General features: G+C 37.4%; 2 protein-coding genes across 6 annotated transcripts; both read left to right on the top strand.

Moving 5' to 3' along the window:
- Positions 1-4276: 4276 nt before the first annotated feature.
- LOC127625652 (protein kinase C-binding protein 1-like) lies at positions 4277-44730 on the top strand. 3 transcript variants are annotated; one of them, XR_007968328.1, is made up of 21 exons: positions 4277-4371; positions 8945-9015; positions 9875-10026; positions 10776-10997; positions 12239-12352; positions 13354-13446; positions 13538-13625; positions 13709-13764; positions 13872-13949; positions 14035-14150; positions 22312-22808; positions 22988-23128; positions 23487-23657; positions 24867-25430; positions 31670-32161; positions 33478-33677; positions 35428-35508; positions 35609-35687; positions 40156-40395; positions 41372-41461; positions 41550-41686. XR_007968328.1 is itself a non-coding variant. In XM_052100959.1 (20 exons), the coding sequence occupies exons 1-20, from the start codon at positions 4358-4360 to the stop codon at positions 41723-41725; spliced, it is 3645 nt and encodes a 1214-aa protein (XP_051956919.1). In that variant the 5' UTR covers positions 4277-4357; the 3' UTR covers positions 41726-44730. The 3 variants fall into 3 exon arrangements, 2 of the variants coding, with proteins under 2 accessions (XP_051956919.1, XP_051956920.1); XM_052100959.1 differs by lacking the exon at positions 41372-41461 and having other exon boundaries at positions 41550-44730; XM_052100960.1 differs by lacking the exons at positions 4277-4371; positions 41372-41461 and adding an exon at positions 6856-7373 and having other exon boundaries at positions 41550-44730.
- Positions 44731-48068: 3338 nt separating this feature from the next.
- Positions 48069-79703, top strand: LOC127625649 (death-inducer obliterator 1-like). 3 transcript variants are annotated; one of them, XM_052100951.1, is made up of 17 exons: positions 48069-48191; positions 52139-52205; positions 55284-55395; positions 55813-56686; positions 60033-60393; positions 61955-62164; positions 62503-62713; positions 65283-65868; positions 67297-67456; positions 67561-67677; positions 67798-67959; positions 68226-68382; positions 72412-72910; positions 73144-73291; positions 73417-73506; positions 73590-73785; positions 74859-79703. In XM_052100951.1, the coding sequence occupies exons 3-17, from the start codon at positions 55314-55316 to the stop codon at positions 78785-78787; spliced, it is 7782 nt and encodes a 2593-aa protein (XP_051956911.1). In that variant the 5' UTR covers positions 48069-48191; positions 52139-52205; positions 55284-55313; the 3' UTR covers positions 78788-79703. The 3 variants fall into 3 exon arrangements, with proteins under 3 accessions (XP_051956911.1, XP_051956914.1, XP_051956913.1); XM_052100954.1 differs by having other exon boundaries at positions 67798-67911; XM_052100953.1 differs by having other exon boundaries at positions 61958-62164.
- The last annotated feature ends 21400 nt before the right edge of the window (positions 79704-101103 follow it).

Below are 101103 nucleotides of genomic sequence, written 5' to 3' on the forward strand. Positions count from 1 at the left end.
TTTTTTTAGGACATATAACAGAGTGGTGTACATGTGCAAGTGGTAATATATGTGCAACATAGGGGTATGTACAGTTACTGAATTAAATATGAGTGAATTTACATATGTGCATGACATATTCATACATTATTGCACTATGGGAGTCCTGAAGGCAGTTTGCATAAGCTCACAATGTGTGAAGTATGCATTTAGATCTGTATGCAAATATCATTTAATGGTCAAAGTCCTTTTAGGACACACTTTTATACTTGTGGTCTGCAGAGGCTGGTAGTGCTCTGCCCTCTGAAGACCAGACATGGAAGATAGCAATGAACTCGTATCCATGGTGATCTCTGAGCCATACCAGTGTAGAATTTCAACTGTTGAGAAGGAGACAGTGCTAAAGAGAGAGGGAGGGAATGAAAAAGAGAGGGGAGGGGGAGGGAGGGGGTGAGGTAAGAATAGAGAGAAAGAAAGCTAGAGAGAGATAGAGGAGTAATTAGCTCATTGCTTGCTGTTTCCTGTCATGACAGTTCCCTGCTATACAACCTCTGGTCTCCTCTGGCCAAGAATGTAGACGTGAAACTAAAGCATGGATTCAAGCAACTTTCTAGCCATCATAATCACTGAGGAAAGACTCACAATGTAATTTTACAAAGATTTTTTGCTTGTTTACTTATACATCAAGACAATACACCAGGTTGAATTCTGATTGGTAAATAGAGTGGCAGTATTTCAACCTATTGAATAATAACTTTTATAATAAAAACATTTCATTTGTCACTTCATGCTTCTGTGAAAAGACTGAGAATGCCAGGTTTTCTTCAGAAACCTAGAAAGAGGCCCATAGACCTGTTGTTGTTCCCTCCCCCAATTCACATCACAACTGATGGTTACCCCAACCCCTTCCCTCCGTCTGCCCCCTTTGAAAGGACAGGAGATAGCAGTTTAAAAGGACAGGAGATAGCCCCCAATCATCTGCATCTATAGATTCTCTACCTGCAAACACCCATCCCCTCTCCACATGAAATGATTTAAAGATTTATAGCTAAATCACCTCTTCAGAAATGTACGAATGAGCATCAAGGATAAAACTGACAGTGCAACAATTAAATCTATTCATTTCAAGGTTTGCAAATTGTATCGCTGTGCTTCATGCTCCTTAAGCCAACAGAGTGTTTAGTAAAAGAGATAAATGAGTTGCTGGAACACTGGAGCAAATATCTATCAATCTATCCTTCCATATATATATATATATATATATATATATATATATATATATATATGGACTGAGATCTCCCATGTTGTTGTCCATAAATTAGATATATCCGTTATGTGGGGGAAAGTAAACTAAACTGCATTTCAAACTGGCAGAAGCCTATGACTATTTTGAGAAATCGTAAATAAAATCAATGCACCTACAAAAACACTCTCCATAGCATCAATAGTCATAGGCCTTAGCTGTGTGTGTGTGTGTGTGTGTGTGTGTGTGTGTGTGTGTGTGTGTGTGTGTGTGTGTGTGTGTGTGTGTGTGTCTGTGTCTGTCAGTATGTGTTTTGATTTATTAATGCAGCAGGGAGTTTCAGACAGCTGTCCTCGGCAATGATAATAAAACGGGCATCAGAAAGCCGAATAGCTCGCTCTAGTGGATAGCCTGCAACATGGCTCCCGAAAGTAGAGGCCTCAATGCATGTTGACAGGTAGGCCTAATGATGTAGGCTTAAAGTGTATTTCAATTGATACTATAAAAATGTAGTACTTATTTGTGATTGAATTAATTTTACGGCTCGTTGTTATATAGGCTACATAAAGTTAAATGGCCTGAAAAAATATTTGTATTCCAACATTTTAAAATGTATATTAAAATATTGGGAAACGATATCTAAAAGTAAAAATCTGAAAGCAATACGAACTATGCAACTGTTTACTATGTACAATATAGTTCTATAATAAAATTTGAGCTGCTTCACTTTCATATAATTTCTCCCATGCACCCCTTATGTTTATTTTATAACGTTTAAAAATAAATTAAAAAAAGGTTTTTGGAGGGGAAAATCTGAGTAAAAAAAAAAGAACGTTGTTATGTAAACATGATCTTTCATATAAATATACAATTTCTAAAGAAAACGATTTTGATCCTATTGTATACAAATAATTTCCATTAATTTCAATAATTGAGTTCCGTTGTCTGTGTCTGTGTTTGAGAAATTGGAATTCCGCCATAATTTGGCGGTAAATTAATGGCTGTATTAACGGTCGACACCTGACCACCCTCCTCAGAGACTTGAATCCAGCATGTTTAATTTAGAAAACGTGTCGGTGATGGATACAATTTGACAGTCTGAATTAAAGCGATGACATTTGGGCAGTTTTTTAGAGCCGCATAATCTACTGGGTTAGCAAGTTTGCTAATGTACACTGATGATAATGTCTGACTGTGCCGGGGGATTTCTCCTGAAGTTCACTATCATCTCCAATGTTTTTATCGTGCTCAGCTAAAGGTTGTTTTGAACGCACCAGACAACCAGCTTAGGATGACAAGTTAGAAATCACAAACAAATGGTATTTTAGGTATGACTTATACTTACATGCATATATCCGTCATGTATCTGTGGTTTATGTCATAAAATAGCTTAAAGGAATAGTCCTCTCATGATTTACTAACCCTTATGTCATCTCAAACTTGTAAGACTTTTTTTATTCCATGAAAAACAAACTATGATATTTTAATGGAGATATGATGTTTGTTCATTCAGTGTAAGTGAAAAGTGACCAAATCTTCAAGCTCCAAAAAGCACATAAAGCCAGCATGAAAGTAATCTGTATGGCTCCAGCTGTCCATGTATTCTAAAGCGATCTAATCGATTTTGGGTGAGAACAGTCCAAAAAATAATTATTTTTCACTATAAATCTTGACATCAGCAGTCTCTTTGGCACGATCATGATTTCAAGCTTGTGTGCTGTGCATGCATCAAGCATTAGGATGTGCCTAGATTTCAATGGCAAGATGTACAGTGTAAAAGGATTTACACAGAAACAGTTGGATCGCTTTAGAAGACATGGATTAAACCATGGAGTCTTACAGATAACCTTTATCCTGCCTTTATCTTCTTTTTGGAGCTTGAAAGTTTGGTCACATTCACTTGCAAAAAATATCTTTGTTTTCCACAGAAGAAAGTCATACAAGTTTGAGACGACATAAGGGTGAGGTAATGATTATAACATTTTTAGGTGAACTATTCCTTTTACTACTAAAGATGCCATAGTTATGTAGTAGTGCTTGCGATATTTTCAGTATAGTGCTTGATGGCTGGTATTTCCTGTAAATATGGAAAAATAATCAAGAGTAATAATAATAATAATAATACAAAAAAATAAATAATAAAAAGGCAAATATTCTGTTTTCCAGGATCCTTCATGGCATACTTTCTTTAGCCTACTATCTGATCTTTAGAACAAACTTAATCTGGTTTTGCAAGGATATAACAGGTGTGTGTGTGTGTGTGTGTGTGTGTGTGTGTGTGTGTGTGTGTGTGGGCAGCTAGCTGACACTGAAAGTTGCTTCAGAACCTGTCTAATGTTTTACAGACCCCACACTCTCTGCCCTAAACAAATGATTATGAGATATTTTAATTGTTTCTGACAGGAAGTATTTTTTTGTGAGAGCAGTAGGTGACGGTACCCCACATATCTGAGCACTTTGACACCTTTTGAGGGAAAGCAGCATTTCATGACTTTGAAATGACAGAGTAAATCACACTTACCTCGAGGAAACTCCCCTGGCTGTTAAGCTATTATGGAATTCATTGTGGGTTTGAAGTAGTGAATGATTAGCTAATTCACTGAACTAATAATACATTTGCAGATGGTGTGTTTCCAAATATGTTTTAAAGCTGAAAGATGCAGACCAGGCAAACTTCTGTTCAATCTTTCAGTTTGTAGAAGGTTTCATTTCAGGGAGGACCTGATGCATGTATAGTGAACCATTTTTTTGCTCTACTTTTTTTAATAATTGTTGGTTTTAATTTAGTGTAAAACACATCATTAAGAGGTTGACTGCTATTAGAGTTTCAGCTGTTTAGGTTAGTTTTAGTTAGATTCTGTGATCAAGGCCTAGGTCCTCTTCCAGTCCACAATCCTGCCACAGCCTGCCCTGAACTGAACAAAAGACATTTACTCAGGAAACATTTCAACCAATCAGCTGCTGCCTTTCATCCTGCCTGTGAGCACTGGCCAATCATGAAACTGCTCTTATAGCTTTTATCAGAATGTTGGCTTGGCTGACTTGGAGAGCCGATACTGCTCTATAGAGAGGGAGGGCTGAAGCCTGTCCTCCATGTTTTAATAAGCACTGACATTACACACTGTGTCTAAGGGCATGCATCCACAGAGGTAAGTCTGATTTTTCATTGCTTATTTGCTTTTTTCACCACCTGCTAATGTTGAATAATTGAATTTTGTCATGCAGAAATACTGGGGTTTCTAAGAGACAGGAAAAAACCTGTCCCCACACCAAAGATCTGGATCCTGGCAGGCACTGAGCTCAGAAATCACACTCTCTTCTTTTGGCTCAGTTTGTCTTTGAACGTCCAGGATCACATGGCGGACCTGTGCTAGCACAGTGACCAAAATGGCCTCCTCTCTTCTTTTTTCCCTCATAGTAAGGTTTGTCTAGAGCTGGAGAGGAGCACAGTCGTGTCAGGTTGTGTCACAGGCCAGACCTCTCATGGAAGGCCCAGAGAAACAGACAGTGCAGGCTGTAAGAGGAAGCTCACATGCAGATTGCCAGAGAGAACGAGCTGCAGTTTTGGTTCAGGTTTCAAGTTAAGGGAACACTTGTTCACTGTACAACATAATGCTGAATGTCCATTTTGTTTAGGATATAGGCCTAATTTACAAAAGCATGCAGCAGATTGCTTTTGCTAACAGTTATTCTCTCTGAAATGGAGGATAATTTTCCTTTCATAAACAGACACCTATAGATGGGAAAGTAGGCTTATGTTTGCCTTTCTGAGTTAAAAACAGGTTTCTGTCTGTGTACTCAGGTTGTAATACTGCTACAGGCCAGTCTTTTTTATCACATCTTGGTTGTGGTATGAGTTGGCAGCCATTCAGGGACGTATAGCTAGTGGGATGAAAGGTGGTAACGATTCTAGAGGCCATCACGTCCAGGGGGAATTTGTTGTAGGGTTTACAACAAACTCTAAACTGTATTTTTGTATTATAAATGGGCCCTAAGAAATGTACAATCAGGGGGGCCAGAATACCTTGCTACAGCCATGCAGCCATTTCAAACAGCTTCCTCTTTCGACTGTGGAACCACAAAGACTGTTTAGAATGCAATACATTTTCTTAATATAGCATAATTACCATATATTTATGACCAAATTATGTACTTGTCAAGAATTTTTTATATGTCTCTTGGACAGCCAGTCATTGGACTCTTGATTTAATATAACAGTAGCCTAGTGAGGTCATACTAGTTCTATAGATTTTGACCAAAATGTAATTTATCTGCTCCAAGTCTACAAGCCAGTGTAAAATTACCAGTATTTTTAGTTGTGTTTGACAGTTCCTTATCAATCTTAATTGTCTAAACCTGCTTAATCATGATTGTTTGTCTGGCTTAACCTGTAAGCTTGACCATGTATGTGCTTTTACTTTTGATTTTCTTACATCTGTCCTCGCTTGAACTTTTACATATGTGACTTATTTTTTTAGTGCCAAGTTTTTTTGTTTTAAATAAATCAATTATATGTAAGAAAACTGTAAAAAGAAGAGAAGTAATGTACAAAAGGACAGTAACATAAAAATATAAGTAAAATATAAGTAAATGGTTAGTTCACCCAAAAATGAAAATTCTCTCATCATTTACTCACCCTCATGCCATCCTAGATGTGTATGACTTTCTTTCTTCAGCAGAACACAATGAAGATTAATTCAACCTTTGCAGAATTCAGGTTTGAAATGTTTTTATCAAGCATTTTTTTTTTAGCTGTATAATTGTGTCAAGATCTGTAGGTCCATACAATGTAAGTGAATGGTAATCAAAACTCCAAGAGCCCAAAAAAGGAGATAAACTCAGCAGAAAAATTAATCCATATGACTCCAGTGGTTTAATCCATGTCTTCTGAAGTGATCCAGTTGGCTTTGGGTGAACAGACCAAAATATACGGTAACTCCTATTATACTGTACATCTCTAGACACAATCATGATTTCAAGCTTGATTACACTTCCTAGCATGCATCAAGCTCTAGGAAATGTAATTGAGCTTGAAATCATAATCATGCCTAGAGACTGCAAAATGAAATGTTGTAAAATGGAAAAGGCATTATATTTGGTTTAGTAATGGAATAAACCACTGGAGTTTTTGGATTAATTTTAAGCTGTCTTTATTTGCTTTTTAGAGCTTCAAAGGCCTGGTCACCATTCACTTGCATTGTATGGACCTACAGAGCTAAGATATTCTTCAAAAAATCTTTGTTTGTGTTCAGCAGAAATTAAGAAATCCATACACATCTGAGATGGCATGAGGCTGAGTAATGATGAGTTTCATTTTTGTGTGAACTATCTCTTTAATGATAGGAATTACCTATATAAATAATTATTATTACAAGTAGATGTTGTAATAGCAGTAGTAGAAGCAATAACCCCGTTGTTATTATTACAACATTACTATGTAAATTGGAAACATGTTTTTGTTGATACATGAGATCCTTTTTGGCAGGCAGCTGACTGTAAGTCATTCTTGAACATCTAAATGTGAGAGCATGAGTACTCCCAAGACCTGCAATTTACCACAACTCCGATTACATTATCCAGCTCTTTTCTTTGTCTCTCTGTCTATAAGGCCTTTACTGCATTCCTGAGAGCTACTCGTTTGTTGCTCTGTTCAGCTCTTACAGAACAGGGAGAGAATGTAATCAAAATGGTCGCCTAAGACTGCCCTGAGCCATGAGTGCTGGAGGGGGAGGAGGAAAAGCCATATGACATGTTTAGCCTAATACCTATGTTTATTCACACACAAAAGCCCGGTAGTTTTTAGGGGAGAATATACATGTTTTTAAGAGTATTTTCCTGGTGAATGGCAGCAACAGCCCTCCCTGCATTGCAGCAGTGTATCAGAGCAGAGAGAGTGGAGCAGGGAAAGCCTGTGTGGCACACACAGCGGCAGCCGCCCAATCACGCGCCTCCGTGTGGCTCTCAAACAAATCGGCAGCACACAGCTGAGGTTAAAGATTGACAATCGCTCTGAGAGCAGCGGGGAGAGCAAGGCCTTTCTGGAAATTTCTGCACCCATCTTTTTCTCATCCCTCACTGCCTTTATATCTGAAAGTATACATTTAAAAGGCCCAGCCTGAAGAATCTGTGTACTGTGCCAGTAAAGAAAAAGGTATGCTGTTATTATGTGTCAGTTTTTATGTGGAGAATCATATAATGCTACTGTGATTGTGTATTTTGGGGGGGGGGGAAGATAATGTGTTAAGGTTATACATATATGTATAATTGTGCTTTGAACAGATGCTTTTGATAATGTGCTACTGATTGTGTAAGAGAAACTGGATGTTGCTGTGGGTGGGGAGTGTATGGTGCATGTAGGTTGGACATGAGGAGGCCAAGATGGCAAGTGCTCTGTCTTTACAGATGTTTGTATTCTGCATGCTGTCAAAACATCCCCCTCCCCACCCGCATCTTTGAAGGTTGGGGGTGCAGGACAGAGCAAAACCTGATGGGAAAGGAGAAAATGTTGCAACCTCATCAGAGATCACATTTTCTTCTGGATGCAGGGTCCATGATTAGATGTGAGAGATTTGGCTTAAAGCAAGTGCATGAGAATAGACATTGTGAATGTCATTAACACTGTGATTTTGTCTTTGTTTATCCTGACTGAGTACTCAGGTTTGCTTATGGAGGATGTGCTCTGTTCATGGAAGAGCAGTGCAATTGGTGTGTGGTAATCACACAGCATCAGCAGAGAAAGGGAGAATAGCATTTAGAATCGGTAGGCTGCAAAATGACTGAGAATGGAAACATTATGTTGCACAGGTGCTCTCAAGCCTATGCATCGCACAAGATGGAGACTTTGCATTGCACACGCATTGCAACAGACAGTGGTGGAATAACTGCATCTCTCCAATTCTGGGCCATGTCTTTTGAAATGGTTAAAAGACTTCTCTTTGAAAAATTCTGTCTTGACACTGGGAGTGAGAGGAACCCATCTTGGTGCTCCACCTGCCAGTGTTATATTAAGCTATGTTGCCTTGTGTGTGTGTTTTTTTTTTAATGATTTCCAGAAGAAATCTTGAGGATATTTATTTTTACATACATTTAGTATTTTTTTTTTTTTTGTAAAATGTGACATTTGTCATAAAATCTGTTCAGGTTTCTAAACAGAACCATCAACAAGGACCGCCGCAGGGACACCAGCTGATTTGTTTGGGATCCGTTTCTTTTGTCAGTATCAAATTTGCAATTTGAAAATGTATCATAAACCATGATGTTTGGTGTAATCCACTGATCATAATGTTCCTCAACAATTAGTGATACCTGTAAGTGTGCATTTAGGATTTGTCTGTAAAGCAAGCAGACCCTCTATAATAAGCATATTGTGTTGATTCTGAGGGAGGCCCTCCGGTGGATCTGACGTCAAAGGGCTTTTTCACTGAGAAACTTGCTTCTTTTGCATTTAAAGATGTGGAAATAAAAATCTGAAAAGAAAATTCAGTGAGGGACTGTATAAAAGCATTTACTTGTCTGTTTTTAGTTACGATTCCTCAACGAAGTTGAAAGTTATCAAGCTTATTTTAGCTGTATAATTGTGTCACGGATGCTTTTAGTCAATTGATTTCTTTCACTAGAAAAATCGACATGACAAATATGGGTGCCACCATAACAAAACAGCAGCTAGGTGTAAGAAGCTGCCTATATAAATTATGTTGCATTGATTTCTTTTCATTGTGGCAGTTTGGCTGAGGGAGAAGTGAAGGTGAAGTCAGATGCAATTGAGGGGATGGAAATCGCAACACGATCCAAGGGTGAGAGCTGTCTTTAATGACATAAGAGTGCTGTAATTTTGTCACTGAAAGAAGAAACTGTACATTTGCTTGTTTTTCTTTCTTGGTTCAAGAGTGAAAACTGAGAAAAAGCATTAACTGACTTAAGTTTCTTATTTGTTTATAAGTTATGGGGTCTGCTTTTTTTTTTTTCAGTGATTTCTTATATACATATTTATTCACCATATACCATCCCAGATGTGTATCACTTTTTGTTCTCTGCTGAACACAAACAAAGAGTTTTAGAAATATATCTCAGCTCTGTAGGTCCTTACAATGAAAGTGAATGGTGTACAGACCTTTGAAGCTCCAAAAACCACATAAAGGCAGCATAAAAGTAAAGTTAAATCCATATCTTCTGAAGCGATATGATAGGTGTGGGTGAAAAACAGATCAATATTAAAATCCTGTTTTACTGTAAATGTAATTCTCCACAAGATGTGAAAGTTAACTAAACAGGAACCTCATGTGACCTTCAGATGTGAGTGTTTTGAAGTAAAAAAATAAATAATTATTGATCTGTTTCTCACTCACACCTATCATATACCTTCTGAAGATATATATTTAACCACTTGAGTACTATGAATTACTTTTATGTTTCCTTTATGTGATTTTTGGAGCTTTAAAAGTCTTACCACCATTCACTTTCATTGTAAGGACCTACAGAGATGAGATATTCTTCTAATAATTTTAGATTGTGTTCTGCTGAAGAAAGAAAGGCATACACATCTTGAATGGCATGAGGATGATGAGAGAATTAAAATTTTGGGGTGAAATATCCCTTTAATAGTGTCTTCACTTTGTGTTTATATAAGTAATTTGTGTTATTGCTATGTCTAAGTCTCTGATCAAGGATCAGTGGAAAGGACTACCGCAAAGCGCAAGGTTTCCAGCCCCCCTCACTCCTCTAATGGACACTCCCCTTCTGAATTCAACTCTGGCCCTGTCAAAAAGAAGAAGAAACCTGGAGCTGTCAATAACAGCAAAGACCAGGTGCAACTTTCGCTCCCTATGCAAGCCCTTGTTCGTGTTCCAGTCCTGCATGCCAGACTTAAACATGTGTTTCATGCACTTTAGTATCCGTCTGTTCTTGTCTTTTGGGTGACGTCATGTGGGTGGTACACTTTGATGGTATTTATCATTGCTTTCATCCAAATTAACCACTATTGATGCAATTTTTGTCCAAATACAGTACACTTAGTGCTAGTAGTTTATCTGCAATTAGTTACCTGTAAGCATTTTTACCTGATTGTCAAACTCAGCTGGATGGTGTTGCTAGTGCATCGATCAAGCACTACCAATGTTTTCAGGGGAGCTAGACTAAATGTTTTAAATCTCAATAAAAGTGTCATCTTCTGTGATACTTTTCACAAATATCTTAAAGGAATATTCCAGGTTCAATACAAGTTAATCTGAAACGACAGCATTTGTCGTTGCCCACATAAAATCATTTGGTCCATACTTTTCTTAAAAAAACAAGGGAATAAAATACAATTCAGGTTGAGAAACTTGTTAGCCCCTTTGTACCAGAACTAAACTTGTTTCAGCTTCTAACAAGGCTGCATTTACCTTCATGTCACAGATTGCCATTAATTTAACACTTATCAATTTGGATTTGCTCTCTTTTGTCTTTTCATGCCACTCCATGTTCGATAACCTCTTTGCCTGTTTGTTTTGTCCTCTTATTTTTAATACTCGTGTTTTGAAACCCCAACCCTCTGTTTCTCTCGCCCGCATTACAGTCAGAACTAAGACATGGTCCCTTTTACTATGTGAAGCAGCCCGCACTCACCACAGATCCTGTTGATGTTGTACCGCAGGACGGGCGGAATGACTTCTACTGCTGGGTGTGTCACCGCGAGGGCCAGGTGCTCTGCTGTGAGCTCTGCCCGCGTGTCTACCATGCTAAGTGCCTCAAACTGGCTTCAGAGCCCGAAGGAGACTGGTTCTGCCCTGAATGTGAGGTACTGGCTCATGCCTAGCACTTGACAGGTCTACTTGAATGGAACTGAAGAATCATCTTTACACATCAGCCATTAATTCCCTATTAAATCAGTTGTTTGTTTTTTTTATGGGAAATGAATGGGAAAGGGGACTGTATTCTATATACAAAACACATGTATTGTAAGAATTTCAGATTTATTGAAGGAGTCACAATGCAAACAGAGCAAATGCATAGCAAACTACATGTTTGAAGTCATATATACAAAAACAAAACAAAACCTTGGGATTTACCTATTTATTAGGGATGCACTGATGTATTGGCCACCGATGTTTGTTGGCCAATTAATAATCAGCAAATCAGTTTTTGGCATGAAAATTCTGATATAAAACAGATGTTTATTAATAATTATCATCACACTTAAAACTCTGAATTCAAATGTACAATCCAGAAATAATGACAGCCACAGAATGTAGAAGGGTTGGCACACCTAAGAACATGTAATATTTAATTTTTATTCATTCTCGTTCTCACATTAATGAGGAAAAACCGTTTACAGAGGTGACAGTTGTAAAAGTGGCACTTACCTATACATGAAGCGGTAAAACCATCCAAAACACCTTGAAACCAGCAAAATTTGACATTGGTATGGTACCCATAAAGACTGCACGATTGATTCAGTCAACGCTTCAGTCAGAGCTGTGTAAGCAAGCAGCACCCTCCAGCAGTGTGTACGGCATTATCCATTATACCACAATAGAACTTAAATAAGCGTCTGTTCTTTTGATAACTATATTTTTCCACGATGTGGTTTACATTTGCCCAACATATGCATAATATGTTGTACAAAATAATATTTTTTCACATCAATCATCATGCTTTCATTAAAACATTTGCATATGGATGCACCCTATTATTTACCTTATTAACACAAATATTAAAATGATGTCATCCTGCACTTCAAATTATGTTGTTCCAAACACATATTTCTTTCACTCTCTGTGGATCACAAAATTAGATATTTGGCAGAATTTTAGGGACTGATATCCTCAGTCACCATTCACTTTTGATTGTATGTTGTTTCCATACAACAAAAGTGAATGGTGACTTAGGCTGTCATTTTTGTGTTCAAAAGAAGAAAGATTTGGTTTTGCAAAAACATGGGGGTAAGTAAATGATGACAGAATTTTATTTTTGTGGGAAATATCCCTTTAAAAGATGTATTGAAATAAAGCTTTAACGTTTTCTCATTTCTCTTTTCAGAAAATAACAGTTGCAGAGTGCATAGAGACTCAAAGTAAAGCAATGACTATGCTCACATTAGAACAGCTGTCGTTCCTGCTAAAGTTTGCTCTCCAGAAGATGAAGCAGCCAGGTGTAAGTTTCATGTCGTTCCATGGTTTATTTTAATGTCATGGAAAGGCTCATGATTTAGTTTACATTAGAGGCTTGTACCTCACCTTTGAAGAGCTGTGGTGCTAACGGAATGATGTTTAACACTAAAGTAAAAGTGAGAAATTCAGCTTTTTCATCATTGAGATTCTTGCTTAAATGCCCCTTTCTTCATAGAACAGACATAGGCACATACTGCACACATAAAAAGCTTCATACTTTCACACTAGAGCTTTTGGTACTGACTCGACTCCGTTGGATGTTAGAATTCGTTTGGCTGGTGTAAATGAATTGGTTCGCAATTAGTATGCTGTATGGTGCTGTATGTTATTTGATATTAGGATCAAAGTAATTCAGCAATTCAAATTATATATGATTTGCTACTAGTTACACTTGTAGTATAATGCATTTCTCATTTAGTGGTTAATTCAGTGAGTGAGTTGTTACCTAGCTACAGTGGGAACCCACGGTGGTACTCGCGTACAATTGTGATGCAAATGTACCGCAATTTGGACCCAAATAATACAATGTGAAAAGAGACCTGCAGGTCTGCAAGGTGGGTGGAATCCAACTCGGGATCACCAACCAAACTTTTGAACCAAGTGTAAAATCATTATAAGAGAGGTTCAGATCATGAGCATTTGTGCTTTCTTAAAAAGGCCAACCTTATTCATCTTAGCTTCCCCAAGCTGCTGCTTCATGAAGAAATGCTTATAATTGGGTTAACAAAAAAAGATGCCCTGCAGAAAACACTTGTTATATTTCCACCCTTCTGTTCTGTCCCCTGCTCTTCTATCATGCTTGGGATGTGTCCTAATAGTAATATAGTAATATTGGACACAGATTGTAGTCCAAACGTTGTAATCCAAAAGTTGCACTTGGTCCACTCTGTGAATCTGCTCAATACCTATTATGCTAAGTAATTTAGTGCATTTTTGCACCTTTACAAGTTTCTAGTTCAATATTTCTTTGTCTCTTCTCTTTAGACGGAGCCCTTTCAGAAACCGGTTTCATTAGAACAGCATCCAGATTATGCGGAGTATATATTTCATCCCATGGACCTCTGCACTTTAGAAAAGGTGAGCATGAAGTATTTGATGCTTAAAAATAAAAATGATCAATTAATAGGAATGTTTTTTATTAGTGTGTTCAATTTTTGTTCCCATTCAGAATATTAAAAAGAAAATGTATGGCTCCACAGAGGCTTTTCTGGCTGACGTGAAGTGGATTTTGCACAACTGCATCATTTACAATGGAGGTTGGTTGTACATGGTTACAGTATTATTAAATGTTTTTCTGCTGAGTTTTTTAAACATCTCTTTGCATCTGTTTTTCTCTTAGGCAACCATAAACTTACAGCAACGGCTAAAGTGATCGTAAAAATCTGTGAACATGAAGTATGTACAGTGTACAGGACTATAAGGACTATAAGTCAAGCCATAATATGAAAATTAGCATACACTATGTTTAGTGCCAGTTTTTTTAAACACCATTTACCCTACAGATGAATGAGATTGAAGTCTGTCCAGAGTGCTATCTTTCTTCATGCCAGAAAAGGGACAACTGGTTTTGTGAACCATGTGTGAGTATCTTACACTTGACAAAATGATGAAACTTTTTAGAAATTGCTTCCTTACATAGTAACCATATTTATTTGTGTGCATCAGAGCAACCCTCACCCTCTTGTATGGGCCAAGCTGAAAGGATTCCCATTCTGGCCTGCCAAAGCTCTTCGAGACAAAGATGGACAAGTAGATGCTCGATTCTTTGGGCAGCATGATAGGTAAGGAACTGTGTAACACCATATCCTAACAGGGTTGACACGACAAAGCATCAAGTGAGTTTTTGTTCTAACCAGCCGTGTCTGTCAACATTATTGTGGGGCTAGACATTTTGACTGAAGCCCGCCTATAGTGAAATCTCATTAGTCCAAAATCCTGCTTCTCATAGCTGTATATTAAACAACAATTTAAAAAGTGGTTACATGGACAGTTGTGGAGCAGATGTGTGAATGGCGAACTCTGTGCATTTAGCTAGTTTTTAATTATTTTTGTGTCCTAAACCGGTGAGATTCAATACACTCTGTTCTGTGAAGAAAATATGTATAAGAATTCAAAGTCCTCGGGCTCTGGTGACATTAAAAGACTTACGTGCTCAAGCTGATACCCCTTACAAGGCGGCAGACCAGGGACTCAATTCGGACTGTGCATTGGGAGAAATTCAAAGTCAACTGTCCAGCATGTCTGTGATGCCGAAGGTTGTTGAGGACCCAGAGGATCTTGGTTACAAGATTGTCAGATGTCAAGAAACGTATTGATTATCTGGAGTCATCGGAGAGGGAATTAGCTGCAAATCTGCCTTGGTCGCTAGCGGATTAGCAACTAATTCCCCCTCGTTTCTCTGGGAGAAGTTGGAAGACCTTGAGAATCGTAATCGGCTAAACAATGTCCGAATTGTTGGAATTCCTGAGAACAAGGAAGGCCGAGATATGGTGAAATTCTTAGATGAGCTCTTCCCAAGTCTGCTCAACATAACAGGTCATAAGCTGGAAATCAAGCGAGCTCTCAGAGTCCTGGCTCAGAGATTCACGGAGGGAGACAGGCCCCGATCAATTCTGGCCAAATTTCTGAGATCATCCGATAAAGGTTTTGTGTTACATGAGGCAAGAAATAAAGCAAAGCTTTCTTGGAAACTCTATGTCAATGGAAGGTCACTTTTGCAATGATGTTTCCGGCCAAACTGAGAATAGGTACTAAGGATGTCCATTAAGTATTTACATGTCCCCAGCGAGCAATGTCTTTCATAAAGTCAATGGAATGAGTAAGTTATTTTAATGATTTTCATGTTGCTCCCGAGTAAGCTTGACTTGTTGAGCATTCACTTGACTGTTCGAGGAAACTGGGCGCCTTTTTTGTTTCTTCTTGTGATGGCTCCGTCTAGCTGGAGTTTGTTTTGTGGAATAACACTACTTCGGGACAGTTGTGGATGAATCTGCTCGTTTTTTGTACTTGTGGCTGGAGTTTGATTTGTAGAATATTTTTATGCAGGACATTGGAAGGATTAGGTCATCTTCCGGTCATCTGCACTCATGAACAGCCGGCTCACTGAGCATTCGTTTGACTGCTTTTATTTTTGTGTGTGTTGATTCCACTAGAGGCTGGAGCTTATTTTGTGGAATAACACACCTTCTGGATAGTATGTGGCTGAATCTACACATTCTTGGCACTGTCGTGCACGGGGTTAATGCGCACGTTTTTCTGTTTGTTTTGTTTGGGGGGAAGGTGGGGGTTTGATTGTTGCACTAATGTTGGAAAGTGGTCTTTATAATCTTGTTTTTGGCACACAATAAATTTTTTCTAATGTGTCAAAATGTCAAATGTTAATATGAGTGGATTTTCTCTCTCCACATGGAATGTGAATGGGTTAAGGCACCCCATAAAAAGAAGGAAAGTTATTTATCTTCTTAAACATAAATAAGAAATGCATCTTTCCCTGCAGGAAGCTGAACAATTTGGGAAGATATGGGGTGGGCATTTTTTCTTTAGTACTGGCTCAAGTAAGGGCAGCGGAGTCATTACACTGATAAGTAAGCATCTACAATTCAAATGTCTCAAACAGATTAAAGATAAATTAGAAAGAGTCATTATTGTTTTAGCAGAAATTCAGGGGCAAAGATTTATTTTGGCTAGTATTTACTAGGGATGTCCCGATCCGATACCTAGATCGGTATCGCATCGATACTGACGTTTTTAGACGGATCTGGTATCGGTCCGACGAGCCCGACCCAAATCCGATACTCTGTGTTAGTCATGTTCGTTACTGTCAAGCTTAAAAAATGACATAAAAGAACTGTTAAAACACCATTAAAGCGGTTCATATGACTAGTGCATTTTATTCAAAGCCACTTGAAGCCACGTGATAGCTCTGTGAATTGCAATAGGCTGTGTTTAATAAGTACACATATATGTTCTTGCACGCGCAGCTTCAGCGCGGTAGTGAATGGTGCTTTTACACACACGTGCACGGCTATTTATAGCCTTCACCCAAACGAACATCTCAGATGTAGATGCTCAGCAGTGCGGTTCACTTATAATATGGACTTAAGCACTGGAGGTGCATTTAACCAGAATTTAATTAAGAAGCGAATTAAACTGTGAATAAAAAGGGTGAGGGTTTAAAAGTTAAAGCTGTCACGGGAGACTCACGGAGAGGCAGAGATATGAACTCAGTAGCAGGGTTTATTGAGCAGAGGATTGAAACAGTGATGTAAATATTGTGAGTAAATTCAGTTAATAATGAAGACACATGATTGACATAGTAGAAAGTTCTGGAGTCTCAGAAATACTATCGATGAGAACAGGCACAGAGTGAGAATGTGAGTGTGTGTGTGTGTGTGTGTGTGAGTGAGAGTGAGAGAGAGAGAGAGAGAGTGAGTGTGTGTGTGTGTGTGTGTGTGTGTGAGCACCTGCGAAAGCGGGGTATTTATTTATGCAGTCATTGATTAGCCACTAATGATATGCAGGTGCGTGTAATCAGAACTCAGGGAGTGCCAGTATGCTAGTTAATAATAAAGTGTTTCTTAAGCTATACATTTATATTGAAATAATGTGTAGTTAACACATGAACTCTTTACATAGCCTATTAAAGAGTACACCCAATTATTTCCACACAATACTGTAAAGATATTATAAACTGATTATGTAAAAAAAACAACACTGTATCGGATCGGGATCGGTATCGGCCAACACTGAGATTTCCGGTATCGGAATCGGATCGAAAGTGGAAAAAGTGGTATCGGGACATCCCTAGTATTTACGTACCTAACGTTGATGATTAGGGCTTTTTTATAGATCTTGAAGGGATGTTGCAAGCTGTTGGCACCCCTCATGATATAATATAAAAAGACTTTAATCTTTTGATGGACTCAGTCCTTGAATGTAGTGAAGTAAAAGCGTGTAAGCCCCCTAGAGCAACATTGACACTTCACAGGATTTGTAAAAATCTTGGTCTTACAAATATTTGGAGACTTTTGAACCCATCTGGGAGGGACTATAAATTATTTTCATCAGTCCATATGATCTATTCCAGAATAGATTTTTTTTATATCTAAGTCACTCATTTCATCTGTTGTGGATTGCTCAATTGGAAACATTTTTGTCTCAGATCACTCCCTGGTGAGTTTAAAGGTATTGCCACATATAGAGAAAAGAAATCATATCCACTCATGTGGAGCGGAGGGGGGCGGGGCCGGGTCGGAATATCACGCGCCCGGTCCCCAATCGGCCTGATGAGGCGCGTGAGGGATAAAGGCGGCCGGTGACGATTTTTCGAGAGAGAGAGAATTACGGGCATGTCCGCATGTGTGTTTGTTTATGTTGTGTTTTAAGTTTCTTATTAAATTATTATTTATGTTGACAAGCCGGTTCTCGCCTCCTCCTTGCTCATCCTTTAACTGTTTTACAACTCACCTAAAGGATTATTAGGAACACCTGTTCAATTTCTCATTAATGCAATTATCTAATCAACCAATCACATGGCAGTTGCTTCAGTGCATTTAGGGGTGTGGTCCTGGTCAAGACAATCTCCTGAACTCCAAACTGAATGTCAGAATGGGAAAGAAAGGTGATTTAAGAAATTTTGAGCGTGGCATGGTTGTTGGTGCCAGACGGGCCGGTCTGAGTATTTCACAATCTGCTCAGTTACTGGGAAAAAGAGGCTACAATTTGCAAGAGCTCACCAAAATTGGACTGTTGAAGACTGGAAAAATGTTGCCTGGTCTGATGAGTCTCGATTTCTGTTGAGACATTCAGATGGTAGAGTCAGAATTTGGCGTAAACAGAATGAGAACATGGATCCATCATGCCTTGTTACCACTGTGCAGGCTGGTGGTGGTGGTGTAATGGTGTGGGGGATGTTTTCTTGGCACACTTTAGGCCCCTTAGTGCCAATTGGGCATCGTTTAAATGCCACGGCCTACCTGAGCATTGTTTCTGACAATGTCCATCCCTTTATGGCCACCATGTACCCATCCTCTGATGGCTACTTCCAGCAGGATAATGCACCATGTCACAAAGCTCGAATCATTTCAAATTGGTTTCTTAAACATGACAATGAGTTCACTGTACTAAAATGGCCCCCACAGTCACCAGATCTCAACCCAATAGAGCATCTTTGGGATGTGGTGGAACGGGAGCTTCGTGCCCTGGATGTGCATCCCACAAATCTCCATCAACTGCAAGATGCTATCCTATCAATATGGGCCAACATTTCTAAAGAATGCTTTCAGCACCTTGTTGAATCAATGCCACGTAGAATTAAGGCAGTTCTGAAGGCGAAAGGGGGTCAAACACATTATTAGTATGGTGTTCCTAATAATCCTTTAGATGAGTGTAGTTGGCGCTTTAATGTATCCCTTTTGCAAAATCTTGAATTCCAACAAATGTTAAAGGGTGAAATTAATGTTTATATGGAGACTAACTGGTCCTCAGTATCCTCTTTGGGCATGGCTTGGGAGGCACTTAAAGCAGTTCTTAGGGGTCGGATCATACAGTATGCCCCATTCATCAAATATTCCAAACCACGAGAACTCGTGGAGTTGGAAGGGAATATTAAAAGTGCCGAGGCAGAGCTGAAATGCCGAATGTCATCTGATGGCCTCAGAGAATTGACCCGATTGAAATGCAGATATACTATTTTGTTGCTAAAGGTGGAGTTTTGGCTAATCAGGGCAAGACAGATATACTTTGAGTTGGGGGACAAAGCAAGGAAGCTTTTGGCTACATATGTAATGCAGAGAGAGTCTTTTTCTTCCATTCCCTCAGTGAAATCTGCTGGTTAAATTTTTACCACGGCCATTGATACTAATAATGCTTTTAAAGAATTGTATATTGATCTTTATATTTCCAAGCCTTCGTTTACTGATGAAGATATCAGAAACTTTGTGGAACCATTAGAACTTCCTAAGCTAAAAAAAATAAATAAAATAATTATCTTTATTCTGAGATAACCTTGGAGGAGCATGGCGAGGCAATTGAGACCTTGCCTACAGGCTAGGTCCCTAATTTTTTAGATCTTATGCTACAGAATTGGCTCCACATTTGCTAGAAGTTTATACGGAACCATTAAAGAATGGAAAGCTTCTGCCAACCATGACACAGGCCCGAATCAGTCTGATACATAAAAAAGACAAAGGTGCAAGTGAGTGTAAAAGTTACCATCCAGTTTATCTATGATTGGGAAGGTTAATGTTATTAAAATAAATTGTATTCCAAAATTTAACTACCTGCTACAATCTCTCCCTGTAGATGTCCCCCTCTCTTATTTCAAATCATTTGGACGCATGTTTCCCAAACTGTGGTACGTGTACACCTGGGGCGCATACCACATGACGTGAGGTGACAATGGGGGTACGCGAATGACATTTTGAGATTTACCATTCTTTCAATTTCATCACAGTCTAAAATAACATTCAAACCCAGTTCATGTATTTGTCACTGGTAAAAATTATTTTGTGTGCCCTCTAGTGTAGAAACACCAAAATGGTTGTGTCATAAAGGTCAGAAAAATATGCAATGAAATAACCCAATATTTTGCGGTTAAAAAAATGCATTTACTCATTTGTCGTGCGTCACACAAGTATCTTTTTTCGTCAGCCCAGTGCTTGGTGAAGTAGTTTAGTGATAGAAGTAAAATACTCCACTGTTTAACCAGACTCGCACATGTCAGTCGTCCACGATTTTAGTTTTTTATTTTATTTCGCAGTATAAAACATCATTTGTATTTAATGTTAGATGCATAGGGAGTTTTGATTCTGATGAGTTCATAAGCTTTGATGACAGGTGTCAGACATTCACCAGCACCAAATAATTTTCCATATTCACACGCAGTCATTTTCAAATCACATTTGCTCGCAAGGTAGAGACCTGTTTTTACATTGTTGATGGTGTTTTTTCAGCAAATGAGCTCAACTTTGCTAACAGTGTCAAATGTGACATAAAAAGTACATTGCACAGATACTTACCATCAATGCACGAATTCGGCCGGCAATGCCGTACCTGCAATGATGCGCAATTCCAGGCACAGAACTGAACACTATTCTTGCATACTTTGACGCGATGAGGGGGGAGTTTTCAAGTTATGCAGTTATATAAAATCTAGCATTCCCATCTCACTCAGTAAGCCATTTATTCAGTATACGTATATGATTAATATAAAATTTACAAAACATGTACAAATACATGGGAGTTGTTTTACAAAGATAATTGTGCTAAACAGACATATTTTCAAATTACCTTGTGTGAATTTTATCTATGCGTTAGAGAGGGGGTACGCGAAAGGATGTTGAATGTTTGAAGGGGTACGCCACTGTAAATAGTTTGGAAACCACTGGCATAGCAAAGTCCTTCATCAGAAATGGTAAGCGTACCAGATTACGTTTCAATAAGTTACTTAGGCCGATTGACAAAGGTGGGATAGGGCTACCTAAGATCTTTTTTTATTATTATGCATTCGGTCTCAGACATTTGGCTCATTGGTCTCTTCCACCTGAGAGGGCCCCTCCCTGGTTTTGTATTGAACATGAAGTTCTTGCCCCTATTTCGCCATTGCAAAGCCTTTCTAGCAAACTAATCGGAGAAGTTAAGTTACATCCCGTTGTTTCGCATTTGCACTCATTGTGGAAAAAAGTGTCCAGAGTGTTTAATTCTGACATTTTTTTAAATGTTGCCTCGAGCATATGGCTGAACCACAAATTATGTGAGGGTTAAATATTGATTCTGTGTATTTATTTTGTTTTTCATTGTTTAATAGTTGAATCAATAAAACTTTTAATCACAAAAAGTGCTTACATGTAGTTGTTTTCTTAAGGTGCTATTTCTTTTTAATTCTATTTATAAAAAATACTTTTCTTGGTGTAAACTAATGTTTTCAGGTTGATTTAGTAAAACCAAATAATTAGCACATTTTGCAGTTTCTTTTTCAGTGAAAATGTTCTGATTAACAGTGATTTTGTCGCTTTGTGCAGCATTATGCTGACAGTAAGGACAATGTTGTGGTTGGCAACTTGTGGTTAAAGACAATTAAGACATACATAAAGTACATAATCACATACATTGTAAGAACCTTTGTCAGGTAACCTAACAAATGTGAATTATGGATGTTTATTTAAGTAAAAAATATTATTTAAAGGAATAGTTCACACAAACGTTAATTCTCTCATCATTTACTCATCCTTTTGCTGTCTCAAACTCGTATGACTTTCTTTCTTCTGTGGAACACAAACAAAGTTATTTTGAATAATACAGTATACAATGTCCATTTGTCCATACAATGCAAATCAATGGCGTCCAACATTTCAAGCTCCAAAAAGGACATAAAGGCAGCATATAGGTGCACATATAAAGAGCTTGTCATCCAGCACAAGTAAAGTTGAGCTTCACATCATGATCGTGCCAACTGCCAAGGAAACTGCAGTTGTTAAGATATAGAGTGAAAAATAAGTTTTTTCTTATCCAGTTTCTGTTTCTTAACCCAAAACTGATTGTATCACTTCAGAAAACATGGATTAAACCACTTGAGTATGGATTACCTTTATGCTGCCTTTATTTCCTTTTTGGAGCTTGAAAGTGTTGGACCCCATTGACTTGCATTGTATGGGCATCAACACATCATATCTCCATCGATATATCTTAGTTTTGTGTTCCGCAGAAGAAAGAAATTCAAAAAGAGTTTGAGACAGCATAAGGGCAAGTAAATGGTAAGAAAAGTATCATTTTTGGGTGAACTCTTCCTTTAATATTAACCTGATGAAATTAGGTTACACCAACAAAAGTTATTTTTATGGGTTAGATCAAGTAGAAAAAGTTCTATAAAGTAGCAATTGCAGGTTGCCACTTTTCACACTGTAATGTTATAAATGTTTTTTAATCACTTTTTTTTTTTTTCAGGGCCTGGGTTCCTATTAACAACTGCTACCTCATGTCCAAAGAGATACCCTTCTCTGTTAAAAAGACTAAGAGCATCTTCAACAGTGCCATGCAGGAGATGGAAGTGTATGTCGAAAACATCCGCAAAAAATTTGGAGTATTCAATTATGCTCCATTCCGCACTCCTTATACACCAGACAATCAGTTCCAGATGCTCCTGGACCCAGAAAACCCTGGCTCTGGCTTTGTTAAACCTGAAAAACAAGAAAAGATCAAGTTCTACTTTGATATAACGGCATCTCCTAAATTGCCCGTGGGCAAAAGCATGGTGTCCAGTGGGAGTGGAGGGGGTGGGACCGGAAGGCGAATCTCATTAACGGACATGCCTCGTTCACCAATGAGCACTAACTCCTCTGCACATACGGAATCTGATGGCGAACAAGAGACTCCAGAAAAAAGCCATGCAAGAGCATCCCTGCCCCACTATAGCACTGGAGAGGAGTCTTTGGACTGCACTGGTATATAAAACATTCACACAGCTCTCTGCTCTGTTTTCAACTTTGGATATGTTGAAAGTGCAACTTGACAAACATATTGAAATAGCTATGATAATTGAGAATATCAAACTGAACCAACATGGGAAAAAGTAGAATTAAATTATAGTAAGGATTGTTAAAACTAATTTCTACTCTTACAGCATCGCCTGCCCCTCCTAGAGCAGGTCTTACCGGCAACAACTTAGAGAGCCCTAAACCATTCCACTCACAATCTCCCAGCACCCCTGTTAAACAGGAGAAGACAACCACCACCACTGGCAGTATCCTCAACCTCAACCTTGGTAAACATCCATCCCCTCTACATACTTCATATTATAGACTTTAGTCAGTGTAGACTCCATATCAGAAGCAAAATTAGAAGCAAAAAACAGAAGGTTGTGAGAGATGGAATTACAGGCTGTTCCATACATCATCGTACTGTCTTAAGGTACTAGGTCTAGGTCACGTGTCATTTTCACAACCCATTATCAGAGATAATGCCTACATCAAAAAAGGGATGTTATGAAATAAATATTTGGATGTGCTCTTAAAACGATTTATTCAGTTTTCTACTGATTCCAAGCTCCAGGGTCCTTTATGAAGCTGTATGCTTTTAGATATGATCATAATTGAGTAGTGAGAGAGTGTGTTCTCTCTTAGATCGTAGTAAGGCAGAGATGGACCTGAAGGAGCTAAGTGAAAGTGTCCAGCAACAACAACAGCAACAGCAGCAGGGGGCTCAACCCTCCCTCACCTCCCCTAAGAGACAGATAAGGAGCCGTTTCCAACTTAACCTGGATAAAACCATAGAGAGCTGCAAAGCACAGTTGGGTGAGTTTAGATGGAAATCTGTCAAGGTTATCGGAACCAAAGCCACCTGATACACAATAGCCACTTTCACACAAAAAAGTGACTTTAGAAGAAGACCATTAAAAATGACTTAAATTGCAACATACACATCACCAAAATGCCATTAACACTCTGATATTATCATGAGTAACACAATGCACCTAATGTTTCTCTTTATTTTATTGAAACAAAAACGTTTTGTCTATAAAGGTGCACTTTTTCCATGAAGTTTTACACATAAAAAAAAAAATGAATACTTAAAAAATGTATGAGATGTTGTGCCCTATTTTAAGAGTGCTATGCCTTAAGTGCAATGCTATGCGATACTTTATACATGCCATGTCAGTGGGCATGGCTATGGAGTTTTGATATTTTCATGCAAGTATGCGCTAAGTCTAGGTGCAAGTGGGTTGTGGAAATCGCCTGCACAAAGCGCTAATGGGCTGGGTCAAGTGCAATTTAATTTGGAGATTCTTCTCCTCTTATTGTACCATCTGCATCCTATTATACAGTATATGTCAAGCAATGTTGATATAAATAAAACAGCCATTTTGATATACCATTTTGGTATGGTAAATGGGTTGTATGCAATGCATCCCCTGCTCTGTGATTGTATTGTCTACCGACACACAACTCATGGCTAGTATTAAAAGTGATCGGTAGCTCTTTGATATCATCTGCAGGTGGAATCCCTAAACTGCAATTGCAGGAATTGAATTTAGACTTTGTGCTGAGAATATACATGCTTCTCAGATATCTTATCACAATTACCTATTTCCCAGGAAAAGATAAAATTGCGGCACTTCATTAACATACAGTACACATACAAATTGTGTGCATGCATACATCCATAGCGCAAACACTTCCAATCAAGCCAACTTGCACTTTGCTCTGGCATGAAAATAGAACCAGTAGACTCCAATCATATTAGTAGTTTAATGAAAGACTTTTTATTTTATATGGACAAGCTACCATGTTAACTGCCATGTTAAAATTGTCAGGCAATTTCACTCCTGGAAAAAACGAATCATAACTGACTGCAAACAGTGCACTTCTTTAGTGTCATCAGTGATTTGTGTGAATGATAAAAACAAATTAAAAAAACATGTCTTATTATCTTACAAAGACATTTTACTTAAGAAGATTTATTGATTCTGAATGTCCAACTTATTATTATTTGCCTGCTCACAGGTATAGATGAAATATCTGAGGATGTGTATAAAGGTGTAGAGCACAGTGACACTGAGGAATCCGACAAGTCTGACTCCAGCGACAGTGAATACGGAAGTGACGATGAACAGAAATCCAAGACAGGCCAAGAAGACAAAAACGCAGCTCAAAATAAAAACACTAAGGTGCCACTCAAGAAAAAGACAAAGCCAGCAGTGACTTCTAGTGAGGACAAAGATAAAAGCACCGAATCGGCAACTGTCAACAAGTCAACTAAAGTAGAAACCACCCAGAAATCAAGCCCCACAGAATCAATAGCTAAAGGAAAACCAGGCATGGACTCAGAGAAAGAACCTCCAGAGAAAATAAAAGCAACTCCTGTATCCCCGGACACTATAGAGAAACCCAAGAGTTCAGAGGAGGCCAGGCAGCCATCACCTGTGGATGTAGACATGGACTCAGACTCTGAGAGGGAGCTGGTTATTGACCTTGGGGAAGAGCAGGCAGGGAAAGAGAGGAAGAGGAACAGGAAAGATTCAGCCACTGTCAACGCACTCAAAGATCCCACAGCCTCCAAACCTGAGGGTGAAATTTCAATTTTGAATTAGTAAACAACACTGCTTAAGGAATAGTTCACCCAAAAGTGTAATCATCAACTCACCCTTGTGTCGTTCCAAACCCATTTGTCATCTCTCTTCTGTGGAAAACGCTCTCTCTTCTGTGTTGATGCTACTTTTTTGCCCCATATAATGAAAGTGAAGGGTTACTAAAGTTGTCTGTCCCTAACAGTCTGCCAAACATCTATTGTGTTTCATGGAAGATAACCAAGTTATGGTTTGGGATGACATAAGGGTGAGTAAATAATGACAGAATTTTCATTTTTGGATCAACTATCCCCTTAACTTTTTTACTTTATAAAGTTACTGATAACATTTATAAAAGTTTGGCTCAAGTTATGAACTGAAAAATTCAATCTCTTTAAAAATAATTATTTTGGTCCAACTTCATTACCAAACAAGGTGCATGGAAGCAGCTACCAATGAGAAAGAAGGCAAAACAAGCAAAACGTCTCGGTTACTGATGTAACCTTGGTTCCCTGAAAGGAGGAAAGGAGAATCTGCATCAGTAGCAGATGCTGTGGGGCTCCTCTAAAGAGTACCGATCTCTGAAACCCTATTCAATCACGCCTATGACATATTGGCAGTTGACGTTTGTTACTCCGACCTTATCGCATGCATATAAGCCGCAGTTTCACATCAAAATAAGTTTTTGACTGAAGGGAGGTGAGCACATCTCTTTGTTCCATAGCAACAAGAAATCAGAAGTACGGCTAAGCTACGCAGCATATCCTTCCCTATTTCAGTGAACCACGGTTACATTATTAACCGAGACGTTCAAGTCAGTCACTTTATCGCTTCGTCAGAAGCTGAAGCTGTGGGAGCCGTATACCATAACACCGTGCTACCGATTCACACATATATGACAATGCCTAATAGCCAATAAGTACTGAAATAACCTCTCCTTCGTATTGAAAAATAAGAAGGAATAGGGACAAGAAATAAACCAATTACGGTAATAGTATAACAATGACACTAGCCATTCCGGGTAGTGGGAAATTGCCTGAATTGCTCTGCTTCACACAGCAGACTGGAATTTTATACAATGGCACTAACCGACAGGTTAGTGGACCAATAAACAACACTATTCGCAATGTAGTTTCTGAAGAGTGAGGATGACCAGTCTGTCAACATAAGCAATGACATTAGCCATCTAGGGTAGTGAAACATTACAAAAAGCTCAACTCGCAAATAGTGGGAAAGGAAAGAGATAAAAACGGTTATAGACCGTGAATGTAATGCCAGGAAACAGGGTAGTGAAACATGGATATATATCAATTAGAGCTGTAAGTCTATTACATTTTTTATCACGATTAATCGCAGATTTTGACAGGACTGAAATTTGACTCTTTATACTGTACTTTAGAGTCTTTTTTACTATCCCTAGCCCTTATTGTCAAAAGGCATTTATTTCCTTTTTAGGAAAGAAAGCAAAACAATATGTAACAATATAATGCTTTATTTAAATTTTTCAAACAAAGCCTTCCACAGAATAAAGATATAAATATATTTTTAAAAATCACCAATAAAAGCAACATTAAACATTAATGTAACATAAAAATTAAACATTTCCCAAAGTCTTAGTTGGAGGTTGACTGATTGAAAGAACATTGGCTGAGTATTCATTGCAGTGGGCATTACATCTTTTAAACTATAATCCTACACAAATATTAATCGGCAAGCAAACAATGGCTTTCCACATTAGGTTCCACTACAACAATTTGAAGCCGCATTCACAATTGGCATCAGGGCGCCAACACCAGTTTCAAGTGACGTTATGAATTCCAAATGAAAAACAGAACAGACAATAGCCCTATTCGGACGGGATTAGTTTTACAGGCATACTGTATGTCTGTAAAGTAATTATTACTTCGGACATCTGTAATATTGACAGTCAATTCACACGGGATAAGTGATGTCTGTTAAATCGCAGACATGGGTGTGTCTACAGCATTTAAACATTGCTGTCACGTGTAACTAACCTATTAGAAAATGTATACTGTGCTGATTAATTATGCAGGAAATATTAAACATGAGCATATAGTGTATCTGTGATTATTAGAAGAAATGTATTGTAATATCTGGATAAATACAACAGAACTGGTGACATTATAAAGCCTATAATCTTACAATCTCCTTAAATCCTTATAATCTCTTAAATTAAAATATGGACAATCCCTTCACACGTGTATTTTCATGTTCTGAAACGCGTGGCTTAACACAATTTCCCACATTCACTCTGCTCAAATCATAATAAAAAAAATTGCTTGTTTCTCTTTTATATGGGTAAATAAACACTCATCAGTCCAAACATGCAGAAAAATATGCATCAGTGCAAATGCAACAGCCAGCATTATCTAAAGTTGTGAAGCATGTCTTACATTTACTGGTGTCTTCCCTTTATCGACATCCACTTCAGGCTCTCAGAGAATTTGAAAGTGCAAATTTACATGCTTTTTACTAACATGTCAATTCGTACTGGATAAATATTACCCAGGGTTATTTTTACAAGGCCTTTTTATGGTAGGTAAAAAAACACTGTAATTTCCACAATCCGTAACAATTACTGACATGACCGATTCACACAGGATTAAAATGACTGAGAAGCTCTGGTAATTATTACATAACCCCACGTCCCCAAATAAAACGAATCTTCTCCGAATAGGGCTTATGTCTCATTCTACATTTGGTGATAGTTAAGACTTGACGAGCTTCTTTGGTAATTAAATTGTGCATTACAAAGCCTGCAAAGTACTTGATTTCCATCCCACCTGGGCTTGTTTTGTTCAACAAATAGCGTTAAGAGATCCTTTCTCCATTATTTGATTATTATTATTGACACAGAATCGCTGTTGTGTATGTGTTTGTTTGTGGTGTGTGTGCCAGTGTAATGACTCCAGGTGGACACACTGCAAATGTCCCACCCCACTCCGACCAGTGTTTATGCTGGTTTATGCTTTATTAACAGTAAATGTGTTAATCGCGTTTAAGACAAATTAATCGCATTCGTTAAATCGTTAATAGTTCTAATATTAATCCTTCTTTAGAGCCAAAACCTGGGAAGGAAGGTAGGAAACATCCAAGTTATAAAACCTGGCAAAAATATTAGGGGAAGCTCACCCTGCAGCCAGACAGATGTCTTCTAAGGACACACCCTTTGCCCATGACCAGGAGGAGGCTACACTCCTGGTAGAATAAGCCCTAACACCAATGGGACACTGTATGCCTTGGTTTTATTTTAAGGCCTGTGCAAACCTCTAAGCTTACCACCTCTAATGGCTCAAACGAAGAAGCCGTAATCACATTTTATACCAGCTATAAGTCCTAGACCTGGACATTAGTGTCTTAGCCGTCTCTCACTGTGCAAAAATTTACTGACCAGAGGGTGTTTGCCCACAGCCAAACCACCCGAGGGGTCATGGCCAGTCACTATGGCAACGATGTATGCTTTAAGTGTGGATGGAGTAAGTCCGGCATCCAAGCGCTCTTGCAAGAAGCAGAGTATAGTCAGCACAGGGCAACGTGCTGGGTCCTCACCATGGGAGAAACACCAGTCAGCGAAAAGTCACTATTTTAAGACATACATCCACCTCATTGAAGAGGCCCTGGCCTGTAGGATGGTGTTGAGCACTGGCTGCGACAAGCCTATTTTGCCAGATGAACCCTGTTCAGTGGCCAGACATGAAGTCTGCACAGCTCCGGATGGGGAAGCTAGTGCCTCGGGCTTGCAAGAGCAGATTCCTCTCTCCGAGTGCCAGCTATAAAACAGCGTTCACATCCGTCAGACAGAGGGATATGTCACTAGTTTTCATGTACTTATGGAAACATTTGCAAAACGCTGTCTTTAAAAGACTTTGTTAAGAAATGTCTCTTTTAATTTATTTTCACTGAAAGAAAAACACACAAAGCAACATCAATGTAATCAGTGCCAAACATAAAGTGTTTATAAAATACTAACAGGAAGAAGATTGCAGATCCACTTGCTGAAAGGGTACAGATCCAAACAACGATTAACGTTGAGAGATGTCCCTGTGACACTGGAGAAGAAAATTCTGATGATGCACATGCATAAGAGCAGAGTAACAACACCACCTGCCAATATGCAACCTGCCAGTATGTAATTCCCTTGATTGAATAGGGTTTCAGAGATTGGTACTCCTGAGAGGAGTCAGCTACTGATGCAGCATTGAAGTGATCGACTTGAAAGGGAACTTATTAGTTGGAGAACTTATGACTTATAAGCAGGGTTGGGGAGTAACAGAATACATGTAATGGATTATGTATTTAAAATACAAAAGATAAGTAACTATATTCCACTACATTTACAATTTAAATAGTTAATAATCCAAAAACAGTTACATTCAAAAAAGTATTTTGATTACAGAAGAAATTACTTTGCATTTCTTTGTCATTTATTTTATTTAATATTTTGTCTATTCAGTTGAAAAACATATATACATTTAACAGTTTGAACAGCAATAAAATATTTTCTTATGATGCGTTTATACATTTATACAAGGAGACAGAGGGCGCTTTCAAACTGTTATGAATGAAAAGGTGGATATGATGTCATGTAGGCCCTTTGTGAGCTTAGCAGAGCTGTTCAGGATGAGTCATGGGGTCTCTCTGAATTTTCTATGGGTTTTTATGATAGCAGTTTTGGATTTATTTGTAAAATAAGGTCTGTTGTAAACATTATTTTAAGATATGTATGATTTGCTTTACAATATAAATTATACACAATTTTGAAGGCACCATGTTTTAAAAACAAAAGTATGTTGCCAACAAGTTGCTAGATAAGAACTACTACGGTTTTCCATTTTGTTAGGCACGTTAATTCACATGATTGTGGTAATTGTGGTCCTTAACTTGCAGCTCGTTAGCAACATAATTTTTTTTTTTAAACAAGGTGGCTTCCAAATTCACAGTTGAGGTATGACTGTGTGTAAATTGTGTTGTAGTACAAAAAGTCCAAGTATCTTATTTTACTCATTTTACATATATACTCCATTATAAAAACCCATCCGAAATTCAAGAGGGAACCCATGGCAAATTACCGTCACGGCTGAACAGCTCTACATAGAGCTCTGTGGGGTTTTGAAGAAAGTTTAAAACTTAACCTTGTGTAAAATGTCATGTGAACATTTAGCTTTATGCTAAGCTAGAATGCTATTTCTAGCCCTTTTATACTTGCACCTGTTCTCAAACACGATTATATTTTTTCTATCAAATAAATCCACATTAGGTCATATCTTCTTTTTTCTTTTAGTAAAACCTTTGATATTAGGGCAAAATTTAGAGCAAAAAATCTTATTCTTGATGAGAAATTTTTTAATTGTTTTTCTGTTAAAATATCCTTAAAACAAGATAAATTATTTGGGCTATTTTCAGAAAATGTATTTGTAATATATGTGTTTTTTGTCTTACCTCTGATAGCGCATGTACATCACCCAGATGTCTATTTGATGTGTTTGTTTACATCTGGAAGATGCATTTTTTTATGTTCTTTGCTCATCTGCAATACGTCTATAAGACAAATGTCAATAAGTATTTCACAGATGTCAATAAGAAATTCAGCATATGTCTTTGAGACATTTATGTTTTAGAATGTTTATAAATATGATCTTTTTAGAAGATGTTAATTAGATTGTGATGCTTTCCAGATGAAAAGATCTAAAACAGACATAACAGAGATGTATGTGTGCTATCAGAGACTGTACTGGTGGAAACAACTGAAAAAATCTGTGCTGAAGAGGTAATCCAAATTGTTTCGATTACATTACTGACCTTGAGCAATCTAATAGAATATGTTACAAATTACATTTTACATCATGTATTCTGTAATTTGTCCTGGAATACATTTTTAAAGGTACCCTCTCAACCCTGCTTTTAAGTTCTCCAACTAACAAGTGTTGCTTGTGTCCTAACTATGTGCTAATTCTAGCCTGAAGTAATTTTTCTGCCCTTGCTGAAATTTAAATACTGGTGATAAATTCATGGCCAATCAGAGCATATTTCAAAACTGTGTGGAGCAGGATTTTGCGCCAATGAGATTTCACTGAGGGTGGGGCTTTTCCGGTTAGGACAAAAATGCAAGACAAAAATGATTACCAAGTAATAAATAGGATTTATCACTTATCATTGTTAGGAGACAGTGGTAGTCTGGTTAAGGTTTTTCATTGCTACAATGTTTTTCTTTGGCTGCAGGTAAAACCACTCCAATTTCAAGTGCTCTCACCCAGCCTCAGAACTCAGCAGTCCTCTCCTCCAGTCCAAGTATCAAAGACCCATCTCAGTCTCCCATGGCCATCCCACTTAACATAATACCCCTCACGGCAGCTCCAACCAGCACCACTCTGACCTCAACTACCATTCCCCCCACCACCCACACCTCCTCACCTGTCCCCACCAGCATTGTAAAGAAACAGCGCCCCCTCTTGCCCAGAGAGACTGTGCCTGTGGTGCAGCGGGCTGTTGTGTGGAACCCCACCACTAAATTTCAGATGTCCTCTCAAAAATGGCACATGCAGAAGGTGCAGCGGCAGCAGCAGGGCCAAACGCAGCCAGCCTCACAGGCGCAGGTGCTCACGCAGGTGCAGAGTAGCCAGCAGCCGCAGCAGCAAGCGCAGGTCTCCTCATCATCGTCGGGACAGCAACCTTCATGCAGCACCAGATACCAAACACGACAAGCTGTGAAAGGTATGCAGTGGTTTCAGCCAGCAGAATAATTCATCTGTAAAACTTAATTGACCTCAGTGAAGAATTAAAAGACTACAAGTGCTCTATTTTCATGACTGCACTTGGCAAGTTGCAACAACCTCGCTCTACGTTTTATCCAATATGAGTGAGAGAGAGCTAATTCTAAGTAAAATTTTCTTGCCAGCGCAAAGCACAAGTGGGTGTCGGTGGGAGCGTTTGCGCTATCTGTGGTGAATGTGCACGATCTGTGGGTATATTTTATATTAATGAAGTTGTGCAAAGTGCAATTTATTATTTTCCGAAGCATGTCTTTTCTCAGCGAAAATTCTTAACTCCGTTACTGCATTTGCAGTTAATTCCACCAGCAGATGATATCAAAAAGCTGATCTTTTAATACTAACTAATACTAGTTGTGTGTCAGTTGATTGTGTCAATAGATATGATTCTTTTTTATCCCCTTTTCTCCTCAATTTGGCATGCCCAATTCCCGCTACTTACTAGGTGGTGCGGTTACTCACCTCAATCCGGGTGGCGGAGGATAAGTCTCAGTTGCCTCCGCTACTGTGATAGTCAATCCATGCATGTGGAGTCTCATGCTACTCTCCGCGATCCACGCACAACTTACCATGCGCCCCATTGAGAGCGAGAACCACTAAACGCAACCCCGAGGAGGTTACCTCATGTGACTCTACCGGGTCAATTTGGTTGCTTAGAAGGCCTGTCTGGAGTCACTCAGCACACCATGAATTCGAACTCGCAACTTCAGGGGTGATAGGCAGCGTCAATAGTGGCTGAGCTACCCAGGCCCCAGTAGATATGACTGTTAATAACAATAATAATAGTAATAATATGTTTTTTTAATATAGCGCTTTTCCAAAGCTCAAGGACACTGTACAGAAATTATACATAAACCATTAAACAGAGAAACTTATAACAAATGTTACACAACATTTAACAATGGGAGAAAAGAAAATAATATTTCAAGCAGGTGAGACATGGGCAAGCAGGATGAGAGCCAATAGTCCCAGAGAACATATAAAACACAGACATCGCAGTCTGACAATACAGTCACAAAGTAGGGGATGCATTGCAGAGCTGGCATATGTAATAGGATGCAGATGGTGCAATAGTGGAGAAGAACCTCAGAATTAAATTGCACTTGACCCAGCCCATTGGTGTTTTGTGCACGCGATTTCACCAACCCAACTTCATGGCCATTGTCTTTGCACAGATCGCTTAATATGTCAAACTTAAGATGTTTAGGTGGATGTTTTTATTTGTTTTACATGTTTATGATGATGTGTTTGTATAACCAGCTGTGCAGCAGAAAGACTCGTCACACAGCACCTCCACTTCTGCAGTCACTCTGGTCACCAGCACACCTGTGTCCGCCACCATGATGGCAGGAGCTACCGTCAGCTCTTCCTCTTCATCATCAACTTCCACAACTGGAGACTTACAGATACCTACCACATCTGCAGATGTAGCGGCTGACATAGCCAAGTACACAAACAAAGTGAGATGGCTTACTATGACACAGATTCAAAAAAGTATTCACAGCGCTTCACTTTTTCCACATTTTGTTATGTTACAGCCTTAATCCAAAATTGATTAAATTCATAATTTTTCTCAATTCTACAAACAATACCCCATAATGACAACGTGAAAGAAGTTTGTTTGAAATCTTTGCAAATTTATTCAAAATAAAAAATGGAAATCACATGTACATAAGCATTCACAGCTTTTGCTCAATACTTTGTTGAAGCACCTTTGGCACCAATTACAGCCTCTTTTTTGAGTATGATGCTACAAGCTTGGCACACCTATTTTGGGGCAGTTTCTCCCATTCTTCTTTGCAGGACCTCTCAAGCTCCATCAGGTTGGATGGGTAGCGTTGATGCACAGCCATTTTCAGATCTCTCCAGAGATGTTCAGTCGAGTTCAAGTCTGGGCTCTGGGTGGGCCACTCAAGGACATTCACAGAGTTGTCCCATAGCCACTCCTTTGTTATCTTGGCTGTGTGCTTAGGGTCATTGTCCTGTTGGAAGATGAACCTTCACCCCAGTCTGAGGTGCAGAGCGCTCTGGAGCAGGTTTTCATCAAGGATGTCTCTTTACATTGCTGCATTCATCTTTCCCTCGATCCTGACTAGTCTCCAAGTTCCTGCCACTGAAAAACATCCCCACAGCATGATGCTGCCACCACCATGCTTCACTGTAAGGATGGTATATTTCCTCCAGACATGACGCTTGCCATTCAGGCCAAAGAGTTCAATCTTTGTTTCATCAGACCAGATAATTTTGTTTCTCATGGTCTGAGAGTCCTTCAGGTGCCCTTTGGCAAACTCCAGGTGGGCTGTCATGTGCCTTTTACTGATGAGTGGCTTCCTTCTGGCCACTCTACCATACAGGCCTGACTGGTGGAGTGCTGCAGAGATGGTTGTTCTTCTGGAAGGTTCTCCTCTCTCCACAGAGAAACGCTGGAGCACTGTCAGAGTGACCATCGGGTTCTTGGTCACATCCCTGACTAAGGTCCTTCTCCCCCGATCGCTCAGTTTGGTCAGGCGGCCAGCTCTAGGAAGAGTCCATGGTTTCATTTACTGATATATGGAGGCCACTGTGCTCATTGGGATCTTCAATGCTGCAGACATTTTTCTGTACACTTCCCCAGATCTGTGCCTTGACACAATCCTGTCTCAGAGGTCTATAGACAATTCCTTGGACTTCATGGCTTTGTTTGTGCTCTGACATGCACCGTTAACTGTGGGAACTTATATAGACAGGTGTGTGCCTTTCCAAATCATGTCCAATCAACTGATTTTACCACAGGTGGACTCCAATCAAGTTGTAGAAACATCTCAAGGATGATCAGTGGAAACAGGATGCACCTGATCCCAATTTTGAGTGTTATGGCAAAGGCTGTGAATACTTATGTACATGTGATTGTTTTCGTTTTTTATTTTTAATAAATTTGCAACAATTTCAAATAAACTTCTTTCGCATTGTCATTATGGGGTATTGTTTGCAGAATTTTGAGGAAAATAATGAATTTAATCAATTTTGGAGTAAGGCTGTAACATAACAAAATGTGGAAAAAGTGAAGCACTTTGAATACTTTCCGGATGCAATGTAGATTAAAAGAAGAGGGGGTCAGCTGAATGGACATTCAATGATGCAAAAAATTATAAAAGATAAAAGCAAGTTTAATTGATCCATCAATGTAATTATTCAAATGCTGCATGACCAACTGTTTTAAATTCTTAACAGATCATGGATGCAATTAAAGGGACGATGACTGAGATATATAATGACCTTTCCAAGAGCGCATCAGGAAACACAATAGCTGAGGTTTGTATCTGAAATCTGGAAAAGAGCATAGCATTGTTGGTAAATTATCCTGAGCATCCTGAGAATATGAATAAAATAACCTTTTTATGTTCTGTTACAGATTAGACGGTTGCGGATTGAAATTGAAAAATTGCAGTGGCTACATCAACAGGAGTTATCAGAGATGAAGCACAATTTAGGTACGTCATCTGACAAAAATGTTTTAACATAATGTACACTCGCATGAGGTGAAACCTCTGGTCATGTCAGTCTTAAAGGTATAGTTCACCCAAAAATGAAAGTTCTCTCATCATTTACTCACCCTCGTGCCATCCCAGATGTGTATGACTTACTTTCTTCTGCATAACACAAATTAAGATTTTTGGAAGAATATCTCGGCTCTGTAGGTCCATAAAACGCAGGTGAGAGGGTACCAAAATTTTGAAGCTCCAAAATGCAAATCAAGGCAGCATAAAAGTAATCCATATGACTCCAGTGGTTTAATCCATGTCTTCTGAAGCAATCTAATCAGTTTTTCATTGTACATCTTGCCATTGCTGACTCGATGATGGTTTCAAGCTGGATTACACTTCCTAGTGCCTGACGCAGGCTGAGAGCACTAGATGGCACTATGAAGTTTCATAAAGCTTGAAATCTCGATCGCCAAGGAGACTGCTGATATCAAGATTTATAGTGAAAAAGGAGTTATATCTTGGTCTGTTCTCACCCAAAATCAATTGGATCACTTTAGGAGACATAAACTAAAACAATTGAGTTGTATAAATAATCTTTATGCTGCCTTTATGTTCTTTTTGAAGCTTCAAAGTTTTGGTCACCATTCACTTGTGTTATATGGAGCTACAGAGCTGAGAAATTCTTCTAAGAATCTTTGTTTGTGTTCAGCAGAAGAAAGAAACATCTGGGATGGAATGAGGGTGAGTAAATGATTCGAGAATTTTCATTATTGGATGAACTATTCCTTTAACACTAGAAGCGTGGAGCCACTGTTACCTACTCTTAGCGCGATTAATCGGTCAGAAGGCCGCATAGTCTTCAGACAGGGACACTGCTACTGACACATAATAAGCGCTAGATGGATTAGCCAATGGATTGGTCTTAAAAATGTCTGCGAGTTAGACAGCAGTTGGCTTATAAATGCTAATAGACTGAATTGATCAACATTCTGTCTACGGTTGATTCAGATCCATTTGTCCTGGTAACATTGTCTTATAATTATTTTAGGATATACTCCTATATTTAGTTTGTATAATTTTGTTCTCGTTTGGCATAAATTACATTGTGATCGAAGGCTTGTAGCTGGAGGAGCGCTAGGGTGATATTAATATTTACCACCATTATACAAGCCAAAATATGATTGAGTAAATATTACAATTTCAACATGGAAAAGTTTTTTCTTGAGTACTGAGAAATCTTTCACGATTTCTGCTCATTTATTTGCATTAACTTCGATCTGTTTTATACAATAGAATTTAATCTGTTATATGTTTAAATTATTAATCAATTATCATTTATATTAGTTTTTCGCAAAGGCGTGCTTTGTCTTGCTATAAAAATTATTAAAATATAATCGAAAATAATTGTAGTGTATATAGTATAAATAATAATAATAATTTTAGTGCTGTTCTTGGTAATTAAATCATTAAATTCTCGACACCTTCACATGTATTTACATCGAAATAAGCTGAAATAAAAGCTTTATTTTCTGTGCATTTATTTACACGTACATGTGCGTGTAATCTGTCATTATCTTGACTTTAATTAATAATCAATTAATAATAAAATACCATTCATGTATTTTAAGTTTCAATTATTCAATTATTTTCATTGAATAAATGTAATTCTTTATGTCCAGATTTATTCTGTTTGCATTGCCATTTCAGAATATTTAAGAAGTCATTATTATCTTCTTATTTTTATTATTATTATAATTATTATTATGATACAAGAACAATGATAATTATTTTTGTGTGTGTGCGCAATTAAGTCCAGTTTGTTCTTGAACAGATTTCGTGTTTATAAAAAAAAAAGTTGGCCTATAAATGCTTATAGACTAATTAAGGTATTGAATCAGTAATTTGAACTGTAAATGTTGAGATGTTTGTTACTCCGCCATATACATTTCCAGCATCCCAACCCCTTCTCCGAAACACACAATTGAATGCTAATGTGGGCATTCGGGTTCCTGGGCACTATCATCTCACAGGACCTGAAGTGGGAGACACACATTGACTCCATTTTGAAAACAGCACATGGTGTATAAGTGTTGTTGTTTTGTGAGTTTAGTTTACAATAAAGACATGAGAGAGGCTGCATTTTTACCATTTATTGAACTTGAAAAACGACTGTAAAAAAAGGAGGCGAAACTTGAAATTGTTTGCGCATTTCTGGCTTTTTGGTAAATAGTACATAATTAGTAAATAGGGATATCGGCTACAAAAATATATGAATTTTCCATTATACTATACATTCTGCTATAATACACGAGATAAAATACAAATATATTCTACCAGAATAAAAAAATAACAGATAGAAAACAAAAAATACTATATACTATATGTTCTTTATGTGTTCTATGTGCCGATATACTCAACCGATATCATATATATAATATAATATATATATATATATATATATATATATATATATATATATATATATATATATATATATATAATTTTTTTATTACTGTTTTATTATTAATTGATTATTAAATACAGTAAAAGTAATGACAGATCACATGTACGTGTAAACACATGCACAGAAAAGAAAGCTTTTACAATGACCCTACAATGAGTTATTCACTAATGTATTTATGTTTGACTGCTTTACCTGTAAATTGTATTATCTTATAGCTAAATACAATATATATATATATATCAATTAAAAATATAGACAGTAGACCTATAGTAGCCTATATTTTTTAAATAACGCAAGTATCTATGTTTTACCATTTATTACTTTAACTGAAATACGGCACAAGGAAAGTGAAAAAGTCGACATCTGTAGCTATATATATATATATATTAGTACAAAAATGTATGAATATATACACAATATATTCACATAGATACTTGCGTTATTATAAATATATAGACTATGGGCCTACTGTCTATATTTTTAATGTATATATATTGTATTTAGTTATAAAACAATACACTTTACAGGTATATATATATATAAAATTATTGTAGGACTACAAGTGAGCCCCTGCGGCACCTGCTGGGAGAAAAGAGAATCGCAGCCTTGAAAGACACAAATAAATATGACGTGGATGCGAGGCGGTCGTCTATTCAAAGAATTAGAAGCAAAATACCTTGCATACCTATCGCACTGGGCAATAAAACTCATATATCTAGGAAAAGTGAAGAAAGTAGAGCCAAAGATTTATTTTTTCCTAAAGCACAACGGTCAGATGACCGAATGCTCGGCCCTTCTAGTGTTAAAGAAAATGCTGCTGTATTCTACATGGTTCTACATTCGTGATTGCAGCCATGTTGAGATCATATGACCACCCTAATATTTCTGACTTTATCTTAATAATCCCCTGTAATTGGGTCACAGGTTCCCAAGGACTCTTTTTTTTTTAAAGTTTTGCCCCGGACTACATTTACCATTGTGCACTGCCCTCGTCACTTCGATCTGTTTCCTATCATTCTCACCTGTCCTTCATTCCATAACCTACCTTTGTTTGTATAAATACCCTCCTGTTTTGTTCATTTCCTGTCAGTTCATGTATTGAAATGTTGTGTTGTTTTGATGTATCGATTCCTTGTTTGATATCCTCATCAGCGTCAATTATTAAATATATTAAGTTACACCTGCGACTCCTCTCTTCCTCTCTGTTACCCAACGTTACAGAAGAACTGACCGAACAAGATGGAAGTGCCTGCTGGCATCCCGCACCTCCTCCTCGAACAAGGGTCTGTCCAGTTGAGGATCACGTCAATGAGTTTTCATAACTGGTGAATTTAGTGCACTTTAATGAACACTCTCTGGTGGTTTTCTTCAGGACTGGTCTTAATAGTGCACTAAAGGAGCTCAATACTCCGGCGGATCCTCACTGGATGCTACTCGAGTTCGTAGAGGTGGCGTTACAACTTTGTGGCTCACCATTCATTGTGAATGTGGAGGATGAGGACTTTGAATCTCCTCCCACATTGAACATCCTCCAGCCTGCCACGGCTCCTCTCGAAGCCTGGCACAGTTAACGAGCCAGTGGCCACGCCTGTTTCCTATCATCCTCACCTGCCCTTGTTGTATCGATACCTTGTTTGATATCTAACATCCGGCATCAATTATTAAATATCTTAAGTTACTCCTGCGACTCCTCTCCCTGTTACCCAATGTTACAAATTGGATACTTTCACTCATTAAATAAATTAATCTCTACTGACTGCAAATAACACATTTTTACAATAACATTGCTAACTGAGAATTGATTTTACATTATAAACGAGAATATTACTAAGTTCACCTTTAAATATTTATTCTTTTTTTTCCCTTATTTAAAAAAATATATATTTTTATTGTACTGTAATAATTAGAATGTTTGACTAGGAAGAACAAATCTACTACCATAATTCATCTATAATCCATCTTGACCTTATATTTGACTTTCCACAATATGTTTGTGCAATGTGTACTCAGAGCTAACGATGGCAGAGATGAGACAGAGTCTAGAGCAGGAGCGAGAGCGAATCGTGACTGAGGTCAAGAAGCAGATGGAGGCGGAGAAACAGCAGGCAGTGGATGAAACCAAAAAGAAGCAGTGGTGTGCAAACTGCAGAAAGGAGGCCATTTTCTACTGCTGTTGGAATACCAGCTATTGTGATTACCCCTGCCAACAAGCACACTGGCCTGAACACATGAAATCCTGCACACAGTCTGGTAAGGCAGAGTACAGAGCTCAGAATCCTGCTTAACTTTAATTGATAATAAATTAGTGCATATTAAGTTAATTATTATGTATATTATCATAACCTACTGAAATATAATCAGTGTAAAAACACTTTACACCTTTGTTTTAACAGTAATATTTGAAATTACTTTGAATTTTAAAATTGAGCTTCAAAAAAAGTCATGGAAATGAACAAAATGTTAAAAGTCATGGAAAATTCTATAATGAATATATATTTCTATTTAAGCTATATATGTATCTTTTGTAGAGTAAAACTTGCTGTCTGATTTGTAAATAAATAATTCTTTTTTTTTAATGAAACAATGAGATGTTGTTTGTAATATCTTTCATCCATAATGTGCATGAAAGGGAAACAATTTTTCAAATATTTAGAAATGTATCTTTTGTATTTGTATTTCTTCATTCATGTAATGTCATCATAGTAGCAGTGTATGGGATATCAACAACGAAAATGCAGGATAGTGTCTTTAAAGGAATAGCTGAAAATTGAAAAATGAAATTTCTCTCATCATTTACTCACCCTCATGCCATCCCAGATGTGTATGATTTTCTATTCTCTGCTGAACACAAACAAAGATTTTAGAAGAATATTTCAGCTCTGTAGGTCCTCACAATGCAAGTGAATGGGTACATTTCATGAAGATTGATATTCAAAAAGGACTTAAATATTGATCTGTTTCTCACCCACACCTATCATGGTGTCTTATTAATTACTTTTATGCTGCCTTTAGGTCCTTTTGGAGCTTCAAAATGTTGGTACTCATTCACTTGCATTGTAAGGACCTACAGAGCTGAAATATTCTTCTAAAAATCTGCAATGGCATGAGGGGGAATAAAAAAAAAAAATTGGAATACAATTTTTGTGTAAACTATTCCTTTAATACTGCGATGTTGTTGATTAGTTCCAGCTGCATTTTAACATGCAACCTCGTAATTGTGTCGCAGGTAATTGAGTCCTCAGTGTCCCTATGTTCAATGGATCAACCCTTGCAAGTGCCCAAATTCATGCTCATAATATTCTGATTCAAGACATAGGTAGCAAGATGCACCCTTTGATTATTTTACGTTTCTCTGATGTTATATGTCTTGAATAAATAAATATAATGACTTTTATGAATTCCAGCTACATCATCACAGCAAGAGCAAGAGACAGAAGGTAGCACAGACCTTGCTCCCAAAGCTCCTGGGCAGCCGAACAATGGACCCAACTCACCCAGAGAGACTGTATCTATTGCACCTACAGACGAAGACTGTGAAGTAGATAAAACCAAGGACAATGTCACTGTCACTATGTCCTAGCTCAGATGTACAAAACATACACTAAAACAGCACTTACCTTTGTACAGCTATACATCGATGTTGTCAAATTCTTCACTACAAAAGACTTTAACTAAAGTTTTTCTTGCCTGATTGTGAATTGTTTTTCTGTTATGACTTTATGTCTGAATGTTCTCAAAATAAGACACAGTGACCACCCAAACATTTTCTAGGTCTAGTATTAAGACTTAAAAATGTTCTCTGAAGGGTTTGATTCTAAACCGAAAGAATTTATTTCTAATTCTTTCAAATCTCTTAGGTGCTTAACTTTATCTGAGCTCATCTTTTTAGTGCTGACAAAATAGTATTTATAAACAACTTTGTTCAGGGGAATCTGGCTGTTAGTGTTCAGAACTCCTGGTCTGAATTCAGATGTCATCATTTTTCAATAAGTCGCATCACTCACTTGAAAAATGAAAAATATTTCCAGCTCCAAATGCAAGTTTTGAATGTGTTTTTATTAAGAAGCGTAACAGCTGTTTACAGGGATGGTTCACCCAAAAAATTAAAAATTTCTCATTTACTCACCCTCATGCTATCCCAGTTGTTTATGACTTCCTTTCTTCAGTATAACACATTTGCATATTTTATAATGTCCTTATAATGCATGATTTTTTGAAATTACAAAAAGTACAGACATTCAGCATTAACGTCATCCATACGACTCCAGTGGTTAAATTAATGTCTTATAAAGCAATATGACCACTTTTGTTGCAAAAAAGTTGCAATATTTAAGTACTTTTTAACTATAATTCATCGCATCCGGTAAGCAGCAGTATGCACGTTCATGAAAGGGCTGAGGGCTTTCCAGCGATGGCATGGCAATGTTCCACTCGTTGCAGCAGACGTTCACTACCTCTGTTGGCATCACCTGGCATTGCCTACATGTGCACCATCATGTCTCCTGAGCTCTCTGGCTTGTTTGTCCAGCCTTCTCAATCTCCCTGTACTCCAGGTCAGAGTACTCAGGTTCAAATAAATATGGCTGTGCAAAAACTTGTATATCCTCTTCTTCTCTTAAATCAAAATTTTCTGACATCTTTGTTTAAATTTGCTTCCATTAGTTTACAACTTTCGGTCTGTACAGCGTTTCTCCTACTCAGTTGTAAACAGCGCTGCTCTTCTGGGTGTCGCGCATGCGTCACTTCTCGTGTGAACATGCCAATGTTACACGAGAGACCACGTGACCTCAGCCCTCTCATGAACGTGCATTATTTATAGTTAAAAAGTACATCAATATTTAATTATTTCACACCAATAGCGATCATATCGCTTTATAAGACATTAAATTAACTACTGGAGTCATATGGATGACGTTAATGCTGATTGTCTGTGCTTTTTGGTGCATCAAAAATCGTGTTACCATCCACATCCATTATAAGGACCTACTGAGCTGAGATATTATTATTTTTCTTCAAATGTGTTCTGATGAAGAAAGGAAGTCATACAGATCTGGGAAAATTAAGAGATCATTTTCATTTTTGGGTGAACTATCCCTTTAAGTATGAGTATACAGCTGTTCTGAATACCTTGGAATACCTTATTTATGCTAATTTATAAAAAAGAATATCTGGTCATATAAAACTTTTGTAGAAGGCTACATCATATCTTGTTCATACATTGTACAAGTTTAAACATTGTTTCACACAAGAAGTTTACTTCATCACTATCTTTGTTGTTAAACTGTATTCAAAGTCAGCCTGATAAATGTGAGGCTCCGTTTTTATGTTTTCCTGTAATATCTATGTAATGCCTTCAATTTCTTTTTTACACCTTCAGTCTCATCTGAAGTTCACCTCCATGATCCTGGTAATGTTCCAATTCGGATTGTGTCATCAGTATGATATTATGGGTTCTTCTTTTATTTAAGATTACATTATAATTGAAAGGTAGACTGGTTGACCAGAGATGAATGACAGAAGATTTTGTCAAGCCTATATTATTGGTGTCAAAAAATGATTTGCCTTTGAGATGATATCCTCAGGTATAGCCATCTTTGTTTTCCTCTTGGTCTTTCATACAGACCTGATTACGTTTTATGTAAACATTGTTTAATTTTTTTGCCAAATATCATTATTTGTTTTATTTAAATCAAATTATGTTCAAAGTTTTAATATCCTTGTTAAAGGACTTTAACTTTACCCAAAGGCTGGTGGTTTAGAAAGTATTTGTTTGGCACCGTCTTTGCTAGCTATAATTTTGCTTACAATATATTTTCAACGTTTGAATAACTCATGCTTGTTTATTAACCCATGTATCTACAGTATGAACCATGACATAAACATTCCTTTATCTTATGCTGTTAACAGTCGGTGTTGGGTTCTCTAAAAAAGTAATTAATTAATTACTAACTACTAATTACATCTACAGTGTAATTAGATTACTTTACTAATTACTCTGTCTGAAAAGTAATTGCATTACTTATTATTAATTACATTCTAAACCCCTTATCAACCTTGACCAGATGAAAAATACAAGGATAGGCATGAAATTGTTCTTTTAATTCTTTCAAATAAATCAAATCAAATTATTAATGAACTGTCCAAAGAATTTAAGGGGGCTGCATTCAATTAGAAAACATACATTTCATCATTAGACATTACATTTTAATTTTAATTCACTATTGTTTTATATGGAATTGTTCTATAGTCTATAACGTATTTAACACAATTACATCAGAAGTAACTGTAATTAAATACAGTAATTAATTACTTTGAAATGCATTACACCCAACACTGTTAACAGTGCATAAATATGTTATTCCAAACCATATACAGAAATGGAGTGGTCAAGAGCAGCTTTCAATCTAAAGAACAGATAGATGTTTACATATTGTATATAAATAAAGATCTGGTGGTCTAAATTATAATTTAATAGTTTTTGTATAGTGCAAGTGAATTAAAGAGAACACCTGATGAAAATGTTTCATATTGGAGTCATAATTTGATAAGTGATGCACTCAAAATTGCAAAATAAAAATAAAATAAAAAAATGGGTCAACTTTTTGGACCGTTCAGTGCTTATAATGTGCTATTATTCACGTTCATAAAAATCATTAGAAATTTTTTTTGTTGCATATGTCCTAGATTTGGGCTATGTGTAAGAATTGATTTTTCCATGGGTTGACTGATTTTTTGCATAATATTTGTGTGGACTTCTCTGATATTATTATTGCTGATAACTATTCCCAAAATGAATTCCTATTGTATAAAACTGCATCAGTCACGGAATTTAATATGTTGAATTTTTTGCTAAATACATTCTATAACCTATTTTCATGAAAAATACAAAAAATTAAAATAATTTTCAAGGTAAGTCAGTCCACTCAGCGGCCATCTTGGGAACACTCCGGAGAGGCTATTTTCTATTGATACAAGCAGAATGAAAACTGCAGCTCCTATCTACTTGAATGGGGATTGGGGAAGACTGAAATTTCCAAGATTACAATCATAGAACATATTTCAAATCAGCAATCAAATCTGACAACAGTGGTGTTATAAATTGTGCTTCTTTAGCTCAGATCATAATATAAAATGCATATTTTTCAGGCTGGTCCAGTTAAAGCTTAATTTATGGAAGAAGCCAAACTTATTTCTCCTGGACTAACTAGAGCACCAGAGACGAACGAAACAGATGTTTATACTACACACGCTGTTGTTTTAAAATAGTTTGTTGAAGGTGACGCAGAGCCGTTTCTGAGCATATCGATACATGAGTATGACTATAAATAACAATAAATAGCTATATTCTAAAAAGTTATTTTAAAAAATACATAAAAAATGACCTTGCTTTGCGGGGCCCTGGGTGGCTCTGGGGTCCTAAGAGGCTGCTTACACTGCTAGAAATGGCCCTAGGGCAACATCATGGTTGGCTGGCAACTCTCTGGTGGACAACACATGAGGCAAGTTGTATAATATTTTTACAATAGGAAGTTTCAAAGTTTTTAGTGCATCCAAGTTATCCTAAAGTTCACCCAAAAGTGAACATGTTCTCATCATTTACTCACCTCAATGCAACCTAGATGTGTATGACTTTCTTTCTTCAGCAGAACACAAATAAGATTTTTAGAAGAATATTTCAGTTCTGTAGGTCCTAACAATGCAAGTGAATGTTGATCAGACATTTGTAGCTCTTTAAAACACATAAAGAAAACATAAAAGTAATCCATAAGACTCCAGTGGTTAAATCCATATCTTCAGAACCAATATGATTGATTTGGGTAAGAAACCTTTTTTATTCAAAATCTCCACTTTCACTTTTACATCTGAAAGTCACGTGAGGTGCCTGTTTAGATTCACTTTCACATCTGAAGTGAAAGTGGAGATTTAGATTAAAAAAGGACTTACATTTTCATTCTTTCATTTTCACCCACACCTGTCATGTCACTTCTGAAAATATGGATTTAACTACTGGAGTCTGTGGATTACTTTTAATCTGCCTTTATGTGATTTTTTGAGCTACAAAGGTCTGGTCGCCATTCACTTGCATTGGATGGACCAACAGAGCTGAAACATTATCCTCAAAATCTTTGTTTGTGTTCTGCTGAAGTAATACACAGGATGGCATGAGGGTGAGTAAATAATGAAAAAAATTTCATTTTTGTGTGAACTATCCATTATGCCACAAAATGCTGTTGATTGAGCTCAATTTGTATTCAACTGAAAAAATTCCTTTAATGCGCATGCACATTCTGACTAAATCTAAAGGTGATTGGTTCTTTTGAACTGTAAGGCAGGATTTCATTTTCTATATCAGCCATATTGCGCAATCCAATTTCTCTTTTTTTCTTTTTTTATTAATCAATAACATGACAGTCAAACCAACTGAAAGCACAAGAAATAATAAAATAAAACTAACAAGAAAACTAACAAAAAGGTATATCGACAATATACAGAATTCAAAAGGCTCTAAATTATACAATATACAATGCATATAATATTAAGATTCAAAAGGGAATATACAGGGCTTTATAAAAGTTAATACTTTTTAGCGCTTTACGGTTTTTTACTCTTGTTAACATATTAAAGTTATATTTTACTTCTATTTTGAAGTGTGTGAAGTTTGGTTTCTGTGATGACCATTTACATTTATGAATACAACATTTTTCATAAATCAATAATACATTTAGAATATAACATGCTTTATGTTTAATTTTACTATCAAAATAAAACAAAATATCCTCTTTCCTTAAATGCATATCATATTCAGCTTAATAAAATATTCTAAATCACACCAGCACATTTTTGTGTAGATATAATAATAAAAGGTGTACAATGCTTTCAATTTCAATGTTACAAAAAGCATATTTTAAATCAATATCTTTCCTAAATCTTGCAATGACTTGTTTATTAAAAGGGTAAATCCTGTGAATAATCTTTAACGAGACCTCACGAATCTTATTGGTCGCACAATATCATCTTGTAATTTTAAAGGTTTCTTCCCAAGTAATATTTTGAAATTGTGCATTCCAAAAACATTTGGCTGATGGAAATGCACAATTTTGACAGATTTTCCTAAGATAGCTGTTATTAATTTTTTTATCTGTAATAATTATACCTTCCAACTTAACAGTAAAGTCAATATTTGGTCTTGAAACAGTATTATATTTTAATAATTCCATAAGTTCAAAAGGTATAGCATCAGTCACAGTCAAAAATTCCTTAAAAGATAGGGTAGGAATATTTTCCATAGAATTCAGAGTGTTTAAGTAAATTACCATTGCTGTTAAATAGTTGTCACCAATAAAATATATTTTTTAAACCAACTGTAAAAAAAATAATTATTATTATTTCTGTGCTTAATGTATTTATTGTTCCAAATTAAACATCTGTGAGGGGGAAAGTTGTGCTTCTACATACTCATCCATGATAGTACCTGTTTATGGAAATTAGATAATTTAATGGGAAGTTTACTGACATCAAAGTTACAATTAAGAAGAAAGTCAATGCCTCCAACTTTCTTAAAAATTATATTTGGTATGTAAAACTGCAATAGAATTTCTCCCGCTCGTTTCAATTCAAGTGCTCTGTCTAGAATCATACCAAAATTGAATCGAGCCAAATCATGACCACCTTTCTGATTTCATGATGTATCGTATAATTTAGTAATCGAATGCAATAGTTGCCAAAGCATATACCCATACAGCATTGGCTATCCATAGTTGAACTTGTGGCCAAGGTGGCGGCGGTCATCTGTTCTGAACTGCACTTTGGAGTACTTGCACTTGTTGGCGCACTTCTGCATGTCACTGGTGCATTGTCTCCCCCACACCACCGTGGCGCTGTGTTTGACTTTGATCTCACCTCCTCTTGTGGACCAAATGTGCTTTGCTTCATGCTGTCTGGAGCACTGCTGGTAAAACTGCATTCGCCACCATCATCAACAAGAAAAGAAAATGGAGGTCAGAACGTTGCATTGACTGCAGTCTGAACAAAATTAATGCTAACAAGTAAGTATGCATTTCCCGTTGTAATGAACAGTAATGCATGTAATTTCATCATTCATCGAAGCGGAATAAATGCAGCGTTTGTCAGTTTTACAGTAGTTAGACTCGCGCTCCAGTAATGGCGCCACGAGCCACCATATTTTTTAATACGTCGAGAAAAGATGATTCTAGATGTATTTCAACAACCCAGGAAGGACGATGTAAAAGTACAGTTTTCGTCCTCAAATGAAATGATGCTAAATATACGTTTTGGTGTGCAAATGAAAACCTTATACATAAATTGTTTGTAAGTATGTCTATGCATGAATGGTAATCACTGGGTTTTTTGTTTTAATATAATTTGACTGTTCGCTATTCCATAGACTAAATACAGATTATCCACTGCCTGATAGTATGATTTCTGCACTTTTAAATATGATATTTGTTGAATATTGTTATGTTTTGATTTGTGCTGTGTTGAAGTGGGTGTGCGCGGTCCTTTGGTTTTACACCTAATTCGATACGCAATATTTTATCGCCTTTCTGTTAGTCTAATTATAGTAATATATCAATGTTTATGAAGCACTTCTGTCTATTACGCCAGAACAGCGTACGTTAATTTTCTGCATAACTGTAAAATGTTTGGCAACCTAAGAAAATCATTCATATATATCTGTAGAAGAATTAAATTCGTTTTAAGGGGTAAATTCTCCGTCATAATTTGCATTAATATACGACCTTCTCTAAATTAGTTTTACAACATAAATTATGAATATTGAAGGTAGGCGTTAGGCGAGTTTGCTGCTAATCACGTGGCAGCGCTCCGTGACCGAAACCCACCCGTTAAACGCCTTATAATCTCACTACATACTGCAAATTAATCTTTAGGATTTTGAATCCAGTTTGAAACCCTGTATACACCACATACAAGTCTGAGGTTTTGATCCGATGAATATAAAGGTCTCTTGTGTAATAGAGTGCGCGCACGAACGGGGCGGTGTGAAATGGAGGTCGCGCGCTAACGATTAGCTAATGCTAACGGACGAATGACACCGCTCCATATTTAAAGCCAAATTACTGTTTATCTTCTGTTTTGTCTAAGCAGTTTGTTGTATGAGATGGTCATGCCAGTTTTGTTGTCGTATACGTGTGTTGCTATGACACTATATGCTGAGGGCGTACTTGCCGTAGTTCTACAACCTCAAACGTGTGTGTGTGGTTTAACTCGCAAAGATTAGTGGAGCATTTAGGATGAGTACTAATCGTTATCGAGAACAATATATACATACAGCATTATCCTTAATGTTTTTCTTTGGGAAAACTATACTTGACCCATGGGCAAGTATAGTATCTGGCCTTTAACACGGTTTTTATTTATTTCTATTGTTGTAATAAGTACAACATGAAAACAGAACAGTGCCATTTACAAAAAAAAATAACTTTCAAAAAAGGCTATATCGACTGATTGAATGGTCTGTAATATAAATATTAGTGAGTCTAGGCCTACCATTTCCCCTGTCTAAATTATGTACTTTATAAATTGTTTTTGTAGAAATTGAATTAGTAGATCATACAAGACACCCATGATAAAAAGTTGTTTTAAAGTAATGTACAATGATTATAGAGGGATTAGTCATGATTTTGGTTGCAAATATATTTAAAGGCCGGTTCACTCAGTACGCGGTGGAATCGCTGCACGGCTGCCACTTTCTCTCGTAGAGGAAGCATTTTGTGCAGTCGAGGTGGTGCTCGCATTGTGGTTTCAGGGGCGGATGTTGCCATAGTTAAAATCAACAAGGAAACATTTGTTTTTAATTTGACAAATTATAGTTGCCCTGGCAACACTCTATTGAATAAACTAAAAGGCGACTGGCCAAACCAGATTTTAAACTGGGCTAAAATTGATTCTTTAACTGTATAGTTAATATAGTAGTTAAATCAGGTATTAATCTGTTCGATGATTGGTTAAAGCCGACCTGGCTGCCGCTCATAAAAAGATTAAATATTTGTACCTCTTGTGTCGCGCATGGCCGAGTACTCAGCCTTTCAAAGTATCTGTGACCTACGCGAATATGAGCACATTTGACGCATGAGCGCTATGACTGCTTTGTAATACTCTCTTAGTACGGTCGACAGCAGACACATGCACTGACGATGCATACATTTAAGGACTGTGTGCATGTCAACAATATCTGGGCCGCACACGGACTGTCCATGCAGACTGTGCTGAAAATGACATTTGCGTCACGCATACTATAGTGTGAGCATTCCGTATGCGTCTGCAGATGTTTGCTTCAAACTCCTGCGGAAATATCATTGAGGATTTTGATAGTGAACACAAAGCACTTTGGTTTTACTTTTTACAATATGGTAATGGCTAATAGTCTTGGTCATTGTGGGTTCATACGCGCAGTGTTAATGACACCATCTTCAAATGGTTAAAGGTATTCCTTTATGCGAAATAAGGGCTTGTGGGTTTAATTGAAGAGCATACAAATAACATGTGCAAGTTAAGAATTTAGGACAGAAATATTTTACTATTGCATACATTAATATAATAAAATAAAATATAATTTAACAGCTATTCAGTTTGTCTGGGTTCTGTAAACAACAATGTCAATTTAAAATTGGCTATGATTAAAAAAAGAGAAAAAATGTGATATTTAAAATATTATGTTTCATGTAATTCATATATTTTTAAAGTATTGATGAGTGTAGTTCTATTTGGTGTTTTGGCGTATTTCTGACTGGAAGTGGGGGTGGGACAGGTCGAACTGCTTGTCCCTTTAAAAAAAAAATGCCAATAGGTTTTAGTTTAGGCACAAACACACACAACCCGTTTCACCATTCCAGAGCCAATTACCGGTGAAACTGAGAACCAACCTCAATATCAGCTCGCTTTTCCACTGACTTGAGAACCGAAAGATGATTAACTATTAACATCAGTACATAACCCACCCACAAACGCACACAGCACATCGCTGTCTTTGCTTACGATGAGGGTGGAGCTGTTGTGCATGTCCAGTGCAGATTAATTAGAAACAAGCGAGTTAAATATAACAATATTTCCAAGTTATGAATCACAAAACACTAAATATAAAGAATAAAGAGCACATACTTGTGCTGTACATCCAATATGCCTATGAAAATGCCTGCAATAAAAGAATATGAATACCCCTTAAACCCCATACAGTATCATTCCTCAGTCACAAGGGCTTTTATGCCCCCATACTTGATATCTGTATGTAAAGAAATATGAAAATAATTTTAATGTAAAAAAATCAATATATATATGTCATTATGATTCAAAATGAACAGACCATCTTATAACATTCATATCCAGCTGCACTCAGTTGATAAACTCTATATATTTTTTTATTTTTATAAAATATTTTCATAGAAGATCCCTCAGACACCACTGCATTGGCTGTGTCTGGGCCCCCAATTCAGTTTAGTAAAGATTATTTAGACTTTTCAGGATTTTGTTTTCTCTTCTTTAAAAAAAAAAAAAAAATGTGGAATGTACATGTTTACCGAAAATTATCCCATTGTACCACCTAGCATTCAACCAGCAGTAATACCGGTGTTCATCGTTTTCCTGGAGTCCCCGAAAAAAGTAGCGTTTAGGAACCGGTGTCGAACTACATATCTGTATCGATATTTACATTTTTTTTAACGACATCCAGTCGTACAAGTAACATTCATTAATGAAAATAAATAGGTCCATTTTGATTTCATGCTGACTTTAAAGGAAATCATATCCCCTATCTTATTATATGATTCTAAGTAAAGCACACATAAACTTTAAGTATGACAATTAATCATACAAGTATTTATTTGACAAAACAAACAGCTTTATCTATCCATCTATTATCTATCATCTACCTACCTACCTGATAATATTGATGTAATCTGTTTCAATCCACACAAGTTTTGGTTACTAGTCTTACTGATTCATTTTTTGTTTTTAGAAAAGTATCTCTAATAGAAGAGTTTCAGTCTTCATTGTTGACAAGCGTGGAAGGTTGATACAAGCAGGTACAGCATTTCACTACTATTATTTTGAGACTGTTATTATTATATATGATTTTGAAACTGTTGTCTGGTGTTGTTGTTGAGGAGCTTTGACCTTGTAAATGTGACTAAATGTTACGACTCTATCTGCAGTGCAAAATGCATAATAGACAGAGCCTGAAATTTTTTTCTTACAGAGGGTTAATGCAGTGCAGGGTTGGCAGCCCCTCCCATTAAAAGCATTCATTGTAATATACTGCATTATTCTTACTTATTTTAGCTTTAAACAAGAGTCAACTTTTCATTATTAGAAGGATTTTGCTGATTGCTTTTTGTATAGAAACTACCACACATTTATTAACAACAGACAATACCCATTCTATATCCATAAATAAAAGTCTCATTAAAGATGAAACTGCTGTTTTCTTTGACTGGTATGGGTGGAGACTAGGGCAGGGTGATAAAACGATCTCTATATATTTATCAGAAAAAAAATCCTTGATATCGATGATAAACCTTTGAGTAATTTTCGATATTTAGTTTGTTCTACATTTAGGCAAGCAGGTGCATCGCTAAAAACGCAAGCAGTTCGGCAAAGTTATACACACAACTCGCTAACTGAATCGCAATCATGAAATCAGCTGGTTAGGAAGTGTTAGCTAGCTAGTGGCTACCTAGCTCTGCTGTCATGTAAACAAGTGATAATGCTAGGTAGCTGTTAGCAATCTGGCTAATATTGTTGTGTACTGAACAAGACAGCACTGACAACGCAATACAGCTATCGACTGAACACAACAGCAACTCCGACATCAACACCATTGCTGTTTATTTATGTACTATTTAGTTAAACGTGTTGTCATGATCCATTGCCCATCCATTGTCACGTCTGCAAATGTTTTGAGATTAGCAAGAAAGTCTTTCTGTGGACAAAATGACTTTTAGGCTACAGCAATTATGTCATTTACAGGTCACGTAGTTGATGTGTCGGTGGACATTGTCGGAAAGTTAATGAATGACAATGGGGGAGAGTCAAACATCCACTGAAGATGAAATTGTGGCAAAAGGGGTCACACACTTTATGTAGGATTAAATATTAAATTGTATACTTGAAGACAAGCAAGTTATGTTTAAGGTCTAACAAACATGTGGAATGCATTTCCTTCCCAATTAGTGGTATCATATCATGATAAATATCGATATCAAGTGATATTAAATATTTTTTTTTTGACAACATCGATATCAAGTGATATTAAATATTTTTTTTTTTTTACAACAATGTTGCCATATCGCCCAGCCCTAGTGGAGACTCAAAATGTTGCTTGTAGATTGTGGAGGTTCTAGAGAACTTATTTAAATTTTTGCATATAAATCTTGTCTGTGTTCATGCATTTCTACATGAAGTATTTGTAGAGAGTAAAGATTATAGTCTTTAAAACATTTTCAGGTACAATATCTTAAAACGCAAGGTAGCTTTTAATCAAGCATGCTACATCTTGTGCTCATATTTCTTCTTTATTTACCAGTATTGATACCAAGATCGAGGAAACCGGTGTCAAGGGTGGTTCAAAACAAAAGATGACCTGTCTCAAATCAGAACTGTACAAACACATAATGGCACTGTACATTTTTACAGCCGCAAAGATGATGCATGATAAATCAGGGATGGGCATTTTTGAGTAATTTTGTAGTTGAGTACTCTTAACCCACAATAAGCGTGTACCCAATTACCTGTAAATGAAAATGCACGTTAAAAACAACGCGTTTGACATGTAGGTGAAATTTATCATTTGTTTTATTCACAAACGTTTACAAGAACATTTTCAAAATAAGATAATTTCAACAATCTATGTTTTTCTTTTAGGAAAAAATGAATAATGTTTATTAATAAAAATGAAAAAAATTAAAATAAATAACAGCTAAATATTTGCTCAACCGGAGCTTACATAGAAACCAATACTGATGGCATGAGGTTAACACCGCTATAAACTATGAGTCTACATAAAGGCTTTCACATTTTTATCATTTCACATGTTATTATTCAGAAAAACAAGTGGTGGGAGTTTGCTTTTTATAAAATGTGCTCTGCTCGTGTTCATAGATTTCATGTAAACGCACACATCTGATCAGCTTCTGAGTTGGATTGGCATTTTCTTTCCAAAATCTAATCAGTGTCTGTTGGTTTGCATGACTCCAACAAGAACCAAATATAAATAGTTCAATAAGAATCAAAATATTTTTGTATAGTATTATCTTTTTAATAAGTATTGTCTTGTACTATAACTTGGCTTTGCTTTAGAAGCACAGATACCATAATATCATCTCTCATCCACCACCTCGACAACACGTCCTCAGTGGACTCATTTGTAACTGCAATGTTTGGTGAGAGATTCTGAGGCAAAATACAGTGCAATTCACCATTGTCACGGCAGGAAAATGTGGAAAGGAAAATTAATTAATTTGTGATACTCGCGTAGTGATTGTAATATTCGAGTATCTGGTGCAGAACTAGTACTCAATTATTCGTGCTCATCCCTAAATTAAACCAAATTATAGCAGGATATGTAATACAGTGACTTCAACGATTAATGCTTAACCTTAAAATTGAATAACAGGTAATTTAGTCATCAGTCTTCCAATTATTAGTGAATCAGGGAAGGACCTTGTTAGCGTCCAAATTCCTCTTCAATATACGGATTCATGTGGCAGTGCAGTCTTGAACTTGTGCAGAGAAAAGATGAGAAATAGTTTCCAGTGTTATCGGTGGAAACTTCTGTACTGATCATACTCTTTAAACCGTTTATATTGTCTTTTTGGATGACTTTATGGACACTAGCATGGGTACAAAAGGTTTGAGATCTCCAAACATTTCTGTTGAATAATACTCTAGGATATTCCTATATTTAAACATCTGAAGCATGTTAATTCCTTTTTATATACCTCATCCGCATATCAATTCATTACATACATAGCAACATCCTAAGCAGAATAGGCTCCATTTAGAAACACATGCACCACCCAGCTGAGAAGACTAAAGACTTATAGCTTCTAGTAATATTTGGGAGCTTGGATCTCCATTAAAACTCTCTTCTTTCTTAATTGTAGATATTCTGTTTCAAAAGTAGTCTCTCTGCTATGGAGGAGAGTGTGAGCCCTGAGCTGGCTCAAGCCCCAGAGCCTGAGTCCAGCCAGGATCCAGTGGATACCAGCTCACAAGGTACCCACGGCCCACTCCACCACATGGACTCCTGTACAAGAGAGCCGTGGGATTCACTGGAGTCAGAATGCCTGAAGGGTTTTAAATTGGGAATTACTGAAATGGGATGAAATCACTTAAGGGGCATTCTGTATATGCACTGGGACATATTAAAAAACAAAAAGCTTTGATTAATAATCTTGTTAGAATTTGGTGTCGCAGGTGTCACAATGCCAGTTAAATTTGCTTACCCTTGTTTTGACTCATTTCACTTGCACTTTCGTTGATTTATATGTCAACTTAAATACATGAATTACAGTTTGATCCATTTTAATCATAATAAAATGTTGCATGCTCATAATTAAGGGCTTACATTTTAGTGCAGTATTATCTTATATTTTAGAGTCAAACTATATTTTTGCTACATCTCGCACACAGAATCTGTCTTAGAAGTCGTCAAAGATCAAAAAGACCCAGATTATGTTGTTGAAGATAAAATAGAGGACCCTGAAAAATCCAAGCCCTCTCGTGAGTTTAAGAAGACTTGGGGCTTTCGTCGGACTACCATAGCTAAGAGGGAATTCCCAGGAGAGATGGTAGCAGAGTCCCCAGAGGGCAAAAGTGCCCCAGTGCGTCGCAGCGGTAGGCAGGCTAAGCGCACAGATAAACTGGAAGAGTTTCTGGTCACTGTGAAGCGTGGAAGAGGAACGGGAAGAAGGAGTTGTCCTTCACGGTTTGAGGGAGGGGATCCTCCATCTCAGACCCCAACTGATGCCGAAACGGCCTCCGAAGCCAGCTTTGATGGAAACGCAGAGGCCAAAACAGAGGAACAGAAAGTTACCTCTCCAGGAAAAAGGAAAAGGGGCCGAGGAAGGAGAGCGGTCAAGCGTAAAGCAGGCGGTGATTCAGACAGTGATGACGGCAGCTCTGAAAATGAAGAGGAAGCTGGATTTGAAGTAACCAAAGAGTCTCAAGAACATGTTGAGACTGGGGCCAGTGTTGAAGATGGAAAGGTTGAGGAATTAAAAGATGAAGAACAAGCAATTGATGTGAAGAAAGAGGATGATGGGGAGGAGGAGATGTGTAAGAAGAGCAATGAGAAGTCCCCAAACGAGTCAATAAGTAGACGACCTTCCAGAGCAATCAGTAAAGACAATAAAAGAGACACTAATCCCAAAGCTGAAGCAAAGATCTGCGAGGAGGATGATGATGATGAGTTGTCGTCGTCGTCGTCGTCGTCCAGTGAGTCCGACAGCGATGGCTATGACCCTAATGCACTATACTGCATCTGCAGGCAGAAGCACAACAAAAGGTATGTGTCTTAGGTGGCTGAAAGTGTAACTGACCGCTGATATTATTGATGCCGATACTGGAATTAAAGACAAAAATCTTAGCCGATAATATATTAACGTATTAAAATTGGTTCACACTGTGTTTTTAGCCACAGTTAGCATGTCATGTCGATTATTTTAAGATTGATGTTGGCTTGTTTTAATGGGTTTTATCTGCTGTAATCAACAATGTTTTTTTTATATTCTGTTTAAGTAACTCATTTTAATTTCTTTTCTATAGTTTGATAATTGAGTGAAACAAATATTTGGTGTATTATACTAGTTATTGTACACATGCCTGTCCAATCTGTTTGATGTTTTTATGGATTACCATTATGATTATCATATTTCCTAAATTATGAAACGGAAAACTTATCATTTGTAAGCCAATTAAAAAGTTGTAGTTAAGAGTTGGTCAGATTGCAGTCAGATCTATGGTTTTTTTTATTAAAAGTAGCTAGTAGTTTCAAAAAGTTCAATTACAAATGATCAGCCACAACAAATGATCAGCCCAGAAAGTCAATAGTCTTTTGTCAAAGTTGTTCCTTTAACCCTATTTTAATGTTACTGTATACTTACCAGGCACAACACAACAATGACAAGCAACAATCTGAGTTCAAACCAGCCCTGTCTGTAACAAGTGAAAAGTAGAGCTGTTAAAATCAACATGTAACTAATGTGATTAATTAAAAATGTTTAACGCATAAACTTTCCTTTAATGTGATTAACGTATTTACAAACTTTAACATTAGATACTGACATTTTATTTAGCACCGTGTGAGTTCTAAACACTGGTTGGAATAAAAGCAGAACATTTGCCATGTGTCCGGATCCAATTACACTGACATATGCACCAGAAGCACATAAAAATGCAATTCCATGTCATCGGACAAGTGATGGAGAAAGGTCCTCTTACAACACTAACATGGATGGGACTTGTGTCAAAAATTAAGTACTTTGCCTCCTTTGTAAGGTGGAATTTAATTACCACAGAAGAATGTCATGTCTTAGCTCTTACCAAAAGCCAAACACATGATGCATGGCACTGATGAGGGACTGCTGCTGCCAGCTAACTAGTTGGAGTTGAAGTTGTTGGCTGTGAACCCGATTTGAAGCATCAGCTATTGATTTTCCGGAATATTCGGATGAAGTATCATTACATGGGCACATTGTTTAATGTCAGCGCTAAATGTAGACTGATATATCGATTTTACAGATTAATTGATGAAAAATGTTTGTTCTCTGCCCCCTAATAATAGTTATTCGAGGTCTGAAAACATTGAATTTTTTTATCCCCTTTTCTCCCAATTTGGAATGCCCAATTTCCACTACTTAGTAGGTCCTCATGGTGGCGCGGTTACTTACCTGAGTCCGGGTAGCAGAGGACAAGTCTCAGTTGCCTCCGCTTCTGAAACGTCAATCCGCGCATCTTATCACGTGGCTCGTTGTGCATGACAACTCAGAGACTCTCAGCATGTGGAGGCTCATGCTACTCTCCACGATCCACGCACAATTTTACTCAAACACATACCTATAAATGGTAAATCCAGAGAAACTGATAATTTTGCAGTGGTCTTTGAATTTTTTACAGAGCTGTACAGATACTCTGATTAGCCACAACATTAAAACCACCTGCCTAATATTGTGTAGGTTCCCCTCTTGCTGCACCAACCCGCATCTCAGAATAGCATTCTGAGAAGCTGTTCTTCTCACTACAATTGTATCCGAGTTACCGTAGACGTTGTCAGTTCGAACCAGTATAGCCATTCTCTGTTGACCTCTCTAATCAACAAGGCATTTCCATCCACAGAACTGCTGCTCACTGGATGTTTTTTGTTTTTGGCTCCATTCTGAGTAAATTCTTTAGACTGTTGTGTGTGAAAATCCCAGGAGATCAGCAGTTACAGAAATACTCAAACCAGCCCGCCTGGCACCAACAATCATGCCATGTCCAAATCACTGTGATCACATTTATCCCCCATTCTGATGGTTTATGTGAACGTTAACTGATGCTCCTGACTCATATCTGCATGTTTTTATGCACTGCACTGCTACCACGCTTTTGGCTGATTAGATAAATGCATTGATGATTGTTGTGCCAGACGGGCTGGTTAAGCATTTGGGCTATTTTGAGATGCAGGTTGGCGCTGTTTTGGTGGCAAGAGGGGGACATACACTATATTAGGCAGGTGGTTTTAATGTTTTGATCGGTCTGTGTGTGTGTATGTGTGTAATATATATATATTACATATATGCATGCATATATATGTACATGCATGCATGCATATATATGTACATATGATGAATATAAAGGATATTAAAAGCTTAATTTGGTAAATACTTAGTGATGTATATAAATATAGCTAAATATAGAGTGTTGTAATGGAGCAAGAGTTCATTTCAAAATAAGTCCTATAATAAGTGTATTTTGGGCTTATTTGTCTGGTTATAAATTGGATTTTGGTCGCACAATAAACTGCATCTGGGATTTTATTAATTTTGGATGAATTTAGGTCTCTGCGCATCATTGTAAAGATATACTTAGAATTTTTTTTTTTACATTCAATAAATTGATTTTAATATCAGCTGATTAATTTGATATCTATCTTTTCCACCACCTTAGTTATCATTTAGTCAGTGTTAAAAGCAGAAAAAGACATTGGCCGTGTTTGGAATGGCATACTATCATACTACTCTTGCTTTTTCTGCAATTCATAGATATGACAAGCAGTATGGGTAGTATGTAATTCTGAACTTGGCCATTTTTCGCAGGGCTTTTCATGTCGAGTTCAAACTTTAAAGCAGAGCTTGAAGCTGGATAGCAAGTGTATAGCCACAGCCTGCCATCTGATTAATATAGTGGAGGATGAGGTTTTAAGAGATTTAATTCACATTGCAACGAATGGGGACTAATTCTTTAATTTAGTCAACCTTTCATATTTAATGTTACTTGAATTGGTGCTATTTTAGTGCATTTCTATCTTTATACTGTGGAAGGCTTTGTTTGGGAAATTGTTAATAAAGCAGTATTACATTTCATTGTGGTTTTCTTTCCTATGAAGGAATTACAAGCATTTTAACAGGAAAAGTGTGTGTGTGTGTGTGTGTGTGTGTGTGTGTCTATATATATATATATATATATATATATATATATATATATATATATGTTAGTCAGTTTTAATCCATTATTCAAAAAGTGAATGACAGCAATGTCCTTTGCTTGCTTTCTATATCTGTCAGCAGAGGATTTATCATATCAATAGGGGCTTTAATAATTGCTCGCATTATTTTTTGAGGGTGTTTGGTTTTTTAAATCTTTGTGCTTAGATTCATGATCTGCTGCGATCGTTGTGAGGAGTGGTTTCATGGCGACTGTGTTGGCATCACTGAGGCACGAGGCCGACTGATGGAGAGAAATGGAGAGGACTACGTTTGTCCTAAATGCAACACACAGAAGGGGCAGATTCCCAAGACCAGTGCATCCACTGCAGAAGCAGAGAATGGCAAACGGCTAGTAGCTGGCCCTCGTAAATCAGAGTGCAGTCCTGATGCTGGCAGCACATCAGCTACATCGAGCACTGCTATAGCTGCTACAGAGGAGAAAACTGCTGATGACCTGGGCATAAAGGGCAGGATCGAGAAGGCTACCAATCCAAGTGGGAAAAAGAAAATAAAGATTTTCCAGCCGGTATGTTGCTATATGAGCCATGAGTCTGCACCAGTAATATTTCATCGGTTTACAAAAACATTGACATTGTTTTGGTATGCTGTTTTTGATATGCTTTGTTTTACATGCACAGATTTTGACATCTCTCACAGTGTTTAATTGCAAGTGACATTCATTTTAAACTAGTTTAACTATGTTACAGTGTATAGTACAATCATGATTATCACAGCAGTTCTGACCACTAGAATTTTTACTAATTCGAAAATAATTATTAATTCTTCTGTCATAGAAATGTGTGAAACTTTTTAGTGCCTTTTAAGAAGCATGAAAAAACATGGGTTTCACATTTGAGTTGTTCTCAGTAATGGTGTACATTTATTATCTAAACAAAACATTACAATATTTCCATCTAACCTCGTCCTAATCAGACGCGATAAGATTCCAGCGACAAGCTATCTGCAATATTCATACACTAAAATGAGGATTATTAACAATAAAAGTTTGAGATAAGCGATCACAGACGGAACAGTGTTAATTGAACGCAAATATTTGTTTCACTGAAGCTCCGGAACGCTTTCTATGACAAGCCCCGAAGCGATAAATACACAATCACACACATACACAGGGCAAGGTTACTCACGATTGTTCATGTTCACGTGGTACTCCTGTTGTTATTTCTCCAATCTCCACATAACAGGGAAGCAGAGAGAAAGTTGGAGCAAGCAAGGTCTCCCCACTACCATTGAACGAACGTGTGTGTGTGTGTGTGTGGAGGTATATATATATATGTTTGTGAGAGCGAGAGAGAGAGAGAGAGAGGTGTGTGGTGTGACAGCTCTGGCTAAAGAGAACGAGACCTCGAGCACAATATTCGGTAGGAGTGTGACACCGTTCTCCAAAATGCACGTTTTTCTGAACCGGCTAATGAGATGTTGGATTTAATATCCTGCAATAAGAATTATTTTAGACCTATATGTCGAAGTCGCTGAAATCCAAACCATTCCAAAAATAGAAATTCTAGAAATAGCCCTATCTGGCGTCGTGTGTCGCTGCTGGTTAGTACAAAACATGGAAAAGATACCTTTAATTGCGTGTCGCTGCGTCGCGTCTGGTTAGGACACGGTTTAAAGCATCTTATAAATAAATTCATATAAATGTTGATCTCATGATTTGGTTTTTATGGGTGTTCTAATGCACATAATAAAGATAAATTATTTAAGGGTGGTCACCTCAACAATAAAACTGAATGGTGGCTGTAATTGAGACCCTATTAAAATGAATTGAAATCAACATTGTCAAGCCTATTAAAGGACTAATAATTGAAAATACATTTGTATAGTATTGGCTGTGTTTTGCCATTTCTATTTGCAACACATTTTGGTTATAGTGTCCACCTGCCCTTTAAAGCAAAATAAAAAAAAGAATCACTATGCAATATCATTGGTTTCACAGATGATTATGAGCTATTTATGAGAACAGCATACTAAGAACTGCACTCCACTATGCAATAGACATTGCGAACAGTGGTGTTCTTCTGCCTCAACCTAGTGGCCACAAAGGTTTGACATCCCCGAGTTTTCAGCAGGTGACTGCAGCCGAGGGGTCTTCTCTCCCAAAGTGCATCGGCCCTGGATGTGAGAATGACGCCCTCCCCGACACCGTCTACTGTGGGAATGACTGCATACTCCGACATGCCGCAGCTGCCATGAAGACCATTACCACTGATGGAAAAGATTCCAAACAGAAAGAAAGGGGCAAACCTAAAAAGAACACTAATAAATCGCTGCATAAGGTATTACAAATAAACAGAAATTATAGCCCTGTAAAATGTATTAGAGTTGAAATAGAACTTGTAAATACAGTTACTTTGCTCATTAGGCATAATTGCAGAGGTTGTTAATTAATGTGCAAGATACATCAGGTAAACCCATACATGTATTCATAATACAAAGTATTTTATAAATCTGAGGATTTTTAAATTTCTTAGTCTCTTTACATGCATTTAAAATAATTCCCACTGAGGTTTTGTTGCTAAGATGCTGGGGACTTTTCAAATAGTTTTAAATGTAAAAAAAAAAAAACTTTTTTTTTTCTTCTTAAACTTATGAAACCTTTTGTTCTTGTCTGTAGAGGGGTTCTGGCCCTAAAAGGAGATCCTCTAACCAAGCTGACACTAAGGAATCAAAGTCTGAGACAGATGAGGATGACGATGATGAAGACAAACACGCTGAGGAGCAACCGCCTCCGCCAGCCATGTCATCCTGGTCCAGTGACCATAATTACATTGCAGTAACTCCAGAAAAGACTACACCCATATCAGCATCTGTGTTAAACAAAGCGTGTATGTATCTCTCTGAGGGTTTTCTACACTTTATTGTTTACCTGTTGAACTGTCAAGAACAGCAGAGGCAAATTGTTGTAGCCTAGCTGATGAGATTACAGATCTGCAAATCCTGCACATTTTCTGTGTAAATTGGACCGAAATAATTGAAATTAAATGCCTTTAAAGGGATATTTGCACTGGAAAATATTAGCACAGCTATAATTATGAAAGGTTCTAAGTTGGACATCCTACGCTACATTTTTAAATATTTTGTCACTGCAAGATGTAACTGTTTTGAAAGTGCCTGCATCAGGTAATTGCCAAGCTATTCAAAGCTCCAGAACAGGTAAGCTTATAAAATAAAATGGTAAGTATTTGATCTAAAATGCATAAAGACTGTATTTTACAGTCTATACAAAGTAACTTATTCTAAAGTAAAAATATATAATCTTGGAGCGCAAATTGTAGTGCCTTGCCATGATGTACATTTGTAATGCTTTCTGGCCAAGGTGTATATATTATGTCTGTCAGCATGTGATTGAAATTCTTAGTGTATGGAATACTATTACCATCTCCAATCCCTTTCTTCATTGGGGACATTAACTTCATGCAAAAAGATGTACTGATCGCACACCTGAACAGGTAGGTTTTTATGTTTTTCACCAGCGCTCCCTGACTAAGAAAGATAATGTCTGATCACTTGGACATTTGACTTTGGTGCTACATTTTCATTACACAAACCACTTTTCATTTAATATTCATGTGACTTGCATGCACTGCATTTATAAATCTGCAGTGGAGAATTCAAGTGGCATTCAAAATAAAGTATAATTGCAGATAATACTGATGGCCCTGTGCTTCACTTGTGAGAGAAGTTTATTTATTAGATTATAACATTGGATGGCATGGCCTCTGACTGTTTTTGGCCTTTGTCAGACATCAGTGAAATGTCACAGCAAGTTTTGAAATAATGAGCCTACAATCCATGGAGCCATCCCAAGAGAAGAACATTGGAGTTCAGAAAAGTCCCAAGAGCCCAGAGTGTGAGCTGTGAAGTTATGAGGACCACTCAAGAGAAGCTGAGGACACCGTATCACCCTACAGCAAGTCAACTACAGATTATTGCAGCACACAGGGAAATGTTAAGCAATGTGTATATATATACCTACACAGATTGTAAACATGCTGATGTGCATGTTCTTAAGTTCATATTTAGGTGTCAAATGAGTACACGTTGAAAACTGAGTACAGTTGATTTGCTGTAGCGATTGAACTTTGAAAAATGTCCTGGATCATGATCTGGTTTGATGCACGTGTAGGAATTGTTTACTTGGAACAAGCTGTCACTTCAGCTGCAAAAATAACAAGGAAAAGGATGCCATAAATTGAATTTAGGGTATTTGTTTGATATCAGTGAACGAAGAAGATAGAAATTGATATTTCCAAAATAATTGTGTCTTGGTCCAAGATTTGTGAGTCTTATGAATATGGTATAGTGCTTTTTGTGTACATTAGATTGTCTTGGGTTGTTTGTGTCCCATATTTTCAACATTGATTAAGATGATAAATTTGTCAGATGTGGATAACACATGAAAGTGATTACTGTGAAGTGCTGGTACACCGTGATCCTACATTATCAAAGCACTTAATAAGGATGCCATTGTATAATACAAGTAATTCATTTCAGAACATAGAAGCTTTAACTACTGCACAAACTAATTAAATGTTCCAGTTTCAATATAAGATGTAAAAATTTTTTCCCATATCAGTCCTATATATAAATTTAGGTAATATTTTAGAATTATTACATCAGGATTTCATTCAAAGCTTTATATACTGAATGTACTATGCTGGTGTGTGTTGACAGTACAGTGACAGTCAATTTTAAGAGAGATGTATCAGACTTTTTCCAAGGTATTTAATTAGGTTAGAGGTGTACATCATGCCAAAATATTGAGAAGGAAAAAAACCAAGGCAAAATAAAATAAACTTTTCCTCCTAGATTAAACAATCATTTTAAGGCTTTTTTTGGTTGGGCCATAGATGTTTTTGCATAGAATTTGTTGTTCTTTGAAGGTCTCTAAATTTTCTCTACTTATAGCAGCATTGTACACCAGTTAGTTCATTCTTAAACCATTGATTTCTAGAGATAATGTGATAAACTAATGGTTTAAAGAACCCATTCAATTTAATTTCACATGAAGAAATACATGTATGTGAATATAAAGTTTTGAATCCGGTTGCACTTCAAACACTGGCGTAGGAATCCTTGTAAGTATATTGTTTAAAATAAAACTGACTTGTCACACAAAACCTTTTCTTGTTTGATTCCTAAATTTTAAGTGGTGTTGGCACTCTATCATATTCAGTATCATGGGAAAGGGATTACAATGTCAAGGCAAGGCACTAAAATATGTGAAATGAACCATTCACACAGCCTTTTGCTGTTTTTCATTAGTGAACTGAGGAACAGTGGAGTCTTGCTTTTAAATGTAAGATTTAACAAATTGTACCTTTATTCTTTGTAACATAGAATCATTTACCAATTTTTGTGTTTTATGCTTTCATTTATTTTGTTTTCCAACAGCTGCCCAAAAAGACAAAGAAAAGGAGGACATTGAAAGGGTCAAACCAGAGAAGGAGACAGCATCTGCTGACAAGAAAGCTCCTGCTTCAAATGTTGCTCCCAAAGGTGGGAAAAAGTCTCCTGGCTTAAAGGGCATAAAAGGAGCTGCTGCCATCTCTACTCCTACCAAAGGCAAAACAAGTGCAGCTCCTTTGGGCAGTGCCAGAGACTTGAGGAAACGGACCCCACCACAATGCAATTTGGGTAAATCCAAGAAGCCAGGACCTCCACCACCACCAATTCCAGTCTTATCACCATCAGGCCCTGCAGGATCTCGGCACCATGCCTCTGGGGCTCTCAGAGTGGCCAAAAGCACCTTTACAATCCCCAAAAAGCAGCCACAGACTGTGCCAAAGGAATCTGCAGAGGCTGGTCCCTCTCCAATTTCTAGAACCCCACCCTCACAAATGTTATCCATTCCATCCATCCAACATCCAGTGTCTAAACCAACCCAACCTCCACCCCCTGCTGCTCCACCACAGCCACCACCCAACAACCAGATGAGATCCAACATCAGACGGTCACTGACTGATATCCTGTACAAAAGGTGAGCGGTTTCAGATATAAAAGGTTTACAGAGAAATACTTGAATCTGGCGCAATTATATTTTTTACTAGAATTGTTTTTTGCATCAATTAAGTATCTACAAAATAAAAAAAATAATCCAGTGAGTGGCAGTTCTGAGGACAGAAACCCCTTGTTGATGAGAGGGGTCAACGGAGAATGGCCAGACAGATTTGAGCTGACAGAAAGCCACTACTATTGTAGTGAGCAGAACAGCATCTCAGAATGCATAACATGTTGAACCTTGAGGTGCATGGGCTACAAAAACAGGAAACCATGTTGGGAATTTTATTAGGACCGTAGTTTTCCTAATAAAGTGCTCAGTGAGTGTATCTTGTGCACAATAAGCACTTTATTTATTTATTTTTTGCACAATATTCTAATGACATTCTATTTTCATGTGACAAATGAACCAGAAGTTATATCATCCATGATTTTTAAAGTCTCTGGCTTGGTTCGGAATGGCATACTACTACTATTATAGATAAAATGGGCAGAAATGGTAAGGTAGTATGAAGTTCCAAACTCAGCCTCTTTCTTGACTTATAATTAGACCAGACTAAGGAGTTTAGGATTTAAAGGATTAAAAATGTAGAATAGCTGGACGGCACTAATTAAACATGCACTGCAATGAAGTCATGTAATATCAATGTAGCATAATACTGTTGGAAAAGTTAATCGTTGCAACTGCTGCTTCACATACTATATTTTTTAAGCAGTAAGCAGTATACAATGTTTACTGGGCGGTATGGATTAAGCACTTCTCTATCTTTACTTCTACCAAGTATACTTTCCTCCCTTTCCCCTGCACAACATTGGGCTTAGTAATGAATTCCCTTCTTTTACTGGTATTCTATTTTTTATTTTTTTTTATCTGTTGTATGAATAACAGGGTTGTTGCAACCGCCACATTATCGCCTGCAGGCTCATCCTTATTCATATGCAGCCTCAAATTGACATGCCCTGACAGTTTGTGGCTTTGCTTTGAAGCAGTAGTTTTAACTATTAATTCATTACAATGGTGCTTACACAGATCTGTTAGCTCAAGCTCAGTGAGACAACAAACACAAACTCCCTCGGTATATATAGCAGTGTTTAAACCTCTACACTGAACCAGACTTCTGGTTTGAAATGAAGAAAAAAAAATGATGTTGAAAATTATATAAATGGACATTAAAAAGGAATTGAGGTTCATTCAGGTATACATTTTTGGTTCTATTTGTCACATTGCATAAGCCGTTGAATAGAAACAAACCTTTTTGCATTAAATTCGTTTTTACCATATGTTCTTTTGAAGTACAGTCATTGAATGTTTTATTTAAATAATGGTTTAGAATGCAATTCCAATAGATGTGCATATTTATGGAAGTCATAATTATTATCAATGTGTGAATTGCTCATTCTGCCACAGGGTGAGTGACAGTGATGATCTGTCCATGTCTGAGAATGAAGTGGGAAAGTTGGCGATCAGCATTGAGAAGGAGATGTTTAGTCTTTATATGAACACTGATAACAAGTACAAGAATAAATACAGGTCCCTTATGTTCAACCTGAAGGACCCTAAAAACAAGGTCAGTGACTTACTGATGTACTATTTTTGTGTGCTTATGTTCTTAAGTAGCTCCATAAGATGCAGCAATGGTGAGAATTGTTCTTTTATTCTTCTGTGTGGCAGGGCCTGTTCTATCGTGTGGTTGGTAGTGAGATCAGTCCTTTCAGGCTGGTAAGGTTGAGTCCAGAAGAACTTCTTTCCAAGGAGATGTCAGATTGGAGAAAGACTGAGAACTCTGAGGTAAAACAGACTTTTGAGTTTGTCCGGGTAAACTAGTTTGAAATGAGGGCAGAAAATGTATCATCCATGTTAATGCTGTCTCTCTACTGTATGCTGTAATTATGCACTAATTCCAACAAGGGTTTGGATATAAGTGGGAGATCCCAGCCAGGACAGCCCAAAACTGGATCCAGACAAGAAGGTGCACCCCCAGATGTAGACATGGAGGAAGCTCCTCCAATGTCTGATGGAGATGTATGTATGCCTGCCACTTCCCAATCTCCCTGCTTGGCTTCTGCTGCTGTAAGTGCTGGCTTTCCTGATCTGTCCATTTTTCCACGCCTCTCTCTGTCCCTCTCCCATTTCAGACACCCAAAGCACAATTTCCTGAATGCATTATTTGCTAGGCTCTGTTTCTCAAACCTGCTATAACTTTCTCATTTTAATATGTGCTTTCTTTACATTGTTAATTAGTTACCTATGAGCATGTATGAAAATGGTTGAGAATAGTATCCTAAGTATAACATTGTTCACTGGCCTTTTTTCTTCTTCTTCTTTTTTTTTGACAGGACCCCCAGGAGGACACACGGCCTACTTCTGCGACACACACCTCAATTTCCACTGGGAAGGGCAGTGCAATGCCAGATATCTTCAGTAGTATGCTTAAAGACACTACAGCAGAGCACAGGGCTCATCTTTTTGACCTAAACTGCAAGATCTGTACAGGTGTGAATATATTATTATGAGGACAATGTAATAAGTAACTACATTTGAAACCCCTTAGAATTATTGATAGTCACCCTTTTCACCACTTGCTACGACTAGTCTTATACACTGCCTGGCTTAAAAAAAAAAAAGTAATTGTTTGGAATTAAATAAGCAGATACTTAAGTGCCTATGATTGGATCATTATTGCAGTGATTCATATTTTTCAGCTGGCAACAATTCTTTTAACTCTAACTAATGCAGGGTGTAGCTTCTCATTTCTTAAACAATCATGTCGGAAGTTGTATCCTGTGGTCGTGTAGATGTTACTGCATTTCAGAAGGGTCAAATTATTGGCCTTCATCAAGCAAAGAAAATTAAGGAGATTGTTGATATCATTGGAATTGCATTAAGAGCTGTCCAATGCATAATTAAAACCTGGAAGGATAGTAGTGAACCGTCAGCTTCGCAGAAGAAATATGGTCGGAAAAAAACCTTGAATGATCGTGATCGGAGATCACTAAAATGCTTGATGTCACATCGTAAACGATCGATAGTAGAACTCACGACAATGTTTAATAGTGAAAGTAAGAGCATTTCCACATGCGCAATGCAACAAGAATTTACAGGATTTGGAGCAACAACTTAGTGAGGTTTCTTATTCCAGGACGACAATGCTCTTATTCATTGGGCTCAAATAGTGAAAGAGTGGTTCAGGGAGCATGAGGAATCATTTTCCCACATGAATTGGCCACCTCAGAGTCCTGAACTTAACCCTTTGAAAGTCTTTGGGATGTGTTGGAGAAGACTTTACAGAGTGGTTCGACTCTCTCGTCATCAATACAGGATCTCGGCCAAAAATTTATTCAACGCTGAATGGAAATAAATGTTGTGATGTTGCATAAGTTTGTCGAAACAATGTCACAATGAATGCACACTGTAATCAAAGCTAAAGGCAATCCAACTAAATATTAGTGTCTTTTCTTTTTTTTTTATCAATTTAGAGTCTCTAAACAATCATGTCCGTGTCCAAAAGGGGCCAAGTTTGACTCAAGACCGAGTCCATAACAGGCTGAGTCGAGTCCAAATGAATCTGTCCATGAATCTGTATTCAAAGTGTAACCATAAACTTTATTTTAGCTTATTTTAACTTTTACAACTAAGAAAAAACAATTGTCAACATAAATGTAACAAAAACACCTTTATTTTATGATTAGTTTCCTGCTGAACAAACTTCAAAGTGGTTCAGAATGAAAGCATACACTTTAGGTGTATGAACACAAAACTGCCCTTCAACACACTTATTACATTCTGTTGACATTTCAGTTATTTGTTGCTTTTTCCCATCCACTCAAACATAGACTAAAGAAGGTGAAAGCTGCATTAGTCATTAAAACTAAAACGGAGTTATTATTGTTTCCAATTTTAATTAATTCTTTATTTCATTTTCAATTTGTCCTTTTCAATTTAGTTTAGTTTTATCTAAAATGATCCATATCTAAAGTAATAATATATACTGAGATTTCTTTTTTGTCTCAATCTGCCAACTGGTTTGAGTCTACACAGTAGTAATTAGCACTCGCTGAGAAGTTACATCTCACGACTTGACTGCAAATGCTGCATCCAAAAACACTGGTAACGCCCACTGCTAATATTAGGGGCATTTAACACGGATTGTTAATTAGCGGAAAACTTAGGGCAGTTCTACGCACTGCTTGTGCACCTAAAACCCTGATGCGTCCATGTGTTATCGTTTAAAAAAAAAAAAAATACGAAGAATCATAAAAATGTATTATATGTATTACTATAAATGTAAATGTACTACCTTGAAGAAGCTGTCTGATATGAGAATCTCATATATTCCACAAGGCAAAGTGGTAACTGAATTTAAACAAATGATCTGGTTCAAAATTTACATTCTCTTGGTTCTAAGAGGATTAGTTCACTCAAAAGTCACTTAGTCATTGTTAACTCACCCGTGTTGTTATAACTCCATATGATTTTCTTTCTTTTTCCTGACACAAAAAAATTGTGCTCCGGTATGTCACACAATGGCAGTTTATGGTGACCACTTTCACCTTCAAAAGGACACAAAATTATAGTTCAGATGTCTAACAATTTGTTCTGAAAGAATTCGATAAGGTTTGGTGAGAAACAAATCTGATTTATTATTTTGTGAAACTTTTCACCGACCGTTGATCTCCTGTGCGCGTTCATGAGACAGACTACAAGCAACCTTAAGAGCTACTGGCATGAGAGCAAACCCTTTAATATGGTGTGATGCTTTTTCTATGATTAATGACTGTATGTGTAATAATTGTGAGCACCATCCCACGGAATTTACGGAGATGAATGTAAGTGGAAATGCAGTACACAGGATAATAAATTATAGCCCGTTTCATAAAATCACCATATTCAGTGTAGTTTTACATGATTTGTAATGACTAGTTTGGCTAAAGTTATGTTTATGCTTTCACAAATTCAGCAAATGGATTTAAGACCTTATTCAACTTTACGATGTTCCAACTGTTGAAGTGCAGTGCAACAGTAGGCCAATGTGTTTGATAATACTAATAATATGTTTTATTTGTAAAACATAGTACTAAATGGGGTTTACAAAATGCATGGCTTTTGGTGTTCAGGAAATTGACATTGACAATATGCATGCAAGAATTTGACAGTGACACTGTGGCAGAAATTGTCAGTATTGGACAAATTATTATTAATGTTTACATGTTTGTTTTTTATTCCTTTTTTACCTTGTCTGATTAAGAGAGTTTCCTGATGTTCAAGATCAAAATTTAAAGAATTACATTGAAGAAATCTGAAATAAAGTTCAAGAATTGGTTATAACTGAAATGTTTATCAGAAATAGCCTATTTCATAACCAAATATTGAACTGCTTTTAATATTATCAATGCACCTGAATACCGTGAAACTGTAATATTGTGGCCATTTTTGTGATGTTATCATACCGTGAAAATGTCATACCATTACACCCCTAGTCCTGTGTAATAAAGCGGGATGTCTGGCCATCCAATCTATAATTAAAAAATACATAAAAAATCTCGCTGCCTAAAATAACGTAATATTTTATTGTGGAAAAAAATTTAAAAGAACATGTTTTAAGCAACTCATCAATGCTTTTAAAATATAAAAACAATAAATAGGTGTTGTTTATCTGTTTTTCAGAGTTGCAGTCTGCTTTAGCAATAACAATCCCCCCCCCCCCCCATTTCAAATGTTACAGTTAAATTCATCAAGGTCCAGTTTAAGTTCACAACACTGCGTGGACCACAAGAGACTGTAGATGCCTACATGTGTGGATACATTATGCTTCAACAGAATTAATAGCCCAATATTAATAATAGTTTTCTGAATTTTTATTTTTATTTTGGTATGTTGTTTTAGTAAACTGAGAGACATGATGTGGGTTACTTGACTTAACCACGATGAAACTGCAATGCGATCACTGTCTTGGCTGCACAAATGCCGCGTGCGATTTTACCAGTTGTCAGGTCCTGTGCCATGCATAACTGCCTGGTAATTTCTAGTACATTGGCTACAGACCTGTCTTTATGTTTTTGTCATGCCAGCCACCTCTGTAATCGATGTTATACAGCAGTTTCTGTAGTAACATTCAAGCGTATTGGTTGACTGAGTGTGCTGCTCTGCAGGTGTTTGCTCAACACAGTGAAACAAACTCTGGGTACGTCTACAACATCAGGGGGTGCTATAACTGCTTGCAGACAGATTGTCCATTCATTTCTTTTTCGTTATTTTTATTTATTTATTTTGTTCTTTGCATCGCAAATCAAATGCCCTGGACTCTGAAAAAAATCCAGAAGTCCCAAATGCTCGAGTCAGATTCAAGTCAGAGTAAAAATGCACCCAAGAACGTGACAAGTCCAAGTCCATTAAAATTGGACTCGAGTCCAAACTCGAGTTCCCCAAATCTACCAGGCAGTGTATATACTCCTATATTTTTTACTACCAGTAGCGTTCATACAATTTCATGTTGGTATTTTATTTATTTTTTTCATTTTTCAGGTCAGAAGTCTGCTGATGACGAACCACCATCCAAAAAAAACAAAATGTCTGTCTCTAAAAAGCCAGAGCCACCTGTTAAAGCTAAACTAGAGCCACGGACTTCTAAAGCCCCTGGTGTAGAACCTTCCCAAGTGTCATCTTATTCTGGTGTTGAGACTGCTGTGCCTGATACTATGTCTGTGATGGATGATCCAAGCAGTGTCATGACAGTTGTTCAGGCCCCAGTCACTGCAGCTGTACCAGCTGTCTCCTCCGTTACAATAACTCGAAGGGATCCTCGTACTGCAGGTCACCGGTCATCACTGCCTGTGTCTCAGGCTGTTCCTGATATTAGTGTTCCAACAATGCCAGCCAGTATCCCAGTTTCTGAGCCTATGGTTGTTGAAACAAAGGGTCCATTGCCTATGCCCCCTCCTGCCCCAGCATCAGTACCTAGGCCTGTGATGCAAAAACCGGCATCTTCGCAAGATGTGCGGCACTATGGGTCCAATACTGCCAGGTGCAGCACTCTATTTAATAATTTTTGACATTCCATTGATAAATTAAGACTGAGAATAATTGCACATTTGAAATCATTTGGGCTTCAGTTTTGTGGAGTAAAGTACATGCTTCATTGTTTCATTGTAGCAACCAGATATATAATACAATATAAATCTAAGTGTCGAACTACCATGATAATGATTAGCAAGAAGAGAAGCAATATGTGATTGTCTATCATTTGTGTTTCGGCAGTGCATCAGAACCCCGTCCTGAGGGTGAAACAGCTTTGTTCTTGTCTGGTCAGGAAATGATGTGGAAAGGGTTGATAAACATGCACACTGTTGCCAAGTTTGTCACGAAAGCCTACATGGTTTCTGGATCATTTGAGCATATTAAGGAGGTTTGTTAAGCTTGTCCTGATTTTAAATGATCACACATTTTTCATACTGGAGCATCAGTCACAAAGTTATGATTGTTTAACTTTTTTTTTTGTAGTCATATTTAATGGCTGTTTTTGCTGTGCAGGACTTGCCTGACACCATTCATATTGGTGGAAGAATATCGCCCCACACGGTGTGGGATTATGTGGGAAAGTTGAAGACTTCACTGTCAAAAGTATGAAAATAGGGAAAAAATATATTTCACATACACTAAACAAATTGAGAGCTGCAAGCTGATCCTGTGTGTTATTCTTTCAGGAACTGTGTCTCATTCGTTTTCATCCAGCGACTGAAGAGGAAGAGGTGGCGTATGTGTCTCTGTTTTCTTATTTCAGTAGCCGTAAGCGGTTTGGGGTAGTGGCTAACAGTAACAAGCGCATTAAAGACCTCTACCTTATCCCTTTGAGCTCAAAAGATCCACTGCCTGCAAAGCTCCTACCATTTGATGGACCAGGTAAGCATGTGCAAGGATATTGTAAAATTTATTTTAAAGAATCATTTGATTATTTTCCCAGATAATTCTTACAAAGCAAAGAGAGAGAGTTAGAAAAATATTTTAATGTTATCAACAGGTAAGCAATGTTACAGTACTTGTGTATTTTCAATTTTGTGAATTGAGAGCTTGTTCCAAACTTTAGTCATATATATATATATATATATATAAAAAATTCTGCAATGTATGCATGTTTATCTGTACACTACTTATTTGGTTGTCTATTGTCTGTAAGTTGTCATGTAACATCAACAATTTCTAATAAAATATGTCATGCATCCAAGCTTGATGTCCTAGGTGTGTCTTAGAATTGTTTATTAGGCTCATATTTAATTATTAGAACAAGTGCTAAATAATATATTTTAAATTCACGATGACTGCCACAGCTATAAAACTTAAACATAATTGTAATATCCTTGTAAATGCAAGCTACCATGCTGAAAATTATAATTAAAATGAAAGTGGTGCCATCTTGCTGCCTGGGACCAGCTTTAATGTCATTGTGACCATGGTAAGTTATATGCTGTTCTACCTTGAGGAATCTTGAGGAAGACGAGGAAGTCATCTGACCTCCCAAGGAGAGTGAAATCAGCAGAGACCTGCTGTTGCACAAAAGTTATTTGATGATTAGAACTGGCATGACAAATTTGCTAGATGAACATGAGTAGTGCTGTCACTAATTAAATGCTTTGACTTACAACTTGTTTCAATAATTTGAATTTTTATAAACACAATATTTGTGTTAAGATATTTAATCATTAAATTATAGGAATGATTTGGTCATTTAATGTTTGGCATCTTTTTAATAATTTGTTTGTCACATAAAACATTTCCGTATTGGGAATACAGCTTTGAGTAATACAAAACCATAATAATATTGACAGTTAGAATTTTTTATATGTATTATATGGAACAAGCTCTCTCAATGTGTATTTTTTAAAATGACTGATTCTAAACTTTACCTGAAGCAGTATACATTATATTGGGAGTACCTATTTGTAAGCTAGTGACAAGATATTATTATTTTGTTGCAGGGCTGGAGCCAGCACGTCCCAATCTCCTCTTGGGGTTGTTGATTTGCCAGAAGGACAAGAAGCGTCCCGGAGCCCCTCTGGAGAATGAGGAAAAACGTCCTAAAACTCTAAGGGATGATGAAACGGGCCTTCCAAAACCATCCATTGTTAATAAATTTGAAATAAAACATGAAAAAGGTCTTCAAACTAGTCTTGATGCCATAAGCACTACTCCCCCAGACACCCCACCACCCCTCAATTCCTCTGAGTCTTCAAGTTCTGTTGCAACTTCTGTGTTTTCCATCCTCTCTTCTGTTAAAGCACCTGACATCACCACTAGCACAGGCAATAATTCTCCATCATCCAATGTCACAGCAGCATCTGCGGTCTCTTTCACGCCGCTTCAGACCATCCTGAAAACACTTTTTGGTAAGAAGAAACAAGATTCTGATGTCTCGTTGTCACCTTCAGATCAAAATTCTGTAGAGGTCTCTGTGCCTTCTGTGTCTCTGCTAGACCCAATTGTACAAAAGTTTGCAATAAGCAAGAGTAAAGAGGTTGAAGTACAGGATGATAGACCATACGATCCTGAGGAAGAATATGACCCAACTGTTGGCTATGGTACAGAAAAAAACCCTGATGCAACAAAAGTATCTGCAGCAAATAAGCCAGCAGAGGTCTCCTCTAGTGTGGTGGATGATATTGCTTATGACCCTGAGGATGACTCTATTTTTGATGATGTAAGGGTTGAGCCAGGTGCTAAGAAATTAACTGAGCAGCAGAAAGTGCTTGAAGACAACAAACAAACTGAGGAACCGAAACGGCAGTTAGAGGGTCATAAGGAACCAATTATTCAACAAATACCAGAGACTTTGATTTCTCAGCCTGTTACATCTCTGCTGGCTAACAGTCAGTTGTTGCAGCTTGGTAAAAAGGTTGAGGAATTAGTGGCCAAAAGCTCAGCTGCTCAAATTATTAACCAGAGAAGAGACCCAAGGCAGAGTAGGGATCCTAGACAGGCAGCTGCAAATAGAAGACAGACGTCTGATTCTATAGAGAAAGAGGAGCAATCCCCTGTTACTATAGACGCATCGCTACAGCAAGCTGCAGTGATAGAGACACCGTCATCAGAAGCCTGCATAGACACACAAACAACACAGCTGGACATAACTGTTGATACACCAGTAGAACAACCTACAACCACAGACACGCCTCTATCACAAGTCTCCGCCACTTTGGATTCTCAAGTGCAGCCTGACATCCTGCAACCAGAATCATCCAATCCTGAGGAGGAGAGCAAAAGTGAAGTGGTGCCTTTCCTTAATACAGAGACCACTATTACAGAGAGCACAGAGGTTTCTATTCCATTATTAGGGGACAAGATCGACCCAGAGTTAGTTGAAAGCTATATGGAAAATGAACCAGAAGAACCCAAAATTGAAGATGATCCCATTGAATCTGAAAGTAAAAGTTTTGAGGAGGTTTGGCCTAATTCTGCAAGTATTCTAAAAGCTGATCACGGTTCATCCAGTGGACAGCCTATTAAGTCCACTGCAACCACATATTACAACATTTCAACAATCAGTACCTCATCATCTGCTTCTATACACTCAGGGATGCCACAAAATATCATCCATGACAACTCATCTTACATGGATTCTCACAGTTCCCATATACAACACATAACGACAACAAACCCTCCTAACATTCCTCCTCCAATGTCTTTTCCTCCCCCTATTGGGCCTCCACCCATTCTTGGTCCACCTCCATTGCAAGGCCCACCACCAATGACTGTTCCACCTCCCATGCATCTCCCTCCTCCAATGTCAGGGCCACCGCCAATGCCAATTCCCCCAATGCAAGGTCCACCTCCAACCCTCATAGAAAATGATCCCTCTAAGTATCCACCAACTGGATCATATCCGCCTTACCAGAATCAGTGGGGGAGCGGTTCTCAATATGATGCTCCAAGAGGTCCACCCCCTCCTAATTTTACACCAAGAGGACCACCTTCATTCCAACCAATGGGTCAGAGATGTCCTCCTCCTCAGATATTTGATAATTCTATGAATTCAGTACCCCCTCAGCATATCAGACCAAGAGGCCCACTACCAGGGCCTCCACCACATGGACCACCCCCTCCCAACTTTGATGGACAAAGATTTAATGGACCTCCACCCCCTTTTAACTTCTCTGGACCTAGGGGCCCACCTCTGCCATTCCCAGGCCCCCCTCCAAATCACTTTGATAATAGAGCCCACCCACCATCCCACTTCCCAGGACCAAGAGGACCACTTCCCCCTCTTAACATTGGGGACCATGGACCGCCATCTAATATTTCAAGAGGACCTGGTGATAAATATGATGATGCTGGAAGCTCATATCATCAGGGAATGGATAAACCCCAAATACCCTCACAAGGGCCTCCTTTTAGGGGACCATCACCAAACCACTTTGATGGACGAAGAGGACCCCCTGGTCCAACAGGTGATATGTCAGGACAGCGATTTCCACCTGCAATCCAGTTTCGTGGTTCACCTCAACACAGAGGGTCATTTGAGGAACCACGGGGGAGTTCATCTCAAGACTTTGAAAGGCACTGTGGACCATCAGTGCAGCAGTTTGGTGGGCCAAGAGGTCCTCCACCAGGACATTTTGATAAGGACGCTCTCGGCCAGCCAGCACGATATAGCTATAATGATGATAACTCAAGTGATGTTAGACCTGTTCGTGGGCCTCTGCTTCCAACACCACCTGATGGTCCCATCCCAGTACAGGGACGTGTAGGTGGACACAGTCCAGACACCCATCGTGATGACCACTGGAGACGGCACTCCCCTGAAATGAGGCGGCGAAGCTGCTCCACCAGAGATGGTTCAGAGCCTCACAACCGACCAAGTAGGTTTGATGGTGGGTCTCGTGACAGAGATGGCCCTTCACGATTGTCTGAAGAGAGGCAGCGTGATTTGTCTGAAGATAGGAGGAGGGAGAGAGATCGAGAAAGTGGAAGATCATGGGGCTGGAACAGGGAACATGAATGGGACAGAGGCAGAGAAAGGGATCGTGAAAGAGACCGGAGCAGAGAAAGAGATAGGGAGCGGGGTCGCAGCCGGGAAAGGGAAAAAGAGCATAGCAGAGAGAGGGATCGCAGTAGGGGCAGAGAATCTGAGCGAGATGGAGACAAGAGGAGAGACCGGGATGGAGATGGAGACAAGAGGAGAGACCGAGATGGAGATGGAGACAAGAGGAGAGACCGGGATGGAGATGGAGACAAGAGGAGAGACCGGGATGGAGATGGAGACAAGAGGAGAGACCGGGATGGAGATGGAGACAAGAGGAGAGACCGGGATGGAGATGGAGACAAGAGGAGAGACCGGGATGGAGATGGAGACAAGAGGAGAGACCGTGATGGAGATGGAGACAAGAGGAGAGACCGGGATGGAGATGAAGACAAGAGGAGAGACCGGGATGGAGAAGGAGACAAGAGGAGGGACCGGGATGGAGAAGGAGACAAGAGGAGGGACCGGGATGGAGAAGGAGACAAGAGGAGGGACCGGGATGGGGAAGGAGACAAGAGGAGGGACCGGGATGGGGAAGGAGACAAGAGGAGGGACCGGGATGGGGAAGGAGACAAGAGGAGGGACCGGGATGGAGATAGAGATCGAGGCAGGGAGAGAGAGCAGGACAGAAAAGACCATGATCGAGACCGAGCCAAGAACAGAGACCGAGAGAGAGACAGAGATCGTGACAGCAGGGACAGGAGAAGAGAACGCTCAAGGAGTCGTGAACGAGAACGTGGAAAAGACCGTGACAGAAGAGATCGGGACAAAGATAGAGGAAAGGAGAAAGACAGACGGGACAGGAGCAGGAGCAAAGAAAAGAATAATTACAAAAGAGAAAGATCTGACAACTGGAGGGCAAAGTCTACAGAGTCTGAAACTGCATCATGAAGATCATTCATCTTGGAAGAACATTTTTCTGGATGTTTTTTCCCTTCTAAATATGTGTGGATTTGAAAGTTGCGCTTGAACCTCCCTTTTTGTACTTTTTTTTTTTTTTGTTGTTGTTGAATATTTTATCCTTTTTACATTTAAAGTCATTGATGCTGATAATATCTGTAGGTGTATTCCTAGTGATATTTTTGCCAGCACAAAATACTCTCTCCACATACTGCTGTTTTATATCTAAAAAAAAAAAAAAAACCTATGAAAGGAAAGTAACAGAAAAAAAACAATACATGTAAATATGTATGTATTTGTGTATATACCGGTACGTTTTAACGACTTTTGTTTTTTTCAAAATAGAGAAATTGAAAGCCATATAGCTTTAAAATTATAAGGAAAAGAAAGTTGTCCTCCGTAGAAGGTCTTTGTATCGTTAAAGCGCAAATAAATCCTCTCTGTGATTATAATGAATATCTTTGTGCAATATTTTCTCTGCTGTCTTGGATATTCTGAATAAAATACTTTCATTTAAAGTCTAGTTTCATACAGGGTCTATAATAGTTTAGAACATTTTATATATGACCAACAAGACTTAAAACTTTAAGTAGGATAAATTGTGTGGTTTAAAAGAAACATGCTGTTTAAGTGGTCCCAAAAAGCTTTGTAAAGTTGGCAGAATGTAGCTGATTCAGGACTACTAGATTTTTGATAAAGATTGATGTTTAAAAAAATAAAAGGTTACAATAGATATAAACATGTTGGCCAATGAGTGTGCCGGCCTTAATTACATTTACATTCATGCATTTGGCAGACGCTTTTATCTAAAGTCACAATGTGCCTTCAAGGTATACATTTTATCAGTTTGTTTCATGTTTTTGCATAAGCAGTGTTATATGTTAAAAGGTATCACCCATGGGAAATTTAATTAAATTTCAGTGTCACTTAAAGGTGCTGTTATCATTTTCAGTTCCTCTATACCGAATGAGACAATTTTTTTCAATGATATCTGTCAGTTTAGGGGCAATTTATGTGTGTATTTTTAAAATTGTTCTTACAAAATTCTACGCACTTTAAAATGACAATAATTTTCACAACATCTTAATTACCTCCCAGGGCAACTACCTCATTGTCTCACTGTTCTCCCAATCCTGAATTTAAACTGAGGTAGCAAACAGAATGCTGATTTGTCATTCCATTTTTTATTAAATTAAGTAGAATTAAAATGGAATGAAATTAATTTAACTGCTGCAAGTGCATTTTGTGATAATTAGATTTTTCTGTATAATTTTGATTTGGACATTTTGTGGTGCTCAGTGGTAGGTCAAGTACATTTATCCTGTACTTGAGTAAAAGTGCAGATACTCTAATTAAATATTATTCCAGTAAAAATTTTCCACGAGTAATTTTACAGAAGTATGTGCTTTCAAATCTAGTTATGTATTAAAATTAAAACTAGGTCTATTAGGAGCATCCTTTAACATTTTTTGCAATCATATGCTGTATCTTTCTCATTCACAATCAAGGATAGAGTGGTCTAATATCACATTCATACAGATAAGTCAGAGCTTTTTATTAAGAAAAACATTACCTAGAAGGGTTGCTTTATAATTAAGAGTAATGGCTGAGAGAGAGACGAATGCAATTAATTACATGATGTCACGATTAATCACATATTCAAATATTTGCTGAGAAAACTGCTCATATAACAATAATTCTATATATAATGATGAAATAATTATACATGGTTATCTTTAAATATAATTTTTATATATATATATTATACAGTTTCTCACAAAAGTGAGTAGACCCCTCACATTTTTGGGCCGCAGGGCAGTATTCCAGCATGATAACGACCCCAAACACACCTCCAAGACGACCACTGCCTTGCTAATGAAGCTGAGGGTGAAGGTGATGGACTGGCCAATCATCTCTCCAGACCTAAACCCTATTGAGCATCTGTGGGGCATCCTCAAACGGAAGGTGAAGGAGCACAAGGTCTCTAACTTCCACCAGCTCCGTGGTGTCGTCATGGAGGAGTGGAAGAGGACTCCAGTGGCAACCTGTGAAGCTCTGGTGAACTCCATGCCCAAGAGGGTTAAAGCAGTGCTGGAAAATAATGGTGGCCACATAAAATATTGACACTTTGGTCCCAATTATGACATTTTCACTTAGGGGTGTACTCACTTTTGCTCCCTAGTTATTTATTAAAATTAAAACTAGGTCTATTAGGAGCATCCTTTAACATTTTTTGCAATCATATATACTGTATCTTTACTCATTCACAATTAAGAATAGAGTGTGTGTTACAAATGTGTTTGTTTGTCGGTGTTGGCAGGCACAAAATACAAATAACACACTATTGTTTTATGTTTCTAGTGCTTCTAATTTTTTTTAAAGGAATACTGCTCTTATCATTTACTTACCTTCATGCCATCCAAGATGTGTATGATTTTCTTCTGGAGAGCATAATATTTTTAGAAGAAAATCTCAGCTCTCCTTAAAATAGAAGTGGATAGTGACCAAAACATTGACGTTCCAAAAAGCACATAAAAGCAGCGTAAACATAATTCATATGACTCTAGTGGTTAAATCTATATCTTCAGAAATGATAGGTGTGGATGAGTAACAGATAAATATTAAAGTCCCCTTTTTACTATCAGTCTCCTCTTTTACTTTCACATTCTGCTTTTCCTTTTGCTGATTTGCATTCTTCATGTATATCGCCTACCTACTCAGCGTGGAGGAGAATTTATTGTAAAACTTAAATATTTATATTTTTCTTACCCGCACTTATCATATCACTTCAGAAGATGTAGACCTCTGCAGTCTTATGGATTACGTTTATGCTGACTTTATGTGTTTTAAAGCTTCAAAGTTTTGGTCACCATTCACTTTCACAGGACCTACAGATTTGAGATATTCTTCTAAAAATAGTCTTTTGTGTTCAGAAAAAGAAAGTCATGCACATCTGGGATGGCATGATGGTGAGTAAATAATGAGAGATGTTTATTTATTTTTTAACTATCCCTTTAAGAAGGATATTCCTTTATGAGGGATGAAGCTGAAGAGTGATGAACTGCTTTGGACAACGCTATACTGTTTCTGAATGGGAACCCTCGTTCTGCTGAAACTCTCGCGAGACCTAGCATTTTAGGTTTGGGCTCGTTTGAGATGAGCTAAATCAGCGCAGCACCGATAACCGGCGATCACCGCGAGCGCGAGTTAGGTATAGGCCGGTTAGAAATGTGTCCGAGTGTTAGGCTTGTCCGAGATGCCAAACGCCTCTCCTTGAAAGTATACGCGAGTAGACCGCTGCAGTCAGATGAGAAGTGAAAAGAGAGCCGTCAAGCCCAACAGTTTTCACTTCTCGTAGTGGATCAGACACCTTCGAGATCAAAGGTAGATATCGCGGGATTCACGTTCATACGCTGTTGCTGATAAAGTGGATATAATTTAAATGATGTTGCTTTATATTAAAAATAAATACGACGAAAAAGACACAGAGTAAATGTTATTTAATTTCTACCATAGGCGTGTATTTTCATCCATTTTTTATTTAATAAAGATATTTCAGAAATATGACAACAATCACATATCCCTTACAGAGATCGCACTGTCAAATTGTTGGGAATATTCACAGATAATTTATACACATAAAAACATGATATGAGAGTTAAAAATATCACACATTTATAAAAAAGAACAAAGCATCACGGTCGTTTAAGCCAATCTCCATTAAGCTGTGTCGTCAGCAAGTCTTTTCCCATCGTGCCTTGACACGGTGCAGTCGGGGAAGTCCAGTTGCGCCTGACTGCACCACCTGGCGCGGCAGTCTCGCCATCGCGAGGGCTTTTTGGCATTCGTCAGCATGACATCAGATCTAGTCGGACACATTTCTGACCGGCATGCGCCTCACAGTGATCACCGGTGATCGGTGCGACACAGATTTGGCTAATCTTGAACGAGCTTGTTCTTTATTTAATCGCTTCAAAGTAGCGAGGAAAGGAGCTAAATTTGAACAAGTGTGAGTTAATGCCAATTCATCAAAGTCATTTAACAGAGGCTTAACATTCCTATAAAATCCACGTTTAAATACTTGGGCATACAAATATTCAATTTAAAGCGAAAATATGAATGTGTGTAAAGTAGTTGATAAATGCCAAATGAAACCTAACGCATGTTTATTGAGAGATATTAGCTTATTGGTTGGAATATTTTTAATTAAAATGGAAAGCATTTATCCTGCAGACTCGATGACTATTCCAAATAGAGCTATTAAAAAGATAAATCTGGTTAATTTGGACTATATCTGGAAAAGGAAAATTCACTACATTAAGAGAGCAGAGATGACCAAAGAATTCAAAGATGGAGGCCTACAAGCCATCGATTTAGATTTTATAGATGGGACCCTGAAAATTAATTGGTTAAAATATTTTTTAAACGACAACAACGTCTGGTTCCATCTCACCAGAAAAATATTAAAGAAATTGTGAGGGAATGAATTCTTACAAAAAAAAATTTGATTTCACTATTCAATGTCTCCAGATCAAATTATCCCAGTTTCACCAGCAGGTCATGTTGCCTACAAATTTTGCGCAGTCCTGTATGTACAGTGTATACAGTTTTTTTTTTTTTTTTTTTTAAATGTTCAACTCATAGGACCTACTTTCCAGAGCCATGCAAAAGATAAATGAAAATATATCTTACTTTTTGATTGTTAACAATTTAGAATAAATACACCACCTTGCATGCGCACACATATAGCCGTGGCCAAAAGTATTGGCAGTGACAATTTTGTGTTTCACAAAGTTTTCTGCTTTAGTTGTTGTGGTGTTGATTCACATTGTTTCTAGATTATTGTGCAGAGTGATCAGATGCATTTTAAGTAATTGCAAAAAGCTTAATTGGTCAATTCACTGTTTTTTTTGTCCCTGGCACAAAATGGCCAGCTAACATAATTTCCCTAATCATATCAGCAGCACCTGGGAAAGTGTGAACGAGTACTAGTCAGGTGAAATCACTCTATCATTCTGATTGGATTATTAGAACAGACTAATTGCTATAAATGGAGGGAAGACGTGCTTCCAATCATTGTGTTCTTGTTCGCAATGGTAACCTCTAAAGAAAGACGTGCAGCCATCATTGCTTTGCATTTGTAAAATGGCCTCACATGCAAGGAAATTGCTGTAAAGAATATTGCACCTGAAAGAACCATTTGCCGGATCATCAAGAACTTCAAGTAGAGAGGTTCAACTGCAGTAAAGAAGGCTTCAGGACGTCCCAGATTGTCCACAAGTGCCAGGACCGTCTCCTCCTCAGGAGTCAGCTACGTAATCGTGTCACCACCAGTGCAGAGCTTGCTCCATATTGGCAGCAGGTTGGTTTGAGTGCATCTGCACGCACAGTGAGGCGAAGACTTTTGGACAATGGCCTGGTGTCAAGAAGGGCAGCAAAGAAGCCACTTCTCTCCAAGGAAAACATCAAGGACAGACTGAAATTCTACAGGAAGTTCAAGGAATGGACAGCAGAAGACAGGTGCAAAGATATTTTCTCTGAAGCCCCCTTCCGACTGTTTGGATCATCTGGAAAATCGATAGTCTGGAGAAGAAAAGGTGAACACTACCACAAGTTCTGTGTCGTGCCAACAGTGAAGCATCTGGAGACCATCCATGTGTGGGGCTGCTTTTCATCCAAGGGAGTGGGCTCTCTCACAATTCTGCCCAAAAACACTGCCATGAATAAAGAATGGTATCAAAACGTCCAGCAAGAGCAACTTCTCCCAATGATCCAGGAGCAATTTGGTGATCCGTGTATTTTCCAGCATGATGGAGCACCATGTCACAAGGCAAGAGTGATAATGAAGTGGCTCGGAGATCATTACATTGAAATTTTAGATCCGTGGCCAGGCAACTCCCCGGATCTTAATCCCATAGAGAACCTGTGGTTAATCCTCAAAAGGCGAGTGGACAAACAGAAGCCCATAAACTCCGAGCACTAATAAGGCAAGAATGGATCGCCATCAGTCAGGATTTGGCCCAGAAGCTGATATCCAGCATGCCAGAGTGAATTGCAGAGGTTATGAAGAACAAAGGTCAACACTGTAAATATTGACTCTTTGCTTAATTTTTGCCAATAAAAGCCTTTAAAACTTATGAAACACTTATCATTGTTTTCCAGTATACCATAAACATGTGAAAAAATTATCCACAAATACCGAAGCAGCAAACTTTGCAAAACATAAATTTTATGTCACTGCCAATACTTTTGGCCACGGCTGTAGGCCCTCCTTGTATTGAACCTCCTCTGACAACAATGTTATAGCCATTTCTCACCAGTTGAGGACGCTAAAAGCTCAGGAAGGAAAATGCAACGCCACCCAACAAACTTCAGGTATAATGTCCATAATTTGGACTCTTTTCTATAATTCCAAAATAAATTGGTAAAAACAACAGGATTGAAACAGAAAGATAGATGTTAAAAAAGCCATGCTAAAATTAAATACAAATGGTTTTTTTTCTTTGAAGTCTTATCTTGTAAGCACCCCCAAACACACACATATTGTAACTGGGCTTTTCTTTTGTCCTGTTAGCAAGTGGCTTGTGATATCTATCAATCCTGCTCTTTTGAAGGTCATTCAGAATGATACTCTCAATGTCATCAGTACTGTTCATGTGTCTTATCATTTATCACAGCCAGACTGTGTAAAGAGCAACAAAGGGCCCACAGAATCTTGAATAAAATATTCCTTTCACTGAACCTCTCCATCATTATGTTGAACTGTGAGCTTTGGTGGTTTGACCACACACACACACACAGCACATGACCTTTATCTGTGTGACTGTAATGTGAATTTTACTAGAACCCAGCAAAATATATTAACCAAAATGTTGTATTTTTTACATCCATTCAGCATTCCAGTTGGATTTCTACTCATGGAACTCTAAAATTGAGTGAATCAGTATTATGCGTTCTTCAATATTGTGTATTATCAATGTAATTTTCAATGTCACTAAAGCCTAGCTCATACTCACTGTTTTCAAAGTGAAGAACTACCTTTGCAATCTTGTAAATGGTAAACATCTATATATGGTAAACATTTCCAATTAAACGAATAAATACAGTAATATAAATGAGGCCACTGTATATAAAAATGACCAATAAGAAAATGTATTATTGCAATTCCTTTGTAGAATAGGGTTGCCATATGGCAACACAGTAATTTTTCCATTTTCTACAAAAAACGTTAAATAAATTCAATCAGTTAACAACAGCATTTATGTAACCTATCAAAAACCCAGCAAAAAAAAAAAAAAGTAATGTATATGTAAAACATAATGTAGAAGAAACTTGGACCAATTAGTGTAGCACTTCAGCAGATGTCAAAATCAAATATTATGTGGCTTAAAAACAGCAAATTATTAGTTACTTTAAAGACTGCACTTTCATTTCCAACATTGCATTATGTCTTAGCTTTTTCTGAAAGGTGAGAAAGTGAAAAAATAAATGGTTGCCAAATGGATACACCGTAAAATATACTTATAGGGCCACTGAACAGGCCTCTGGCAGCATCCTCATTAGGTATCTGGAAAGCTTGGGAGCTTTAGTGATTCCTAAATCTCTCCGTGTTTGGCACTTAAGCTGTGATGACACTTTCTTGACAGCAGCAATGAGAAGAGGTTTTAGAATGGGTTCCGAGATCCATAATGATGTTTCTGGCTTTAGACCTGCTCCTCCAGCCCCTGTGGTCAGAATAAGGGTCAGTAAAGTTCAGCTGCCCACCTTCACCACTTGGGGACTGTCTGTCAAGAAGTCCAGGTGGACTGAATTTTAAACTTAAGAATATTCAGAACAAGGTGACAAGAATGGAGGAAACTATGTTGTTGGATGTAGAGCTGTAACAGAATCGTCAAAAATGTCCCCTTCCTATTGTCGAAATGGGATAGGGTAGAGTTAGGCCCTTTTGTGTTGTGCCCTCAAGTCCCCATAGGATGTGCAGTCTGCGCTATCTGCAACACAATAATAATCATGGTTTGAAATGACCAGGCGCCACTATTACCCATGGACACTGCAGGAATGCTAGCCAGGACAAGGAGAGGGACAGTCCACTGAAAGATTGATTATTGTCTAATGCCTTTGTGGTTTGATTAAATCGTCCATGATTTATCTGCAGCACTCACAACATCATTACTGCATGTACAGTATCTCTCTCTCTCTCTCTCTCTCTCTCTCTGTGTGTGTGTATGCGTGCAATCTTAAAGTATATTTAATCTCATGCATTTCTTATTTAGAGTCAAAAAATTTGACAAACAAAAGTCTGCCAAGAGTTTTGCATAAATGGCTGTCCTTGCAATAAATATTCTCTCCTCTCCTGACATCTCGTATTAACAATTTAATTATCTCCTGTTGTGTGTAATGCACATATTAGGTTATTGATACTTGATGGATGTGTTTACTTCAAGCAGATGTTGCCTAGTGTAATCATTTAGCACAAATATTCCACATCAGTTGCTTAGGTTTTCCTTCATGTCATAATTTCTTGGAAGATGGATTTTAAGCAGCTTTAGTTTGAATCTTGCAGAAACATGAGTGTTAAATTGTTTAATTGCTTAATGGTGTTAAATTAGGTAGCTTGATGTTTGTTATAAGCTCAAATAATGCAGCTCATTATGATCAAAGGTAACAGACATAGGAAGACATATGACAATCTTTTTTATTCAAGTCCCAACACATTTAATAACTTTTTCTTACAATTAGAGGTATTCACTTTAAGAAACAAATGTATTTTGCAATAGAAAGACCTTTAAGTAGCTTGACTTAAAGGTATAGTTAAAAAGATTCTCAACATTTACTCACATTCATGCCACCCCAGATGTGTATGTATTTAATTCTTCTGCAGAACACAAACAAAGATTTTAAGAAGAATATCTCAGCTATGTAGGTACATACAATGCAATTGAATGGTGACCAGAAATCTGAAGGTCCAGAAAGCAGATAAAAGCTGCATAAAAGTAATCCATAAGCCTCCAGTGGTTTAATCAATGCCTACAGATAGTATTGTATATTATATAGGTGTGACAAACAGATACATATTTAAGTCCTATAAACTATAAATCTCCACTTTCACATCTGAAACACACATGTGGCACATGTTTAGTTTTATTTTCACACCTTTATCTGATTTATAGTATAAAAGAGGGCTTAAATATTGATCTGTTTTTTACCCACACCTATCATATTGCATTTGAAGATACGGATTTAACCACTGAGCCATATGGATAACTTTTATGCTGCTTTTATTTGCTTTTTGGACCTTCAGATTTCAGATATTTGTACAGACATAAACATCAGATATGGCAGGAGTAAATGATGACAGAACTTTCATTTTTGGGTGAATTATCCCTTTAATTCTTTCATAATTTACTAACTCTCATTGTTAATCCAACCCCCCTCCAACTGTTTTTTTTTTTTTTTTTTTACGTATGAAACACAAAAGAAGCAGGGTAACAGAATGTCCCAGTTGCTTTGTTACAGGCCAACATTCACTTACATTCTATTGTTTAATTTGAAGTGAATGGACACCAGGGACAAAGAAGCTTGGACATTCTTCTAAATAGCTGCTTTTGTGTTCCACCGATGAAATAAAATCATATGGGTTTGGAATTACATGAGGATGACTAAATTAAGAATTACAATTTTGGGGTAAACTATTCCTTTTAAATGTAAGACGTCTCTTTTATGCTAAAGTTCGATTACAGGCATGAAAGCGAGGTTGAGATTCTGTGTACTTCCTAGTTGGAGGGGTGGGTTGTGGATGCCGGTTTGCATTTTGTGCTTCCTGTCTCTGATGGGCCAGGCCCTCCGGCACTTCCTGCTTGGAGGGGTGGAGGGTGCACTGTGACCTTGCCTCATGTTTTCCCCACTGGGTTGTCCCATCGAGGCAACTCTAAGATAGGGACACAGCATAACCAGACTAGTGTGGAAAAGGAAATGCATTAGGGACATCAAGTGAGGCCAGGCCTATACACAGAGTGTAGCATTTTAATGTGAACATAGCTATATCATGTTTAATCAATGACATCAAAATCTTTTTATTCATTAGAATGGTCCGAATTATAAAAACAACAACAAAAAATAATAATTTAGTCACAAAAGTCTGTCTGACTTTCAACTAAGTCACAAAACTAGACAAACACAGTCTTCTCAAACAAATAATATACTACATATAGGCCTACTGTATATGTGAAACTACATCATGGTTTGTATTTGTTTAAGACTGTGTGTTTGTCTATTGTTGTGATTAATCAGATTAAAAGGAATGGTCAATTAATGAATGTTAATGAAACAGTGTTGGGTGTAATCAAATTACAAAGTAATTAGTTGCTGTAATCTAATGACTTTTTAGCTAAAAAAAAGTAGTGCAATGCATTCCATTTTAAATTCTTGTAATCAGATTAGTTACTGTCTTTCAATTAATTGTATTTATTTTAAGTACATTATAGGGTTATGCTTAATTCTAACATATTGTTTATTTAGATTAAATAAATTATTGCCCTGTAATGAGTCATTGTGAAGGAGAAATGTGAGGTGCTGAGTGTATGACTTATAGAAATATAGATATAATTTGGAATTTGTTGAGCAGAAAGGTGTTTTAGAAAGTAAAGTAATGTGATTTATTTTCAGTGACATAATTAGTAAAATAATCTGATTACAATTTTAGAGAAATAATCATTTGTACTGGATTTTTGTTTTTAAGTAACTTACCCAACACTGATTGTGTAATGTTATATCAGTACTTTATATGACATGTTTACTGTGTCCTGGGCTGTTTTTCAATCCTTTCACTATTTCAGCTCTCATTTTGTTTTTCTGTGTCCCTTCTTCCTGTTTCCTTTCTCCCTTACTTTCTCTCCTGCCTCACCTGTGGCCGCCATAAGATGTTTGAGAAGAGCCACTTTGTGGTCAAGCATAACTATTATTTTAGGTTAAATTACAAAAAGAGATCCATTAACTCTAATACTATTTTTGACCAAATTATACACCTTATATTGTCCCAAAATGACTAAATTAGAATTGCAGCATAGTTCTATGGATCCATTGCATTGCCTGTAGTGAGGGTTCCCACCCACAGGTTAATTCCTACTGGACAAAATGTAAATGTAATCCTCTCTTCTACTTTCCCTGTGCGCTATGCACATGCACAGGGTGTGGAGCTTTGGGAAGTAGCATATATCCTTCCTCCCAAGTTGAGGGCATGTAGAGGGGGTTGGGGTTGGGGGTCTTTTTGGGTTCTAAATCACTGAGAGAAATGGGAATATTTAGTTCTGTCTAAATTACATGGCAATATACTGTATTAAACCCTTAAATACATGTAAATTTCACCAAACACTCTTACATATTCAGGTCTTTATTGACCCAGCACGCATATCTATCAAAAATGGATCTACAAAATGCCCAGATAAAATTTCCTGGATAATGTAACAAATCATTACAAATCTAGAACAGGATTCATTTCTTACACACTGAAATTTCCTGAGACGCAACTGTTTGTCAAACATACTGAGCTACACATAACACATAAGCTACACACAAGTATTTTCTCAGGCACTTATTGAGTCAAAATAGATGCACAACATTATTTCAGTGGTACACCCAAATGACAAAAGTCATATCATACTGTTCATGTGTTACACTTGCTATATTTTACTTCCATGTTGTTTCTCCATCAAATAGCAATGTTAAATGTAACTCAAGTCAATCACTGAAACAGCAGCGCCACCTTGAGTAAGAAATAGCATGTATATGTACAGTGAGGAAAATAAGTATTTGAACACCCTGCTATTTTGCAAGTTCTCCCACTTAGAAATCATGGAGGGGTCTGAAATTGTCATCGTAGGTGCATGTCCATTGTGAGAGACATAATCTAAAAAAAAAAATCCAGAAATCACAATGTATGATTTTTTAACTATTTATTTGTATGATACAGCTGCAAATAAGTATTTGAACACCTGAGAAAATCAATGTTAATATTTGGTACAGTAGCCTTTGTTTGCAATTACAGAGGTCAAACGTTTCCTGTAGTTTTTCACCAGGTTTGCATACACTGCAGGAGGGATTTTGGCCCACTCCTCCACACAGATCTTCTCTAGATCAGTCAGGTTTCTGGGCTGTCAGCTGAGAAACACGGAGTTTGAGCTCCCTCCAAAGATTCTCTATTGGGTTTAGGTCTGGAGACTGGCTAGGCCACGCCAGAACCTTGATATGCTTCTTACAGAGCCACTCCTTGGTTATCCTGGCTGTCTGCTTCGGTCATTGTCATGTTGGAAGACCCAGCCTCGACCCATCTTCAATGCTCTAACTGAGGGAAGGAGGTTGTTCCCCAAAATCTCGTAATACATGGCCCCGGTCATCCTCTCCTTAATGCAGTGCAGTCAGCCCTGTCCCATGTGCAGAAAAACACCCCCAAAGCATGATGCTACCACCCCCATGCTTCACAGTAGGGATGGTGTTCTTGGGATGGTATTCTTCTTCCTCCAAACACGGTTAGTGGAATTATGACCAAAAAGTTCTATTTTGGTCTCATCTGACCACATGACTTTCTCCCATGACTCCTCTGGATCATCCAAATGGTCATTGGCAAACTTAAGACGGGCCTTGACATGTGCTGGTTTAAGCAGGGGAAACTTCCGTGCCATGCATGATTTCAAACCATGACGTCTTATTGTATTACCAACAGTAACCTTGGAAACCGTGGTCCCAGCTCTTTTCAGGTCATTGACCAGCTCCTTCCGTGTAGTTCTGGGCTGATTTCTCACCTTTCTTAGGATCATTGAGACCCCACGAGGTGAGATCTTGCATGGAGCCCCAGTCCGAGGGAGACTGACAGTCATGTTTAGCTTCTTCCATTTTCTAATGATTGCTCCAACAGTGGACCTTTTTTCATCAAGCTGCTTGGCAATTTTCCCGTAGCCCTTTCCAGCCTTGTGGAGGTGTACAATTTTGTCTCTAGTGTCTTTGGACAACTCTTTGGTCTTGGCCATGTTAGTAGTTGGATTCTTACTGATTGTATGGGGTGGACAGGTGTCTTTATGCAGCTAACGACCTCAAACAGGTGCATCTAATTTAGGATAATAAATGGAGTGGAGGTGGACATTTTAAAGGCAGACTAACAGGTCTTTGAGGGTCAGAATTCTAGCTGATAGACAGGTGTTCAAATACTTATTTGCAGCTGTATCATACAAATAAATAGTTAAAAAATCATATATTGTGATTTCTGGATATATTGTTTTTAGATTATGTCTCTCACAGTGGACATACACCTACGATGACAATTTCAGACCCCTCCATGATTTCTAAGTGGGAGAACTTGCAAAATAGCAGGGTGTTCAAATACTTATTTTCCTCACTGTATGTGTACAGTATACAGATAATTCCGGAAATCAATATGATATAGTATTTATTTGTACGAATACAGTACTATTTTCTCTTGCAATAAACAAAGAAATAGATATCCTGTCTCAGTAAACTTGGAATAATCATAAAAAATATATAATTTATGGAAGTGTAACATTTTTACATACCTAGGGTTTCTAATGACACTATACACTTTTGGTACTTAAACTTTACATATACATACATACATATATATATATATATATATATATATATATATATATATATATATATATATATATATAGCAATATCACACAGGCAAGTGTGTGATATGGTATATCCCCAGATACCTGGGAGCCTCTTGCAGAAAATCGCAGCGCATGGAGAACTACAGTAAGTGATGGAATCCAAAGGGGAGAAGTGAAGAGACTCCAGAAGTTGAAGGACAAAAGAAGTCACAGGAAGGAGGGGAAACCAAGCCATGACTCCAACCTGCCATCCAGCTTTGTCTGCCTAAATTGCGGCAGAGACTGCCATGCAAGGATAGGACTACTGAGCCACTCCAGATTTTGCCAACAACAAAATTGACTGAAAAAGATAAAGAAGGCGCAGCCATTGTCTTTCGAGACAGAAGGGGCCATGATGATGAATGGTCCAATGAACAAGTACATTTTTAAAAATGAGGAAAAACTGAGTACGTTCATAAAAATGCAAATACTTTCTTACGTGATGATCAAAATCTGCCGTTGCTAGTTCAAATCAAATGACGCTCCAAAGCCTCCGTTAGTAAATAAAAAATGTCACTTCAGAAATTGTATCATGGCTTGTGCTGTTTCGAACAAGTTATTGGATAAACAAGGATGTGTGTGTGTGTCTGAGAGAGAGAGAGACGGAGCGTGTGCGATCACCTGTTGACACACCCAAGCAGAGATTCTGTCAGCTTTCTGAAGGTCAGCTTTCTCAGTGGAAAAACAGCATCCAATTGGAGGTATTTCTCCCTATTTTGCCGTAGCCGGTGCGCAAGCGTCGATCACTATAGAAACTGCAATGTCCTCTGCCATTTTAAACAGCACCCATTGTGTAATTAATCAGTCTCTAATTGTATCTCTCAGCTGTGATGAGCCATATTGCTGATGTTGTTAGTTTAAAGCTGTTTGTAGCTAGTTCCTAGCTTTAGTAGTGTAGTGTAGTAAGTGTAGTAAGTGATCACGAAGAGCTATTGTATATAAATGGCTGATACAGATTCACTTCAACTAACTGGCTCATATTACACACAAAAATCTCATATTACACACAAAAATCAAAAATATCTTAACAGATATGCACTGCTCTTACACTTTAATTTAGAACGGCATGAACGCAGGCGGTGTGATACACACAGTGAAGCTTCGGAGTGCTGATAGTGTGAGACCATCTCGTCCAATCAGATTCAAGGACCGAAACTAACTGTTGTGTGTGTATATATATATATATATATATATATATATATATATATATATATATATATATATATATATATATATATACTGTAAATATTATTTTGTGCTACACTATTTCTAAGGGATAGATTGACGAATACTAAAGAGATGTGGGCACAACTTAAAAAAAGTGGATGAGGTACAGGGGGTGAAATGAGCTCCCGAGGTATGTGTTTATTGGTTAATAAACAAGCAACATGGTTAGATTTAATAATGAATGGTCTGTTAAGACATTATTACTACTGACCTGCCAATATAATCAAGATAACACTTTAAAATTGCTTTACAATTTAAATACCTCCTAGACGCTAAATAAAATACATAAAATTAAATAGTAAATAAAGTCTCATTAACTTGCTTTTATGAGGTTTAGGTGTCTATGGATGATTGTTCAAATGCTTCTTTAATTGCTTAGTTTCTTTCGATTGTATGTCTCATTTGTAATTGAATTATTACAAACGATAGGTTGAGTAGAAGTGTTATTTAATGCCATTATTTTAATCAGTAACATATGACATTATTAAACATTTAATGCATAGTTTATTGGAGAGGTAATGGTTTATAAAAATATATTCTAGTGGACTACAAGCCTTTGTCATCCATTATAATGTTGAAAATGGATGTGTGACATTTTTAGTTAACCCTTAAAGATTATTTTCATTGGTGTAACCTAATGTAGTCAGGTTTATTTAGTCATATAAAAAAAGTATTTTTGACTTGAATAAAACAGTTCATTTAAATGTTATCACATGAAGTACTGCTGTAATAATAATTGCCGGCATTTAAATACAATAAGTATTTACTATGCTTATTCAGGATTAAAGTTTGGTGGCATTGCAATATTGCAAGCGAAAAAACGTCGAAATTAGGCAAGTCACATACTGTAAGCAAAATACAAGGAAATGAAAGCTAGCATACATGGATCAAAAAGACAATCTTGAGATCCTTCATTAAAGGTGTTGGAGTGAATTTTTCTTTATGTTGGTCTTTGAATGTATCTGAATTAAATATGCATCTTTCATAAAGATACTCATAGAATGCTGCATGGTACATTCTCTTAAATAAACAGCATGCATTTATTCATTTGCTGAGGCGGTGTGACACAAGTCCATGCATTTGAATTGTAATGTTTAGGTAACATACTTTTATACATGCAGGAGCCTATTCTACCCATGATTAGCAGAGTAAAGAGAGATAATAACAGCCTGGCCCTAGAGAACTAAATGTAAGTCTAAGCTCCAATGTGCAATTTCATAAGTGGCTCATATGACATTCATTATAGCACAGTTGTAAGGAACTTTTATTAAAATCAATCCTGTCCACAGCACACACATCATTTGGACCACTTCCCCAAGCATAGGTGTTTCTCAATCAATGAAGTGATGGATAGTAGCTAGTGTACTTAGAGAAAATAAACAGCTGGTTTAATGTGCATGCACACAAGTGAGAGGCAGAGTTCTGAATGACTGAATGATGTTGCAGTGTGTCACTGTCATAGTGCATTGACTAGAGTGATTGCCAAATCTGACGTGCACCTGCTTGTACCAATAACAGCCTAGGAAATGAAATGCTCCACAGAGGTAATAAGGAGAATAAATCCCAGGGCACATTGCTACTGGGTGGGAGGAGGAAACTGATATTTCATATTACTGTAGGCAGAAGAGAAATTACTTATGCAGATTTGTGTTATTGAGTCAGTTGTTTGTGCATTATTTAACACTCTGTGATGTAGGCCAGTGGTTTTTAACTGGTTTTACTTCAGGATATCAAGTGACAACCCAACACACAACCAAAATGGTTTATTGTAAAAAATTAAATAAAATAAAAATAATTGTCCTTAAAATCAAAGCTTGAATTATTTTAATATTATTATGAACTGCATAGACCCAAAATATGTTAAATTAATTAGCATTACACAAATAGGAAATTTTATAAATGCATAAACAAGCAAAAGTATGGTTTACCAGCCTAACACATAGATGAATGAATAATCAGTAAGGGCTTGCAAGTGCTGACATTACATTGTACAGTATTACGTCATCTTTACAAAATACACAGGCCTAGCAGGCCAGCATCCATGAGAAAACAGAGCAGGTTGCTGCATGGTTAAAGGAATAGTTCACCCTCATGCCTCATGTCATCCCAGAAGTGTATAACTTTCTTTCTTCTGCAGAACACAAACAAAGATTTTTAGAGCAATCTCAGCTCTATAGGTCCATACAATGCAAGTGAATGGTGGCCAAAACTTTGAAGCTCCAAAAAGCACAAAAAGGCAGAATAAATGTAATTTGTTAAGACTCCAGCGGTTTAATCAACATTTTCTGAAGCGAATTAATCGATTTTGGGTCAGAACAGCCCAAAATGTTTTTTTTTTTTTTTACTGTACACCATGCCATTGCAGTCTCTAGACATGGTCATGATTTCAAGCTTGATCACACTTCCTAGCGCGAGATGGCGCAAGGAAGTGTAATCAAGCTTGAAATCATGATCGCCAAGGAGACTGCAGATGTCATGATTTATAGTGAAAACTTAACTACAATTATTCTGATCTTACCCAAAACTAATTGGATTTTGAAGACATAGATGTTACCACTGGAGTCATATAGATCACTTTTATGCTGCATTTATGTGCTTTTTGGAGCTTCAAAGTTTTGGTCAACATTTTTCTAAGAATCTTTGTTTGTGTTCTGCAGAAAAAAGAAAGTCATAAACATCTGGGATGGCAAGAGGGTAAGTGAATCATGAGAGAATTTTCATTTCTGGGTGAACTATCACTTTAATATTCCCAGAGATTTAATGCCTTTGACTACATTCAGAAATGGTTTGGGGAGCATCAAGTTTTTTTTTATAGCAGTACAGTATCCTGCCTTGAAATGATGCAGCCAAAAAGGAGCCTTCTCACTCCATTTGCAGGCATCATCTCACAAAACCACAGATATCTGTCGTCTGTAACTCCTATCAGTTCAGTGTCATGACTGATGACATTTGACACTGATGAAGACAAAAGGTCTTGGGCATTCTTTGTAAAACCAGGACATACTAAATCAGCTCAGTCATATATGAGTCTGGGTTAGTGTGGGTGTTGAGTGCTGAATTATAAATACTACAGTGGCTGCCATCAATTTTATGATCGCTGTATGGAACTATAAAAACACCAATAACTTCAGCAATTGCCAGTGTTAGTAGCTGTTTTAAAAAATGCTGTAAAGTAGGGTTGGTCTCTATAATATTTAGAGTATTACACATTTGGCTGTAATCATAGATCCCTGTCAGAGGTGATGATAACTGTAAATCCAGAACTGCTTGCTGGATCCTCGTATTCAATTCAATCTCCTAATCTAAAAAACAAATGCTGCTTGTGTCATCAGCCACACACTCAAGATCAGTAACACCAAGATGTATACATACTGAAGTTTATAGTTAGATACAGTGCCATGTACAGTAGGCTATTCTAATCCATTTTTACTCCTAAAATAGATAATAACTTCTGCTAAAATAAATCGTCCACGGTAGCAAGAATATGTTGTGCAGTTCACTCAGAACATAATTCATTGACTGAACTTCAGTTATGGATATTGATTCAATATATTGGAAATAGGTGTTCTTTATTTTTAATTATACTGTGAACTCAGATACCTCATGATAATATATGCAATGAAATTAAGTTAATTAAGTTGACAAAAAGAAAATAAACTATAAGACCTTGAAAAACATGTTCAGATGTGTGTAGCTAAACTCTCAGAGGAAGAAGACACTTCTCATTTAAGATTGAGCACCCATGCTTTATAGTACGGAAGCAGCATTTATTTTTATTTTTTTTATACCTATGGTCATATATTACATTTGTGTTTGACATTTAAATAATTTACACATATGGGAAAAACAATACTGTTCTTGCATTTAAAGTTCTACTAAATTGTACCCTTCATTAAACCTTTGGTGTCGCAGTGGATTGCCATTTCAAACCCCAATTAATGAATAAATGATGAAGATAATAACATTGAAAATGCAGCATTTATGAGAAAACTACTCAAAAATTCATATTATATGTTTTTTGGTGTATTATATACAATGGCTACAAGGGTATTACAATATTCAGCAAAAACATCTTAGAGATGCAATTTCACACCGTGGATAACATTATAAATTGGCTGGATAAATAAGGTCATTAATCACTGTAATCATTATATGATTATCCCTGTCAGCCACCCTAAATATTCAGTAAGCAACTGAAAATATTTCATTTTGAGCTTGCGTGTGGGGATGGCTTAAAATGACAATTGAATCATATTTACTTTTCCCTTTTGAGGTGAAACACAGTTCAATATTTGATTTAGAGCAAATCCAGCTGGGCAAATCCCAATTTCGCCTAATCTATCCTTCGAAAAACACAAATATTTTAGTTTCCTACAAATCAGAATGTGTGTGTCACTCAGTGGAATGGATTAAAATGTAATTTCAGGCATGCAACTTCAATCCTCCAGTAATTATCTTCGAACAGTGCTTTTGAGTAATACAAACAACAACAGATCTACTGAACATACATTTCCAAGGTTCTGGACATAATGCTAAGTGTGTAAATTATTGATGTGGTTGTAGTACACATGTTCTCTGTCATGCATATTATCATTACATACCTAAATGGCTATAAAACCATCTTTTGATAACATGTTTTACCCTTGTAACAATAGTTTGCGGCATTGCATGATGTGTCTTTGCTAGTTATAATGGGAAAATTGGAACCACTTTATATTAGGTGTCTTTAACTACTACTGAATGGACAGTACTTAAACATTTGATACAATGTACTAATCATGTTGTTGCATTGTACTTACATTGAAATTGTATTATATCTACATTTATGTATTTGGCAGACGCTTTTATCCAAAGCAACTTACAGTGCACTTATTACAGGGACAATCCCCCGGAGCAACCTGGATTAAGTGTCTTGCTCAAGGACACAATGGTGGTAGCTGTGGGGATCGAACCAGCAACCTTCTGATTACCAGTTATGTGCTTTAGTCCACTACGCCACCACCACTCCATGAATATATCTATATCTATATCCATATCTATATAATAAATTACCAAATTTAATTATTATATCTAGTGACACTGATATCCTTAACCCTAAACCTAACTCTACCTCAACCCTAAACCCTAACCATGTCTGGAAGTGATGCCCCCTTTTGGAGTTGGCACAACCCGCTTTTGGAGTAACCTCACCCCTCTCTGGAAGAACCCTGCAATCTTTTAGAGATTCCACACTAATTGATGCATGAAAAAGGCATCGATCCCAAGCCTAATGATCATACTTCTAAATGTACTTTTAAGCATATTGTCTGATTATAAATCAGATAATTCAAATTTCATTGCCTCTCATTCACATGAAGACCTCCCTCCATTTAGAAAAATTCATGCCTTGAAATCTATCCACTAAAATCTAATATTCTCTGACAGAGCAGTTGTTGAAGCCTAAATGAACACTGAATTGTAAGACAAGATAACCACCAGCTGAGCTGTTGCAGCTTTGTTCAAGGACAGACAACAGCTCTGAAACTCAGGATATAAGAACTGTCAGCCACCTAGGGCTGCATGTTGACAGCTTAGTATTACAAGTTTAACCCTCAAACATTAGGTAGCAAACTCCATAGGACACCATATTTCATATTTCTCTCTATCTTTCTCTCTATCTGTCTGGAAATTCAAGGTCAGATATTTCTGAAGAACAATAGAATAGCAGTGTGGAAGTGGAGCAGTGCAGATTCTGTTTGGACACACAGGGAAATATGTTTCAGTTTTTAAAATCAAGCATAACTAACTGCAATGAGGATTAATAACTTAAATGTATTATGTCTTTTGTTGCATTTTGATCGTGGCCCTTTAGTTTGTTCAGACTTTATGCATGACAAACTGTTTTTATTAATTCGCACCTAGGCTGGACAGGAGTAAACATAGTCAAATATTTTTGTTTTTGTGGCCTTGACCCCTCTCAAGATTAATATTTACAACATTTACAGCGTCACATGAGCTCTCGCAAGAAACTTTGTTATTCCTGTAAACTGTAAGACAGCTTGAATGACAACATTTACCAGAAATCTCTTTTCTCAAAAACAAGTGTTGTTGATAAGTTTATAATTAATGCGGTTTTAAACCGATTTTTCACAAGTTTGTATATCAAACTTTAGACTGGGTATATTTTGACATGTCGGTGGCCTGTTTCTAGCTACAGTTCTGTGCCACCTCTTTTGTTATTTTAATGTCAAGCCATGGCCAAATATAGCACATAGCTGGCATTCTGCTGTGCCCATTGTGTCCCTTAATGGAAAGTATACTATGGTACTAAATTTGACCTTTTTTGCCTTGTTTTTTTCAGACAAATATGTTTTCCCATGAGCAGAATGTGATTGTGGACATTGTAATTCTAGGGGCATACCTGGTGACTGAACAGCTATGTGATAAATAGCCCTGCTGATGTGGACTATATGTACAGGATGAAAACATGTTTTTAGACTTGTGTGAACAAATATTTCTGACCAAGCAGATCCGTGGAGTTCTGTGCCCCTCCACCTGGGCAGCCGCATTATCTTATGTGTGAGGAAAAACAATAGAAACCAGCTTTTTACTCATAAACACACATGTATTCACAGAACTGACCCAAACAGGAAACTGATTGGGAAAGAGGGTCAATGAGTCTCTCATGACATTTCTCATAACACCTGCCTTAAAAGTGTACACTGAATGTTTCTAAATTTGGAATCTATTGAAAAAATCAGACACTTATTTTTATGAAAGGCTACATTCGGACAGAGAACTGTAAAATGTTGTCACCATGTACTGCATAATGTCTCGATTTGAGGCAAGCTTATGTTACACAGTTAAATCACACAGAGAACACCTGATTTAAATAGACAAGATATAACCAATGCTAATGATTTATTAATATTTAATTAAAATATTTGTTATCCATGTATTTCAAATGGCAGTCTTCCTCACCACATGGTTTTACTAAACATGAAACTGTAAGCTCTTTAGAAATCACTTTTAGCATTGATCATTTTCAATTACACATTAATGAAAGGGACTGTTTCTATTCAATCCTCAAGAAAAGACAAGATTCCTGCCCTTCATTATGGTAAATCCAGGTGACAGTCCTTGTTTTCCCAGAGTGAAAAGAACATGACAGAAATGAAATATCAGCACTCTTGGGTGACTCAAAAACACAGCTACAAAAACAACACTCTCACCTTCCCCCAGTCCCTCGACCACTACCACACTGCTGGAGAAAAAGACTATGTTCCCATGAGGAAAGACCTCTCCAGTCAAATCAATATGACACCGCTGGCCAGGGTTATGAAAGAGTGCATATGTATAGTTAAAGATTATAGAGCTACTGTACGTCTATTATAGTTTGAGCCTTGTGTTCATATGCAATAACGGCCTAAATTGCAGTG

The sequence above is a fragment of the Xyrauchen texanus genome, chromosome 32 (assembly GCF_025860055.1).
Source record: "Xyrauchen texanus isolate HMW12.3.18 chromosome 32, RBS_HiC_50CHRs, whole genome shotgun sequence".
NCBI classification, from domain to species: domain Eukaryota; kingdom Metazoa; phylum Chordata; class Actinopteri; order Cypriniformes; family Catostomidae; genus Xyrauchen; species Xyrauchen texanus.

Excerpts from the sequence above, each read along its gene's own strand:
- LOC127625652 (XM_052100959.1), top strand. Across the intron at positions 13,765-13,871 it reads TAAAAATCTGTGAACATGAA|ATGAATGAGATTGAAGTCTG; the intron begins GTATGTACAGTG and ends TTTACCCTACAG. Across the intron at positions 25,431-31,669 it reads CACAGCCTCCAAACCTGAGG|GTAAAACCACTCCAATTTCA; the intron begins GTGAAATTTCAA and ends CTTTGGCTGCAG.
- LOC127625649 (XM_052100951.1), top strand. The coding sequence starts at position 55,314 with ATGGAGGAGAGTGTGAGCCCTGAGCTGGCTCAAGCCCCAGAGCCTGAG. Across the intron at positions 55,396-55,812 it reads AGTGGATACCAGCTCACAAG|AATCTGTCTTAGAAGTCGTC; the intron begins GTACCCACGGCC and ends TCTCGCACACAG. Across the intron at positions 72,911-73,143 it reads TATGGGTCCAATACTGCCAG|TGCATCAGAACCCCGTCCTG; the intron begins GTGCAGCACTCT and ends GTGTTTCGGCAG.